General features: G+C 38.7%; 10 protein-coding genes and 5 long non-coding RNA genes across 30 annotated transcripts; 7 read left to right on the top strand and 8 right to left on the bottom strand.

Moving 5' to 3' along the window:
- The first annotated feature begins 6,476 nt into the window (after window positions 1-6,476).
- Window positions 6,477-13,782, top strand: LOC113218525. Its single transcript, XR_001705313.2, has 3 exons — window positions 6,477-8,419; window positions 10,111-10,628; window positions 11,420-13,782. It is a non-coding gene; the product is annotated as an uncharacterized LOC113218525 (long non-coding RNA).
- Window positions 13,783-15,063: 1,281 nt separating this feature from the next.
- LOC113218535 lies at window positions 15,064-22,053 on the top strand. Its single transcript, XR_407603.3, has 3 exons — window positions 15,064-20,417; window positions 20,489-21,858; window positions 21,938-22,053. It is a non-coding gene; the product is annotated as an uncharacterized LOC113218535 (long non-coding RNA).
- A 269-nt stretch (window positions 22,054-22,322) lies between these two features.
- Window positions 22,323-26,843, bottom strand: LOC100576397. Of its 2 annotated transcripts, none has more exons than XR_119746.4 (3): window positions 25,286-26,841; window positions 24,934-25,200; window positions 22,323-23,493 (listed from the first exon to the last, which is right to left on the bottom strand). It is a non-coding gene; the product is annotated as an uncharacterized LOC100576397 (long non-coding RNA). The 2 variants fall into 2 exon arrangements; XR_407601.3 differs by lacking the exon at window positions 22,323-23,493 and adding an exon at window positions 23,579-24,148 and having other exon boundaries at window positions 25,286-26,843.
- A 1,059-nt stretch (window positions 26,844-27,902) lies between these two features.
- LOC100577146 lies at window positions 27,903-35,805 on the top strand. 5 transcript variants are annotated; one of them, XM_026444688.1, is made up of 6 exons: window positions 27,903-31,778; window positions 34,305-34,494; window positions 34,572-34,806; window positions 34,876-35,032; window positions 35,120-35,281; window positions 35,388-35,805. In XM_026444688.1, the coding sequence occupies exons 1-6, from the start codon at window positions 31,623-31,625 to the stop codon at window positions 35,541-35,543; spliced, it is 1,056 nt and encodes a 351-aa protein (XP_026300473.1). In that variant the 5' UTR covers window positions 27,903-31,622; the 3' UTR covers window positions 35,544-35,805. The 5 variants fall into 5 exon arrangements, with proteins under 5 accessions (XP_026300473.1, XP_026300472.1, XP_026300474.1 ...); XM_026444691.1 differs by lacking the exon at window positions 27,903-31,778 and adding an exon at window positions 33,483-34,203; XM_026444687.1 differs by having other exon boundaries at window positions 27,905-31,778; window positions 35,120-35,529.
- A 10,553-nt stretch (window positions 35,806-46,358) lies between these two features.
- LOC726838 (probable malate dehydrogenase, mitochondrial) lies at window positions 46,359-48,525 on the bottom strand. Its single transcript, XM_001122556.5, has 6 exons — window positions 48,241-48,525; window positions 47,884-48,173; window positions 47,101-47,358; window positions 46,897-47,029; window positions 46,613-46,815; window positions 46,359-46,540 (listed from the first exon to the last, which is right to left on the bottom strand). The coding sequence occupies exons 1-6, from the start codon at window positions 48,407-48,409 to the stop codon at window positions 46,460-46,462; spliced, it is 1,134 nt and encodes a 377-aa protein (XP_001122556.2). The 5' UTR covers window positions 48,410-48,525; the 3' UTR covers window positions 46,359-46,459.
- A 131-nt stretch (window positions 48,526-48,656) lies between these two features.
- Window positions 48,657-49,420, bottom strand: LOC726852 (cytochrome b5 domain-containing protein 1). Its single transcript, XM_026444789.1, has 2 exons — window positions 48,947-49,420; window positions 48,657-48,875 (listed from the first exon to the last, which is right to left on the bottom strand). The coding sequence occupies exons 1-2, from the start codon at window positions 49,418-49,420 to the stop codon at window positions 48,657-48,659; spliced, it is 693 nt and encodes a 230-aa protein (XP_026300574.1).
- Window positions 49,421-49,957: 537 nt separating this feature from the next.
- LOC409846 (GMP synthase [glutamine-hydrolyzing]) lies at window positions 49,958-54,439 on the top strand. The gene is made up of 9 exons (XM_393336.7): window positions 49,958-50,170; window positions 50,981-51,249; window positions 51,356-51,568; window positions 51,646-51,943; window positions 52,138-52,615; window positions 52,714-52,955; window positions 53,025-53,195; window positions 53,284-53,715; window positions 53,794-54,439. Exons 2-9 carry the CDS (start codon window positions 51,029-51,031, stop codon window positions 53,893-53,895), a joined length of 2,157 nt encoding a protein of 718 aa, XP_393336.2. The 5' UTR covers window positions 49,958-50,170; window positions 50,981-51,028; the 3' UTR covers window positions 53,896-54,439.
- LOC726862 (DNA repair protein REV1) lies at window positions 54,214-59,603 on the bottom strand. 2 transcript variants are annotated; one of them, XM_026444641.1, is made up of 6 exons: window positions 59,151-59,603; window positions 57,658-59,083; window positions 57,139-57,580; window positions 54,930-56,088; window positions 54,564-54,706; window positions 54,214-54,398 (listed from the first exon to the last, which is right to left on the bottom strand). In XM_026444641.1, the coding sequence occupies exons 1-6, from the start codon at window positions 59,202-59,204 to the stop codon at window positions 54,245-54,247; spliced, it is 3,378 nt and encodes a 1,125-aa protein (XP_026300426.1). In that variant the 5' UTR covers window positions 59,205-59,603; the 3' UTR covers window positions 54,214-54,244. The 2 variants fall into 2 exon arrangements, with proteins under 2 accessions (XP_026300426.1, XP_026300427.1); XM_026444642.1 differs by having other exon boundaries at window positions 54,268-54,398; window positions 54,522-54,706.
- Window positions 59,604-60,292: 689 nt separating this feature from the next.
- On the bottom strand, window positions 60,293-62,208 carry LOC552016 (mitochondrial 2-oxoglutarate/malate carrier protein). Its single transcript, XM_624396.6, has 6 exons — window positions 61,895-62,208; window positions 61,393-61,608; window positions 61,171-61,301; window positions 60,935-61,105; window positions 60,751-60,850; window positions 60,293-60,674 (listed from the first exon to the last, which is right to left on the bottom strand). Exons 1-6 carry the CDS (start codon window positions 61,951-61,953, stop codon window positions 60,473-60,475), a joined length of 879 nt encoding a protein of 292 aa, XP_624399.2. The 5' UTR covers window positions 61,954-62,208; the 3' UTR covers window positions 60,293-60,472.
- Window positions 62,209-63,606: 1,398 nt separating this feature from the next.
- On the top strand, window positions 63,607-70,727 carry LOC113218526. Of its 3 annotated transcripts, XR_001705310.2 has the most exons (7): window positions 63,607-63,733; window positions 67,673-68,321; window positions 68,401-68,540; window positions 69,762-70,163; window positions 70,234-70,327; window positions 70,444-70,622; window positions 70,712-70,727. It is a non-coding gene; the product is annotated as an uncharacterized LOC113218526 (long non-coding RNA). The 3 variants fall into 3 exon arrangements; XR_001705311.2 differs by having other exon boundaries at window positions 70,213-70,622; XR_003305937.1 differs by having other exon boundaries at window positions 70,234-70,622.
- LOC409845 (potassium voltage-gated channel subfamily H member 8) lies at window positions 66,087-87,755 on the bottom strand. 3 transcript variants are annotated; one of them, XM_006557868.3, is made up of 16 exons: window positions 86,696-87,629; window positions 85,122-85,232; window positions 75,493-75,726; window positions 74,896-75,009; window positions 74,103-74,230; window positions 73,801-74,029; window positions 72,675-72,838; window positions 71,644-71,857; window positions 70,851-71,030; window positions 70,375-70,574; window positions 69,987-70,236; window positions 69,629-69,891; window positions 68,426-68,577; window positions 68,149-68,317; window positions 67,664-68,036; window positions 66,087-67,587 (listed from the first exon to the last, which is right to left on the bottom strand). In XM_006557868.3, the coding sequence occupies exons 2-16, from the start codon at window positions 85,195-85,197 to the stop codon at window positions 67,373-67,375; spliced, it is 2,961 nt and encodes a 986-aa protein (XP_006557931.1). In that variant the 5' UTR covers window positions 85,198-85,232; window positions 86,696-87,629; the 3' UTR covers window positions 66,087-67,372. The 3 variants fall into 3 exon arrangements, with proteins under 3 accessions (XP_006557931.1, XP_026300428.1, XP_003249178.1); XM_003249130.4 differs by having other exon boundaries at window positions 67,373-67,587; window positions 74,878-75,009; window positions 86,696-87,755; XM_026444643.1 differs by lacking the exon at window positions 86,696-87,629 and having other exon boundaries at window positions 74,878-75,009; window positions 85,122-85,197.
- Window positions 73,154-74,642, top strand: LOC113219187. Its single transcript, XR_003305938.1, has 3 exons — window positions 73,154-73,371; window positions 73,458-73,535; window positions 74,393-74,642. It is a non-coding gene; the product is annotated as an uncharacterized LOC113219187 (long non-coding RNA).
- A 3,748-nt stretch (window positions 87,756-91,503) lies between the features above and the next one.
- Window positions 91,504-95,271, bottom strand: LOC413267 (protein kintoun). Of its 2 annotated transcripts, XM_396712.6 has the most exons (5): window positions 94,686-95,271; window positions 93,383-94,594; window positions 93,108-93,318; window positions 92,882-93,032; window positions 91,504-92,775 (listed from the first exon to the last, which is right to left on the bottom strand). In XM_396712.6, exons 1-5 carry the CDS (start codon window positions 95,208-95,210, stop codon window positions 92,406-92,408), a joined length of 2,469 nt encoding a protein of 822 aa, XP_396712.3. In that variant the 5' UTR covers window positions 95,211-95,271; the 3' UTR covers window positions 91,504-92,405. The 2 variants fall into 2 exon arrangements, with proteins under 2 accessions (XP_396712.3, XP_006557930.1); XM_006557867.3 differs by having other exon boundaries at window positions 92,882-93,318.
- Window positions 95,272-95,881: 610 nt separating this feature from the next.
- On the top strand, window positions 95,882-98,881 carry LOC100576508 (uronyl 2-sulfotransferase). 2 transcript variants are annotated; one of them, XR_001705307.2, is made up of 7 exons: window positions 95,882-96,263; window positions 96,592-96,801; window positions 97,199-97,359; window positions 97,472-97,546; window positions 97,628-97,788; window positions 97,870-98,090; window positions 98,463-98,881. XR_001705307.2 is itself a non-coding variant. In XM_016915725.2 (6 exons), the coding sequence occupies exons 1-6, from the start codon at window positions 96,108-96,110 to the stop codon at window positions 98,019-98,021; spliced, it is 915 nt and encodes a 304-aa protein (XP_016771214.2). In that variant the 5' UTR covers window positions 95,882-96,107; the 3' UTR covers window positions 98,022-98,343. The 2 variants fall into 2 exon arrangements, 1 of the variants encoding a protein (XP_016771214.2); XM_016915725.2 differs by lacking the exon at window positions 98,463-98,881 and having other exon boundaries at window positions 97,870-98,343.
- On the bottom strand, window positions 98,505-110,844 carry LOC413266 (obg-like ATPase 1). Of its 4 annotated transcripts, none has more exons than XM_006557863.3 (11): window positions 110,710-110,844; window positions 108,967-109,148; window positions 103,128-103,188; window positions 102,047-102,174; window positions 101,676-101,851; window positions 101,290-101,367; window positions 101,118-101,215; window positions 100,909-101,049; window positions 99,631-99,727; window positions 99,437-99,559; window positions 98,505-99,369 (listed from the first exon to the last, which is right to left on the bottom strand). In XM_006557863.3, the coding sequence occupies exons 2-11, from the start codon at window positions 109,145-109,147 to the stop codon at window positions 99,259-99,261; spliced, it is 1,194 nt and encodes a 397-aa protein (XP_006557926.1). In that variant the 5' UTR covers window position 109,148; window positions 110,710-110,844; the 3' UTR covers window positions 98,505-99,258. The 4 variants fall into 4 exon arrangements, with proteins under 4 accessions (XP_006557926.1, XP_016771213.1, XP_026300429.1 ...); XM_016915724.2 differs by having other exon boundaries at window positions 108,967-109,165; window positions 110,710-110,825; XM_026444644.1 differs by lacking the exon at window positions 110,710-110,844 and adding an exon at window positions 110,305-110,674.
- Window positions 110,845-141,648: the final 30,804 nt, after the last annotated feature.

The raw sequence follows: 141,648 nt of genomic DNA on the forward strand, positions 1-141,648 counted from the left end.
TACAACGCGTTTCCACGCGTACCGTGTGCGGAGTAATTACGAAGATCGGTCACGGATGCACCGTAACGAATCCGTTAGATTTTTTGAAATGCGACTCGACGCGTTCCGACTAAATTTCCTCGGGTTTCTCTGTTTTAAATAAGAAAAAATTGTAAAGGAAAGTTGATCGCTTTCGGTCTGAAAAAGATAACTCGAGTAAAAAAAAAATCAGTGATGGAATTTCTATGGCACGAGACGATGCGAAGACTGTTGCGGTTGAACGTGTACCGACCAATGCTCCGCGAACTCGTATAATCGAAGCAATCCTTTAACGCACCTGGTGCAGGTGCAATGCACGGCTGTACAACTATGCACCCGTGTGCCTGATTGGCTTCCTTGAAATTCGAACGAAAATCGCGCGGGACGCGCATCTGTCTCGTTCCATTCGAAAAGAACAAGTTCCTTTTAAATACCGCGTCTTTGGAATACGATGTTCATTCTTAGTAAATCTCTTTCATTACGTCCGATTATAACAATTATACGAAATAAGTAGAAATTACATTACTCTCGTCCATGAGTAATCTGACAACTGTTAATTTTAAACGTAAGTTTTTTAATTTATAAATAATTGGCATTAATTTAGCATATCTTGAGTTATATGGATAAGTAATAATATATAAATGATAAGTGATTTATTAATATACACATTAGGTGTATAAATTAATTTGTTATTAATTTTAATTAATTATAATTCCATTTAAATTCAATTCCTTTAAATTCAATTTTTATAATATATGTGGATTTTAAAATTTAAAGCAGAATCCGAAGCAAAATAAAAGACGGTATCAAAATTGATATTACTAATGACATAACCTCAAAAAACAATATTGTCTGATAAATAGTATGTCAGATATTACAAATGATATTGCATGATAAAAATCACATATTGTAAGAATAATAAAGATCATATCGCTTATTTGCTATAATATTGATATAACTTAAAAATTTCAGGTTTTAATTTAATATAAAAATGACAGATGAAGAAAGATGAACTTTCAAACAATTGGGTCATCAATTTGAAATTTTAACTTGATATTCTTGCAGATTCTTAGAAGGAATTAGAAACATTCGGATTCATTTTCTTTAAAATCGCGATTTTCGCGTTGTTACAGAAAATAAATTCCGTGAATTGGAAAATTCTCCATAACCTAATCGTCAAATTTAGATTACACGTCGTTAGATTAAATCTGTTCCGTTTACTTCATTATTACCATAGCCAAATTCGGAATTTAAAACATTCGAATTCTTTTTTTTTTTTTTTTTCAGAGAATAACCGAAGGATAATGGTTCGTAAAGTACACGAATATAGATTATTTTTTCAAAATTAAATCGTATACTGTTTCCTATATAAGCAAACGTCGAATTAAATAAGAAAAGGCTCACAAATTAATTTGTAACTCTCATCTACGGGGTCAAAAATTTACTCTTTACGGTGATTATTATCCATTTTGCTTGCACGCAATTTACGCTTCGGCTCCTTCCTTTATTGTGCGCAAATTTATACATATAATTACTTGCATAACGATCAGGGTTAACGATAAGGAGGGCCTTTGATTACCCGTCTACCGACAAATTTAAATCGGCGCGAAAGCAAAACGATTGTTTTTTTCTTTTTTTCTTACAGCAATATAAACCATGGACTGTTACCATCGTTCCTAAAAGGAAATCACCGTCCCTTTCTTGCAGCGTGGAGTTTCCACCGATTTGCCCCCCCGCTTAATACGTTGGTTCCGTATTTTCCAACCGATTACCCGGATAATTACAGACCGCTTCCACGCTTTTCTCAGCGAGTCGTATAATATTCGAAACGGTTACCACTGTCGTTGTCGCGATTCCACCAGCGTCGTACCAGCGTCTATGAGAAAGAAACTTGTGACCACAATTCGCGAGAATTATAGTGATTGCAAAGTTAAGAGACACCGCGATTACCGGCGTGCTTCGAGGAGAATGGGAATGCGATAGTCCTTTCAAAAATGCGAGTCCACGAAATTATTTCCCATATTTAATCGAAAGAATGCGATAGAATTTCGAGTATCCTCATTAACGATCTATTATAAAAGAAACATTGTTTAATCGGAAGATTACGTTTTATATATATATCCTCTTTTTTTTTTATTAGTTATCTTTTAAGAGACGATATTTTCGAATCGTCGTCTTAATTCGTAAACTTTCAGTTGATCGATTTGTTACTTGAAAGTTTTTACAGATACGAAATTACGAATAGATTATAACTATTTAATATTGATTCGAATATTTTGAACAATCGAGAGTAAACTACTAAGCATTTCCTTTTCTTTCTAGAATAGAAGAATTGACTCGAACGAGAGATATCTAAAGATAATTTTATTCGAAATTCAGCGGCCAACTCTGAATCTCGTGGTGGCGATCGCACGGTGCCCTCGCGATAACTTCCCCCTTCGGACGAACTATTAATAAGAGAGGCCGTTCAATTGGGTTTTAACAGCCGAAGCAATTTTGTACGATCTAATAGAGGATCGTTAAAGGTCTGCGTAGACACCTACTTAACCGGCCGTTTACCGATCCCGGTGCACACGCGAAGGAATTTATTGTCCCCCGCTCGCAATACCAACTTATTATACAGCGGTCCAATTTGCGATAAAATATTTACCATGCCGGCTGATAAATGCCGGCAACCGCGGTAACGTAAGCGATCCGATAATGATATTTTAAATGCGGACAGTGCGCGCTTCGATTAAACGATTTTTCTTTTTTTTTTTTTTTTTACGAAAATCTACTAGCATCTTTCGATCTTTCGAACATCGAGTATAAGTAAATATCGAAGAGAAAATTCTTTTTTTTAGTTTCTTAGAAATATATCCTCACTTGGTGTTTTTTTTCTTTCTCTCAAACAAATAACGATCGATGTATTATTTTTGGAAAATTAAATAATATTTCTAATAAATTTTGGATTTTTGGTTTTAGGTTGTTGTTTTAGATAATCGTCGAATTCGAATCCATACGCCCCTCTTCTCCTGTTTGACGAGGATAATGGTTATTGCGCAAGGAGGTCAGGGAGGAGAGGAAAAAAGGAGGAGGATATTTTCAGTACGGTGGAAAGGAGGCGATCTCGAGGGAGGTTGATGCGTCTGCCCCGCTGGGATAATTAATATAAGCCTCTTCCTCCCCGAGGTATCGCTTATTTATCGCGAGGTTTGAAGCCAGAGCCTAGCGTGTAATACCAGGCAGTGAAATATAGCGGCCATAATGTCGAGTATTTTATACCCCGCGACCGGAGTCTGCCCGAGTCTTGTAACCTTTGAACACGGTCCCAAGGCGATCGCTTGCAATGATGCTTATTAAATCGAGTATCCTAGCGAAGGATAATTCGTTCTCGTTGCAAGCAAAAATTAAAGAGATTAAAATTAAAGAGATTTTCGTTCACACCCCTCGAAATTTTATCCCTCCTCGAGAAATTTGACGAGAGATCCAATTATCGTATTATCATCGAAATTAAAGGAGAAATATTCGAAATATCGTGAAGGGGAAAAGAGAGGAAATCTTGCCTTCCTCCACAGATGGAAATTTCACTGGAGGATACTCGATATACTGATCCTTCCGTACACAGACAGAGAGATCGTCGAGAAGAAACTCAACGTCAACGACCGTTCCTCCTCCTCCTCTCCACGATCTTGATCGAGAGACGTCGAACTTAGAAGTGGCTTCGATCGCGTGTCGATAATGAATACCGTTATATATACACTCGATATTTTTCAACGTCTCACGGTCGTTTAAAAAGAAGAAGGAAAGAAACAATTTCCATTCCTATCGAATTGTAGCGGAGAGAATCCGCGAAATTCTTATCGAAATTCTTCTGCTTTCATATTTCATCCTTCGCTCTCCCTTGGACGGAGTTTTATCGCGTAACGCTCCTGCCGCGGATAAAACCGTTGCTCTGGGATCTCCTCACCTTCCGGTTGGTCGTGATTCAACCACGGGAGGGAAAAGAACGGGCGGCGGAAGGGAAGGGAAGGGAGAAGGGTACGTACACGGGCGATCGACCTACGCAATTTCATCCTCGAAGGGGGGAGTGAGTGCATCCTTTGTCGTAAAAGAGACGAGATAGTGGGCAGGCGGAGATAACGGCCCCGATAACTAGATAAGAGGCCAAGTATGTAAATGTTGGCCCCAATAACGGTACGGATTTCCCACACGATTCTGGCATTCCATTGGCTCGGGCAACGCTTCCTGCTTCTCGCCGCCTGTGAATCGTAACCGCGGCTGCATATGGAAATCGATCGAGGATCCTACGTACTCGGGGATTCAGGGACGGTTGAAATGGTCGGATCCCACGGAGCGTTATTCCCACACCCCCCCCCTCCTTCGTCCTTTCAATTAAGTGGAAGTCGAATAATAGACGGCATTTTGGAGTGGATCAATCTTTAACGAGGATTTTTATTTTTTATTACTCCACCGAAATGGAAATGGAAAGATTCGTATCCCATTCTTCGAGATACTGAAAATAACTAGAAAGTAACTAGTTTGGGGAAAATTTCGATAGGAGTTTTAGTGGGTTGGCAGCGATATATCCGGAAGTGGAGGGTCTTCCTTCTTATCACCTGTAACGACAGAAATATCTATTCCACTCGTATGATTTTCACTTTCTATTTTGCTTCGTGTATACATATACATATAGTCGAATAATAGACGGCATTTTGGAGTGGATCAATCTTTAACGAGGATTTTTATTTTTTATTACTCCACCGAAATGGAAATGGAAAGATTCGTATCCCATTCTTCGAGATATTGAAAGTAACTAGAAAGTAACTAGTTTGGGGAAAATTTCGATAGGAGTTTTAGTGGGTTGGCAGCGATATATCCGGAAGTGGAGGGTCTTCCTTCTTACCACCTGTAGCGACAGAAATATCTATTCCACTCGTATGATTTTCACTTTCTATTTTGCTTCGTGTATACATATACATATAGTCGAATAATAGACGGCATTTTGGAGTGGATCAATCTTTAACGAGGATTTTTATTTTTTATTACTCCACCGAAATGGAAATGGAAAGATTCGTATCCCATTCTTCGAGATACTGAAAGTAACTAGAAAGTAACTAGTTTGGGGAAAATTTCGATAGGAGTTTTAGTGGGTTGGCAGCGATATATCCGGAAGTGGAGGGTCTTCCTTCTTACCACCTGTAGCGACAGACATATCTATTCCACTCGTATGATTTTCACTTTCTATTTTGCTTCGTATATATATATATATATATTATTATTATTAGCAACAATTTTTTCAATAGCTTGGTTTTATTAAAAAGAAAAGAAAAATGTACATACGAAACGACATTTGCAAGGAATTCCGATCTCGAGTCAATAAAAAATTCGTTATTATCTTATCAAAGAATGCTCGATTCGAGTGGTATACCTGGCTGGTCGATAAGCGCTCTTTCAATCCTATTCATTCGTTTCTCAAATGGAAAATTATACGCGTAACAAATTAGCAACACGTTCTAAATATATATATATATGTATATAAATAATATGTATAGGCAATATAATTTATCTTCTCGCTCATAATCGTATATTTTTCTCAACGATTATCGCGCACGAGTGTTTCTTCGTAGATAAATTATCAATTTAAAAAACAAGAATAAGAGAGAGAGAGGATAAAATGATAATTAAAGTTATTAAGCATGGATTATTAAAGCGAGTATTTTTTTTTTCTACGCGGGGAAAAAGGTAATGAGATCGATACGAGGTGATAATTTAGACGAGAGCCGATGTTTATTGAAACGGGTGTATAAAGCGTAGCGTCTGTCATCGTATCGAGATCGTATATATGGATTTTCGAATCGGAGAAACGTGCGTATATATACATATATATATGTGAAATATTTCTTCGTTAGAAACAGCTACAATAATATTTAAGAGTTATGCGTTACAGCGGTATAATATAAACGCAGAAGAATGCAGAGGCGGCTCGTTACTCTCTCGGTAATGGCAATTTTATTTTCGTTCGCGTTAAGTCGGGACACGTCATTTGCTTTGACTGACACCTAATCGCGGCCAAAAGTTCATTACCATATTCATAGAATTTCATTATTATTATTATTCGTGTGCGTCGTTCTCTTCTGGTTTCTCGTTACCTTCTTTCGTTCAATTCGTTTCCACGAATAATCGTATTGTTGGAAACGCGCGAAAGTATATAAACACTCTTCTTTTTTCTTTTTTTCCTTTTTTCCTTCTTCCTTCGATACAAATTTTGAATATGCAATTTTGTTTTTCTTCCTTTATTTATTCATTTTTATTCGTTCGTCTTATTCTCAATCGAATTATTCTCTTGGCGTAATATATTTGTGTATATTTTGTAGCGAGACGAGTTTACGTATTCTTCGAAACAATGACGAAACGATTCTTTTTTCTTTTTTTTTTTTTTTTTTTTTTTCACAGAAATGTCACCTTGAACGAAATGAAACCATAAAACAGTAAAGTTTTAACGCGTTTTTTTAAATACTACAACTTTGTAATACTGCGCAATTTTAAAGATGCACGGAATTTAGTTAGTAAAAAGGAAAAAAAAAAGAATTCTTCGGAAGGATCTTCGGTGTATTCGAAATTTCGAAGAGATTCATTCCATCGAAATCGCAATTTCATTTGTTCGAATTTTCAATTTTCTAAATATATATCGCACCGAGAATATTTTGCATTATTCCCCGATCGGCGGGAATAATTAATAGAACGATCGGCGAAGAGAGGAGAGAGGGGAAGTATTTGAAGCAAAGGTAGACGGTCGGCGAATATGCACAGGCATCGTCGGTATTTCGACGCGACTCTACGGTGTCCGGTCGTAAACGAAAGTGAAAATAAATTGGTCGGACGGTTCCACCGCAAAATGCAATTTACTCCATTCATGGAGCCGGGTCCCTCGCGCGCGTGTGTATGCACGCATGTACGCACGCGCGTGTGTATGCACGCATGTACGCACGCGCGTGTATATATGCATGCATGAATGTATGTGTGCGCGTGCGCGCATCGAAACGGGAGATCTCGGGGCCTCGACCACGGCAGACACCTAAATTATGTTTCACGGCCGATTCTCAATTCACTTTCTTTCTCGCCTCTTACTCGCGTCTCTTTCCTCGAAACGGTTCGAGGAATGCACGCGCCGCCTCCGGTGCACCGATCCGACATCGGTATCATTTTTTTTTCCCCCCTCCCCTCCCCTCCCCTTCCCTCGATCCACCTTTGTCATTTCTGTCAACTGACGTTCAACCGAGCAAAAACAAAAAAAAAAAGAAAGGAAAAAAATCTTCCTTTTATCCCGGCGTGACGTGACGTGTTGCGTGTCGACTCGTCGTCGTCGTCTTCGTCGTCTTCGTCGTCCTTACGCGTGGAGCGGAGCCTCTGACTCCGAGTTTAAACTTTTTTACCCTTGGATCGCGAATAAATTAACCGCGTGGCATCTATGGTATTATTATGTTATTACCGCGGCTACTCGCCGCGATGTTCCTTCTCCTCTCTCTCTCTCTCTCTCTCTCTCCCCTTCTTTCTTTTTCTCTTTCTCTCTCTGTCGTCTATTAATTTATCGTATTCTTTTACGGCGCGTAACGCTCAAGGGTCGGCCACTATAAACGGATGCTTAATAACATCCTCGGATATACCTAGCGGATAATGATTACGAGTCAAACATTTCTACGTTTACTTTGGGACCCCGGCCTCCCATTACACCCATGAATATTACTCTTCATAAAGTCGGGTGTCACGCGCCGTACGAACCGTATTTACGATCCCCTCCTCTCCCTCCGCCCGCCCGCCCGCTCGCGCATGCCCAACGACGACGACGACGAGCGATACCTCGTGGCCGTGGTTACTTATTAAGTCCTCCTCTATTAACTTCCTTCTCCTTAATGTTGGCACCACTGACTCGAGTCAGTGGCAACGGTCGCTCCAAGTTGCCTGCTTTCGGACACGAAAAACGGATCGGATTCCGACGTCGTCTTTGGACGACGGATCGTGTACGGAACGAACGCGTGTTCGTCGCGTGTGGACGAGGCATAAGCTTCTCGAAAGTGAGAATCGTTCGGGAATCGCCGTCTTCCTCGTTTCCATCTTCCTCTTCCTCCGGCGACGAGTCTCCCCTCCCCCTCCCCCTCGATCGCGCTTGAATATTAAAAGTATGGAGCGGATCGAGAGGCACGTGTGTCGCGTGGGAGATACACGTGGTATGAAAAGTCCACCCACCAGGAGGAGTTGAAACCGCATTCCAGGTGACGTCTGGCGCCAAAAGTGGTTCCCAACTGCGCGCCACGAGGATAGTTGTTGAACGCGTTGCGAATGATTGGCAACATGGACGAACTTTCTAACCAAGAAGGGAACCATCGCCAGGCGAAGGTTAACGAGTATAACAGTATATCGCGTGAGTGTATGTGTATCAATTATCGCTTAAGATTTCGGACGGATATATATGTATATATACATAAAAAGAAGAAAACAGCGCGAATAATTTTTGCTCGTTCGCGCTTACTCCTCGAGAAAGTAAACGTGATTCGCGATGTGGAAAGTTGGAATTATTTTCCTTGTTATTATTGGAAATATATTTGTCGTTAATTGTCGCGATTGTAAAATTTATACGACGACGATACGATGATCGATGAAACGTGTACGGACCTCTATGACCTCTTCACGCTTTCATTTTGTTGCGAAAATAGAACTTGTCGATAGGAGTGTCTTCAATCTATACGCGTTATGAGCTCGTATATACATATATACGACAATTTTCCCGCCTATTATCGCACAAGTGCGCACGTATACAGGCGATAACAGCTATAATGATCATTTTGAATACTATCACACTGTACAAAACAATTAGTCTAGATTGCTTTCGTATATTATCAACAATATAGAGAGAGTTCAGAAGCCAATCAGCGTAAATCATATTTTTTAAAAGCGGTTTAAAAAATATCTCTTTATCGTTTAAAGATTTTTTTTTGAATTGTGCAATTGTACTCGTGCGGAGCATTTGGATTATTATTTCTTATTTTTATCTTTCGATAAAAATCGATAAAATGTTCGATCTCGTTTCTTTCTTTCTTTTTGGAAAATAATTCTGCTTTTAAATTTAATAAAAAATAGAAATTGGCAATGCAAAACAGCGATCCAATTCAAAGAACAGAAAATCCTTTCGTCGAGTAATCGGAGATTGCAATTTTTTTTTTCTTTTTTAGAAATAAGAAATAGAAGCTGAACGCACGAATATGCACGATTGTATACATTTGCCAGCACGCGAGAAGTTGAGCGTATATAATAACGTTATCCCCTTAAATTCCAACACTACTAATCCGGTTTATGAGTCTCGAATAGAAATCCGCTGTCTGGCCGATATGAAATAAAAATATTAAATGCCTCTCCTCAAAGCGGGATTGAATTATCAAAAAGTTATCCTCTTTCTGCCCGATCTGCATGGAAGTGGAGCGAGGAAAGGGAAAGTTAACGAAACAAAGAAAAAAGAAATACGAGTATAATTAAGAATACGAGTAAACAAGAGGAACGAAAGAATAAAGAACAAAGAGAGAGAGAAAGAGAGATTAACTGGATGAAAAACACGCGAGTCCCTTTTCCATCGCGGCCATGTTGACGCGGACGTAAGGCGATGCCCCCTCCCTCCCTCCATCCCCCTCTCCCCCCAACTCTCGAGCATTCTGATAAATAAAACATAGTCACGAATGAAGGCACTACCGATTGAATTTTATTCCATCGGTTAGCTCGGGTTAAGTTTTCGAATGCACGCGGATGTGGCGGATGAATTCTTATTTGTGGAGGAGTTTGCTCTAGACAAAGGGAACCTTTTCGTTTGTTTATATCGTTCCAAGGACGAACTCTTTCCACGCTTCGAAAAAAAAGGGGGAGGGGGGAGATTCCTCGAAAGATCGCCGGCGCGTAAAGATACGAATGTTATTCGAACGCTCGAAGTTTTTCACATCTCGGAATTTTATTTGGTGAAAAAATGAATAGAAAAATGAATAGTTATATTTCCCTAAGTAAAATTCCCAACCAATGATTGGATTAATTTCTAATTCGAATTAATTTCTAATTTTTAATTTTCCCAAGGATTGGACGGTGGATCGGTCGATGCACGATGATAATTTATCTTCTCAGAGACGACGTGGAAACGACGAACTCGAATGGGAGGAAGGAAGCGTGAAGGAAGGGGGAAAGTAGGTGGGCGACCTTTCGACGCCCCCGTAGGACGTTTTTCTTCTCCTCCTTTCTTTCCTTTTCTTTTCTTTTCTTTTTTTCACGGAATAAGAAGAAGTAATAATAACAATGAGAAATGTGACGAGCGGATGTGACAATGGCGCCCCCTCCCTCCCCTGGATAATGACAATGTTTCAGGCTGAACGCGAAAGAATGCCAGTTAGAAGAAGAAGAAGAAGAAGAAGAAGAAGTAGAAGGTCGTTGGCCTTCGTACGACATTCGTTCGTGTAATTGTTATGCACCAGACATCGGGCGAGGCCGTGTTGAACCGCGAAAGATACCCAAAGAAAGAAAGATTCCGTGAAAGAAGAATTATCATTCACCTTGGAGTGAAAGAGAGGGGAGGAGGCGGCTTTTCCACTGAACCACAGGTGTCCGATATATATATAGTCGAGGATTTTTCGATTTCTCGATTTAATCACGCGCATGCGCGTATCGAAAAACATCGGGGCAAGTTTTTTCATCGGGCGTAATCGCGATGCAAGACACGGCCAATGCTGTAATTTCGCGTAAATGGCGTGCGCGTATATATCTTTTGAATATATATATATATATATATATCGTGTTCTTCGCCATAATTAAAACCGCTTAAATTGGTTTCAACGGATTGATTTACTGCCTCTCGACCGCTTTTGAATTCTCGTCGCCTCGGAGAGTCGCCGTGGTCGCGTCGGTTCGATTTCATTCCGTTTCCACGTCATTCCTTGCGTTACGTAATAAAACAGCGGAAAATGAAACGAGGGAAGCCGGTAGCGGCGAACGTACGTATCGCTGCTGTCCGCTGCGGCAGCAGACGTGCATTGTTGACGATTCCGTTCTTCATTCCAAATCGTATAGGAAAGCGAACTAATATCGATTTGAAAAATTCTCTTCGACTTTCGATTTCGAACGAACGTTTAGGTGTACGTTTCCAACGAAATATATAGCGTTACCGTAAGGTACTCTTACTTTCGCCTCTTAGACGTCGAACCTTCGCGGACTGACACCCGATTACGTAAACGTTTCGCGCGCGTAAACAGAGCTCGCCCGACTCTCCTAGGGGAGATCGGTAACAGATAGGATTCGTCCGAACGAAACGTTTTTTTTTTTCCCCTTTCGAGTTCGGGCACAGTCCATAAATTTCCCGCCCCGTTTTTTTCACGCTACACCACTTTCATTCCAGATCGGTATTCGGTGTTGCGCACGCGCCGTAGAAGAGGGAAACGATCTCGTAACGAGCCGTTGGAGGAATTTAAATCTGCTCGGACGAAATTAACTCAACATTATTGGATTGGCTATGCTCCTGTTTGTTACGATCTGCATTAATAATTAATAATGTGACAGGATTTGGGGAAACAGGTTTTATAAAAATATTTCTGAGATATTTGCCGATCGAATTAATCTTAATCTCTTTTTTTTTTTCTGGATCAAATCTTCTGATTTATTTTTCATTTATTAAAAATGTAGTAAATTCTCCTCGTTAAAGTGTCCTAAAATTTTTCCCAAAATTCGTTGATTATCAAGTCATCTTGAAGAATAATAAAATGATTTAAATATAATCCAGATCCTGTTCCACGAGAATGAAATCTATTTTGCAAAAATAGAAGAGGATACTCTTAAACATCCTTATCTGAAAACTTAATTGGGAAATTGGTTCGAATGGAATTAAGCGAAGGAATAAATTGTTGAACGATCGGTTCGTTGCGGTTGGTAAGCCATCGTACGTAGATGGAAAACTTCTTTGACGTTTTTCTCTCGACTTACTTATTACTTTTTGCGATCTATCCTCCGCCCAATGTTATTGCGTAATATTATTACATTTTCTCTGTTTTCGATTTACATGGTTATCCAATGGGAAACCGCGGCTGTGTGAAAGTAAAGCGTAAGCGATCCGGACCTTTTAGAAAGCCGACACGGCCGATTGTTCCCCAGAGTAGTAAATATATCGATACACGGCCAAAAATTGCGCAGCTACCTATTGTTAGGCGGAAACAAAGCGTAGGTAACTTCTGTCTGCCTGTGCGGGTCGCCTCCCGCTCGCTAGCGATGGGATCGAGTTCCTCGCAGGTTCGAACAAGATTCAAAGAATCCTTTTACGTACGTGTCTCTATAAAAAAAGATATACGTAAAAGTATTCTAAGACCAAGATCAAAACAACAATTTTAATTCTCTCAAATTTACTTATTTACTAATTTTCATTCACATACTCTTATAAAACTATTACTATAATATTCTTACGAAACATGTATAATTTTATAATTCCATTTGTCATAAAAGTTTCGATTGTTTCGTTTTACAAGCAATCGAAATATTCGTTCAGAGGAAATAAATCTTTTAAATTTGAGCTTTTTATTATTAGAATCTAAATCAATCGAATCGTATTTATAAACGTTCGTTGAAAGTCGACTTGTTTTATTTTTCTCGGTTTGTTCGAACCCATCACTACCGGTCCGCCGTTACGCGAAAGGATTCTGCGCCCGAGTCGGTGCGAGCAGCATTGTGACGACCCAGTAGGAAAACACGCGGAACAACTCGCATTCTTTCGCAGCCAGACGCAGGGATCGCGCGTCGCAATAAGGCGGGCGGTGAGAGGGAAGGAAAAAGGGGGACGTTTGGTATAGTTGCGCGTAGCCGAGCGTTGCACCCGATCGAGGTGTTGTTGCTTTGCAATCGTTACAAATCGCGCGCGAACGTAGCAATCGGCTTCGAACGAGCCGTGGCAAATCGGAACGGCCTCCGATAAATCCCGTGGCTTGGATCGCCACGCCACCGGAACAATCGTTCCCGAGCAAACTTTTTTATTCTCTCGAACAAAAGATCGGCGAATGTTCATTTCGCGATGAATGGCTTAGCGGCGAGATGCATCGACGATAAAAAAAAAAAAAAATAAAAAACACGAGTAACCTAAATCTAAGAGGAATCGAGACACGAGATTTCCTCCTTCTTGGAAAATTAATCGTTTAATTGTCGTTAATCAGCGTACACTAGTAGCTTCGTTGGTCTCGTTTTTCTTTCTTCTTTTCTCAGAAGATTAAAAAAAATTCGTAAGAATTTTCGGAAAATTTAAGATTATCGAAATGAGAAAATGACGAAGTTTGATGATTAGAATTTGACGTATCGATTTATATCGTATCCACTACGAACTATGCAGATGCTATTATTTATGTAATAATGCATACTCTCGATATTTAACCTCGTTCGACGCAGATGAACCGCGTTACGACATGTGTTTTTACGATCAAAGCGATTCAAAGAATAGTAGCGATAAGGGCCACATGGTGTATGGTATCGGCCAATTAATTCGCATGAATCGGATCACGGATAAAAGATTGTTGATCGTTCCCGATCCGCAAGTCTCGCAGTCTAGTTCGTTAATTGATCTTTAAACGCAACACGTAACGTTGCGAACGTTCCATCCATCGAAAAATAATTGACGCGTGACGCGATGTTTCGATCCCTCGATAAATTAGAGAACTGACTGACCAATCGAACGAGAGATGAATTATTATATCGTCGAATCCATTTTTTAAAATTTCCTTATTTATACTATTGACATACTTCTCTTCCCTTTTTTAATCATTCAGCATCACGAAACGTTATGAATAAAATTTTACTTATTTCATTTATTAATTCGTCGACGAATAAAGGCTATTTAAGTTTCGTGGGGACCTTGCTGCTTCTCGGTTTTACATTAATCATGCGCGCGCGTCAGTGAAAGCGAAGGCGAGGAGAAGCGTAAAAAAAGAAAAGAAAAAAAAATTCATTCCGCTAATTCTGTGATACAACACGTCCCATTATACGGTTTTTTTTCTTCTTTTTTTTTTTTTACACTCGTAATCCAATGCTTCAAACGAGCGACTTATCGCAAACAATTCAGGTCCACGGAACGAAAGCTCGTGTTACAGTATAAACCGTTCGTTCCCGTTCCTTCATTAGACATGATTTATTTCAAGACTAGGGTCCTCTTCCTCTTCCTGGTAGAAACAACCTACCCGACCAGCCAGTTCTTTGTTCCTTACGTCTATCTCAACGTGTTCTCCGCTCCATCCGGATATTTTTCTAAATTTGTTTAATCCTAAGTTTTTCTTTCGTTCCAGGAGATAAAATAAAAACGAACGAAAGAAATTCCGCGTTCGAAAATTAATACATCGCGCGACGCAAATATTCGAGGATTAACGAATTTAGATTATTTATTATTGCCATTAATAATTAAAAAACGCTGCAGGTTAGATGTAGATTAGCTTATCTCTGAAACGACACTGCTTTCCAAGTCATGCCTCGTCTTATCTATCCTCGCTGATAACAGAATTCCCTCCAACGATTCGTTCCTCACGAGAATTTTTTCTTCGAACGAAATCAAAAATTCGTTCGATTCCTTTTCTCTCCCCCCCCCCCCAAAGGATGAAATATTTTCGCAGTGGAGATTTCTAATTTCTAAAAATTCCTTCCTACTCTCATTTTCTTCCCATGACGAGCGGATTACAGGGAGAATATTAAATAGAGAGGAACTACTTTATACGATTCATTTCGTTCTTCTCTGCCACGACTGTGACAAATGACCTGTCGCATGGGAATCTGCCAAGCTTATACCTTTGCATACCGGAACACGAGCGTTATTCCCAAGGACGCCTCGCGCTTCCTGGATCCTTCTGGAACCGTTACATCGATTAGAAATAAGACACGCTTGATTGAAGAAAAAAAGAATTATCGAGATCTTCTTATCCGCAAAATGTTGAATATAATTTTCTTGGAGCGTAATTAAAGCAGAGGAGATTGTTAAATTCGTTGGATGGAATTTAGAATATATTATTTGTAATATTCGTGCATTTACCCTCCTTCAAAGAGGGGATCGTTATTATTCGTGGGAATCTCGTGGATAATCAATCTTCGAAGGATGATCTGATGCACAGAGAATTAAAAACCAGTGGATTCCATGACGTTTTTTTATAAAAATATTGACACGAGATTAGCGGCAGATGGATTTCGAGCGTCATTTCTTTTTATATCTCTTTCATAATAGTGTGGATGTATTAGTGAAACAAGCAAACGATAAGTTTATTAAATATTACAGTTGAAATATCCAATTGGAAAATAGTTTTCTTAAAAAAGAAATCAGGATAACAACTCTTTCAATTCGATCCAATTAATATTATCGAACGAATGATTTTTATTGACAATTTTCCTTTCCTCGCTCGAGAGATTAATATCCTATTTTATGAAGAGGAAAAAACGATTGTATCATAATGGAAATAAATAAATAAATATATATATAAAAGGAGAAATTCGGATGTAAAGGATCGTGGATCTCGGAAGCGGGTGTTCGTCACGTCGTCACGAATTCGACTTTCGAACGGATCCGCGAAATGGCTAAAGGTGATACGACCTCTGAACGATATCACTTTCGCTTGCAAAGATAGGCAAATTCCGTATCGCCGACCTGTGAACCCGCCTTTCCCTTCCGACGACGACACACCGCGCGATGATAAATATTCAAATATCCCGCACTCGTGACAGGGCGGCAGTTCCTTTTGTCTCGCAGACAAGCCGTACTCTTTTCTAATTAATTAATTGTTGGGTTCCACTTCCTATTTTCCAACCGCGATTTCCCACGCCGAGAGACTTTTTCTCTTCTTCTTCTTTTTTTTTCGACAAATTGGGAATGGAATGAAAGGAGAGGAAAAAATATATTTATACATTAGGAGTTTATCTAGAATCCTCCAAGTATTATCGAGCACGATAATACATTGTTTCTAGACTGCTTGGCACTCGGCCAATAAAAAATTATTTATTCACGATTACGACTTGTTAATACGACGCGTAATTAAATATATAAACAATATCGTGCAATAATTGCAACAACATCTCTGTTCGATAATAAAAATATGTATCGTCATCGGTTAAAGTCCGAGCGAATTTTTACATTTCACAATAGCACTCGAAAGTACAGGTGTACGTCGATAAACAGCGAATGGAATAGTTGATAAAGATATAAAATATAAATTACGCATCATCGAATCGATTCAACTTTTTAATTTCGAGACTCGAGAATTTTTATCCCCGATACCGTCCTAAATTAACACCTGATAAATGATAATATATATATATATATATATATATTATGTGCAGGTGCGTGAGGAGAAGGAATGGAAATAGGTTTACACGCGAGCCGATTTCACACATGTCGGGGCACGTGCAGCTGGGCGCAGACCGTGCGCATTTCTCCCTGGCATAACTCTCGATCGCGTGGGCAATGCCTTATAGGTATTGTGATCGACCGATTACAAAAGATCGGCGACCTCTTTTCAGATACAGACCGGCTCGGGATCCTGGTTGACGATTTGCTAACCGGCGATAAAGATCTATCTCGCGTGGTGCGGTCAACGAAACGAGAGTATTTTTTCTCTCTCTCTCTCTCGCGCAATTTTCACGAGAAAAATAAGAGATAGATTTTTATTTCGATTCAATAATAAATTGTTGTTCGAGAAATTCTTTCTATTAGCGGGAGGATGAATACTTTCTCGCGGCGGGTCGAGGAAGAAAACTCGAAGGCGGTTGGGAAGGGAGAAAGGGACGGAGAAAGAGGGCGAGGGGGAGCGAGGTAAAAGAGAGAGCCCCGTGACAGGCTCCGAAGAAGAGTTAAAAAAGAAATAGAGTGACGAGCGCGTGGAGGAGGGAAAAGGGGAAGGACATTAGAGCCGACCTTGAAAAGAACCTTGCAAGGCCGTTACGCCCTGGACCGTCTCGATCCGCTGCTTTCATAGGCCGGATCTCTCGTTTGAGATACGATACGGAGAAAGTCGGATGAAATCGGCGTTTTTTTTTTTTCACTCGTCTATTTTTTATCGACTCGAAGATCGATCTACGAGGAAAGACAAATTATTAATAACTCTATAGAAAATATATATGTGAATTAAATTCGAAACATCAGTGGGCATAATCTATTTTTTTTTCGATTTAATTTAAAACGTATATGTCACAGAAGAAAATATAATAGCATAGGTTACGATTTATCTTTGCTAGAAATAGAAAAAAAAGATAGCGATAAGGATAAGGCTGAGTAATTCACGTAATCGAGATATCTTATCGATGGATTTATCATTTATTATCGTTAGAAAGGTCGACTAACGTCCTAGAGAATCACTTTTTAATAGGAATTTAATTCAAAGCGTGACTATAATCATGCAATCAACGTAAGAGTTAATGAACAATTGCGTTTCATCGAGACGTCTATCAAACGTGATTCAATTCGATAAAACGAAGAACGTCAAGGTTAGCTCGATTTCAAATCGAAACGAATTCCGTCGCATCGGAGAATGGGGGACCGATTTTATGAAACAGGAATTTCAAGCTCGTTTCCTTGCTCGAGCTCGATGCACGATAGTTGCATCAACGTCCCATAAATATTCGTTAACCTCTAATAAGCGTTCCTTTTCATTCCGTCCTAACTATACCAGCTAGATAATAGTCTGCCTCTGTAATTACCAACTTACTCTAGGAGCCCTCTGGAGGTTAACTAACGAAACTAACCCGGAATACCGCGCATGCCCCGTTTTGAGATCTTCTCCGCTCGGATTCCCCCCCTCCCTCCAGTCTTTCCATCGAAATTTCGACCAGTCGATGTAAATAAAAGTCGGGGAGAAAATTTTTCTTCAATCGAAAAATAAGATAGAAACTATTGTGTATTATAGGACGTTGATCGGGCGTTACGCAAGATTTCGTTTGCTGTCGAGTTATTCGTCGAGTGGTTTATTTGTTGGGCTGGTGGGTTGGTTGGCTGCACGGCAACACGGCAACTGCGAAGACGATCGACCAGCCACGAACAAGAAGTAAAGGAGAACGTCCTTGCAAGGCCGGCCGCCGACGCCCGAGAGTCAAGCCTCTCTCTTTCGCTCTCCCTCTCCTTCTCTCACACACTTCGTCAACCTCTGTCCCTCTTTCGCCTCACTGCCTCGCTCGCTCGCTCGCTTCGTTACATTTCTCGCTCGCTTCGATTCCTGTCTCGATCCCACTTTCGATCCACGTATCCTCTACCGATCCTTCGTCTGCACGTTCGCCAGATTACACGCGGCTATGTAACATCCAACCTACCATCCTGTACCGCTTATATAGAAAACTGTCGTCTCACCTATCGCGAGCGTGGTTACCAACGCGCGCATCCTGCATTCCGATCTACTCTGGGGCCTGGATAGAAAAGCGAGCGGCAAGATCGCGTGAGAAAACCGGGAAGGATCGACTTAATTCGTTTGACGATGATTAGATACCGACTTCGTGGAAAGCCAAACCCTCGGTGCCTACGACCATTTCTCACGCTCACGTGAAAAGAAAAATGTTCTTTTTTTCCCCCCGATTTGGTCGACGATTATTTCCGTATTCATCCGCTAGGGGTCAGGTACGTACAAGAAAGTGAAAAGAAATGTGTCAAAGTTAAAATTCGGCATTGATCGAATAGATACTTGATACTCTACTCGATGAACAGATTGGTGGAAATTTTTCAGAATTATTTTTCGAAATAGTATTATTCTTTACGAGTGAAAACTTTTTATTATCAACATAACCTTTCAAAATTTGTCGCAGGAGTGTCGAGTTTTTCCCAAATGAATTTTTTATTTTAATCGAATTTACGACTATACATCGAATTCGATCTCATCCACGGAGAGACTTTCACGACTCTCGTTTCTTTATTCGATCGAGTGTTCGAAATAAACGTGGCGACGACAATACGGCCAAACGACCAAGGAATAAAATTTCTCGTGTATTATCTGTGTTCCTGTCACTGCACCACGGTGCACGGTCGGTTAAAAAATTATCCCTGGCCGCCCCGCCTGCTTCGGTTCCACCTCGTCGACGAATAAATTCACCGATAATGGTGTTACTACACGAGTTTTTTTCTTCCCCCCTCAATGCTTTCGTTTCGATATAAGGAATTTACTATCGTTGCGATATTTTGTAACAGTACTTTGCGGCTTACGATATATTTGCTATAAGTCAGCAGGAATGCTGTGAAAAGAGTGCTGAAAATGTTCCCCGTACGAATCTTCCACTTCTCGGAACGACGATAAACGTTAATTAACAAGACATCGACGTGAAGAAAGCTGTTTGTTCCCTTGTTTAGCGCGTATCAGTCACGTCGAGGCGTTAAACAAAAGTCGATGAACTTTTGTCGTAAATATAACCGTTCCGAAATTGTCTGCGTAAAATAACGCGTTACATGCTTGTCACGTATAAACGTTGCGTTCCATGGTGTCGATCAGATTTTCTCACGCATGACGAAACTGTTTATTCATTATCGTTACGGATGATTTTCCTCTTACACAGAGTATCTAAACTGAAATTACCATCTTGATTTTTGTTATTATTATTATTATTCGCAACGAGAAATATGTTTGAATGTTGGAAATTGAATTATTTCGAAGCGTATTCCATTTATCAATTTTTAGGTTATGTACGATGTACGTAAAGTCCGAAGATCATTCCAACTCGAATTAAAACTTTTCTATTCATCAAATATCGTGTTACATCAAGCAATATATAATTTCGAAAGAGCAAAATTGACTTTTTATCAATAATAATACGAAATAAAAAAAGTTAATATTGGAATACGACCGTTCAATAAATATTCGTTTTCCAAACGATTGCGAATAACATAACAGTATAATGATAAAAATCAAGACAATTTCGAGATTCTTGATAACACAAAACAACGGTCTCGACTTGAAAAAAACCTTCGGGTAAAAATTTCGCCCCGTTACGAATTTCGTCGCGAATGTCGACTCGTATCTCGTAGGTGTGCGAGAGTAACAGCAGCAAATGAATTTGCAGCACGGCCGCAAGTGGGCGCAAATCTATGAACGCGAACGCCACGCAACGGGCTGTTTCGCGCGGCCCACTTCGTGCTCCATCGCCGGCAGAAATGTGCATGTGCACTTGCGGCTTGTTGCGCAGCTCGGCTGCTGCTACTCTCGAAACTGTGGGGGCGTCGTGATACCGATCGATCAGACATATACACAACTACGTTGTGTGTCGCTCGCATGAATCGCGCTTTTATAAATAGGCGCGCATAGGTGTTTTAGCGCGCCTATAGGGGCTAGATTAGTATCTTTTTCTCTCTCTCTCTCCTCTCTCTCTCTTTTTCTTTCACGCGTTGCGCGCGAACGTGGGGAGGGGAACGTGGCAACCAAAAGGTAATTGCACGTCGAATCGAGTTGCCCTTTCCCACTCGCCTATTATTTAATCAACGTTTTTCTTCTTTCAGACGTTAAATATTGACATCGGTTAAACGATGTTATTTCTCGGTAAATCATTTTATCGATTATTGAAGAAACTTGGAAAGATATATTATCTGTATAAATCTATCCTTGGATATATATTGGATAGAGCTAGACTATGATGGATATCTTTGGAGAGCGATTTGTTAATACTCGAGGGGTGGAGGAGGAGGAGGAGGAGGGAAAAAAAGAAAGAAAAATACTCGCGGATAGGAATCTTCGCGACCTGATAAATCTCGAAGCGGCTCGAGGTTTCGATACGGTCTGTAATTACGGCGCGTAACGAAAGTGTTACGTGTAGGTGCTGCTCTTGGAAGCCTTGGGGCTGAGAATCAGGTATCTAAGGGCGTGCCCAGACCGAGACGACTTTTATTGTCGGCAATATCATTGACCGCATCTATATACACATTTTTCTAATCCTGCAAATGAATGATCGTTTGCCCGTTCGTTTTCGTGCCATAAGTAATCCACAAGACGTATCGTGGGAAACGAATGATTAGAAAAAGGAATTGAAAGATGGTTGTCCCGATTCCAAGCGAATCGCAGAGGAGGAGGAGGAGACATCTTTTTCTTTTATTTCGTCGCAACGAAGAAAGAAATGGAAAGTCAAGGCTAGGCGTTTAATTTAATATCAGATTTCTCCTCCCCTTTTTAAAGAATTTTAAAACTCGTGCAAACTGAAGCTCGATCACGGCTATTTTTAAAGACTTGTGGTGTTACACAAGATTAGTAATTAAAAAGTTGTACAATTGTAAAAATTGTAAAAGGCGTACGTGCACGAATAATCTTACTTGTCATGCTTGATGACCGTTAGATAAGATATTGAATTCGATAAAACGAACATTTCTTGGTAATCTTGAATAATCCTTTAGAAACAAGATATATATATATTTTTTTAAACAATTTAAATTACAAAACAAGAGGATTATTATATTTAAGAAAAAAAATCAAGCTTACTCTGATGATCCTCTGGTGATCTCTTGGATCGTGACCAACAAGAAGGAGAAACTCGAATCTGTGTAACGGATGGATAAACAGTGTGGCAAAAGGAATGGTAAAAAAAATATTCGAGACGCGATACACACACCGGATAATGTCCAACAAGAAACACCTCCTAACCAAATTGATTTATACTCTCGGGAATAATGTGACGTGTTACCATGGACAATCAATTGACTCGTGCTTCGCAAAGAAGTAAAGTGTGTCGAGTGTTAAAAGTTCGAATCGATTGCAATCGAATGGAAATCGATTAATCGAGAAGAAGATCGATCGATTGGAATTTTTCCTTTTCCTTCTTCTTTCTCTTCTTCTTTTTTTTCCAGAAACGGAGGAGCGTTAAAGTGGGCGTTTGAAAGAGGTGAATATAAGCATGATGAATATAACGTAACTGTGCTCGACTTGTACTCATCGTAACCCGGTGATTTGTGGCTTGGCAGGGAAGAAAAGTCGGGATCGACAACCACTGGATCTTGAAACGATGCAAACGTGTGGTCAGTTTAATAAGAGACTGAATATCGCATTACCTCTAGCCGTATATCGAGGTGTCCTGGATACGCTTGATTGTCATATTCTTTTCCAATCGAGTTCATGCAGAATTCAATGAGAAATACGGTCCAAAACGGTATAAATATGGATCGCTCGTCCAGGCGATCGAAAAATTAATCGATAAACGAAGAATCGATCTGCAGTTCCTGCAGTTAACTCGTTCAGGAAGCATCTGTTTATATCTATTTAGAAAAATTTAATCTGTTTAATTGATTTTTAGAAGATTTTTGTAAAAAGGAGAATCATTTTAAAGAGACGAGATCAAAGTTTCAATAATTTTTATTCATTTTTTTTGTGTACAGGTTTTTAATTATAAAATGTTTAATTTTTTTTAATATTTTTACATCATATTCGATTTCTAGGTTTGTGGAATAGAAGGAAGAATGGCGCGGTTTCTTCGTTAAAAATGGCTCAATTTCTCTGCGAGAAGAAATTTCCCTAGGAGTCATGTCACACTTATCTTCATTACTAGTGGCGCATTGGACAAAGATGTGTCACGTGACCAAGCTTCAGCCAGGCACTATATCGTGTCACGTGACGTGCTTTTGTCCAACGTGGCAGGTAATGGGGAAATTCGTCACAGAAAAATCGAACCATTTATCATTTTAGTGGTAAAAGAGATAGCGTATTGTCCCCTTTGTCTCATTGTGAAAAGTATCCTCGAATGAAATTGTTTCTAAAATTGAAAAAAGGAAAAGAAAGAGAGAGAGAGAGATTTTTGTCACTATTTATTTGTACAGATAAAAAAATTGTAAATGCATATAAACTTCGTTTCACGAGTTTAGCGAATTTTCTCTTTGGTGAATTTTGACGAATATTTAGAATATATCCCTATATCCGATTGATTGTATATATAATTAATATATACGCAGCATATGATATTTTTATATTTCGAGTGTGGAAAAAGGATAAGAATAATATTTATCGTAAAATACAAGAAAAGGGGGAGGGGAAGAAGGAATAAAAGTACAGTTATTCGGACAAAGGCTGCCCACATTTACCGTCAGGATACTATAAAAGCGTTTACTTGGTGCACACCCAGTTCTTCCTGCAGTTTATTATTATTGGAAACGGTTCAAGAAATCTCGTTGCTATGTAACGCGTTTACAGAATGACGGTTCATTTTTCTTTATCTTCTTCCACTGGTGCGATGTTTCTCGCAAAACCGTTATTAACGTTCAAGCGGCTGAGATTCTGCCATTTGTGCGTCGGGCATATGCAGGCTCTTAATGCAGGGACTCCTTTGAAAGATCGATTCCAGAGGTCAAACAAACGTAAGAGGTGCGTAAAAAAGGTCGTTAAGGCTTATTTATTAAGGTATAAGCAATTGAAATTTGAATATTAGACAAAAGCAAAAGGCGGTTTATCTTAATAAATCTTTATAATAAATAAACCTTAACTGTTACTTTTATATATCCAATGTTTGACCTCTATTATTTAGAAAATCCTGAAAAAAAAATTATCCTTTGAAAATATTAACCCTGTATATTTTTAATTTTAAAATTGCCAACTTATAATATATACGTAAATAAAAATAAATAGGATTAAGAAAATAAATATATAGAATTTCTATCTGCCGTTTCTCATAATTGTGAAAACAAGAAATATGTAATTCAATTTGATTTATTTAACCATAGTGTTAAAGACTGGTTATTTCCATTACAATCATGGTGAAAAAATAATAAATAAATTTATCATGGTAAGATAGAAGAAATGTGATTCAGATTCATAGCTTAATGATTTAAAATTCCCCATGAGGGAGAACGATTTATAAGAAACTATTCCTCAAAAGATTCATTGAAATGCATATTGTATTGATCACGCATTTAACGCTTGGATGCTAACTTGGATATCGAAATACTAGGCTACTAATAGAAACAACGAGATCTTCGACAGGTGATATACATATCCTTTCGACTATAAGCCGTGTCAAATAAAATATGTTACACCCGCATATGGGACACGGATCTCGCGTTACATGCCAGCCACACCGCAAGGTCATCGATAGATCCAACGATAGATAATCTAACGCATAAATGTGGCCAATGACAAAGCAGAGTTCGACTCTTCTCTCTTCAACCCTTTCCTCAAAGAACTAGTTCCTTAAAGAAAAAAAAAAAAAAAATCAAAGAGACAGAAATGGAATTTGCAAATTTTATTTTCCAAGTTGTGCGTCGTATATTATAAATATATATCGATCAATTTCTCGATCGCGAGAGGAAGCGATAAATAGAAGAGAGAGAGAGAGAGAAAAGAAGTTGGACGAGTTGGTAAAAGCTATCTCGAAGGCGCGAAAAGAATGATTCATTGACGAAGGCTTGGCGATGTATCGCGTCAAATCGGCACCATTGATCTGCCTTTCAGGATGCAAGTGGTTAAGTAGTTGGTGCGTTAACGAAGAGCGACAGTTCACTGTTATCAAAAGACTTTGGTATGATAGTCGGTAAAAGTCTAGTAGTAAATTACAAGATCGAGCCGTGGCAGAGATGCATTGCCTTGACTCGTCCTTGTATGGAACGAGTATTCCTCGTATCACGGATCAATCGTGTGAAATTCCAATCTCGAACGAAGATGTGTGATGAAAAACTCGAGTATATATTTGATATTTTAATTATAAATAAAGTCGAACATTTGATCGTACGAAATATGAAGGAAAAATTCGTGCAAATCAGGAAAAATTTAAAACTTTCTTTTTTCTATCCTCTAATAACTTTTGAAACAATGGACTCTTGGAAAATTATTATATATTTTTAAATTCTATTTATCAAAGAAGAAAAAAAAGTTAACTATATCTAGTAAAATTTAATTATTTCTTCTTTCATATTTTAGTGTCTTATTATTTCGGCTTTTCACATTTTAACTCATTGTAATTGCAAAATGTACTTACTCTACTATTGGTTGCATCCAGCAAGGAACGATGAAAGAATTCGCTATCAACATTTCTATCCAGAAATCTCGAGCCGGTATTTAAGACGAATATCTTGCATTCCTCTCTATTTACACGGTGAATCTGGGGACCATAGACAGAATCAAAGGAACGAAACCGCAGCACAACAGCAGCAACAACCAATAAGTAACGATAGAACATTAACCTGCCTCGACAGTGGCAGTGCACCATAAGACACGTTGGATGTATAAAGCGCTTGGGCAATACCTACAAATAGAAGTCGTAAAACAAGCAAGGATCCTGTTGCTCGCTACTTTATGCGTCTACCACTAAGCAGCACCACTGTACACACCGAGAATTTTCTTCCATAGCACTTTGAAAATGATTTCTTTCTTTTATCTTCTCATCCAGAAGGATGATTCTTTGGAATTTTAGGTTAGGTTAGTCGATTGAAGATATTATCTTGAAGATTATACAAAATCACACGTGTACCTGTCGAGGTATTTATACGACTAATTATATCATTACGGTAAAGGTAACATATTTCATTGGTAAACTTTCCACTCGAAATTCCTCTGTGCAGTGACGCATAACGTGAACACCGATTTGCATATTTGAAAGTGAACGAGTGATTTCTGCCCGAAGGGAATGCGACACAAACTTTAAACTTATGTCACGTCGACAATTTTTAAGGCATTCGAGATTTCTCGCAAAAAGGAAAGAAAAAAGAAAGAAGAAAAACGCACGTGCGCACGAGCAAAATCGCTCACTCTTGAACGTGAACCTGAATATATTTTTAGAGCTTGTTTTCACGCGTGAAAAATAATCGTACGACGTAACCTCACTCTACTCTTACGCCACCTGTCCATCGAATCTTACGTTACACTCCTAAATCCTGATTGGCTTGTTGCAATCTTTCCAGATATCGCGTCTCGTTCTACTTCGTACAACGCTATCTTCACTCACCGTGACTCGATCCATAAAGAGATAGAAATTATTCGCGAATTTGTTTTAAAAATTATCTCGAAAAATAAGAGAACAAGCGTCGATCGAAGACCGATTCTAGACACTGGGAAACACGATCCACGCGTGTAGAAGCGCATCCTCGATTTTCAATTTTTGCCAGCGGGCAAAGACTTAAGATACCACCAAATAAACCAGTCAACGTCTCGACAGCGGCGTATACCACCGACAACGCGGTGCATACCACCGCGTGGCAAGGGCCTAACAAGCACGAGTCTTCGAGGCAAGGTAACACGAGAGGGCCACCAGCGTCGCCAAAGTCTCCGGTTTCGAATTTGTCTAAAGTAATTAAAACCCTGCACGAGGCTTTGCCGCACGCGTTATGCTTGCAAATCGACGTCCCTCACGAGGGTGGGTTACACCTTTCGCGAACATCACCCTGAAGATTTTAAAACGGTGGTGATGGTGGTGGTGGTGGCCAGGCTGGTTACTGGCTCTTCTGACCTGAGTTATAGAAGGGTCGAGGAAGGGTATAACCCTTCCACGTAACGTTAGAACGTTGGAAAAAGAAAAGTCGCGAGATTTATCGCTTCGAAGAGAAGCTGGAAAAAGGAGTTCTTTCTTTCTTTCTTTTTTTTTCCACCTTCGTACGAGAGAACGACAATGGGAAGAAAATGAGAGAGGAAAATAAATGGTCACCTGTTTAACAAGCTACCTCGGTCAAGCCAGGATACGTGATGTCACGTGTTGTGTCTCACCGTTACCTCGAGAATTGTATGCAGAGGAGGAATTCGATTGTCTCCAAATTGAGGAGCACTTATCTCGGCACGTGACTCCGCGTCGTCGGAAAGGCAAATGCTTCGTCTTCTCTTCTTTTTATTTTTTTTCCCTCGTGTTCGATGTAAACCTTCTTTGGATCAATAACGAGATATAATTAAGAATGGAGATTTGGAAATTTATTTGTCGTTCAAAATTGTTGATTGATTCGAATCGACGACGATTGATTAATCTCGAAAGAATTATTATCTTTCGAATGATCGGAGAAAAAAGGGGGTTATCGAGGTTCGACAAACTCGCTCTTTAAATCCTTTTGTGGAGTGGATGGCACGCCCCGAACCATGCCTGGCATAACACGAACTGGCTTTCTTGGAAGAAGAGAGGAGAGACAAAGGCGAGCCGCGCCATAAGTAATGCTACGAATCCGCTGGTATGCGAGATATTTGTCCATTTGCTTTTACAATCACGTACATATTAATCGAACATTTGAAACGAACACGTGTATGTAAGGGCGGTTTAATGGAACGTAAGTAAATCTGGAATCGTTTCCTTGACAGAATTCTCTTAATTCCCTGATTTAGACAGTCTTTCGACTAATGCAATTCCATTATTATTACGATCGAATAATTTATTTTTTCCTTTTCTTTGAAAGAAATTTTGAGAGCGAAAAATACAATCCAATAATCGATCGATTTTTCGAAAATTCACGGAGCTGATTTTGATTGAGCGTTGATTCACGTTGGCCATTACGAAATGGCAAAAGCAAGCGTAAAAGTAAGGCGTGGGTGCCGCGATTATCGAAGGCACCCCTTGCGGATGAAGATGTCAGCCTTCTGACGTCTCTACAATAGAGTATAAATTACCGATGTTAGGAAACGATGATGACGACTGCTGCGGTAGCGCAAATTCCTGTCGTATAATATATCTGCACGTATTTAGTGTATGCATCGACGATAAACGTCATCCAAGGTTCCTTTCTTTTTTTATTTTTATCAGCCTCGATTCGAATATTCCCAAAGCACGCTTGCTTATATACAACAATTTCCTAAAAATTAATAAATCATCCCTCCAAATCCTCGAAATTGTAAATTGGATCAAAAGTATCTCAATAAATTTTTCCACCTTTAAAAATCCAACTAACTATAAATATTTTCAGATTCTCTTCTATAAATAATTTTAATTAGAGAGAGAAACGATGAATTGTGCAGATTTTGTCCAGCAAAAGTCTCGCAAATAAATCGTGGAAAAAACGGCTGGCAATTTCGTTGCAAGAGCGTTGTTCGCAGTTGAAAACGTGGGCAGCTCTCGGTGTGGCAATATGGCGCCGTGCCCGGCCGTCCTTCCGTCCCACCTATAACGCGTAAAATGGGCATTGCGGTTAATTAACGAGCATTACGTTAAGGCGGCAATCTGCATAATTAGCGGCCCGCGCGTTATGCACATTCATCATTCGAATATCGCGTGTGTTTATCGTTTACCGGCCAATTTATCCGTTGGAGATTTTTATTCGGTGCGAAATAACCGTTTAAAAAGCGTATCATTTCTAATGATATATCTCGAGGCCGGGATTATCCAAGTTCTCGATCGAACGGTGGAGGAATAAAGAAGTCGTGCTCGTAATTGTTGCCAGAGAGAGAGAAGAAAGTGAATCGGGCGTTGAGATTCACGTGGCGGGGGTAGAGGTGGAAAGAGGAGCAAAAGGAGTAGCTGGAAAGACACCGACCCCCTTAAGCGAGATTCCTACCGGTTACTACTACCTTCTACTACGTCTACCTGTTATTGCAGCCACGGAGCCGCATTCCAGCTAAATCTAAATGCCTGTGTCACGGCTCGCAATAATCCTAATGGCAGGTACACGATGTTCCTGCTTCTGGGCGACCGTTTTCCACGGATACCTCCTTCCTTCTTTTTTCGCGCCAAAACCACTCGCTTCCACTTTGAATCGTGAGATAAGAATATATATATATATATTTGAGAGGATAAACTCTCATTGATGAGATGTCGAGAGCGAAAGTTCTCTCTTTCGAACGATTAAGAATCGAGTTACAGAAATTAGAATTGAATAAATTGCTATTTTTTTTTATTAAATTATTATTAGATCTCTAACTGTGTATGGAACGCGGAAGAATATTTCGCGAGTTACCATTAATTTCCTCGGAAAAATAGATAAACGAGAAATATAACTCCGAGGAGGAGTTATCTTGGACCGAAAAGGAACTAACTTGCCGACGTTGGCAAGTTATCCCGTGTCCGTTGATATCGTAACGATCGTAATGATAAATCAAGGCACGGGCAAGGTTTCGAGATATCGAATGATAAAAGTCGAAGAAACCGAGCACGAGTCACGATTATAGCTCGGGCAAAAGCCTCCTCCTCCTCCTTTTCGTTCCCTGATAATAAGAACGTTTCGAGGGGGGGGGGTTAATCAGGGTTCGGTGCAGGGTTATCCTGCGCCACAATGCATCGAACGGAGTTGGCGCATCCGTCGCGTAAGTGGATCTACCTAATGGCTCTTACGTGACAACAACATTTAGATGGTTGCCGTGCGATAAGTTGGGAGAAAACTGGAGCTTCGACTGTATGTGCATAATAAAGGACTGTGTAGGTAAAAAAAAAAGGATATCGAGAAAAATCTTCATCCAAAGATTGCAATCAATAATAAAGGCTCGTTTTGTTAAGTATAAGATAAATGTGTAATCTTGATTTTATCGTTCTAGTGGTTTCAAGAGTATTTAAGGAGACATTGAAAACTGGGTTTAATTAGTCAATGAGTTTTATCGTAATTATTTCTTTATTTCTTATGTAATTTATAATTGTATCACGAAATGCAATTATATATCGAATAGTAATTGATCGATTTTCTGGGTTTCATCTCGCGAGGGTTGCTAAGAAAATTTTGTACAAAACGAAAGGAAATTGTCGAGTATTAGATTAGATCTGCCTTTATTCTCATCTCGTGCAACGTGACATTTTCTCGTGTAAGCCAATCGCAGCCTGCTCCCCATGATTCCTTAATTATGACTTGTGCAACTCGAATTTAAATGCAATAATTATAGAAAAGACGCGATCTTAAAACGGATTTCCAATTTAAATTTGTCCGATTCAAATTAATCAACTCGAAGATTTTTAAAAATCTACGCCATATAAAAACACAGTATATATATAATACCCATAAATATTAATTCTTTTCGTTCCGCCAATCTCGAAGACATTTCTTTTCCTTCGAATCTCACCGAATAGATCTTTTTCACGTCTCGCGTTTGTTTCTCGTATCATCCGACGGGCTAATCATCCCGTTTCGGTGATCGCATCCGCGATACCTCTTCGTTTTTCTGCTCGCGCAACGTCCAACCGCGTGCACTTACTTTCTTCGGCCTCGATCGGCCCCCTTGCGGGAGCCTCGCTTACGTATCGCTTTCGCAATCATTATTAGACGTTGTTGCGCAAGCGCGAGCGGCAGAAGAGAGAGGGAGAGAGGGAGGGAGGGAGAGGGGAGGGGAGGGGGTCTGTCCTATATGAAATATCGCCCGCATTCAATCTCGGCCGCGGATACGTTGTAATTAGCGTGCAAGACACTGCAACAGCCTCTGGAAGCCGGAGCCTCTAACGTGGCGTGAACGCGCGATAACGCGGCTCGCAGGACACGCTCCGTGGTGTGTGTGTGTGCTGGAAAAATTCAGATGCCATTTCAGATAGGTGGGGAAAGGAGAGATTCGCCACACGTGCGAAGTGGAAAGTGTTTAACGCGAGCCAGACTCGTGACAAAGCGATCATCTCGCCTTCCCATCCTCCCGATGTTGTATATCGTTCGCTCGCTTATATATAATAATAAGTCATGCGGATTCGATTCGATAGCGGCCAGAAGATAGATACGGCGAGAAAAGGCGAGAGAGCTTTTCCTATTTAGAGATTCGACGTGACCGATAAATCTTTCCCGCGTGGAATGTGGATATATTGAAGGAAAAGGGGGAGGGGGGAAAGAAGAAAGGATAATTGCACGATGAGGAATATCGAGGAACGATGATCTAAGATGAACGTTCGTTGCGTTGTAAGGGGAGGCGCGTTGACAGATGGTTGAGGGAAACGAATTCTCTGTTACTTGGTTATCTACGGTCGGTACATGATCGAGGGTATTAAGAAATTAATTTTTCGTTAAATTAAGGACGCAACGTAGCGTCGGTAAAAAAGGAAGATGAAGGGAATTTATATATTTCTGGGAGGAAGGAAACTGATCCTTCATGAAATTATTTATATAATCCTCTTTCTTTAGTTTCGAATTTAAAAAATCCAAATTCTATTTCAAACGAATGACGAATGATTATATTGTACAAGTTTGATCAACTATTATTATTTGAACAAATATAGACGACGGAGATGGGAATTTCTCTCTTCTTTTCCCTGTACATTTTCAAAGATTTCAATCTTTATCGAGTCGCACGCGTTATTCCACGAGAAACGAAATGCACGTCGCATTCCATGGAAAAACGTCAAACGTTTCCAGTGTGCTAAAAGTTCGTAGGTTATCTTTCATCGTTGACCCGACACGTCGACACAACGTGTTCTTCATCGAGTGCCAACTCAATTAACGCGATCACGACAACGATAAATCGTTTTATCCCTTTCGTACGATACCCTTCCTTCCTCTTTTCCCCTCGCGGGCCACGCGATTCGAGCGAACAGGGAGTTAAAAGAGGGCGACACGTACATAACCAGGAATAAGCGGAAAACAAAAGAAGTTAAAAAAAAAAAATCCCTTTTGAACACGAGAGTTCTAGCTGCTGCTGCTGCTGCTGGCTAGAATCCATTAGAAAGCAAGTTAAAGAGAAGTTTCTCCTATTACGAAATCTATTCACACTCGTTTCATAATTTACGCGCTGCTTTATTTTCTTTGTAACGGTTTCGAACAATCCGATTAAGTAAGCGCGACAATCTTTCGAACAAAGAGGCGCATGCTTAAATATAGCCCAACGGCCGGGCTAAGTTTATCTTTATTGAGGTTTATATACCGGTCCGTGTCGACCTCGTTGCTGTACAAAGTAGCTTGCCTGTTACGCGTTCCACCATCTCCCCGACGACAATTTTTCACAATTGATAATTATCACACTGTGAGAGAAAGGAACGAGAATTATTTAATTCCGAATTATTCCGATATTTTTGATTATTCTTTTCCTTCTTTTTATCCAGAACGAAATATCGAGAATATGAAAATTATCCTCTCCTTTCATATTTAATCATAATTATTTAAGATAATGAAAGAGTTGCGTGAAAACAAAAGCAAGTTTTTATCGAAGGTGGATCCGAGAAAAAAAGGGTCACGGTGTCTGTGTTTAACCATACTTTGGCTCAACACATACTGTGGATACACAGTCGGATAAGTAGCGAGCGATAATTACACGCGCCAAGTGTAAAAATACAAACGATTCGAGCAGTGGCTCGAAAAGTTTACGCGTGGAATAAAATGAATATATAAATGTTTCGCGCGGGATCTTTGAAAAAGAGAAAAGGAAAAGAGGAGGAAGAAGAAGAAGAAGAAGAAGAAGAAGAAGAAGAAGAATTGGAAATCGCGGTGTTGACAAGACGTGTATCCATCGGTAAATCATTGACCGGGCACACACAAGTTGGTCACGAGCGATGACATGTTTCGTAGCCCCCTATCAGGACGAGTCTATTAAATCTGCAACAGGACGGAATGTCTGCCACGGTCATTACCATTCCGCCAAGTCGTAAGTTATCTTCGCTGACAGTGGGCGCGCATAGAAATGTCTTCGGCCGTGATACCTTCTGACTTCTTCTTCTTCTCCTTCTTCTCCCCCTTCCCCTTCTTTTTCTTCTTCTCCTCCTCCTTTTTCCCTCCTCTTTTTTCCTCTCCTTCCTTTTCTCGTGGCTGTCTTTGGTCGCGCTGTCAGCCGCCGACATCCATATCAGTCTTTACGCTCCAGATAGCCAGAATCTTTTCACTTATAAATCTAACCGATAACTCGAAACGAATCCCGTTTCCCAAGAATTTTCGATCACACGTTCCATTGTCGTTCCATTTTCCAACCATGGAGATATCCTATCGCCTATTCTATCTCCTTCTCCCTAAATATATATAGTGTGTATTTTAAACGAAAATCCTTCGTCGTTCAACTCGGATTTTGCCAAGCCTCGACTCTAACAGATTCGCGGTGGTATTTCGAGGGATTGGGGGAAGGGGAGGGAGGTTATACCGATCCGTATAAAATTTGCATCGCATTCCAAGGCAAAACCCTTGCCAGCTCCGCCGAGTAATAGCGTAGTCGTGCATCGTAGGTAGAGATCTTTGAGGAGATCTCACCTCGGCACCTCCGCAAAACTCCGCGAACACACGAATGTAATAAAAGAAAAGAAAAGGAAAGGAAAGGAAAGGAAAGAAGAGGAGAGAAAAGAGTTGAGGGGAGGGGAGAAAAGGAAGGAAGGAAGGAAGGAAGGAAGGAAGGAAGGGAGGAGGGGAGAGGGGGCAGGAAGGTAGATGGAGGGGGGACCGCGGCCCTCGTTTCGTTTCGTCTCCCCGTTTCGAGCGTCCCCTCCCTCCAATTCTCCCGCGACCATAAAGGTTTGTGTTGTGTGCGGCCGGATCGCCGTCGAGCCGAACGGTAAATCAAGATGGTTGCTTTACGTAATGGAGTTGCACTGGCTACATCTTAATTAGGAAAAATCTGGGAGCACATCCGTTTCCAACTCGCCGATCCTAGCCGCAGTTAAGACGCCCATTGCATTCTCATTAACCGTCTCGCTTTTGAATGCATCCTATATATATATATATATATATATATATATATATATATATATATATATATATATATATATACTGAACGGCGGATCACTATTTATCTTTCGAGCCTCTTGTTTCGCAGAAGAAAGTTCGAGTTGCGTTCGTATATAATAATAATAATAATAATGATACAATTGCACGAGGCTTTTACTTGCATCGGCACGTTTATGTATTTTATTAAATGGAAAGTGAGGAGATGAATTGTCGATAAATTAATTTTCTTCGTTTTTCTTCTTATCATCAAATTACCTTCCATCGATATCATTTCGCATTCGGTTTAAAAATTATACTTTTATAAAAGTTTGCGATAAAATTTGACAAAAGGAACGAGATGCAATTATAATAAGATACACAGTTATTCGCGATATATTGGCGGGTTTGAAACATGGTGCGCCATTTTGAGAATTTTTATCGATCGAAATTGTCGCTCGAAGAGATTAGAACGAGTTGTATTAAAGTCAACAAGTTCGTTCCGGTTCGTGTTCGGTGATACGTTCGCGTACGTGATCATGATGGATATATCGCGATCGTTCGTTGTCGAAATTTTTCCGAATTCTCTGCAGGTTACTCGAGAATTTTAAACGCTGGTTTTCAGCCCCCCTTGGTATGCCAAGATGAGTGTTAATCTAAATTTACGTTAAATATCCGATCACACGTGTTAATCAATTAATTTGCGAAACAAAATGGCAACGGAGACAAGTGGCGAGGTCTCGTGTCTCGAGCGTCTCCATCAAGAAGTACGAAACGTCATTTTTCCATTCCATCCATAACCTTCACCAACAACACCTCCTCCGCACACACACCATTTCACCGTGCACACATGTTGTTACCCGCGTAGGCTTTTAATTGTCTGGATACATTCCCGAACAAAATCGTCGAATTGAACAGCTTCGTGAACGAGTATATGCCGGAATCCGTGAAGAGTAACAAATACGACGACACCATCCCCATCGAGGGTAAAGTCAAGTGTCAATCGACCATATCCACCTCGAAAAATTGCGATCTAAACAGTGTTTCGGACTATGGCGGTAATTATCAATGTTAAAATTCACGTTTCCGTTAATAATCAGGAATCCTCCTTTCACTATCACTGGTTCCTATATAGTTTCGAGTTACTATTCTCTGTCGATGTGTGATCGCAGTCGATCCCGACACGGTATTTGCAAAAGGAAATACTATCGATCCCGAGGGATAACTGGTTGCAACGTGCGTCGAAGGCCAGGACCGCTTGGACAACTGTTGGCATTTTTATTCAGCACCCTGGCCACGTGCACGAAAAAGATCGTCATAGCCCCGTCCCAGTACATCGTGGACAACATAATCCCGACGTTTTTCCAAAGGTGGGTGATATAACGAATAAAAAAAAAAAAAAAAAAGAAAGAAAGATAACCCATATATCTCTTTGGAAGGAGAGAATTGAAGAACGCACAATGCGGGCCTTCGTCGAACTGGAGCAGTTCCCTTTCCACTTACGTGACCACGTTGAAGAAAGACACGACGGTGATCGGGAAGCTGATCGATATTATGAGGCCCACTGTAGTGAAACTCATCACCGACACAACGATCGTAATGAATTCCCCAAATTCCTTTATTTTAATTTTCTTTTCCCGATGAAGAAACGCGGTGTGAAAACCTTCCGATCAACCATTCCAGTTGAAACGATGGCTCCAAGCGATCGCCTTGGCTACCGCGTCGCCCCCCATCGAACTAACCAATGCGACTCGCAACACCGAGACCATCGATTGTTGGGCATACGAGCTGTTCTTTCATCTCAAGTACCTTCAAGTGAATCGCGCGCGACGGACCACCGACAAAGTAAATCCTTGCTTTTTAACCAACCAAGATTCCCCCTCCCCCCTCTCCGCCTTAATTGCAATCTTATCGTATGAAACTCCTCCCCCCTCTCTTCGTTTCGTCGCAGGTGATAGCCGAGACCGAGTCGAAATCGAACGACGTGATCCACGCAAACCTGTGGCACCGTTTGGTACAGCTTCGCGACAATTATATCATTCTGTACGAAACATTGCAGAACTACGATAAAATTCGCGGCATCGAGTCGGAGAAACAGAAAGAGTGATGAAAAGCGAGAAAATTTTACTCACGTAACTGTCGAGAGAATATATGTATATACATATATATATATATATGTGTGTGTATTTATATATATATATGTATATATTATGTACAAGCTATAGTCGGCTCAATGCAATTTAAATTTCCATCGAATAAAAGAAACGTAGAATTCGTTCTAATTCTCTCGCAGTTTTCCAAGGTACGTTTTTAAACGCAAGCTGTAAACGCCAGTAATAGTTTCTAGTCTTAGAGTAGAGAGAAGGGCCGCCGGTCGAGAGGCTCTCGACCGTTCGTTTCGACACGATTGAACCGACATGGCACGCTATTGTATAATCTAACATTTAAACTTCGTGCCGAGGAAGGGAACACAGAACACGCCGGACAGGCGTTCGGGAATTTTTATTTCACCGAGATTGCACCACACACGACCCGCAATCACCTTCTATCGAGATCCATTTTTCCACTCGAGCAAACTAGCGCAACCTACTTTGCCGGATAAAAAAACTGTAAAAATCGTCGGTTTTTTTTTTTTTTTTTTTTTTTTTTACCCCGACCGAATAGGTTACAAACAATTGATATACGTTTGTACGCGGGATTAACAGTTTCAGTGGCAATTTCGATTGTAGAGTATTTTTAATACAGAAAGACGAAATGGAAAAACTTAATTTGATGGAGAAATTTTTCGTTCGCCGAAAAAACGATTTTATGTAAGAAAGCAGAAGCACCGAGGGATAACGAATTAATCGATGTAAGGAAATGTACGTTTAATTAGATTTCGTTAAACTCGAGTTACAATTGTCAACGTAAGTGCAACTTATTAAAATTCATCTCGATTCTTTAATACATTCGAGATTTTCGATAAATATAATAAAACTCGAAAAACGTTCCTTTAAAATTCTGTCTTTAATGATGCTTCTATAATAACTTCCTGGAATTTGTGTCTATGCACTCTCTTATTCACTCTCTCTTTAGAAACACTTAGAAACTACTTACGTATATTTGAAAATAACTTTATAACACTTTTCTGAAAACAGAAGAGTTTGGAAAACACTTGATCGTGAGATTTCCAATAATTCAATACCTTTATGAAACACTTTCCACTAATCTCGAATGTGTTAATCATCGTTCTTTTCACAATGTGCTTTCATTGTAATCACTCGACACGAAACATAGGTAATAAAACGTAGCTAGAAGGCGCAGTGGATTTTAAGTTGTATCCAGCCAATTCTTCTATTCCCACGATAAAGATACAGGCAAATCTTTCCTTCCCTCGAAGTCGAGGGAGTGTCGGTAAACATCACGATAATTGTACTATAATCAATGGAGAAAAAGGAGCCATTCTCGAGAAAGAGGTTATATCGTTCCGGATGCAAAACTCTCGAATGGAAATCCGAATGTGGAAAGCACGATTCTTCGTTAGGAAGAAGGAGAAATGAGAAACTGTCATCTCCGAATCGATGTATTCTTAAATGATTTTTTATCAAATCAAACGCCCAAGTCCAAGATACAAATCGATAAATGTCACTGGCAAGACCGATTGCAACGAGCGTGATCGCAAACTCGATGGCACGAGCATCACGATCGACTCGACGAGATTAACACGAGTTCGCAAAGCGATTCCCCGCGATATTGACTATGATGAATACAACTGTCAATCGTCCAGACGTTCGTAAAACAACTCTCGTAGATGTTATTGCGCTATTAATATCGAGATATAGGCGGTATTAACCCTTTGCACTCGCCGAACGATTTTAATACAGAAATGCGGAATAAAGTTTCAGTGACAAAAATTAACAGATTATTGTATTGTTGTTATTTAGATAAAAAAAAAAAAAGAAGAAAAATAACATTTATTTCCTCCAATAGGATTAATTCCAAGGGCTAGTTAAATTCCCTAGCTTCGCACTATGAAGATAGGGAAACTAGTTGGGAAAATTAGTACCAACTTTTAAAAAAATCTGTCCCTTCGTGTTTTTTTCTCTTCGCTCGTTGATTATTATCAAGGGAGAGATATTTAAGTAAGCTTTTCCCATTTAAGCATTAGATATCCGTTGGCACATCTAGGCAAAGGTAAAAGCGTTGAACGAGTATCGACCCCAACTAACCTGCGATAGTTGATCGCGGGCTTATACCCAGCTCCATCCATAACAGCCTCGAATGAAATCCCTCGTGCGGTGGCTCCATCGTGCGAACGAACGGTAGTCACGACTTTGATTACGTACCGTGTAAAACACCGAGCCCGAGACGAGAAATAATCAAATAGAAAGAGGGAGAGAGAAAGAAGTGGACGCGAGATAAAACCGAATTTATATTCCGGCGGATAAGAAGGATATAATTAAATACGTTTCGATCTCCCTCGTCGTAATTGTATAAATAAATTTTTTCTATATATATACGCGTTCGACCATTATCGCGTTCGAGAAAAATCGTGAAATCCATAACAATTCGAAACAATTCGAACGAGAATTGCGCGCTCAACCGTTTATACGCGTTGTTAAGTTCAAGAGAAGAGGCAGGGGATCAGATGGTCGTAAGATCATAGACGGGGCTACCGAGATCGCTAGAGAGACCGTTAGAGTTAACGACGAGTTCGCTTCCCTTCTCCTTCTCCGCCATCTTTCCGCCTCGCAATTTCTACGAGTGGATATATCCGCGATAGCGCGGTAGCTCGCGGAGGCGGTTAACGATGAGATGAACGATCCGTTCGTATGAACGAGGTTATGTTTTATAATCGCAACAACTGGATGCAAAATGGGCCTTTTACGGTAAAGTAAATTAAATTCTACTGGATAGCGTGTCACAGTCTCTGTCACTATTGTCTCTGTATTGTCGAATCTCTTTGAGTTGAAATACTCGATTCAATTAATACGTTCTTTTTATTTACAGGTACTTCAAAAGATGTATGTATATTTTTACGAGTCAAATATGTTGGAAGTCAATATTCTTTTTAAAGCTATATAATTCTTGATGAGAAAAAACTAGAGAATTAAATTTTAATTGCAAATTTGAATAATTAATCGTGTTACACGTAATATCTTATTACTTTTTTTTATTATATATAAAGCGTTTAAACGTGTTATACGAGCGATGAAATCTGCGTCTCTGAGTGAGTTATTGAGGATCGAGTGAATGTTTATGCTAGGATAGCAGTTACGTTTGTGTGATAAATGATTGAACGCAGCATTTGGATCTCGAACGATCGATGTTTCTTAATCTTTTAAAGAGTTAAATGAGAGCGTTTAAAAAAGAGAAATAGATTTATAAGTTTAAACGATTTTAAAAAATTAATGATGGATAAACGATTGGACGTATAAAAAAGATACATTGCTTAAAATATATAAATATTAAAAATTATTATCAAATATCTCAATTGATAAATGCTCGCTTTAAATTTTATCAAAGAATTGCGATCCTAATTTTTCGATCTCGATAGAATTCAATTTCAACTTGGAGAAGAAAAATTTGATCCACTTTCGAAAACGACATTAAATCATTATCGGTCGCGGAATGGAAACGATAGTTTCTCTTGTTATAGCACAAAGACCATGATGCACCGTGTTCCCTTTCGAAGATTTACGGTACGAAGGTGGAAACAGGTACCGTGATAAAACGGATAAAAAGGCATCGCTCGTGATGTAGTTCGTTCCTTGGTTGGACTCGAAACGAGCAAATTGTAGAGTCAAAGATAAATCTCGGCAAGATTTCACACCCTCCGGCACGCCCGCTACGTGTATAAAATCTCCCCGTTCTCTCGGCCAAATGCTTTCCACTCTTCTCTCCCGTGAAATCGCCATTCTCGAAAAAAAAAAAAGGAGAGAAAAAGAAAAAGTGAGATAAATATTTTACGGGTACGATACGCTACGAAACAGGTGCGATTACATTTGAATCGGCGCGATATCGTATCGAACGAATCGTTTATCAAAATCGATGATATATCGATTATCGAAGAATGGAAAAGTAAGGTGACGTAATTTATACGAGCACACGGGGCATGCGCACGACAACAATGCGCATAATCCCACTGCGCATAACGTCGGCAGTCCCCTCAATGCTCCTTTAAATCAAGATCCCGTGCGACTGCAATGGTAGAAAGGAAAATGATTTTATAATAATCGTGAAAAGCTCTATACAGATTGTAACCCGTTCAAACCAAGGGAATCGTGTGGGGTGTGTTCCTCTACAATCGGGAACAATACGACATTATGGTAAATGAGCGGGGCTATTGTCGCGAAGGAACGTATTACGCGTATTATAATTCCATTTAAAACTCTCGTCGAGCGGAGTTCAAAAGTTTCGATCTGAAAACTGGCGGTTATATCGAAAGTTGCATCGATATATTTTCCAAAGTGTAGTGCATATACGATTACGAAAGTATCGTATCGAATTTTTTCCCCTTAAAAACACAAGGGAATGAATTATAATCCAGGAAAACGCGCGTGGATCGATCTCGAATTTCAGCTGTGTCTCTAACCACATTCGCGTGTCTTCATTTACCGCGTTATACGCAAGAGCGGTCACCCATAGATCCGTATAGGTTATCCCCAACGTGCACGAGGCGCACTCTATCTAATCCGATCCGTGAAAAATATAACGTATATCGGAGTGAATTTGTCACCGAGGCAGCAATCTCGTTTACGTAATCTCGACCGTGTGCACGAATAATTTTACGGGATTACAAAACGTGCGTTTACATTACATCCGGCCTTTACGATTAAATCTCGTGTCGTGCGTCGAGTGTAGAAAATATATTCGAAAAAATCTTGGAAAAATTTTTTACGATATATATATATATAAATTCGAAGAGAATTTCTTTATTTTGTTCGTTCGATCCCCGCATATTCGTTGAATTATAAATAAATACTCGGTTCGAGCATTTCTTTTTATCATTCGCAAAGGATTAAAAAGTTTATTAAAAAGTACATTACGATTATTGTCGTCGTTATGCGATCAATATCATCATCGTCATCATCATCATGATTATTGTTATTATAGCGGATCTGAGCGACTATCAAAAAGTTGATGAAGGTATCCATGCGGTAAACCGCAGAGTACCGTGCACTCCTCATTAGCAACCTATATATCGGTAGTCGTAGTATGACATGATGCAATCTGACCTTATCGAAAGAGCTGTTGTAACTCTAATCCCATTAGATCCTTTGAAATTTCGATCGAACATCGTTCGTTGAAAATTCAATTTCAAAGCGATAGAAGACTTTGATATTGATTTATTATATATATACACGTTTCAACAATCCTGCTCCATCGGTAACAAATACATCTCGTTACAAAAAGATCTCATTAGCCGATCTATGTCCGTAAAAGGATTACGGTGAGGAAAACGTTCTCTACCCATGAAACGCGACACTTTACGACAACCAACGTTATGTAACTATTTATTACGTTAAATGTTGAAGAGAATCGAAGAGTACGCTGTAGAATTTGTTTCAAAAATTTTAATTAAGAAGATACAATTCCAATCATTCTCGATCGATACGAAAATATTCATTTACATTTCAAAATTTTTACAACTTTGTTAAGTTTTCAATTAAAAGCAATAATATTCCTGGAATTTATATATATATATTACTTTCAAAAGCAAACTTGGAAAAAATTCCTGATAGCAGTGTTTGAAGAAAGGAACTTACCGATCGAGCTTTTATACAACACGAACACTCGTCCATTACGACAAGGAAATGTGTATAATACTAACAGATCTTAGACACGAACGTAACGCTTAGAAAACTGATAAAATTATACGCCACGGATAGTTAAAGGCGATTACACAGCGGAAACGGAAAGTTAGAATCTCAAGGAGCGCGAGTTTACAAGAAACGCATCTCTCCTCGTCGTTCAACTATTAAATTTCCGAGTTTGGCACTACTTCCTATTGTTCCTGTATTTACATTTAAATTTGCACAATTACACGTGTCCATGCGTCTCGCTATTATATACAAAGATGTTGCTTAAACATTCTGAAATAAGCACGCGTGAATATCTCCCCCCCCCCCCCGATACAGAAGAAGAGAAGCCGAGCGATTATGCAAAATTGGTATTCGCGGCGGGGTTCCCTGTGTTGATCTTAAATTACGCGAGTTTCTCAAGAAAGAAACTATCCGTGTGTCGTAACTTATAATTATTCTCGAATCGTTTTTTTATTCGCAAGTATTAAGAAAGAATTTGTTTTTTATTCTTAAGGGGGTACGAATCTTACTTTTCTGCATCACTCTGGATAGATATTATTCATAAATACATTATCCAATATTTTACATACGTGTAAATAAATTTTAATGAAGAAACACGAACGATGACTCTTGTTTTGAAAAAAGAAGAACCTTTTTATTCAAAAAATCGTTCGACTTTTGCCTAAAAGTTGAGCGGATGGAATAGAGTATAATAAACCATATGTGTGTGTGTGTGTGCCAACGCATAGATCTCTTCTGTACCCCTCACGGGTATCCTCAAGTTCAAGGATGCCCTCGAGGTCTAGGTTCACTAAAGCGTGCACTGCCGCCTGCGCGAAAGATTCTCCTCTTTCGGCTCTACTCTTGCAACTAAGAATTCATGGTGAGCAGATATGCTCGCACAAAAGTACATACATATATATTCCAATAAAAAGTATTTTTATTTACGTGTAATCTTATATATACAATTTTTTATATATGCAAGAATATATTAATGCCACTTAAAATTAAAAAACATTCTTTTCGAACATCGCGAAAAAAGATCGAGTTATTCGAATGGATCGGTACGGATTTTAACGACATCGTAACTTCGTGAATAACCGACTAGATTCTGGATACGAATCTAGGAGGAGGAGGGGAGGGACAATCTGGTTACCAGGAAAGCATAAACAAGCCGACCTCCTTGCGATTCCGACGCATGAACTACGCCTTTGCCCTTAAAAGCTCGTGGCAACAATGCCTCCCCCCCTCCTCTCCTTTCCTCCTTGGCAGGATCTCTATGGAGGATCGCGAAGGCGCCAATGGCGATGATGTAGGTGGATCTGAATGCGGGATAGAGAAAGAGGGAGGGTAAATAGTGAAAGGCGGGGAAGAGAGAGGGAGATAGAGATAGACAGAGAGAGAGAGAAAGTAGTGGACGATCTGTGCGAGGTTAGCCGTGGTACACAGAGTCACTGCACTCCTATGCCCCGTTGCGCGCCGCTGAGAGGAGAGCTCGGCCGTATTTCTGCGAGTACACAGCCGGTTTGCTCGAGGTATTTTTCATTGACAATGAGAGAAAATAGGATATACCCGTCCGGCTAATACCCAGGCCGGGCAAAAAGTTCGCCCCGACTATTATTAGAACCGTACTTAAATAAGATTATGCGGATTGTAGGGACAGGTATGCGCGCTATCTTCTGCCAGCCGTGCAACGCCAGCCAGATAACGTTCCCTGGTAACGGCGTAACGAATCGGCTTAATATCGCCTTCGAGCGTACCAATAACCGCTCGCCGATCCATCGATATTATTCTCCCCTCCTCTCCTCTTTTCGATACTCGCAATTTCCCTTCACTTTCGCTTTGACGCGGACAAAACTGGCTAACTGTGAGCAACATTGGAGGGAGGACGAAATTTCCTCGACATCGATCGTACACGAATCCCATTTTTACTCCACACGAGTGGCGGCTCGAGCCGCGATCCTAACCTCGAGCGCTTCTTCTCCGAACGCGGAAGCTTGTTGTTGCGGGGGAGTGCACATGCAGAATCACGTCGTATGGCCGGCTCAACCGGCCTCCTCGGAAGGTCGTGCCATTCAGCGGCCGTTCACCCATCATCCCTTTCTTTTTTCCGCTCTTCCCCCTACTTCTTCTTTTTCCTACCTACCTTCCCAGCCACGGCCTGCGATACCCGCCATTGTTGCTGTACGTATCCGCGCGCTGCTGCGAGGCTCTCTGGTGGCGGAAAACGACAACCCTATAGATTCCTTTCTCGAGTTGAAAATTGGACCATCGATCGATCGATTTATATCGGATACGAAGCTGTAGAAGAAAAAGAAAAAAGGAGGGGGTGTAGGGTGTATAGATAGTAAGGAGGGATGGACCCCCCATGCCGGGGGATAAAATAATATGTGCACGCACAATGGGTGTCGGTTGATACGATTAGCGTCTTAACGCTTTCGTATAGCAAATGGTCTTAGCTCGAGGACGTTCACCTCCCATTTGTCCCTCCTTGCATCCTCTTATCTTCCTAACGCATCCTCATAACCGGTCCTTAGAACGCGTTGATCGTCTCTTCTTCGCCTTCGGGTGACGAATTAACAACAGCGGTGAAAAAATACGAGCGGCCTAAAAGCTGAAATAAATTCGTTCTATAAAATCGATTTCGTCGAAAATATTATATATTTCGTTATATTTAATTTCACGGGGGGAAGGGAAGGGAAAAATGTAGTGCTCGAGGTCGCGCTGTTGACAAGGAGTCAAAAGGATTTTCTCACGCGCGAACGCGCGATACATCGAGACAGGTTTCCTCCCTTCGACCGATCTCTCTTCTCTTAATCGCAAGACGTGGTAGTAGCACTGTCATCCACCGCAGTGTCCTTGAGCGGGAGTGTACCGATCGATACTGCGCAATCCTCCTCGATAACCTCTTTGATTAGAAGAATTTCAACAAGAAAAGAGCTAGACGGCGCCAGTCCATTGGTAAGAAAAACGGATCGTGTGAGGCGTTCTAATGCTCGAATACCAATGCCCACCAAGCCTCGCGGTATTTCTAGATGGCGCTGCCGCGATTGTTGACAGTTATACGAGGGCGCGTCGATCGCGGGGAATCTCGATTAAAAAAGTCATTTTCTCGTCTCGTTCCAACTCGCGTCGTAAGAGAGAGAGAAAAAAAAGGAAAATATCCGGATCGAAGAAACGCATTAGTCGAAAATGCGTCTTACGAGGCGAAGCTATGCGAATGGAATTTATTTATTAACGGAGCCGTTCTCGAGTGAAAACGTCTCGCATTTTTAAGATCTCGGTCCACGGTTAATTAAAGCAATTATTGATACGGTTTGATATGGAGATTCTGACGTACGGGAATTGCGAGAGAGTATTGCAACTATTATGTCGTGAGAAACTATGCGATTAATTTCCTGCTCCGCGAGTTGCCGGCGCTACTACCGACGTATAAGTTGCAGTAGCAAGAAATCGAGTAAATGCTGAAAGTATTTATGTATGTACACGATGATGATCCCGTCAAAGACATGCGATGAACAAGACATCCGGTTTCAAGCTTCCGCCGAAGGAAGCTCCCCGTTCAAAAAATTCCATTGTTCACCAACAATTAATGCACGATAGTTTATTTTTATTTCCATTTAATTTTCCAATCTTTTATTGTTGAAACAATAGATATTTTCATCAATCTTATTTCCAATTAATCAATCAAATTAACCGATTACAATAATTTCAAACCTTGAATTTCGAACTTCACCGATCATCCTCCAACGAAATTCTTCTTCTAAATGTCAAAACGATTTTACGATTAACGACTCATCGATTTATTCCATCCGTAACATCGACCTATCAACATTTATCACTGTTACGTTCTAACTCATCATTTCCATCGAAACGATTCTGCCAAGGCCGACTAGTGGTGCATTAGCTGCGCTCGACGTTTCGTTAAAAGCATCGGATCATGGCCACGAATCGACGAAATATAAAAGGAGCAAAACACCCGTGATTTTCAAAGAACGAATTCGAATAACATTAATTGTTACACTCAAAGATTATCACGTCACTTGAACCGCTTTTACATAGAATGGATTTTTTTTTTAAGGATTCGCAACACCCCCAATAATCCCAAAGAGTTGGCCAGCTGCAGGATACTCGTTCGTATCTTGTCCAGAGTCGCGCACTTGGGGGAACACCATGGCGTGCCGGGAATGCGGAAAGGACGAGTTTCTTCTACTTTTGTTGCGCGTATCTACCTGGTAACCTGAGACGCGATGATGTGGTGCCTCTTCGAAAACCGCGTCCTCCTTTACGACTCTTTTCGAGGCCTAGGCTGTATCTGCTCTTATCAGATCCAGAAAGTACTTCCCCGATTCTCTCTTCGTTAAACTTGTTCCCTGTTTCGCGTATAATTTCACGATAAACTTGAGAACGAGACTCTTGATGGCCTCTTGTAATTAGAGCATGGTCGTTATATATATATGGTAAAAATATTAATATTAGTTATAATTTATTTAATATATTTATATTTTATAAAAGAATTTTTATGTATTTAAAGTTTAACATTAATTTATATTAAAATAAGTAAAAAAGTTAATAGAAAATTTTATTTCTATATTATATTTTCAAAATATATACTTATTCAAGTTCATTAACTTAAAATTTAAAAAATGATTTTAAAAAAAATTAATTTTTTTATTTGATTTAATTTGATGGTGAATTTCAAATTAAATTATCTCATAATTTTCTTAAGTAAAAATTTAAGAAAAAATATATATTTAAATATATATTTCTCCAATCTTTTTCTACAATTGTTAATTATTTACTTTTTTTTTATAAAGCTCAAATTTTATGATTATATATGGATATATTGTATAGGTTAAGTTAGTTGAGTAAAAACAAAATGGCTTGATCATTTCAGATGATAATTGTATGCATTTAGTGGCTTTAAAAATATTCCTTCTCTTTCGATTTGTAAAAACGATCTCCTCTGGGAATCGAGCCACGTATAATCATGAAATTTGAATTAATAATAGAGAATACTGTTATCGGGTAACAGGATCTGATTACCCAGAGTGTATTAAGTTGTTTCAAAAGTCATTTGCATGTGTAATTTCGGTGTTTAAGGATTCTTTAAGGCGATCTAAGAAAAAAGAAAAGTGTAACGACCGCTTGAGCGAACAATCAAAAGGAATTTTTATTCGATAATCACTTTTTAAAATTTGAAAAATATCGTATAAGCAAGATTTATTTTCCCATATTATTACGAGAAACATTTAGGATTTGACATTAAATTATTCAAGCACAATTCGGAAGAGGAATTGTCGTCTCCGAGTGCGAGAGTCTAAAAAAGAAAAAAGGATTAAAAACATAATCTTGTTTCCTCTAATATTATTTATAAATGCTAATATCCTACCTCTCCTAATTTAATAGCCTTTTTTATACGGGGTACAGCTGCTTTGAGAAGCTCACACTCGTAATCGTTCAATGGTGGGATATCCAAATGCTTCTGAATTCCGTTCGGGCCTAATTCCAAGGGGGCAGCGAAATACGTCAATTCCGGTATCGCGCAGGATCTAACGTAAGCGCATTCCACCACGTTTCCTTGATGCCGCAAAGCTAAATGGATTATTAACAATATAAATTTTCATCCGATTGTAGAGAAGATATTATATATATATATTATTCGATTCACGATACCTTTGCAAAGGGACATGCAAAATCTAGCGGCAGCGTAAGACAAAGCGAAAGAATTCGTTTCTTTATTTTCGCTTGGATTCAACGTATTATTATTGGACATCCTTATCGCGTATGTCAATCTTCTTGCTTCCACCTGATCAATCAACGAACGATTATTATATTAATTGTTTAATAGGAAAGACAATGTGAAAAATATTTAATAACCTGAGATATTTTGTTGGAAGGTTTCGCTTGTGAAAAAAGTGGAATGCACGTTTCGGAACAGCCCCCGCCAATCACGGGTATCATTGTGCATTCCGGCTCGATATTAATCAAATCCGCGGTGAAGCTGTTCGCTTTAAGACACTCGAAATTCATTACGCCAAAGATGCGATTGTACTCGTAAATTCCAGCTTTCTTGTACATTTCCATCGTTAGGGGTATTAAACTGTTTATCGGATTCATTACGATCGCGAGCATAGCCTAAAAAGAGAGAGAGAGAGAGAGAAAAAAAAAAGAAAAGAAAAAAAAAAAAAGAAAGAAAGATTTCTACAAAAATGCAAATTGAATTGAAACTACCTTGCAAAGCGGTTTTTAAAGTGTTTACGAGGCTAAGATTGGCCGAGTGTATAAATAGACGAAGCAAAGAAAGAATAATAATGGTATAAAAGAAATGCGAGATGATCAAAGAGAAATATCCTCGTCCTTGCTGAACCGTCGTCCGTGAAGAATGTCGAAAACAACCTGCTCGCAATTAATGAAACTGTGAGGGCGTTAAAAACCGAGGTCAGCTACTACGTATAAAAAAAAAAAAACAAAAAAAAAGAAATAAATAAAAAAGCAACGATATCAAGCGTGTAAAAAAGCATAGTGTCATAGCATGTTGAATTTATAATTGGCATATTGATTTTCACGATGATAGATATAAAGATGATGGAGGAAAGAAAGCAGCTTGAAAATTTTGCTTTCTAAAGAACTTTGTAATTATTAAGCAGATTGACTCGTTACCTGAGGTGAAAATTTAATAATATTCGGTAACAGATCTGATAATATAATTGCATTAGATTTTAAAACTTCGTTCGATTCGTTGGATGTTCTATCGGTCACGATCATCACTATCTTCGCTCCTTGAAGCGTCTCCTCGAGACATTTTTCAGGATGATTACACGTGCTAACCTTACATTTCGTGTCGATATAATTTAAATCCAACGCAAGACCGTAAGTAGACGAGTTGTTATCAAAAATTGCCAATTCATCGATCAAAGGTGATTGTTTTAAAAATAATGAAAGGCAATTTCCTATATGTGATGGTGTGCGATCAATATATAAAAAATTACGCGAATATTTATAACCTAAATAAATTACCTGTCTTGCTACGAGCACCCAAAATAGCTACTTTCATAGATTTTGATGAGAAATCGTTAATTTGCGTGTTATTAATTGGTAAAATATTTTTGTTTGTTAAAAAAAAACGAGATCTATCGTGAAATATACGTGAAATTAAATTTTGTGTACGAATTATGGACGAAAACATTGTCGCAAAATTTTATAAAAACTTCCTAAACAAGATAAAGTTTTTTTTCGTTTGAATAAAAGGTTAACTCGTATCGAATAAAGGATTCGTGGTGCCATCTTTTGTATTGCTTTTAAGTCTTACGTGTGATGATATTGTAGGAAACTTTACTTAAAATAACAATTTACGTATATTTTGCTTTCATAATTTTCTCTTGAAATTTTTCTTATCCTTTTTTCATTTAACTTTAATATTATCAGATAGAAAATTAATTATCATTGAAATAACACATAAGACACGGGACATAGTAATCATCGGGAAGACCGCAAGCGGCAAAACGATCTTGTTCGTCTGGAATACCATTTTCTGTCAAAGTTAAATCGAGATTTAAATCCTTTCCTTCGAATTTCCACGTATAAAACATGCAATTTGAGTTATAAATAAGAGCACGTTCTTGGATACGTCTAATAGAATCTTCTTCACAGACCTTTATAAAATTTGTTCATTAACGTGTCGATCATAGATTATTTTCATTTTTAATAAAGATTTAGATTCTACCATTATAACAACTTGTATGCCGATTAAAACGTTTAAAATCCTACATGGACGTGCTTTTTTAGTTAATTTTCCTATTTTATATTTTTCGTCTAACCACCAAGGACATTTGTCTAATGCTCGCCAGTCATTAGCAGGTACCACAGAAGGTATTACATCCGGAATCGGACCATGAGGACAATATGGTACCAATACTCCAGTAATAGGATGCACATAATGTTTAATATCATTCTTTTCGTGATCAAACCAATGACTTATATCCTTACCAGCATAAGCCAGTATTGGTTTAATCTCTCTTTTGTTAGCCCAAATTTTACAAAGATCACTTAGATCATATACTTCACCATGATATGAGATCCAACAATCAATCTCTGTATTATGTACTGCAACTTCTGTCGGTAGAAAATACTTGACAGGAATATTTTTATTACTTTCAAAAATATATTTTTTAGCCGAAATTTGACTTACAGTTGACATTTTACAAAATTCGATATATTTGTTTTTTTTTGCTAGAATTATCGTCAACGACTTTCATTTGAATATACTGCATGATACCTTAAAATGGATTCAAAACATTTTTTAAACTAACACAAAAAAAAGTCATCCGCATTAAGATAATTTTTTTATTTTAATCTTTTTTTAATATGACTTTTTATAATTGTATAATAATTAAGAATATTTGATTAATATATATATTTAAATAACATATATATAACAGTCATTAATCTTATATTTTATATATATATATATATATTCGTTATATAAATATATATAAGAAACAATAAACATAATCCTCAAATATGTCCAAAAAATGCTGCTCAATAAATACCAGATTTTGCTATCTTCATGTTATTCGGTATTTCGTAAAAAAACCTAAACCAATTATTGGTTAAATTGATAATTAAAGAAACAGTCGTTAAAGGAAGAATTTTAAATTATAAAATGTAAAAAATTACACATAACAACAATGTCAATTTGACAAATGAGATGATAATTTTGTAAAAATTAATCGGTTAATATAACAAGTATTGAATTTTGCTAGGAACTTTTATTTTGTATTGTTGGTTTTCTATGTTACTTTCAAGCTGAAGGCAGTCACTGCATTGTGGCTATTGCAGGCGATTGAATGGCTGCCTCGTCTAGAGAGTGCACATTCTGTTTTGCTGTAATTAATTTTACGTTAGTTGGTGATTTACGCGTGAAATATTCTCTGCCTCGTATAATTTGGTGAGTCTTTAAATAGATTTTATTAACGTTTAAAAAGATGATTCACGTAGTAGGTGTGCTATTATAGTACTTTCGTTTCTAAGAAACGTGCTCTTAAAATTTACGGCCGGTTATTTATTTTTTGCTAAACATCATATTTAGTGGATTTTTCCTAAACATTATATAAATTGTTCATTAAATGATATAAAATATTCATGAATATATTTTTAAATAAATTTTTCATATAAACCAAATATCTATAGTATACAGTAGTTGTCAGAACTTATACTGGGTTGTGACTTTGTGACATACTATAATAGCATCTTATATTTACACGTAGTAATATCATTAGACATTATTCGAAATAACTATATTTTGTAATTCTATTTATTTGATAAAAGAAAATATCAAAAGCTTTAGTTAGTATTAAACTTTATATTTATTAATGTAATGATTTTTTTTATTTTCATCTGCTTTTAATAAAATAATGCAATAATTAATAAATAGTGAAATTGAAATAATATGTATGATTTATAATCATATTCATAAGTTCATGACCTGAATGATAACATGAAAAATATTCTTTCTGTTTAGTTATTTCTTTTTATTATTTCATATAATTTTTATATTTTAATGTTTTTTTTTAATTTTAATAAACAAAATAATTTAAAAAATTTTTTTGTTTATCAAATTATATAAATTAGAATATGAAATATGAAATATAAAATTTAGTAGCTAAAAGAATATAAGAATAAGTTTACTATTATATAGTTATTTTGTCATTTGTTTATGTATCTTTCATTTTTCATCAAATTTATTAAATCCTTGTAGGATTATTGAAATCACCACAATACTAATAGCAATACAAGAAATTTTGAGATGGAAAAAAGCGCGGACGGATTATTGTTTCGCGCAGAGAGAAATAATGGGGCTAATGAAGGAACCTTGGGCATACCATGTGTTAATGAAAAAGTGGCTATTTTGGATGCAGGGGCACAATATGGTAAAGTGATAGATCGAAAAATCCGTGAATTAAATGTGCATAGTGAAATTCTGCCTTTGGACACATCTGCATTTACCCTTCAAGAAAAGGGTTATAAGTAAGATTATATTAATATAAGATTAAATTACATTATTTTTATTAAATACAAAATATTTAAGTAAATTATTACTTGGTAATCATTACTTTAAATTTAAATTTTTTAGAGCTATTATAATTTCTGGAGGGCCAAGTTCAGTTTATGCAGAAGATGCACCTAAATATGATGCAGACATCTTCAGAATAGGAATTCCAGTACTAGGTATTTGTTATGGAATGCAAATGATGAATAAAGAATTTGGTGGTACAGTGATAAGTAAAGAGGGTAGAGAAGATGGTCAGTTCCCAATTGAAATAGATTCCAAGTGCTTATTATTTAAGTAAGTGAGTCTAGAAACAGTAATCTATTTGACATCTCATTAAGTATAAAGTATTCAGAAAATAAATCATTTGTTAGGGGTTTGGAAAAAGAACAAATGGTACTGTTAACACATGGAGACAGTATAGATAGGGTAGCTGATAATTTTCATATTACTGCCAGATCATCAAACTTTATAGCAGGAATAGCAAGTGATAAAATGAATTTGTATGGAGTACAATTTCATCCAGAAGTAGATCTTACACCTAATGGGAAAACAATGTTACATAATTTTTTGTTTGGCATTGCTGGCCTTACCGGTAATTATACTCTTCGTGGCCGGGAAGCTCAATGTATTCAATTCATCAGAGATACAGTTGGCAACAAAAAAGTTTTGGTAAGAAAAAGATTTACAATTAATATTTAGGTAATTATTAAAATTCGTACTATTTGAAAAAATTTGTAAAATTTTTGAAACTTATAATAATTATATAAAATATAATGACTTATTTTGGTTAAAATATTTAAAAAATATAGTATAAGATATGACAACATGTGATTGTCAATTAAAATAGAAAAAAACAATCACAGTTATTAGTGAGCGGAGGTGTGGATTCTACGGTATGTGCAGCGCTATTACATAAAGCTTTAAATAAGGAACAAGTCATAGCTCTTCATATCAATAATGGCTTTATGCGAAAAGGAGAAACGCAATTTGTGGAACAAAGCTTGGCGCAATTAGGAATTCGATTAAGAGTCGTTAATGCCGGACGCTGCTTTATGCAAGGAACTACGTCTGTTCCCTTGGATAATGTCACACCAGTAGCCAATGCAAATACTATAAATAATAAAGGAATATATGGAACAGCAACTAGCCCAAGAACTAGATTAACTAAAATGTTGTGTGCAACAACTAATCCAGAAGAAAAACGAAAAATCATAGGAGATGTTTTTGTCAGAGTAGCTAATGAAGCAATGGCAGAGATGGGTTTGAAACCAGAAGAAGTGTTTCTTGGACAAGGCACTCTCAGGCCTGATCTTATAGAAAGTGCGAGTGCATTAGCTAGTGGTAAATTTATAGTTGTAAATGCATATATGTTTTTTTCATATCTGTTAGAAATAACAAATTATATTTACATATAATATAATATAATATAATATTATTAGGTAAAGCGGATGCGATAAAAACGCATCACAATGATAGTGAACTCGTTAGAGCATTAAGAGCACAAGGTCATGTAGTAGAACCTTTAAAAGATTTCCATAAAGATGAAGTACGACAATTAGGATGTGATCTTGGATTACCAGCATCGCTAGTAGCTCGTCATCCATTTCCTGGTCCTGGACTTGCTGTACGCATTTTATGTGCAGATGAACCTTATATGGATAAAGATTTTTCAGAAACCCAGGTATTTTTGTTTACAATATCGACGAAAAGAAAATTTTCTCCGAAATAATAAATTTGTATTCAATTTAAGGTGATAGTTAAAATAATGGCTGAATATGAACAAATGCTTCAAAAGAAACACGGATTGTTAAATCGTGTAGAAGGTGCAACTAGCGAATCTGAACGCCAGTATTTGCGACAGCTTTCCAGTTATCGACATATTTCGGCAACACTTTTGCCTATACGCAGTGTAGGAGTGCAGGTAGAATGTTTATTATTTACGAATAAAATCTTATAATTTAATAAAACTAATTGATATATCGATTAAAAATATTTTTTGAATGATATAGGGTGATCGAAGAAGTTATAGTTATGTAGTAGGATTATCTAGCGAAGAAAACTTATCCGAGGGAATAGAATGGAAGGATCTCTTGTTCCTTGCAAAATTAATTCCACGAGTGTGTCACAATGTAAATCGTGTGTGCTTCATTTTTGGACCTCAATTACATCATCCTGTAACGGATATCACACCGACTCATCTTACATCGAATGTGATAGCTACGCTTCGACAGGCAGATCATGTAGCAAATCTAGTATTAGCTACTAGTGGCTGTATGGGAGCGATCAGTCAAATGCCAGTAGTTTTAATTCCCATACATTTCGATCGTGATGCTGCTTCTCGAATACCTTCATGTCAACGTTCAGTTGTTCTTAGGCCATTCGTTACTAATGATTTTATGACTGGTACTCCGGCTATTCCTGGAAAGGAGTTGCCACTCCACGTAAGTTTAAGATAATATAAAAAGTTGATTACCAATATTTATAATTGTTATAAAAAATTTATATTTTTTTGTTTATAGGTGGTGAAGAAATTGGTAACCGAAATATCTTCAATACCCGGTATCTCGCGTGTTTTATACGACTTAACATCTAAACCGCCAGGAACTACCGAATGGGAGTAGTAAACGCTCATCTCTGACTCACCCCTTTCTATTTTTTCACCTTCCCAGCGCGTAACAACAACAAAGTAAAAAAATATATTTAAAAAAAAAATATATATATATACATACATATATATATATCATAAAAATACGTACGAATTCGAGGTTTATGACTTCTTACCGATTTATATGAAACCTTTGAGCATAGTTCTTTCAGAAAAAAAGTATGTTCTCCATTGTAAATTAATATGTTACCTAAAGAATACTGATACTGTTTTCAATGAAATTGAAGGTAAGTATCATGTTTGCTTGTAAATAGGTTTCTTATTAACCTCATTGTAAAAATATTAATTTATTAAATTCCGAAAAATTACATTACATCACTGTTACACTGCAAAAGGTTGCATTTGATTGGTGGTACCATGAGGTTGCTGTTATATTCAATTTGCATATAATGTTGAACGTATTTTACTATTTTCCTATATGTCCCATGCCAAATGCAATTTCCAGTTTTTGTCATACATCTAAAGATACGAACATAAATAAGTTAATGTATTATCTTTAATATCATTTTTATTTATCAATCATAACTGAGTAAACTGATATCTATTCCCTAAATCCTCTGTGTTATATTACTCGCTATTCACCTTTTACAAGGGTGTATGTATGAATTTGGCATTATAGATTACCTATGCATGGTTTTTAATAATATATGTAAATCTTCGATCCGTTTCTTTTCCGGAAGCATGCTAAGAAATGTCGCAATTGATAAAAAATCAATTTCATTCACGACTTTAGAATTAGCGATCCACTTTTGTATTTGTAATTTTACCTGCAATCATATATTTTATATATATTTATTAATCCCACAAAAATTATTTGTAACTGATAATATGACCCGACAGATTATTCAGCATGCTATCTGAATTTTTCATAAATTAATTTAATTAAAATAGTATATTATCCCTGATATTTTCTAAGTTCTCAAACAAAATATATTGATGAAAAATAATGATTTATGAAGAGAGTTAACAGTACTTAGACATTAATGCTACCTGTTTCAGAGGTAGATTAAGTAAACGCTTTACAACTTCGATTAAAATGTTTTGATGTTGATTTGTATTATCGTTATCTTCTAAGATAGTACGATTATGAGAAAGAATAGTGTCAGCTTCTTCATCTGTAGTAATTTGATCATTAACAGATTCAGTTTTTTCTATACACGCTGTTGTAAATTTTGTAATACCAACATTAGTTTTATTATCTGATACATTCTTAAACTCATTTACGTCCTTTATTGTTTTGAACATCGTTTGCACATTTTTCTTTTTATTTTTAGAAACCGTTTTGCCACTTTTACCACCATTTTTACTTTTCGAGTTATTTTCTACTTTTTTATTATGTTTTATATTTTCATTTGTAAGTCCATTAATATTTGTTTCATTTTTTTTCAGTTTCAAACACTTTTCTGCTTTTTTAGCAGTGCAATATGATTGAACGTCGCGTCTTAGATCTTCCGATAATGCTGCTAAAAACTCTGGATCTACTTGTGAATATGAAATATTTTGTTCATCATATTTAGTTTCTGTAGAAATTGATTTACTATTCGATGAATCGTTATTCTTATTTATATTAATATCCATTTTATCTTCATTTTTTTTAGCATATTCATTAAGAATTTCATTTCGTATATCTTCAGGTAGTTCTATCAGAACAGACATATCAATTTCTTGAATAGGCGGCATTTCTATCTTTGTTGGTCTTGAAATACCAGATTTTATTTGTTTAAAAAAATTTTCATGATGCGTTTGTACAGTTTTTGATTCATTTTTATATGTAGTATCTATATTAATAGTTGTTTGATCTTTTTTATTTTCTGTTTGTTTTTTATTTTTGTCAATGTCTAAAATTTCATTTTGTATTTTCACCGGAATTGAATCGCTAATATTAAATGGAATGCACAATTTATCTTCGTTATTAGTAGTTCCTGAAACTGATGCAATAGCATTTGAATTTATTAAAGGCTGAATATCATTGCTTGTATTTGTTTCAGTAGATCGATGAATTGTATTATTTTGTTTATTTTTAATGAAATTTGTTAAAGTTGTATTGCGAGATTTATTTTTTAATATTTCTAGTCTAGATATTTGTATGCCGATACCTCTTGCATCTTCTGGTATTTTTTGCATTTGATTCCAAAGTATAATAACTTCCCTGAAGTTATAAAAAAATCATTTTATTAAAAAATGAACAATTTATTCTATTAATTCATTAAATCAGAACACACGCATGAGAGCAAATGAGAATACAATGACATATACATTAATTACTATAATTTTTTTAAATAATCTCTTTAAACGAACTATTTTCATTACTTCATGAAACTAATCGCAGGAATAATCGTTTTATAATCGAGAAATAATTATTAATAAATCATCAAAACAAGTTGAAAATAAAGTTTTTATATATTTTTCTTTATTGTTATAAAATTATTTTATTCGAATTGTTAAAATCTTTATAAATTTTTTATTGATCTATTAAGAAATTGATTTTTATAAATCAAAATAATCATATTTAAATTATCAAATATAATCATATTTAAATTAATTTCTACTTTTGAAGATTAAACATTATATCCATCTAAATATTAATTCTGTAAAATGTCTTATCGTATCTCATTTGCTTTTTTTGTTTCTCATTTCGATTTATTTATAACAGACTAATCTAAAGTCAGATAATAGTGATCAATTCGTCGTTAACAAATTTTAAACTACAATTTAGAATATTTAATGTATTAAAAATAAAAAATACCGAACGAAATAGAAAATGTTATTTATAAAAATGCGAATAATTATATTATAATTATATTTTAGGTACACAAGAGCGTTTGCTTGTATTGAAGCTTCATGAATAGGGAAAATAAAATTGATTTTTTATAAGCAGAAAGATAAAATCGACAAAAATACAGCAATGATGCATCCTCGTTTCTCTCTATTGTATAAAGAATAGCGATCATTTTTTTCTAATGTGACAAATTTAAAGTTCTCCGGCCAACAATCCAAATCATTCTTGTACTTTTGCCTATTATCTTATAACTTTACAATTCCAGCAGTTGCTCATAGATGGCGGATGTATGACATGAATGATGATATATAGTGATATATAGAAACACATACTGTTCTCGCTTGCTCTCACGTGCGCGTGTTTCAACTTAAATGAATGACTTTGTACAATTATATATTATATATTAATTCTGTAACTTACTTTGTTATAATATCAACATCGTTAATCGGAGCGATAAAATTTTTTGATTTTGTTACATAATCACACAATCCGTGTCCCATAAATTTTTCAGTTTCTTTAGGTGCTTCTTTTGCTCTAATTAAAACTTTTAATGTAATGCATCTACCTTTTGCGTTAGCTTTGTTCAATCGATTATATACTTCATGTGATAATTTTTTTAAAAAATCTATCGCATCTTCGTTACTCTCGAATCTTATCCCATAATTTACTTCTGCAGAAACAGATTTTCTAATATGTTCTAAATTAAGTTTCGAATTATCTATACCACGACACATATTATATAAAATTTCACTCATTTTTTTGCCAAATTCCTTTTGTAGTGTCATCAAGGGAATTTTTTGTAATTCCGCACATGTTCGTATATTAATATTGTTTAATTTATGTGTTGTTGTCCATCCAACTCCTAGTTTAAATAATAATTACTATAAATAATTTTAAAATGTGCTTAGTATTACCATTATTACAGCTTAAATACTCTACCTGGCAAGTCTTGTACATTAAAAGAACTAATGCAATTATTAATGTGTTCTTGTTGTATATAAAATTGACCATTTGGCTTTGCTTTTCTTGTTGCTAATCTTGCTAATAATTTGTTTCTTCCAAATCCTGTTGAAACAGGACAACCAGTTTTTTCTTTTATTTCCTGTCTAATTATAGTTGCAAATTCCATTGGTGTTAAACCAGATTCTTCTAATATTTTTGTACAATCTGCATACATTTCATCACAACTAACTGCTTCAATGTCTAATGTATATGATGCTACAGTATCATATAATATATAAGAAACTTTTGTATAGCCTTCAAAATTATATGGTATTGTTCTTAAATCAGGACAAATTTTTAATGCCTCTCCTAAAAACATGCCATTTTTTACACCAGCTTTTCTTGCTTCATAAGAACAAGATGCTATCTCTGATAATGAACACTGTTCTTCATCTCTATTTTTATTATCATCTAAAGTTTGTTTGTTAATATTTACAGAATTTTTATTGCCTTTTGCATGAGTTACTGCAACAGGTAAGCCTTTTAATTCTGGTTTATCCCTAAGACCAACTGAAACAAAAAAGCAATCCATATCTATATGCATAATGACACAATCTTGATTAATATCTATCTTATTTTCTTCTTGTAAATCAATTAATTCATTATTAATACTTAATTGAGAATCAAATAGTAATCTGTTTAGTTTTTTATCTTTTAATTTTTTTAACTTTATAAATCCAGGAAATTCTCCATTATTTTTATCTCTTAGTTCATTAACATATTCTTTGAATGTAGTTCCCATTGTTGAGATATGATGTAATCGTGAATGATTATAAAATTCCTTTATAAATTCTGGATTTTTTGTAGAATTAGCATCTTTTGAATTGATTGGTAATATTGATATATTTTCTTTTATAGAAGTATGTTTAATTGCTTCAGTTATATTATTATCATTTTTCAGAGTACTTACTTCATTATTTTTTTGCATATCATTATGTGTTTCAAAAACATCAGTTTCATTTCTTATATTTTGTATTATATATTTCAATTGGGGTTGTACATTTGTACAATGAGAATAAAGCAAATAATTTTGAAAATTAAGAATTCTACTAGCTTTTATACTATCTACAATCCATTCAGGTTTACATATAGGAATTGGATTTTGACTTTTTTTATATAATATTATTTTTGAATATGGCAAATTAGATGCAATAATATGAGTTGTTGCTTTTGGTCTCATATAGTGATGATATATACCCCCATGTACCATCATTAAATGACGAAGTTCATCTGCAGTTGGATTAGTATAACCATTTACAAAAATTGCAATTCCTTTAAATATGTTAGATGTTTTAATTTCTTTGTTTGCTTCATTTTTAAATTGTTCTTCTAATTTTGCTTGTTTAGCAGCCATATAGCCACCCTAAAAATATTTTATTATAGTAATATTTAATTTTTTTAACAAAATTTTCAACATATTTTTCACATACCCAATCTTCAAATCCATTTTCCCCATAAGTTTCACGTTTTTTTTTTCTTGACATTGTAAAAAAAAATTAATAAGTTAAATAAAATATATATAAAAATTTCCTTAATATAATTATCATATTGGTTAACATATATTTATGTGCATACTTTTTATATAATAAAAAGAATGCATTTCCATAAAATAACCTTATAAAATATCTTGTTGAACATTTTGAATGTAATTTAATACATAAATATGTATTGATATTCGATAAAGATTATTAATTTTTTTTCAATGATATACACTAATATGATAAATGTAACACGATGATAATTCACTTCGTATTACAATCGAGTTTATTAATCGTTCATGTTACATGTCCGATTCAAATGGTTCCTCTCGACTAAATTCTTCAATAATTTTTTCAGTCAAAGAATAATATACACAAAATTTTTTCATTTATTTAACAATTATTTATACAATTCAAGTAGTATATATTATATATATATATATATATACATACATATATATGAAATTGGTAGTAACTATATATATATTTAGTTGTTATTAATTATTTATACATTTCAGTATTTCATTTAGATTTATAAAATTCATAAAATAATATTTATTGTAAATATTATTTATAATTTCGTAATAACAAATTTGTATATATATAAATATTATAAAGTAAAATATATATTTTTTTATAATAATAACAAATATAAAATAAAAATCGTATCAAACGATTTTCTATGGAGAATGTTTGTAGAATGTAGTGTTTTCGTATAGTAACTTGCTATCGATGTAAATTATATGTTAAGTTGTTACACACACAACATACATATATAGATATAACATATTACAATCAAAATTTTTAGTCATTTATTTCGAAGGTTCCATAATTTTCTGAATCGACCAATATTTAAGGAAAAGTAAAAAATATTGTGCGTTTATGTGTGAAATTTATAGTGTCTAATAAATATCAGTATATAAATAGAAATTATATTGAAAAAATGAATATTCTTTTATGAGCATATACTTTGAAAAGGTTAGATATGAAACTAAATGTATATAAAATATAAAATAAGATATATCATTAAAATACAAGCGAGGTTATAAATTATTGTATCAAAATCGATATTATTTTATCTTTCGAATTTTATCTTTATCAAAAAATGTTGCTGTTTTATAGTTGAAATACTTGTATAAATAACATTTATAGTTTTCTTCTCAACTAATTTTACGACCCAGTTATATTATTATTTAACCAAATTGACTATACTTGATACATTTTGAAAATATTCTTTCACTGCATATTGCATGTGTGTGTGTTAAATTAAATTGTTATACAGAATATGTTTTGTAAAAATTACGTATTTGTTCTAAGAAAATAAAAGTCAAAACAGTATGTGGACCTAAACGAGCATAATAAGGAAAAAAACCTTTCCATAATGAAAAAACTCCTTCATTTCGACATACTTGTATTATGACATCTATTGCACCCTTAAATTCTGGTTTACCATCCACAATTTTCATATTTTGAATCCTGCAAATTATTAATAATGCAAAGTGTGAAACCATTTTCATAATTGTTTCACTAATTTAGTTTTTTTAAAATTTACCTTGTTTTAGCAATATCAACTGGCATAGAAGCAATAGTTGTAACTAAACCTGATATCATAGAACTTGTAAAATGTAATAGAATATTATCCTCAAAATATCCTAATCAAATAGATATAAAAAAAAAAAAAAGATATTATACTAATGTTATTCACTCGATCCTTACTTATTTATATGTTTACAAACCAGTATTAAGTAAAGTTTCTTTAGACTGAGAATATGATGCCAATTGAGCTGCATTTACAACCATAGCTCTTCCCATTGTTGGAACAGTACCTCTCCATAATGCTAAAAAGCCTTCTTCTTTGGCTATTCGAAATAATGCATTAAATGCATTTTTATAATTACGTCTTTCAGCTAGAAATAAATATTCCTCAGAATTGTAAAATTTTTATTGAATATTCAACTAACATTTGGCATACCAAGAGGTAATCTACCATCAGCAGTCATTCTAATTAAAGCAACTTCAGCAGGAGTACCAACAAATGCTCCTACACAACCAGCAGAACTACCTATTAGTAGTTTCATAAGAAAATTTGGTTGTCTATCTTTTCTGAACAAGAGGAATATCAAATAATTCTATACATATTCCACACGTTATTTTTTTTTTTACATTGATATGAGTTTAATAGATATGTACTCACGATATTAATTCAGACAACCATTCAAATGTACCAAGTCTTGTAGTCGTATATGAAGCCTGACGTAATAAACCAGCAGATAAGCCTGAATAAAAAGCTAAAATACCCTCATTTTTTAAGATTGAGGATATTATATTTATTGTTGATATTTTAATTCCACTTAATTGCATTCGATTTTTTATTAAATCTAATGGTTGAACAACACATGTTGCAGCCATTCTAGAATAAAATAATCAATTCCTTGATAAACTTTCTAATCTAACTATAGAATTATATTTATATTGAAAAATGAAAAAAACTATACAAGTTTTACATATACATTTTGTAAAACTTTAAATAAATTCCAATATCATAAGATATTATTTAATATAAATATTTTATAAAAATGTAGTATTTAAATTCAAAAGTAAATATTTAATTCTTTCATTAGTCTTTTATTTATATTTTTTAATATCTATATATTATTTTTTAAAATATTATTTATAAAATGATAAAAATAACAAACCCTGCAGTTCCCCCAAAAAGGAAATTTATTGAAGTTGATACTGTTTTTTGATTGCTCATTTTAATTTAGTATAACACTTTTATTGATAATAAAATGATTTTTAAATTAAAAATGGTTTAAAGTGAATTGTGAGGAGAAATACGATAAGAAAATACGAACAAGAAAATACTTGTAACGAGAAAAACACAGTAGTTTAAAATGAAAAAAACAAGCACCAACTCAATATAGACTAGATAGAACTCTAAAATAAGCTAAGTGGAAGATTATTAAAATTCTCGTGAAATTCCATCCTTCGTTTACCGATACTGAATTATAAAATTTTTGCATTTTAGCGACATCTTGTAGCATAAAACTATACTTAATAAAGAACAACGAATTCAACCATCACTATGTTAAAATACTAGTACAGATAATGATCGAATAATACTGTATAATACCGATAAGATAGAACCTTTTTATATAAAAATTAAAATTCAATTTTATTATTTTGAAATTTGAAATTTAATATTAAGAAAATCAAATCTTTGAATATCGACTATTATTATCAATAGCAATAACATATTTACATATCAAGGCAAGAAAAAGAAAAAGTAAAAAAGAGAAATATATAACTAGAAAAATATATATATATATATATAAAAGTAAAAGTTTAATAAAGATAATTTTGTTTTTTCAAAAATATAATAATTTTAAATTTATTTAGATTAAAATAATGATAGTAATAATATAATTAAATAATTAAAGAAATTATATAAAAAATTATGAAAATCAAATATTTTCGTACATTATACATAATGATTGCCTAGATTCAAATTTACTATTAAATGAATCGCATATAAAATTTTTTATATAAAAAAAGAATAAAAAAATAAAAATACAAAACTTACCATTTGTTGAATGCATTTTATTGAAGATAGTGTCCACGAAAAATATGATGATTAATAATTGATTAAATTTATGTTGATTTTAAATATCTGTCAAATATTTCAATTAATTATTATTTTTATCTATTATTTATATATAAAAATCTATTATTTAAAAAAAATTATAAATTATATTTAATAATAAAAAATAAAAAATTATATCAAATGGATCAAGAAATTAATTGACAATTCACGCTAAATTTTAATATATGTACGTAATAATTAGAATAGAATAATATTCATATTTTTTATTAATAATATATTTAATAATTTAAAAGGCTTATTACAATTAATTTTTTTATTTTACATTGTACATTTATTTCATATTTTAACACTACTTATTAACATTATATTATATTCTAGATAAATTATTATAAATTCAAAGATGCAAGAAGCGCGAAGCATCCATGAACTGATAGAAACTGAAGCATAGATCATATGAATACTACGTTCGACATTTGAAAAATCGAACAGGAACATGTAAATATAATAAAAAAACTCATAGAAAAATTTAAAAAAAAAAAAATTTTTTTAGAAAAAAACGAAAAATATTTGGAAAATTCAAAATTTATTTTTTCTTTGTAACAATACATACTAATAAATGAATATGAATTTTTTGAAATATATAAAAATAAAGTTTTTTAAAAAATGAGATATAAAATATTAAATTAAAAATATATTATATATTTTTAAAATTATTTTCATATTTATTAAATTTTTTATAACTTTTATAAAATAATTTATGAGCTCGATTGACTAAGAAAATAGCCCGCTCTAAATTAACGTATTCTTTCGTTTCTTACCAACACAGATTCTGATGATTTGTGTGTGTGTGTGAGTTTGGAAAGAACGTTCAACGAGCTGCTGCAATAGAATTAACAAAAATTTGTGGGAAAAAGCTTATTTTCGTAAACAAGTAAGTTAATATAATTATATAATATTCATATATATGTTCACAAAATAATTGAAAGAGAAAAATATTAATATTTTAATCAAAAAAATAAAATATGTCACGATTTTTGTTGCGCATGCGAAGTCGTTTGATTGTACATTGCTTTTTTAACGGTTTTTATGTTTAAACAACAATTTATTTGACATATTTCTATAAAATATATATATATTTCTATAAAATATATATATATATATAAAATGTTGGTTTATTTTTTTAAAATAATATAACATTATATTAAAATTGAAAATTCGGAAGATTTTACGAATATTACGAATAATGCGTATATTTCGATTTACGATCGAAATCTTTACTAATATGGCTAATTTTTTTAAAGATCTTCTTTTAAGTAATTTATTAAATAATTTTTCGATATATTATTATTTCTTCTCTCTATTTGAAAATAACTTTATATAATATATTGTTAAAATATACTGTAGAAGAAAATAAATGTATTCATTTAATTATTCGTTCGTAAGTGACGCGATTACATTCATTTTCATAGAAAATTTAGAATTTATATTAAAAATATTCTACTATATATCCATATATAGAATTGTTTTTAGAAAAACAAAATTTTAAAATATTTTAAAATAATATTATATATGTATATAGACTTATATATAATATATATAAGAAATATAATTTGTTTCTAGTATATAAAACAGATATATATATATAACGAAAAAAGATTAAATCAAGCATTTCTGTAAGTATTTTTATTTCTTTTCGTTTATAATGAGACGAATGAACAAAGGATACCAATTGTACGATGCACAGTACAGTAAGCAGATAACAATATTTACAAACACCTGAAAGATTTCAGTAGATTGATTCTTTTTGCTATTCGTTTTTCTATATATTAAAAAGAATAATATGCACATTAAAATAATAGTTTTTTCGGTAGATAATTAATGAAAGTTTTTATATACGGTAGGCGCATTTTAGTTTTTTTTTTTTTTTTTTTCGATAGAGACATTTTTTTAAACTATTAGCTAACATTGGTATTTCAAAATTTCATTAATTAGGAATAATATAATTTTATAAACATAACCTGTTATTTTTAGAATTCCATGTCTCTTTTCGTATTGTGTTTGTATAATATTTCTATTTGCAATTAATGCAACATAATTCGATATTTAATATCGTTAAGAAAATCTATTTAGATGTAAAAATGTTGTAAAATATTTTGTTCGATCGATATATATATTTACTCGATTGAATCGGAATGCGATTTTAACGTGTTTTTTTGTAATTTGATACCTAGTTCATAAGTGTAGGCATTAATTACGTAAAAATCGGATCTCTAGATTGTTATCCTCCTCCTATGCAAGAAATAGTGAGAAAAATAAATTTTTATTTTAAGGCCGTTGATTTAAAGTTTTCTAAGTACTAGTTTGGTTAAAAATTTACGATAAAAAATTTAATTAGGTTTAGCTAAGTTTTTGATAATATTTTTTTATATGATATTTTTTTGTATTTTGGCATTAACTTATTTAGCCAAGTTTATATCAAGATAAAGATAGGTACATGCATACGTCTGTACGTATACTTGTATGCACGTATGCATAAATTTATATATGTATCATATCTAATCTTACGAACAATGATTTTGTTTTTCTTTTTCGTTTTGAATCTAATATTAGTCAAATTATATGATATCGAATTGTAATCACACACAATTTTGAATATTTTTTTTCTTCATATTCCTCATAATCTCACGTAACTCTCTTAAAATTACGCATATATTAGAAATAATTATATTTTGTGCTTACTGACATTTTTGTTCGTTAAAATGACAAATGTTTCTTTCGTAGTTTTTTTTTGAAGAGTGTAAAAAGTAGTAGAATACGTGAAATAGGTTAGATAATATTACAATATCTTTAGCTTGAATTATAAGGTGAGGAGCATAGAAACAGTATAACAAAATATATGAAATATTTATAAAACAGCTGTTTTCATTGACATTTGTGAAATTGTGATGTCGTGATAAATACAAACATACATTCTTTTTACGAATGTTAAAAATAAATCCGAATGATTGTTTAAAAAAAAATATTAATATTATATTGTTGAAGAAATAAAAGTGTAATTCAAACGATTATATTTTTAATCGTGTTGAATTGTTCGTTTGAAATAAAATTTTATGTATCGAATCATAAATATTTAACGTCATAAAGATATATAAATAACTTTTTTTTTTATCGTTTCACAAATGGCAACAAAAGATGAACGAATACACAATTGTCGTGCATGGCCAAAGCCGTGCCTTATCACATACGTTATTCATAATAGTGATACACTATTTACATCGAATTTGTTCAAGAAATACTTACAATTGGATATATCCCGCGCGTAGTAGTCTCGTATAATACATTAATTTTAAATTAATTAATTAATACCATTCATTTAACGTATTATATCTTTAAAATATGCGTCTCGAAATAAACATTGTTTCTCAATGCGATAGATGCTCGAGTTTATAGCTACGTACTTTTTTTACAATAACTAATCGTCTAATTTGGACGTTGGCGGATACATTAAAATTTGTTGTGCACATTATTGCTACGCTAAAGTTTAAAACTTTTTTTTTCTTTTTTTCACCGATAATTTTAAAGTCTTTCGATTTGAAAACAAGACTTCGCAATAATTCCCTTAAACGTTGAATTTTTTTATTGTTCAGCGAATTTGAAAAGTAGTAGTACGAATGCTCTTAAATAATATATTTTGCCGATTTATCTTTCGGCAAAATTACCGCAAGAGTACATTTTTTTTTTTTTAAATAAACGTATATGTAGTTTCGCTAACTAGATTTAATCAATCACAGCAACACGTATGCGTATTGGAATGACATAAGCAAAAAGTTTCCCGAGGAAGAGATAGATATATATATATATATATATATACTCGATACAAATTGCATCGTTATCTCCGGATTTTTAAATATTCACGATATAAGAGACGAGTAAAAAATATCTTTGAGACAAAGTATCCTCGATTTCGATTATTCGAAAATAACAAATTACATTTATGAAAAATGTATGAACAATTCACTTCGCATACGATTTATACTTTTTTTAGATTTAAAATTTATGATTGTACACGTGTTCCATTCTAAGAAATTCGGATCAGACGAGGCGTCGAAATCTCTAAACAAATATTAATATTTAAAATGAGCAAGGTATATAGCGTTTATATCGTATTTGTTTTTTTTCTTCTTTTTGGACAATGTTTCGTAAAAAATTTTTTATACCATAAGATAGAATTTCATTACGTGTTTCAATGCAATGAAGAAAATTTCGATCGATTTGTTCCTAACTAATCGATTGAATTCAAAATCTCGTGTCTGTAAAAAGTGAAATATACATTTCGTATAGAAAGATTTTATATATAGGATATTGAAGTACAAGTGATTGATAAAACACGAATGTATCTTGAACACTTAAAAAACGAGTGGTTTTTGGTTCCTCGTTGCCCTATCTTATATCTTTTTTTTTTTTTTTTTTTTTTTTTTTCTCTCCTTTTTGTCTTTTGTTTCTACAAGTATTCCCGATATTTTATCTTTCTTCTAAGGCTTGTAACCCTGATATGTTTTTCTGGAAACGTTCAGCTATCAAACGGATCGAATTTTAACGATCGCGATTCAGGAAGTCGGCGCAAATTGCTAAATGCCTGATACAGGGATGCGTTGTCGGCATCACCCGCGCTAAATCTGTGCAATAATTTATTCTCGGGATCCCACGTGGAGTTTGTCGGTTTATACGTGCGAGGAATGTGTTGTTGCTGTTCCCCCCGATTATTGCCAAAAACGAACTCGTTTCCTGAAAACACAGGTTTTCACGTTTTACTCGAACATTCGAAATATCGATTTTCATGCAACTAATCGTTCCGTTTTACCTTGGATAGGGGACAGCGAGCGTGGCGGCGTACCAACAACAGGTGACAGTGGCTCGTACGGAGGTGGCGGGGGAGAAGATGGCGACGGTGTCGGGGAGTGTGGCTGCCTCGAAAGTAGATCCGGATCGAGGTCGAGGATTCTCAGAACTGTTTGAGAATTCGCTCGGACCCAGGATTCGAACAAGTCTACGGGCCAGTCGGTTTGCGTGGACGCGTCTAACATTCTCCTCGGTGGATCCCAGCATATAGCATCCGGCGGATGGGACGAGCTTCTCGCCAAAACTCCGCTCCCACGACTCGCGGGGGTTGGTAAATTCGGATTACTTTGAGGCGAACACGCTAATATTTGTAGAGCTTGTATGGCATTTCTCACCTATTTTTATTCATTTATTTTTTTTTTTTTTTGTGAAATACCAAGTGTCAATAATTTTCTTTTCCTTTTTTTTAATTTTCATGAGAGATGAAATAGTCTGTTGTTTCTTTACCTCGCAACTCAACGTGGCTACGTCCTGATGCAACGTGGAAAATTGGGTGTCCAACCGTTCCACGGATCCACGGATGTGCTCTTCCATCGATTCTTGGGCGATCACCTGAGCCGCCCTCCCCCTCACTAAAACACCCCTCGCAGGCCTCCTTGCCTCCCGATACTCGTCCCTGCGTATGTCGATTTTTTATTATTTTATTTAACGAAATCTTAATAAAATCTTTGATATTAATATTTTTTTTTTTTTTTCAAGAAACAAGGGGACAACGTAAATTTACCTGAATTTGGCGTGTCTCGGGCTCGAAGACGTGTGCAAAGGTGATTTGTTGGGCGGTGAAAGGGGCGACGTCTCCCCTTCGTCAGGCACGTTTTCGTCGTCCTCGCTGATTGAGGGTAGCGTTAACGACGGCCCATTCATATCCGACTCTTGCTAAAATTGAAACGATCTTAGAAATTTTTTTCAATCCGCGAGACCGTCTCCTCTACTACTTTTCCCCTGCCCCTCCTATATCGAAGGAATATATTGGGTTGGCAACTAAGTAATTGCGGATTTTTTTTAGAAAATCAAAGACAATTTTTTCATGGAACTAAATAACTTTATTCCGTAATGTGTTGCCCATTTTGATCAATGACCTTTTGCCATCTTTCAGGCAGCATCATAATCCCACGTTCGTAAAACTTGTGGTTTTTATTAGCAAAAAATTGAATCAGGTACGATTTGATATCATCATCGTTATTGAAATTTTTACCATTCAAGGAGTTTTGTAAAGATCGAAACAAAAAGTAATCGGATGGTGCAAGGTCAGGACTATATGGTGGATGTGGCAAAACATCTCAACCAAGCTCTAATAATTTTTGCCGAGTGACCAAAGATGCGTGTGGCCTTGCATCGTCATGATGGAATACAACACCTTTTTGATTTGTCAATTCGGGTCGCTTTTCTTCAATTGCATTGTTTAATTTCGTTAGTTGTTCAATATAGACAACAGAATTGATCGTTCGGTGGTAAGAGTTCAAAATAGACAATTCCTTTGTAATCCCACCAAACTGATAACAAAACCTTCTTTCAACGAATACTAGCTTTTGATGTTGTTCGAGTTGGTTCACGTTGCCTGCTCCACGATCTTTTCCGCTTGATATTGTTGCAAACAACCCATTTTTCATCGCCAGTTATCAGTCGTTTTAAAAATGGATCATTTTTGTTACGTTTCTTTAGAAAATCGCAGCTGTTAATGCGTCGCGTTAAATGCTTTTCTTTCAGTTCGCGAGGAACCCATGTATCGAGTTTTTGAACATAGCCAAGTTGTTTCAAGTGGTTTTCAATGCATGTATGCGATACATGAAGCTTCTCTGCAATCTCACGAGTTGTACTGTGACGATCGACGAATCGATTATTGCTTTGATTAGGTCGTCATCAACTTCAACTGTTGAAATCCGCAATTACTTAGTTGCCAACCCAATACCATAAGATTATTGTATACCTCGACTTCGTATCCCTCCCGTAAATTGTAAGTGAGATCGTGTTGTATATCGTTTGCAAATTGGTGCTGATACTCGGGATACAAACGAAGCACCTCGACCAATCCATGCATATTTATGCACTTCAAATCGCAGTAGGTTAACGCTTTAACGTCGCAACTCGATTTCACCACGACATCCGCGGCACCTCCTCCGCCCGCCCCGCCTCCGTTACTCGTGTGCTGCAGGTGGACGTTTATGTCGCAGCCTACCAGATCACCTTTACCTTCGAATTCAAATTTGCGAAAGCTCAAATTTCCAACCAGGCGTCGAAAAAGTAAAATGGAGATAAGAAATGGTGTACTTGATAAACTCGTTTACCTAAGATGGCAACGACCATGTTATTTTGGACAACTTCCATGGAACCGTTGCACAGGTAATATATGTAAGAGAGGGCGTCCCCTTTGTGAACTAAAAACTCGCCGGGGGCGCAAAAATTATTTTTAATACGGAGGGATAGCAATTTGAGACAGCCCTGGGAAGCGGGCTCGAATATAGGTAAATTTAATATCTCGCGATGTAAGTGCATCGAAACATCTCCTCGCAGCTCCTCTGGAAATTGTTTCAGGGTCTGAAAAAACGTGGACTCCCGTCGATAATCGAATAATAAACTGGATGGTTAAATTATGGACAACAACAATATGTGTGGGTGGAGAATTAAGGTTGCGTAATCGTGATTAATTGTTATAATACTAATTTATACACTCACCTCGTGTATATCGATACCGTGATTCAAGGACCACATAGTTTGGAAATAGTCTTGCATACGTTGTTTCAGTTCTTCGGGGATCTGATGCAATACGAAAAAATCCTTGAGATCCCGCAATTTTGTTTGGTATAGAGATCTTCTAGAGTAAATTCTTTGAATAATTGCAGTCACGTTACCAAAGACCACGGCATGCATCAGAGCTGTAGCATACACGATATGTACAATGTGGAAATAATTCCAATATTCGTGTAAATTTCCATTCAAATTTATTCCGTAATTGATTAACATCATTTCCCTAATTCACGTGTATGCGAATTTTTCTTTTTTTTTTTTTCAGTGATCGAAAGAGAAAGAAAAAAAAAAAAAGCGTGCGGCAATCGATTTTTTAATTAAATCGATAAATCCTTACTACGGAATAACGTATATATATATATATGTATATATAAAATATTATCGATCGACGATTGTTTACCGACCACCAATCAGCATCGTGCAAATCGAGAAGAACTTCTCGGAGAACGTGTTGGCAGACACATTTCCAAATCCCACCGATGTCAGGCTGCTGCACGTGAAATACAAAGCGGTGATGTAACTTTCCGCGTGGGTTACGTTCTCCACCGAAATCTTCAATTTTTCCGCCAACGTGTGAATCCAGCCTGGAAAAACAAAGTACTCGTGTCAAATCGCGATGGCCCTTACGATCGAAACGAAGATCTTTATCGCGAGGATAAAACACACATACATATCGCGATGAAAGTGTGGGAAAATCGATAAAATTCTTAATTTACCCGAGTCTCTTCAATTATGTCGACCTTCGCTAGATCCTTAAAACGCGGATAAAAGATCGAATCTCTGCAGAGAGAGAGAGGAGTATATTGAGAGGTGATCCGATTTAATCGTGCCTGGGATTCTTTTTTTTTTAATCAGACATTTATTCATTCAGATTAAACGGATTAAAACCGCAACTAAATTTGGACTGCATTTTCTCTTCATGGAAAAGAGAAATGTTTGCACACGAATATATATATATATATATATATATATATATATATATATATATATATATATATATATAAAACTCTTAATAAAGTTGACACGAAGCCAAAAAGAAAAGGAACAAATTTCTCTTTGAAGAGAGAAGCGTATATTTAAACGTTATATAGACACGAAATAGGTTACCAGCTGTTTTTCTTGGTTTTTTATTATATAAAGGAGAGAGAAGGAAATAAAGATAAGCCGAGCTCGAGAGAAAGATGAAAAAGTACTTACCGAGGTCCCAATCGTTGTCGTTTCTCAATCTCTCCTTCTCTGCGATTACGAACCAGATACAGGCCAGCCAATGAGCCACCAGGATGAAGAACAACATCAACATGGTCAGAATCACCGCGCTGTACTGCGAGTATCTATCCATCTTTTGAAGCAGTCGAGCCAGCCTCAGTAATCTCGTTAATTTCACCAAATGGATGTTGCCGTGTCCCGATTCCTAACGAGAGGAAGAGAGACAGAGAGAGAGAAAAAATACACTCGATTCGAAAATTAACACTCTGAATTGAGAGATCGGGAAATAAACCGCGATTCGTGTGTGTGTGTGTGTGTGTAAGTAAGTAAACGAAAAGAGGACGTCAATATTGAATCGATAATAATTATGTGTTGTTATTATAAACTCGCTGCCTTCTCTAGATTGTGTACCATTCATCGCGGAGATATGTCGCTCGAAGCGTGCCGGCGTGTTTCCCACCGTGTTTCCAAAGGCAAGGACACGGGAGAGGTATCCGTGTATACCGTACAATTTAATAATACATCGACCTTTGCTAAACGAACTTCATTCACGTGTTCGCTTTCGGATATTGCACAACTCGGTATCGCGTTTTCCTTACATTTCTCTTACGTTCAATTCATCGACGTTCCTCCATTGGATTTGAAAGCTGGATTGGTGAAATTGTTTCAAGCGTGTGTAACGTGTTCGAAGAGTGGAAAGAATAAGTGTAAATAAGAAGTAAAAAGTAACCGAGTTTCCTTTAATCTCTGTTGTGTCGAGTGTCGGTGAACAAGATGGTGGACAGTGTTTTGAATGGCGTTTTAACCGTTTATCTTTGTCGAGTTTAGAAACGATTTTCTTTAAATGGATGGATGTTTTTCGTTAACATAACAAGAGAAAAATTCTATTCTCGAGATGATATCGGGATGAAATATCGGAGAGGAAAAAAAAAAATAAGAAAGAATCGCGAGGATGATCTTTTCACGAATAATCGAGCGTGTGAAAGAGCGTGTGGCGTTATGCGAGTAATTGAATTACTCACCTCGCCGCTGTAAACGTCGGACGCGTAGAGAAAATCAAAGGGCAAGGCGGCGACAAGATCGACAAAAAACCAACCCTTTAGATAGTTGACAGCGATGCTTTTGCTGTTGCTGACCACTTCACCCTTTCTGCTCACATAGGTCGTCCTAAAGTTCAGAACGATATCTGGGGGAAAGATGATTCGATCGTTTTCTTCCGATATTTCGATAATCGACGTACACGCGTGTTTTCGAATTAAAATAATTATTCACGCCCCATACGAGTTATTTAATTATCGAATTGGAAACTTTTTGATCGAAAGAGAGGGAAATTTTTTCTTTCTTTCTTTCTCCTTCCTCGTCGTGGAAATGCAAGAAACTTTATTAGATGAATTGATTTTTAATAAATCGTCTCAAAATTCGTATTATTTACGACGTAGTTTCGCGACGAACAGAAGAATAGTTTTTCTGAAGGGAGAAGTAAATTTAAAAGGAAAAAAAGAAAGGTGTGAAGACACTTTTGATAAACGAAATTACAATTTTCTGTTCTCGAAGAGAGAAAGAAAGAGAGAGAGAGAGAGAGATAGGATCTCGTTGAACACCCATGAAGAGCTCTTCGAACATCTTGTTACTCGATATTCAATTCAGGTATTGAATCAATTCAGTGTGTTTGTAGAGCGATTGTCACGTTACTTAAAGAAACTAAGATTTTTATTCCAGGTATGTACAATGTTTATGTATTTAAATCGAATTAAATTAAATTATTCTTATCGATTCTTTCTTTCTTTCTCTTTTTTTTTTTTCAGAACGAATAAACCGAGGATGAAACAAGTTTTTTTTTTTCAACATAACGTGCGTGGAAGCAGAAACTGTTTCGAGTGACGGTAATTGAAACCATCGATTATTCATAGAGTCGGAGAAGGGAAGAATCGTATTTCGCTTTCCAACTTAACGAGCTCCTCGAATCCTTCTCGTTTCTTCTTGATTGGATCATTTTAAAAAGCGATCGATCCGTATCCACTGTTCGAATAACTTTGACAATTAATCATTTTTGGAGAGAAAAATTTCTCTTTCTCCTTTCCACAAATTTCTCTCTCTCTCTCTCTCTCGTTTCAAAATCAGAATCGATCGATTGGTTGATCTATTTACCGGTTATGAAGAGTGCTTCGACGACAACGTCGCTGACCATGGTCGGCCTGTCGATGTTGATGAAGCTCGCGTTGAAAGGGACGACGATCGCCACGTAGAACGTGGCGAGGAGTATTAACCAATCCCAGCAAGACTTGAACCCGCCGTAGTGGCTCAAAATGAATTGCGACTTTTTTATCCCCGTCGTTTTGTACTCGGGCAACGGTGGCGCGGTGGAATGAAGAAGATTCTACGATATTCCGAATTTATTCCTCCGTTTTTAATTTTAAATTAAAAATATACAACGTTAACGACGCACTCACGTTATTCAATTTAATTTTGTGCTTATTGTCCTGTTTGTAATGGCCCGACAATTGATAAAGGACGGCCCGGCTCCTTCTCCTGCCGTAATTAGCCGGCGGTGCTTCCGGATCGAGGCCACCTTTTGCGTCTGAAACGTCCAATCGTGTACACAACTTTCTTCCCTTTCTTGCTTTTTTAAATTAATGTACTCGTGACGTGCAATTAAAAAAAAGCGCGCGTGTAACCTCGATTGTCAAAAAAAAAAAATTATTTATTCGGTTTATCATAATTTTTCTTTAATCGTTGGCAGTGACAATTCTTTTTCAATCAAGTACGTAATTTTCGATCGAGAGATGAACAGTGCGAAAGAAGACATGTTCCATTCCATCGAGTGCTGTGATGCAAGTATAATATACATACTTAATAGGATCGATTTTCTTTTTCTTTTTTCGCGAACAACACGTGCAATTATTACTTAATACTTTAAAGAAGAAAAGATAAATTGTTGGAAGCGGTTTGAGTGCTTCTCGAAGAGAATGGCTTGCTAACAATATTGCATATTGCAGGTTTCACGTGCGTGGCGTGTAGCGTGGCCGCGGTGGAGGCACGAAACGTTGAAGAGGTTATGTTACACATTGGGAACCGTTTTCAATCCATACCCGATGTATGGGGTAGCCCGTATACTTTGGAATGCAATTCATCAGATTGACGTGGATGAAGAAATGCATTCCAGAGAAAGGAATTCTGTTTAGACGTTTCGTCCGAGTTCAGCAGCGAAGCTTGGCTAGAACTCACCACTATCTTGCAACTCACACAGCTGAAGGTTCTTGGTGTGGGTGATGTCCTTGTGCGAGGCCAGAAAGAGGACGACGTCGCCCTTCTCGTTTTTGATCGGGACGATATCGAGCAGACAGTCGAACGGGCTTCCTGTTTTGCAATTAAAAATTATAAAAGTCTTCGATCGAAGTCACTCCTCCATTTTCCTTTTTTTTTTCCATCTCGAATATCTTCAAAATTAATAATGAAAAAAGGAAATAGTACGTATTGAAAGCAAATGCTCATGCAAATGTAACAATCGATTCGATAGAATAGATTATCTTGATTAAACGTGATTCCTGGTTTGCACCTGGTGTGCTCGCCACGATTAATAACGTTTAATCGTATCATAAATCATTTCAGTAACAACACGTGCGATTAAATAATCCCGGCGAAATCGAAAATCTAACGGAGTCGTAGTTTACTTTCATTTCGTAATGAAAATTTTAATAATAAAAAAAAAAAAAAAAGGGGAGAGAAGAGAAATTACTTTTAAAATTTTAATCTTCTTCTTCCCTCCCTGAGGGATTATGAATGCAAATCGTAGGGCGTTCGAAACTCGAATAATAAATTTCATCGTTAATAATTACTCACCGTTCTTTTTGTAGAACACCACTTCCATCTTCAACTCCGTTTTGCTCTCGAGGCTCTTGTCGATCATCGCCCTTTCCTCCTCTTTCGTCTCCGGCCCATAGAGGAATTTGCAAGCGCAACCCTTTTGCATGATTTGCGCTCGCGCGAATCCTGTCAGCTCGCAGAAACCGTCCGAGCAATAAACGATCGGATAGAGGGACGGAACCTGCGCATTTCCCAGCACAAAATTGCTGTCTGCCAACAGAACAGAGAGTACAAGTTCGCATAATTTCTCGATTAATAAACATTCGAATTCGAATTTTCCATTCTGTCCTTTGTTTTTAAAAAAAGAAGAGGAGGAGGAGGGGTGATATCATCATTTCATTTCCCCAACAATTCGAGAATATTTTTTACCAATTAACTTTGCGCGGAATTTCAATTACCGTTTTGATGAATCAATTTGTCAAGTGTTTTTTATTTTTTTTTCTTTTTCAGTTGGCGGACCAATTGAGCTAACGATATAACGGTATAAGAAAGAAGAGGGGAAGGAGGAGGAGGTCGAAAGAGAAGTCTGATTGACCTTGCGAAATTGTTCCACTTATGTCGTTAGTTTTGTTTCATTTCTGAATTTTCTGAATTTCTTCTTCTTCTTCTTCTTCTTGGGCGGAGCCTACTCTCTAAAAAGAGAGAAGAAAGAAAAAAAAATCGTATACGAAATGGAGAAGCGGGACAAACAAGATTTCGTTGATTATTAAAAACCTCGTGCGATGCAAGAGATGCACGACTGCATCGTGTGGTACAGTTCATTGGTTGATGAGCTTTGTCTACTTGTCTGACGTCACGCATAATCTTTTTCAACGCACTATTTTTAATTTCGCTCACACCCCTTGAAACACTTTCATCTTTCTGCCTTTCAAGCCTTGCGAGATTTCAACTCCCCGACGCTTCTTCCTGTTCTTGGAAACAAAATCAATGACTCTGTTTATCAAAGGAGTTTTGTTTTGTATCCCGTTAATGCCTCTCTTCCAATCTTCTTCTTCTTTTTCTTCTTCTTTTTTTTTCTTTCTTTTAACCAACGTCCAAGTGTACCATTTGACGTAAGGAAAAAAAGATGTTCTCCTTGAGATAAATGCGATAACGGAAGCGCATTTATTTTTTTTTCTTCTTCTTCTTCTTTCGAACGTTCTGAAACAATCTCGTGCAAGTTTTTCTTTGCCGTCAAAAACGGATCGCAGATGATGAAGTCACTCTTTAAAATGAAAAATAACGATTGTCGCGTGTATGGCAGGGGGGAGTCGATCTATTGCGAAGGGATGTAAGATAAAAATACGATTTAGGGGGTTAAAGTTTGTGAAATACTAAAGTCTAGGCGTTTTAATCTCCCTCCCCCCTCCTAATTATTCTTATACAGGATCCGGATGAATAATGTATTCAAAAAAAAAAAAAGAAGAAGAGGAGAAAAAAATAATAGAATAAATCAAGAATAAGTTAATTCTCAGTTGGATAAAGGATTATTAAAAATGTGGGATAAAATTTTATCGTTTAAGCGTTTGTTTTTTGAGAAAATAAGGACAATTTTTTAAAAACGATTTGCGTTTTTCGAAAATTTTTAAAATTGATTCTACGTTCTTTTGTTTATTTTCACACGTGGATTAACTTTTTACCTACTACGTACAATTGGATATTAATTCAATTTCGGCTGTAATCGAAAAATTTTCAATCCATGCGATTTTCTTTCTAAAAATTCGTTTTATTTATTTATTTATTTATTTTTTTTAATTTTTCCATAAAGTATCACCCCCACGTTATTTAGCCGGATCTGTATACATCTGTATACATTTCGTTAATTGAATTTTAACACGTAATTAAAATAGAGATGGCGCGATATTTTCGTTCTATCGTTCGAGATTAATTTTGATTCGAGTAAATATATATATATATATATATACCTACTTGACCAAACAAATTTATGATAAGTTTAACGAGAATTAATCTGCTCGCGTTTCAAAGAGATTAAGCGTTTAATAATTATATTGAAATAAAATGAATTTCAACCGACACGAAGAGAGACACGAGAATAAACGGGAGAGTATATAGAAAATGCGCTTCCCCTTCCTTTTTAATTATAATTCTTATTTTCAACTATAACTTACTCGTATTGCAAAAGTATGAACGTGTGTCGTTTGAAAAATCGTTTATTCCGGTTTTTGAAATTAAACATTTTCACGCGGAACAATTTATTTTTTTCGAAAAAAAGGAAAATCTCATTACTCGTGCACGTATGAAATCGATCTTTAAAATTTTTACCATTTTTTTCCCCTTTTACAATTTCCATTGAAAATATTTTTCACAATGGAATAATAAATTTTATACGTTAATGTCTCTATATTAATCTTCAAATATATTTCCATTATATTTAAAAAAAAAAAAAAAACAATTAAAACAAAACTTTAAAGTTTCATTTTATCCCCTCGATGTGCGACGTTTTATTAATAATAAAAAAAAAAAAAAATTTCGAATTATTCTTCGATAATAACACACACGTTCGTTAATTTGAATACTTTTTACCTGAACTGTGATGGTAAACACATTTCCAATATTTATCTACACGTAAAATTATATCTTTCGATCGTACATTACGCAGGTACTGTAACTAACACGTGTAAATCGATGATCACGAGAACGACAGCGTTTACGATCAACACGTCGGCTGCTAAAAGCGGCGTTAAACGCTATAGTTTCAGCCTGGGTCTGGACAAAGAGACTAATGGAGTCGATAGACTTGCATAGGCGCGCTCGTTTAAACGTTTAGATTAAACGGGAAATTTATGAAACAGCGGGAAACGTTCTTTGTAAGAGGAACACCAATGTTTGAAAGATTCGGTCGATTCCGTCTCCGATCTGCCGGTAGATAAAAAAGCTTTCTTGTTGGCAAAAATCTTGTAAATTCGTCGCGAGAAAATTCTCCATAATCCAAGTAAGTAAGTAAATAATGGTGGAGCGGCCGGCGTAAAAATAGCTGCCGGACCATGAGAACTGCATTTTAAATAAATATAGATTATACGAGTATATACGGGTGCGTATGGAGAAGAAAATTTGCATGGAGGGAAAACAAACAGGAGGGAGAAAAATATTGTGAATAAGCGCGAAAATTGTGTAACGCACGCGTGAATAGCGTGTTTATTACCGCGACGCGTTAATTTTTCGGGATTATACAAAATAATGTATGTGCATTTAGATATATATATATATTTTTTTTAATTATTAGATAAGAGATAGAGATATTTACATTTCGTCCAACGCAAATTTTCTTCTGCGGTCGAAAAATACAAGATCAATAATCGGTTATCTTTTTTTAGATACGAGATATTACATTAAACCGATTAAACAGCGGTATTACGGGCGAGATAAAAGGGTTTAAACGACGGATTTGCGCCGATTATTTCTTCTCGCATATATACGAGCAAATTTAGATCGACGGGAAACGACGAAACGGATAAATTGCCGCGTATTTTCAAAATAAATCGGAGGAAACGGAATTTGATAATAATCTGCTCGCTTGGAAAATAGATAGACATATTTTTTTTTTTAAAATTATATAAACTCGTTTCAGGAGAGAACAGGACAGGATGGATGAATGGATTTTCATCGTTTACCGATCGTTAATTGAAAAGCGATAACTGCACGCATCATAATTTCCATATAGCCATATTTCACCGATAACCGCAAAATAATTAAGTGGATACGACGAGGGGGTGTTGCTGTAGCTATTGCGGTTAATGCGGTTCAATTCATGTTCTATTAGATGGAACGTTGAACGGGTATATATTTAGCATTTATTATTCGTTACGTTTGTACAATACTTTATTTCTATTTTTTTTTTATCAAACATTGATCTATCTCTCTTGTTATGATTCTTCGACGATTCTTCGATATATATAATCGTACGTGTTAACGTTATACGAAACGGTGAATGTAACTCGACAAAGCGGCCTGATCAAAATTGAAATTATCGAAGAAGGAGAGGAGAGAAAATCTAGCGGTAAATTGTATCGACTTGTTTTCAATACAGTTTAAGAAGTCCGATATTGGATGAAGTCGATACTGTACAGGCTCTCGAAGACCGTTTGATTAATTCTTATTGAAGATTCAACGAAGGGAATAATGTGCCGCGCGATCACAATTATTATTTCCTTTTCCTTCCTTTTTTTTAAAACAAAATTAATCACTTTTCGATCTTTCTTTCGTTTGACCTGTATATCGCGAAATACGTGTAATATTCTTGAAAGAGTCGGCCTTCGTTGCAACGCGAGTCGCTCTATTTAGGAGTATTCTCGTGTTACACATTCTCTCCCCCTTTTTCCTTTTTTTTTTTTTTTTTTTAGAGGTTTAAGCTTCCATTTCCTATAGTGGAGATTTCTACCACGAATCTTCTCGATGGGTATACATATATTTTTTCCTTTTCTTTAATAAAAATGTAATTGAAATTAAATTTTCACAGGGAATTTACACAGGCCGTGAAAAAGTAGGAGGGAAAACGGCAGTATTTATAATCTTGGTTCTTCGATGCAATTTAAAGAGGAAGGCCGAGAGACTCATTACTTCACAGCGGAACTTTATCACCCATGATTGAGGTCGGTGACGATGATAACTTAGCAATTTCCACTAAGATTCCCTCCCTCCTCCCTCTAACCAGATTTCTAATTCAAAATTTCGAGTACGTGGAATTGTGAGAGGAGAAATGGAACGGTTTAGGGGGGTGGGTTCCGTTCCCTTTAAATTAAATTCCCTCTCCCTTGAAGAATTTTTCGAACTCGAAGGGCGGGCGTCGCAAAACGCAAAAGTCCAATATTCCAGTTGAAACTGATTGCCGCTAAGACGGGGAGAAGGAGAAGTGGGCCACTTACTTGAAATCTATCTTTTCCAATACTTGTCCCTCCCCTTCATGGCAATTCGAATATATCCTTCCTAAGATTCCAAGAATTTTTAATTTCCTTCCTCTTATCGCAAGAAAAAAAAGAAGAGAAAAAACAATTTTTATGGAAATTCTGTTTCAAAAAAAAAAAGAGAAGGGGAAGGATATTTTTCTCTTAACCTACACGATCATCCTCCGCAACATTTTAGAGGGGAGGGCTTATATTTTCAAAGAAAAAAAAAAAAGAAATTTCTTTCCATTTGACGAATGGATTCATTTATTCATCGGACACTGAAGTTTCCAAGAAAGGAAGGAGACTCTGGTAATTGATCACCGATTTCTTTCGAACGTTTGGAAGGATCGTGCTGGATAATTTCAATAGACAGTTTCGTCGAAATAAGCCACCACCTTAAACGATTTATTAAAACAGTTGGAACCACTTATGCTTTATGCATATTCGGTGAGGGGGGGGGAAGAAGACTATGAATCGATAAATGTATGTGTCTTTCTCGGGAACGCCCTGCGTCATTACTTTTCTTTTCAATGTTGGGCGCTACGATAAGATAAGTGTCATTGATATCGAACGGTCATTAGGGTGTCGATCAATACCTGAATGCTCGAATGCATTTTTTTCGGCATCCTTCTCTCTCTCGGTTCTATCAGAGGTAAATGTCAGAGATAATGATAATTGTTAATAAAGGAAAAAGGGGAGAGGAGCGAAGAGGCAAGTTTCAGATTTGGTAAAAGTTTTTCAATAAACGGTTCACTCTCTTCGATCAAACTCGACAAAACTTTAAAAGGCAAAAAAATCTTTCGTTTCTTCTCGATCGATCTCGCGCGAATTTTGATATTATTCCTTGATATTTTAGACGAGATTTTAGAATCTCGTCGCAATCCCGTGTTGCTAATTTGGAAACATCGGAGATAATTTAGAATATGGAATGTTCCAAGAACCGCGTTATTATTCGGATTAAGTTAAATGACGAGGGGATATCGATTAACCAAACAAAAATGTAGGTAGAGCTGTATTTAACCAAGACTTTGCAAAATCCGTTCGATCGATCGCGTATCTGTGCAACAACAAGGGAGTAGATTTTCGATAAATTATAATTATATTTCGTTTTTTGATTCGCAGAAGAAAATAATTTTTCAATCTTGCAATTCTAGAATTTTTCTTTTTTTGGAAATTTGAACGAAATATTTGTCGTTTCGTCTTTTAAGATACATTTCGATCTTGAGATTTCTTGTCGGAAAATTTTAACCTTTAATCAATCGAAGACAATTTCTAATCAGGTTACACGTTTATCCACTCCCACGATTTATAAGCTTCTCGTACATAACCTCCAACTGCGATTAATCCTTGGTACACGATATAGTATACACAGAATTTTATCACACGAATTTTTAAAATCAAAAAAATAATCGTGGAGATTATTTTCGAAATTATTATATTTGTGAGATGAAAGTAGAGAAGCGCGTTTTCGCTTTGTTATATCGGAATATATTTATTCGTGGTTGGCTGTTAATGAAAGTTTTCGAGGTCGTCGAGTTATACATAGCAGAACGCTTTGAAATTCTATTGAAAAGTTGCATCGATAGACGCAATGATGATTTGATGTTAAACATGTACAAAAGAATCCGAGATACTGTCAAGGAGATACGTTTAACGAGATTTTCTATTTGTATCTCCCGTTTTCTCTTACATCTTTTCTTTCTTGGGCGCAAGTGGTATTATTACACGCGTCTCGATTTCGTGTCTGGCGTTTGCTCGATCATTACTACTTCGAGGAATCTCGCTGCGTATTATCGATCTGAATATTTTTCCCGCCGAGGGGGAAAGGAAAGGAAACAAATTGCAAGCTTGGAAGAATTATTATCAACTTTTTCAAACCGTAACATTTTGAAATTACGAATCGAAGTTCATTCTTTTAAAAATTTCTTCGTATAAATCACTTCCAAGAATCGGTGAGAAGAATTTGATCAATAATAATAATAAATAGGCGATGATTCTTTTATTCCATCGCTCGACGCCATTCATTGTTATTCGATCGCTTTTAACAGAACTGTTTCCCTTCAAAAGAAGCAGCATTTTCCCTTCGATTCCTCGCGCGAAAAATTGCATGAAAATTGGAATCACGAAACGAAGCTCGTTCGTAAATGAACGAAGAATGGAAACGAAAGAGAAAAAGAAGAAGAAGAAAAAGAAAGATAAGCAAGAGAGATAGAACGAAAGTCGATTTTCATGGCGTCGATGTTAGATTAATAATTTACGCTCTGTCTGGGGTGAACGGACTTATGGCAATAAAAGAGGGTGTACTCCAAGGGTGTACTTTGCTCATATGCGTTTTCACGGCCAAAGGGGTTGCGCTTTCTTCAAGCCTCCCTTGAAATATTTCACTACTTGAAACAAAGTTCATTTTTGAAAATACTTATTTTAATTCGATTCCAAGCGTTTCGATAATATGTTCTCAACAGAAGAGGAGAAAAGATATAAAAATGGAGGAGATAAATCTTTCGCCTGAAATCTCCAACGTTTCTATAATCGTAATATTGACGCATGGGCGGATATATACATGTATATGGTCAACTAAATTGATCGTGTTTGTTTGTTTTGACAACAAATTTGTATGCGGCGCGAAACAGATATATTTATAATCGAGTTTATATACATATATTTACAAATTCCTTTTTTTTCCCCCTGGAATCGATTAAAAAAAGGAGAAAGCCGTTGGATAGAGGCGAAAGAGAAAAGTTTGCCAAAAGGAATATTCCAATTGGCCCTCCACGAGTCTTGGTCAGCAAAGACAAACGAGTGTTTGAACAGTCGTCAACCATCCTTTACCCCAGTTGGCGATACGCCAAACACGAACTCGAAGAAAGAAAGAGAGTGCCAAAAATATCCTCGGAATAGGTACTTGGAATCTCGTTAACGAGCAATTATTTCCCTTCCCCTCCCCCGGGATCGGATAGTTCTCAATGGAAATAATACATCGATGCGAGGGAAACTCGCCCTCGTTAGTCGGCCGACCGAGAAGATTCCCTTTCTTCTTAAGAAATCCGAAGATTCACAGATTTTTCGATTTCCATCGTGATGTATATATTTTCTTGAATTTTTTTCAATAATCACCGGAGGAAGAGGAGGTGGAAAGAATAATAATTCCAGGAGGGTCCTCTCGAGGCGAATCAAGCATCGAAGGACTACAAACGAGGACTACACGATCGTCTGGAAAGTGTGGTAAACAGAAGAAGCAGCCCTCCTCGATCGTACTTACTTAATGCAAATAACGAAACGTGCGTGTCTCGGTTGTGTGGGAGATGCGAGAACGTACTCCTCGAGACGAGACGAGACGACACGTCGAATTAACTTCTTTTCCTTTTTTCTATCGCGCCGTTAAGCCGATTGGATAATCCTCTTAGAAACGCATGGACGGGATGTTTTTGCAAAAATTAATTCTCCCTCCCTCGTGGTGGTGTACAATATTGCGCAACAGTCGCCATGAATATGTATAACCGTGTATTTCGACATTGCCAAGTGTGTAGCTTATGTAAATACGAGATATGTGCAAGATAATATGATCGAGATTAAAGTTTGAAACGATTCCTCGAGAGAGAAAAGAGGAAGAGAGTAGCAGAAATGGGATCGAGGGGGTGTGCGTTTCCAAAGCTTCTCTCTGTTTAATCCCTGTTTCAACAGAATACGAGGATTTTTCTCGTCGTGCGACGCAAAATACTTTCTCGTAATTAGTTTTTCTTGGCTTGTGGGCCCGAAACTGTTCTAATTTTGTACCCATCGCGTGCGCCTCCTTCCCTGAGACGCCGCCTCAGGAGAAAACGGATGGAAACGTCGAATGCAAAATTCGCCGGGAAAAGAGACTAGCTCCGCCGTTGCTCCGAATACGTGCTCCGAATTCGATACAGCCGTTCACACAACGCCTTGGAGTGAAGTATTCTATAGTATTAATCGTCCAATATCCAACGATATTCCATTGTCGAATATTTATTGTTATATCCCTGAATGGGATGTCTGTTTTTTATACGTGTATGTAGGGGAGATAAAAAAGGGGGAAGGGGAGGGATTTCTCTCGGACCCAAAAACTCTATCCCCGCGCAGTTGTTAAGGGAAAGGTTGAAGGGTGATCAAGCTGATATTCCCGGGGATTACGAGCGAGGATCCGTCTCCGTTTGATCACCCTCTTCGCGAAATGGCGCCGTTAAGCAACCAGTTACCAACTCCTGGCGCGTTATTAATAATTATTTCGATATTCGAGGAGAAAAAGTTTGTGAAACACCGTTCAATTAACGACGTGGCGAGTCCATCCTCCAATTCGTATCAAAAAATGGTATCAAATTTATAATTTGAAGATTGATAAAAGTAAGACGTGTTTCTTCTAATCACGTTAGAAAATATGGAGTCAGTCAGTGAACTCTCAATTTTTAATTTCGAAGCCTCTTCTCCTTCTAAAATCTATCCAAGATTATTTTTCACGATTCATTTCATACTTTTACGGATCCGATTCGATTCATTCATGGAAAGACACTTTTAATGTCGAAGCCTCTTCTTCTTCTAAAATCTATCCAAGATTATTTTTCATTTTTACGGGTCTGATTCGATCCGTTCCTCGTGGAAAGAAGACTTTGGAACGCGGTTATCTTTGTGTTCCAATTATGGGGACAATCTTCCACGAAATGGGACATAAAAGAAAAATGTACATGTATCAGAGTTCGATATACTTACGGGTTCCATCGAAACGAGTGGCGATAGTATCTAGGAAAGTGTTTTGTGGGGCGAGGAGGCCCTTCCTGACCGGCATTGGGGCCACCCCGCCGCGCTGTCACGCGCTCGAATCTGCAAAATAAGGAATACGATTCTCATTTTTTAGCCAAAGTCATGCGATCTTTACGTGCGCAATAAGGCTTGGAAATGTATGAGAGGGGAGGGGAAAGAAGGTTTGACAGGTAGGTCAGTGGTCCAATGAAAATAAAGGATTGCGTGTTGCGCGGTAGTCGCAATGATAGATGATTGCAGGTTTAAGCGAAGTAGAATGAAGAACTATTTTTAACCGAGACTTTTTAATTTAACGCGTTTCAAAAAAAACGGATTATTTTTCTTCCTTTTTTATCTGCAAACACATCGAGCGAAATAATAATGGTAGTACATGTATGTTTGGGTAATTTTGCGAATAGAAAATTGTGCATTCGCAGAAATAAGGATCTGTTTCCGTGGAAGTTGGCGATATTCATAGCTTTTCATTATTGGATAGCAGTTTCTATTGTTGCTCACGTTCCTCGATGGAATATTTGCGATTTCATTTTCATTTGGAATTAATCCAATCGAATTTAAATTTCTTTCTTCTTTCTTTCTTTAACTCTTTTCAATTAATCATCGAATATCATTAATTCGAGATTATTCTCGAGCGATGTTATTTCTTATCCTCGATATCTTGTACACCATTTTAATTTGGAATATTAATATATTGGATTTAATTAGACGGAATAAATTGAGCTTGGATAATTTTTTCGAAGAATCAACGAATCTGATTGAAAGGTTTTTAATTTCGAAAGCGAATTAATTATATCGATCGATATATCGCGATTTTCTAAAAGCGGATTGAAAGAGAAAGAAGGGGATATTTTTTAAAGTAAATTTTATTTACGTGCTCGACGTAGAAAAAGAAAATGATTATTATTCGATTGAAATAGTTTTTGATTTTACAATTCTTTATCATTTCTCTTTTTCCTTTTTTTTTTTTACTTTAATTTTCGCAACATTTGTATTTGTGTAATGATTTTTTTCATCCCTCCTTCCCTTCCGTTATATTTATGAAATATCCATAACGCTGGTACAGTGATTCGAGCGATGTAACAGGTGTGAAGAGAGGACATAACAGATATATAGGATACATTCATTACGTGCTTATCCTGTCTTGTACGGAGAGCATCACCATTTACAAAATCATTTTTCTTTTTTTAAAAGGTGAAAAAGCTAGGTGTAACAAGTTTCGACAAGATTTTAAAATGTATCTGTCCTACGGAAGATTTTTCATTCAACCATCTCTTAATCCTATACAACGTATCCCATCGTAATGCTTTACCTAACCCCTTTTTACCAGAAAGTAAAATTATTTGAACTCGCGGATTTTAAATTCGAAAATTCACATATAATCAATGAATACAAAATGAGGAAAGAAAGAAAAAGGAGAAAAATAAGGAACAGAAGAATTAATTTCCACGAGGAACAAGCCTTCTTCTCTCATGCATGCACCTATTATTATTATTATTATTATAATTATTAAAAATGAAGATACCGACCTTATCGAGGAAAAAAAAGTTCTACCTAATGGTAGGACATATTAGGCATCGCATCGGGAACACTATACACCTTATATTTCTCCTCTCCTCTCTCGTTTAATTCTCACTCTCTTTCTCTCGATTATTCTCACTTGAATTATTCACGTTCGAGAAATACGATATATTATGTTATACTCGCGACGCAGGGATCTTTCGAGAGGTGTTTTCCTTTTTCTCCTTTTCTTTTTTTTATCGCGACATAATCTCCCCCTCCGTTGCACACAAACGGGGAATAAAATACACGCGGAACGTTTGCTGGTACTCGCGTAACTGACCGAGCCGAGGGGAGAAATTCTCTCTATCCTGATGGCCCGGGCTCCTGGTGGCGGACTTGCGCTCCACGCACCTAAGCGCAACATGTGGTAAACCGTTGAAGGTATACACCTACACACCCACGCCACCCCCCTCCCGCCGCGTGCAAACACAAATGTATGCCGGATAAGTACGCGAAGTGACGCGAAACTGTGTGCGCTGCACGCGCGCACACACCGCGCATTACGCATGCGCGTTGCATCATTTCCGAATACCGCGCTTATATACCGGCGGCCCGTGAAACAGGGTCAAGATTTCATTCGAGGATCAAACACGCTTTTCCCACGCTCTTCGTTTGATTATATCTTAATTGGGCTGCTTGCGATTCGCCAAAACGGTTTGCCACACATTGTGTATATATTTTAATTAATCTTTTCATTATTAACTTGACTTTCTTCTCCGCGTGAAAAGATCGTAGTATATAAATTTCTTTCTCGCAATCGTACGAGAAATTCTTTCAAACTCTCGAAATTTTCTACAGGAGGATTGTTAATCGGAATTCGGAGATCTTTTTAAAAAGATTATATCGTGAGTTAAGTTAAATCCGCGCCTCTTCTATCGTGACAACACGATATACACGGATGAACTCCGTTTAAGAGATGCTTTAAAGATTTCTCGACGCCTTTGAAAAACGTTCCGTCCGTTTCAACGAGTTTCTCATTGTGACACAAGTGAGATTCAGAATACTTTACCTTTTTTTTCTCTCTCTCTTTCTTTTTCGTTTAAGATGGCAATGAAAAAAACGACTCGTTCATTCATTTCTTTATACTTGGAAGGAGAGAGAAAGAGAAGAGGAGAACCGAAAAAAACCTGTTATTAAACCGTCGTTACCAACTCCGTCTCGAGGTTATTTTATAAAAGTGATACGACGTATTACACGTCGTATAAGAGGTTTTCCTGAATAGATTTTTTAGAAAAAGGTATATATATATATATACATATTGTCGCTTTTGAAAAGGAAATTCATTGTTCCTTTGGAACGCGTGTTGGCAGAGAGGATTTACTTACCCTTTTCCAACGCAATTCTCCCGGAACTTTAATTTTACTTGAACGGCTTCGGGTGGAGGGAGAACGGTGGCCGTAATTGCGACACGCAATACAAATTTCTCCCTTATTTCTTTTATCAATCGGATGGTTGTATCACGCACGAGCGATAAGATCGATAATCCGGCAGAGAATTAGCATTCGGTCGCGATTTTTATGTTGAATCGTTTCATCGACGTTTCGACCTGTGCACGAGTGTGTGCGTTGAATGAAAACGTTAACTTGGGTCAGTTTCGCGGTGTTGTATAATGTGCCAAAGGGGGTCGATGACTGTATTCGCGTGTCAGCCCATCGTGAACAGGGCATGCGATCTATAAGCGTTTCTGATATAAATCGTTGTGAGAGGGAGAGAAAAGAACTCGTCAACGATTGCTCGGATTTCATGGGTGTTGATTTAATTGTGTATCAACTATGTATTAGAGAGAAAGATCTTTGTTATAAGGAAAAATAAAACGTGGGTATTTCATAGATCGTCGACGATGATTTAATTTTTGATTTTATTCGAATATCTTTTATTTTACTTTTATCCATGATTGGAAAATCCATACTGTTTCGAGACGTTCGTAAGAGAAGGATGATTCAGACAAGTCAGGTGGAATCTTTCGTTTGGACGAAGAAAGAACGAAAAAGCTTCTTTAAACGTGATGCGTGTAAAAAGCCGGCCTATTTTTTTGTTTCATCCAGTAGCAACGATCGGCTTTCTCTGATAATTTTTCAGTCTCGAAAATTCAATTCAATTATCTCTAATTGTTCGTGAAATTTTTTTCTTGATGAAGAGTTCAATCCGATATTTTTCTTTTTTTCAAATGTATTGCTATTTCAATCGATTTTAATCCGAGTTGCGATATTTCATGTTGTGTTTTCTACGATTGTTTTTTTTTTTTTTTTTTTTGAAACACGATTAACAAATTTTTATACAAACTACGCGAGATTCGAATCTCTTTCAAATATTTTTCTTTCTTTCTTTCTACTTCAACGAACGCAAATATGAAATTGAAATTTCCTTTTAATGTAAGATTTACAGTGGTAAAAATTTTCATATTACTTTACGCGAATTCAATTAAATTATCAAAACCAACAATAATTCTATTTTACAGAATTTCCTTTTAACCCTGCAATGTTATTTCGAAGGAGTAAAATCAACCCCTAAAATTCGTCTTACATAAATATAATTTTCCTAACGCTACAAGATAGATTAAACATTCAATATTTTTAATTAACCACGAAATTTCCAATTTAAATTAATATTAACGTGATTTCTAGATAAAAACACGAAAAAGAAAAAGAAGAAAAAATGGTAAAAATTTCACGAAACTCGAGGAAATTTTATTCGTCGAAAAATAAATTTCTCCGAAAAATTTTTATCCTGATCGAGAAAATTGTTCGAGATGACGTAAAATTTTCAAGTTTTAAAAGTGGCTGTAAATGTGAATGGATATACATACTCTCTCGCTTCGAAGAGAGTAACGAAGGTAGTAAATAACGTGTCATCAGAGAACAAGAAGTTGCAAGAAGCCGAGGTATTGATGACAGGTCGAAGGAAAAAAAAGGAAAAGAATAATAATCGATGATGAGAAAAAAATGTCTGTGTTGCACGAAAATTGTCAGTGTCAGTGGGTTATCCGGGCAGCACGACGTACAGACGGCGCGTGGTCACGAAGCAGGGTCCATATAATCGATACTCCACACTTCGAGTACCTGACTCCGTAGGTAGGGAGGGATGGAGAAAAGAAGACGGATTGAGATAAAAAAAAAAGAGGCAGGAAAGTTCCAAGAGTGCCATCGCTCCTTTCCCTCCTCCTTCTCTCAACCCTCTTCTCTCCCCCTCCAGAAACGTCGAAATAATAAAAAGTTCGCAATACTACTCGTTCGCATAATTCTACTTAATGCGAAATAATAAAATTAACGAGGGATACGCGTCTCTCCTTTTTTCCCCTCGTTCCTTCACTCCCCGTCTTTTTTGCGGCTCATATCCCCGAATTAAATTACTCATAATCGTACTTTGGCTCGGAACGTTTATTTTTATTAATTATCCAAACGCGGTCAGTTTTCTTATCTAATCTAATCTAATCTAATCTAAATATCCTTTCAGGTTTCGACGACGGTTTTTACATCTTTGTGTTTATACAAATAATCTTCTCAGAGGACACGTCAAAGAATCGATTTAAAATATTGAATTCAATCTGCTGAAACAACTGGAACAACTGGAAGGATTATCTTGTAAGAAGTATCTATCCGGTTCTGCTGTTTTTTCTTTAAGCTGGCGACGAGTGGAATGTATATATCACGATTATTCGATGAGATGACTGGCGTGACAAATAACTTGGTGACGTTACAACATCTGTAATTCTGTATTAGATACCGGTCGGCCTGGTCCGTTTTCCATTGGTGCCAGGTGCGATGGCCGGACGACGTAACGACGTTGGGTGCCGCATTGCCGATGTCGTGCCTGCCGTAACTGCCGTACACGGGGTACGTGTACCCCTCGTGTACCCACGCCAACCTTTGACTCTCTCTAGAGGTGGACGACTTATCGACCTGGCTGCTGCTAGCCAGGCCTACCACCAGTCAGGCCTTTGCCTCATTGGTTGCTTCAATCTCAAAATTTCACGACGCGACGTCTGCGTAGTTTTTTTTCCTTTTTCTTCCTTTTATCAAACAATTTCAGATCAATCAAGGAAGAAAAAAGAAAGAAAGAACAATTTCTTCGTCTTTATAATATAATTCCATCCTGTAAAATATTTTCACAAGATTGGATACATTTTATTTATCAAGGCTGAAGAAAAGATTTACAACGTGTATTCTACTCTTTAGCCAGCATTCTTCCCCCAGAAACGGTACCTTCGTCTGAGAGGCCCTTGTCCTTCTAGGTCTTTTAGAGTGTTTGCGAATCAGGCCGCGACCCCGTCGTTCGACTGTGGTAGTGGGTTGCAAAGGGTTGTGTGCCGCGAAATTGGAACATTGCATTGGTGAGGGTCGTCGCTGTCTCGCTCCCGTCCGCATCAATAGGAATAATACGAGCAACTATGCGATGTTGTATACCTCGTGCATAGGTAGAGACGCGAGAGTGTAACGACCTGTGTACACCCCCGCAGGTGGCGCGAGATCGATGGGCAACCAACCTCTCATCCACCGTGGTTCGTACACGGCGGGCCAACTGCCTTCGCCGTGTCCGCCTTTGTCCCACTTTTCTACTTTACCACCACCACCATCACCGACGTGACTCTACTTTGATTCGCACTTCTACCTTACAAATGCTTGTGAGCTAAAACTTATGTGTTGTTTTTTCCAGTTCTTGGAAACGATTTTGCCGTTCTTGGATGGATACAATTGCGCGACACGAATGAAAAGAATATGCAAGAAATAGGAGAGGATGTGAAAGATGAGAAAGTTAAGGAAATAAAATAAACCGGTTAGTCGTTTAAAATATATTGTATACGTTTCTCGTAATGATAATAGTACGTTTTTTTTTCCACATGATTTTTCGATCAAATTTCAAATTTGTGATTAAAAAAAAATCGATCGATTTTATTATTGTAAAATTCTCCATCTATTTATCTATCTATTTCTTGTTTTGCAGAACAATACGCTAGTATCGTGTGTATATATGTGATCAAACACTTCACTAAGAAAGCAAGTGCTTCAACAACAGAGTTATGTTTTGATAAACGTGATTATATATTTATATGTATATATATATATATGTATGTATGTATAGGATCGTGATTATTGGAAAGATGATTTCGTTACGTGCATTCTCTATATAAACAATTACACGAGAATCTATAAAATATACGTGTAAAAATTGATTTCATAAGAATTTCGCCTTACAAAATAGAACGTGCACTTTCTTTCTTTCTTTCTTTTTTTTTTTTTCTTTTTATGAAAGATTTCTTCACAAAAATTTTAAGAAACGTGATTTTTTTCTTTTTGTATACTTTTCTATAAGAGATAGTTAAAATTCAAAATAGATCGATATGAGAAATATTAAAAAGATTCTTACTCTAATTTTATAAATAGAAGAGGATAAATTTACGATAAGATCGATGTTTTCAACTATCGAACGAAAGAAAATTCTATAATATCACCTAGGACTATTTTTTTTTTCTCAAAGTCCTTTTTTTTTTTTTATATAATAGTACGAATTTTTATTATTTTATCAAGAAATTACCGCATGATCCTAGACAAAATTTATAATTTAATTATTTTTTTTTGTAATTTCTTGAAAAAAGTCCAATTAAACTACTTTAATTCGCTTTATAAGCTTTAAAAAATTATCACATACACGTTACAAAATTTTTTGATCGATAAAAATCTACATATCGAGGTCGAATATTAGATCGTTCTTAAACTGTGCTGTAACTTCGTCCTTTACAGTCTCGGTTGCTTCGTTTATAATTTCTTCCTCGATACTCGATTTCCGTTTTAACGAAGAATGATTGTTACTCGATCCCTCCCCAATTTCGATATTCGCAGTTTTTTGTTGCGCCACTTGTTGTTTATCCTTATTAAGTATAGGTTTTATAGTCTCAGAGACTTCCGCATTCTTTTGATTTGCTTTGTACTTTTCACGTTCCTCCGTTTCGGAATTTTCGCTTTCGCTCATCCTACGTTCGTGAACACGCCTTTTGTTTCGTAATTTTCGTTGATTCTTTTTACGTTGACCCAAAATACTGGAATTAGATCTAGAAATTAAACGAGGGATCGATCAACATTACCGTATAACTTGTACTATTATCAAAAATTAATAATCGATAAGACAGTGAAAATATAATCAAAAATATATAATACCTGAACAATTGTCGCGATACTACATCGTTAAATCGTACTGTCTTTTTTAAACTGGAACAATCTGATTCAAGATTTAAATCTTGTGTCGAATCGTAATGGCAATCTACAGACGATGAAGCCATTCCATTTTCATCCGCACTCGATTCGGACACTGAACGTGAAAAATCATGAGTGTGCCGTGATTTCAATATACTTTTCGAGTATGATCCTGTATTTATGCTATTACTTGTTAGTTCATCCCCACTGCTTTCTGAAACGGACCTAGTCTTTGGTAACGTACGGCAAAGACTTGGTTGTTCCTCTATCGATCCTGTACTGTGCTGTTCGACTTCATCGTCGGAATCTAGATGTTTCGGAGTAATATTTATGACAACACCGTCTTCCTCAGCATGTACATTGACTGTTGGATCCGTTTCCAAATTATCGTCTTCCTCTGCCTGTGTAAAATAACGGGGAGAAAGTAATCTTTATTTTCTATTCATATATATATATAATACTTACCAGTAATTCTTTTAATTGATTTTTGAAAGACGTAGCAGTAGGAAAATATCTCTCTTCCATGAATTCTTGGTTCGTACCAACATAGTATTGCGCTAAATTTTCCACGTTTTTTAACGTAATGGTAAATACAACGTTATTGTCCCACGGTTCAACCGTGAGCGAATCGGGATCTACGGAATTTTCGTTTATTTTTAAACACAACGAATAATGCTGTGGAAAGAAACCTGTACCTATAGACGTTAATAAAACGTGTATTCCTAAATTATTTTGTAAAATTTTATGGCGTATGGAATTCGGATCGACATTTTTTACATTTACAGTAATCGCTAATTGATTGTTATACATATTACAAATAAATGTTGGCAGTGAATACTTAATGCTAGGATCTAAAAACACGTCTATATTTTCTATGCTAGTCCGTAATGCTGTATCACTAGAATCCTCCATGTTTTCACTTTCGTACTCTATTTTAGTAGCTTCGAGCACTTTTTCACATTCTTCGACTAATTTAGACACAGAGTTGCTCTTCTGATTTCGATCGAGAGAATCTTCCGTGGAATCTTCCGACAATAACGGTACTGGACTACCGTGATCACTATCAACCCCACTATCTTCTCTGGCGTCGGATACCAGTACCACTGGTCGAATAACTGGTAGTGTTATTACAAGTTTTTTATATTTTGAATCAAATTTAGCATTACCCTTGTCTGCATTTACACAATAAGGTAAGGGTAATTCTAATAGATATTTTGCAGGTTTTTCACTTTTCAGACTGAGAAAACGTTCTTGTACATCCAAGGAAGCGTCAGAGGCAGTTTTTAATAAGGGCAGATCTATGTTAATGATTAATTTCTTAGGTACTGTAGCATTCATTTTTGCATTTCTGTTATTGCTGAAATCTTCCAGCTCTATATCAGATTGATGTTTTATGGAAAATTTTGGTGTCACATATTTGCTATTTATATCTTCAGTTTTATCTACTTTTTTATTATAATACTTGGTAGGCGGTGAACAACGTTTTGGTATTTCTTCCGCACATTTGAATTGTTTTCTGCTTTCATCATAACTAGCCATTAGTTTTTGATAGATTTCTGGCTCTATGTCCAATTCCTTTTTAGGTGGTTCCTTTGATGGTTTTCTGATCACAGTAGGATGGCATATTCCTTTGTAAGATATCTTTGGAAACTTAAGATTTTTCCGGTCTAATTTGACCTGAGAATCACGGATAGGATAAAAAAAAATTACAAGAATGAATAAACGAAGAAAACGGAATAATCGAAACGATGATTTAAACGATTCTTACCTTGAAATTATTTTCCACGCCATCGAGGGCTGTATTGTGAACAATTTCGCGGAATTGTGCATTTTTGGATGACAGATACATGGTGTCGGGATGAAAGACCACGTCGAACACTTTACAACGTACATTCTTTTTGTCAAGGTCATCACGAGGAGGTGTCAACGTGTAAGGAATAGACCATTGTAATCCACGATGACCTTGCTCGAAAGAAGGTTGACTGCTTGGTCGGTCAACAATGTTACTTTTGCTTATGTTTAGAAAACATTTTTTCTCTCCATTTACGCTAGTTTTTATGACGTAACAAGGCTCGGGATGAACAAATGTAACGTCGACGCCCCGTTCCTTCTCTAATTGTGTGATTTCCTTTTCGTAGATCTTTCTATTTTCCGGATCAGTCACCTCTTCAGCGTATTCGATTAACAATTTACGAAACTCTTCCTTTTTCAGACACTCCGTTATATTCTTTAACTCTTCTTTCGTTACATCCAAATCTTCCCAATTTTTTCTATGTATATCGTACGCGTCCATCTTACGAAATACTGTTTACAAATAAACTTGTAGATAGGTAGAAAGATCGCGAACTCTTATACCACGTGGATAGTTGCGCCACTACGCCGGCCGGTTGAATAGCGGTCAAACATGGAACTTCGAGACGTTTAATGGCGTTCGCGCCATTTTTTCTATTTTATTTCTATTTTCTTAAATCCATCAAATCTATTTCCCTTCAATTTTCATAAAGCCATCTCACGTTTTTTTCTCTCTCTTCTTTTTTGTTACAGAGAAATAATAATATCAATGGTAGGAAAAAAGTCAACTTGTTCGTAATCTTTAGATATTTTTAATTCTCAATTTTTTTTTTTTGTTTCGATTAAGATTCGGTGGAATCGCACCGAAAATTCGATGACAAATATCGAATAGCAAAGAAATAGCATCATCGTTTAATAATAAAAAAATCGAGCTACCTTTCACTGCATCAGCTTTCCTACTGTATGTGACTCCGTCGTAGATGCGCTGTTATAAAATTGCAACGAAGAAATAGAAAATTTCGAAGCGATTTCATTTCTTAAACTTCGAACGAGAAAATAATTTATTATCTTATGTTAAGTTTGGTTAGAATTTCGTCTCGAAATTGTTATCTTATATTATAAAAATATAAGTGTAATTAATTACGCATAGAGAAGTTTTCCTTCCCGCAATTTCCAACCGTTGGTGGGAGTTTAGATGAAGATGTGGGGATTAAGCGGTACGAAGTCTCTGACCCACTGACATTCTCTTTAGTTACTTGGTAGGCACAAACGTCGATAATTTGCGACTTTCGATACTTTCAATGTCCGTAATCAGGATTATTGGTGGGACGATATTTAAGAAAAGAAGGTAACCATCGTTCGGAAGGGTTACGAACGATCGATCGAATCTCGTCCTGAGATGCGGTTTAATCGCGGCTTGGTAACCAGTGTCGCTGCTTGCTTGACAGTTTTCTTCGTCATTTTAAATTTAAAGTCGACCATAGAGACCGTAAACAATCCGGGGATAAATATAAAAGAGCCTTACGTTGGGGAACAAAATATCCACAAGGATCAGGTAAATTGAATTATAAATTTAAATATCACGATTTAAAAATTTAACGAAGCTTTAAACGATATTATATAAATTCAACTTCGAACAACGCATCGATCTAGTTTAGGCTGTGCATCGCAGTGAAAGTGCATGCGGTGAAAGAATGTAATTATTGGAAAGTGATCTTTCCCCTTCATGCATTTTATCAAAATGAAAGAGGTCCACGATTGCGAGAGATATATCGCGGGCGTTCCTTTTCTCTCGTTTAATAATAAGTTGTTGAATTTATTAAATTTATTAAATTTATTATCATTGCGCATTGTTGCTATTAACACGAGATTTTACTTTGCAGACGTATCGATATGTTACCCCCTCTCTCGCGGAATTAGCTGCCCGTGGAGCTTTGCCGAAGATGAACAAACATATTTTAATGTTGACCCGCGTACCCGACGCAGGGGCCGAACTGTTCGTCCTGTTGCTGCAACGTTTGCAGGGCTACAATGCATTTAAGCACATACGATTGCCGCCTGGCGATCACGGCCTTCTGTCAACTCTGCAAGAGGTAAAATTTAATAATTAAATTAATATTCAATCGGATTGCTCGTCCTCGATATTCAATCTTATCTTTCTTTTCTTATATACGAATATCAATCCTGATTAATTTCGATTCATTTATTCGTGTGAATGGTTAATTGATCGTGGAATAGATCCTCGTAAAATGATCGTTGCACTTTGCACTCTCGCAGTCGTTTTCAGTGTTGCAATCCAAGTGTTGTGCCACTTTCGTCTTTCCAATTAAAGTAACCGGGCGGGAAATAATACTTATTTGGAGCATGTTTAGATGAATTCAGGAAGATGGCGCGAAAGTTAATAAATATGAAAAAATTTTATATATATATTTATAGAAGACAGTTTTTTTTCCTTCTTTGTAAATAACATTAACGTATGCTATTTCGTAGGAACTTTTGGTAGAAGAAATTACCAACATCATAAGGCAGGAAGCGATTCCTTTAAGTTTCGACGGAGATGTCAGATTCTTGAATTTTTCCAAGTTCGGCCGAGAGTCTCCATCGTTTATTTCTTTAGTAAGGAATCCTATAGGAGTGCAAAATTTTCTGAGGTAAAAGAATTTTTATACGAATTATTTCAACTAGAAATAATATATTCCCTTGCCTGTCGTGTAATAATAGTAAATTTAATAAAGCGTGTGTCGAATTTATGCCACTTTTCAGATATCACGAGAGACGAAGAAATATGGTGGAAAATAGAGCCATACCCATATTTTGCGGCCAAGATCCTCGATGCTCGTGAGTGTTAGATCGATAACTGATTTTTTTTCTTTTTCCTAGCACATTTCTCTCGATCTTTCTCCGCGATCTTAATTACAGAGAAATAAATAACAAGTGGGCGTTGCAACGGGCCAAAGCGAATGTCGTTGAATGGTATCCCGTTGTCGGGATATTGGAGTACATGGAACAATCGATAGACATACTGGAATACAAATTTCCATATTTCTTTCGAGGTGCTAAGCATAGTTACAAAAAAATTCGTAAGTAATTATAAGAAGCTGTTACAATTGCACGTTATACATATATTTAAGAGATATTTTATCTTGATCCGTTTCATTCAGAATCAAAAAATAGACACTTTCCCGATCCCACATTTATGTTAAATTCGCAAGAAGGGTATAACATTTTGTCGAAACTCTTCGAGGATGAAATAGAGTTTTATCAATGGTTGAAACTTCGACTTTTGAACGAAACGTCGAGGAGGAAACGGTGATGGGGGCCAATATTTGTCATCGAAGAAATTTCGTCACGAGGATACCAAAGATAATTAATATTAAAAAAGGTGAATGAATTATTTCTCTTCTCTATCTCTTTTATTCAAATCTTATGAAATTATTGTAGGATATTGCGTGTACAAAAAAAAAAAAAGGAATTATTTTTCCATTGTCACAGCTTATAATTTATTCATTTTTTTTTTTACATTCGTAAGTTTATTATAACAATAAGTATAATTATTTATACACGTAGGTATTTCAAGTCAAAGGTATAATATTCGTATAATGTTTTCATATAATTATATAATAAGATATCGATGTTTAAAGTATTTTTAATAATACAATAATAAAAAATATAATTCTTATACTTAATTAGAAATATAAGAATTTATGCCATCTGTTATTCATTTTTTTTTCTTTTTTTTTTTTTTTTTATATAGACACAAAGTAGAAAACGCGAGAGAAGAAATTAATTAATTTTCTTTCGAGTATCGATGTTCAATTTATTATACTTTGATACTTAACATAAAACATCTTATAATATCTAATCCAGGTTATCTTTAATATTGTATTTAAATGTATATAGCAATCTTTTTTAAACTCGGCCTCATTATATCACCGAGGATGAATTTTTTTTTTTTTACTAAATATTTCAACGAAATGTATTTAGAATAAATACGAAAATGTACAAGGAAACATTAGAAAACGCACAATGATTATTTCCTGTTTACCGGTTGTTTATATAATATTAGCGGGATATCATGTAACGAAGCTCTTATTATTTATTTACACTTTCTTCAAAAAATGCAAGATTTTTCAATATCACAACTATCGTATGAAATAAAAGAAAAAAAAAAAAAAAAGAAAAATGAATAATTACCAGCATTGATACGACAGAACAGACAGAATTAATAACTTCTTTACGTTACTACAAGCAAAAGGACGTATATATATATATATATATATTTATATATATATTTTTTGTAGCTTAATAGAACATATAAAAATACCATTTATTCGAGTAAAATTCGAAATGTTGTTATATAAAAATGTCAGCTATCGTTATCAATCGATGGTGTAGAGGGTGATGCATGATTTCAAATCGAACGAAAAATAAAATTAAGGGGTGTCGGATAGTGATTTCGACCATTTTATACGCATATCGCGCGTGCAGCAAAACATGGCAATCATGTTGATGTACAAATGAACGAGCAGCAACATGAGCCAAACGTGCCATCACTTTTTCTTCGCGTCCTTTAATCCAGCCCCAGCGTTAAACTTGAAGAAAATTATATCTCCGTCCTCGACGACGTAATTGCGTCCTTGCTGTCTGTATTTCCCGGCAGCCTGTTGCAAAGAGGATTGAAATAAACTCCATTTCCGATTATTATCGATAAGGGATATATGCATTCACCTTTACAGCGGCTTCCGATCCCTCGTTTTTAAAATCGTCAAATTTCATAACCTCGGCCATGATAAATCCTTTCTCAAAATCCGTGTGAATCTTTCCCGCTGCCTGCGGCGCTTTCGTACCCCTCTGAAAATGTTGAGAGAGACGATTGTGAACAAAGAGTGGAGAGGAAGAGTGCAAAGAGTTCGATCGTTTACCTGGATCGTCCACGCCTTGACTTCGTCGTGGCCTGCCGTGAAGAAGTATTGCAATTGCAACGCCTTGTATCCTTGAACGATGATCTTGTCGAGGGCGCTAGAAGAAGGAACGATTTTGTGAAAAGTTGATAATTTCTTTTTTATAACAGAAAAAAGAGAAGAAAAAGAGAGGGAAAAGGAAATAGATTCTTGGTTCGAAGAAGGGGTGGCCGAAAAGGAAAAAAAAAAAATAAAAAAAAAAGAACCAGGACCAGGGAATATGATTGTCCCGAGCCGAATATCGTCTAATGACAGGGTATAAGAAGGGAGGCCATCCTATTCTGCGAGCCCGACGAGACTTCGAGACTTCAGAGAATACACATAAAGCTGAACGACTTAATACCGCAATTTTATCACTCTAACTCTGTCCGAGAGACCTACTTCGGCGCCTCGGTCATCTGCGGTCTAGAAATAAAATCGCTGTATCTACAGATCTTCCGTTTGTCCCCTGTGATTACCTGCGAGAAGAGAGAGAGAGAGAGACGTATACGATGATTTGCCAAGGGACCAGTCCGAAAATTTGGACCAAAAAAAAAGAAAAAGGAAAAAATTTACAATTTACCAAACCATGATTATTACAGGGGGTAGCATTCATTGAATAGAAGGAACACTTAATAATTTTTCACCGCAAATAACGATCAAACGTTTCGTCTTTCCATCCCCCTCCACGTTCGTTATCATTTCTCCTGTTTCCAACGATGGATTGAAAAATTTATACGATTTATAAATTTATTACGACGCACACGAGCAACGCTTTAAGCCTTATGACCCACTAGCCAACTGAACCGGTTGATCCACTCGCCTCCCCGGTTATACACCGTGTGCGTGTGCGTGTATGTGCCCGGGAGGGTAGGAGGGGTTTTTATGCAATTTTGCAAGAATTTGAATAGCCGTTCGTAAAAATATAATGCGCCGCGGCGAGGTAGTAGGATGGCGCAGTTTTTATAGTAGTGAACCCCTGCCACGTGAAAGTAGGGCTGGCCTAGACGCCTTAAAGCCCGAGCCCCTCGCTTGTTATTATTACCGTTAGTAGATAACTCGGTGCATAACTAAATATGGGAACCCGGGCTCCTTCCTCGCGTTTTTCGACGTTTTCGGCAGGGTTAAGGCGAAACGTTTAATTTTTTACGAACGTGCTCCCTCCTCTCCCTATTCCTTTCCTCTCTCCTTTCACACTCTCGTTCTCCCTGATCTCATCACAAGAGGATAACTGGAAAACTCGTCCAATCTCTGATTCACCTCGTAACCTTTCCCTCTTCCAAATATTTCCCGCGTTCCGCCTCGTTCATGTCGAGCAGTTTATTTTCAAACGCGCCGCTGAACGGGATCAGGATAGCCCCAGGATCGTTCTTGTCGACCCATTCCTTGATTTTGATTAACCTGGAAATCATCGAATCGTTGTTTGATGGTCGAGAAAAAGCAACGAGATAAATATATAAATTTATTACCATTTGTTCTTTTTACGCACGTAATCCTTTTCGGACAGGTTGATCAAATAAATAACCGGCTTCGAAGTGAGGAATAAATACTTGTTCAGAACCTCGATCTGGAAAATGAAGGATTATATTGATTATTATATTAATTATAATTGGAAATTAATTGGATTGATAAACAACTCACATCGGTGGCGCTCCAATCGGCAAATCTGATGTGCCTCTTTTCATCCACCATCACACCTTTCACTTTCAACAACGTATCCTGCACAGAGAAGAGATTAATATCGGTTTACTCGAAACGAAAGGATATATTTGGGAAGAGGCTTCGAAAAGTTTTTGGCGAACGAGTCTGGGAACGAGGGGAGGGGAGGGAGAGATCGGAAATTGCCGTGGGTCAATCCACGAAGGAAAGTGGATAATTCGATTGATTCGTTCCAGGAAGTAGACGTGTACCACCACCCCTGCACTCTTAATTTCGTCCTCCTTCTCTTCGAGCTTCTCGACGAATTGTTTCTTACATAAAACAACGATTTATTCATTCTATATATATATATTCGATCGTATACTCACGTATTCAGGCTTGAGCTTCTTGTCGTTTCCTCGAACAACAAGTTTCTCCAATTTCTCGAGATGGCCGTTCAAGAATTCGATGTCCTTCAACCGTAACTCCTCGCTGATGATCTCGAGGTCCCTCACGGGGTTCACGTCCCCCTCCACGTGAGTAACGTCGTCGTCATCGAACGCCCCTGCGTGAAAAAGAAGATTCCTTTCTCTGTTCACGTTTCAACGTGTCGCATGGCAAAGCTTCGTGTGTTCGACGACACGAGGAACGAGCACAATTGCTCGATCTCTACATCTCCCTCGACACGTTGTCAGATTTTTATCGTATATTGTAATTTGCGGAGAGGGGAAAGAAAAAAAAAGGAAAATTAATCACTCACGACAAAGATGGAAAATTCCGTCGCAAGCGTTGATGTGCGAGAGGAAACTGTTGCCCAATCCTTGCCCCTCCGCCGCGCCCTTGACCAATCCAGCGATGTCCACGACGTTCAAGAAAGCGGGAACTTTGCTGTAAAAATGGAATTGGAAAAAAAGAAAGAAAAGAAGAGAAGAGAATATCATGATTGGGGGATTTTCAACCGGGGGGATAATAAGAAATTGGACGAAATTACGCGGTGCGCTTACGCTTTTCGAATTGGAAACGGGGTAGGATAGGTAGACGACAACGAGTCGTATTTAAATGCTAATGCAAGCAGCGTCATTAAACAATTAGTCTTTGAAGACGGCCGTGTTGGTAAAATGACCAAGAATGGGGAGGGGAGGGTGTTAGAGATGGCTTTCATTAGGGTTCATCGTTGAATCATCCGACACGTGACAAGCAGCAGTTGGACCGTGTGCAATGCCTTTCTCTCTCTCTCTCTAGCCGTTTGCTCTTTGATCTCGACGCCGTTTTCGCATTTTAATCTCTCTCTCCGAATTAGCGGAATTGTTGAACCGACACGTGTCCCACGGCAAACTCTATCCATCGAACTCGCTTTCGATAAACTAATTTTTCACTCGTGCAACCAAGTTTCGATCGATTCTTTCGAACTCTCATGTCAATTGTGACAGGATAATCGGTTTTTAATTAATCCGTTCTTCGATCTTGAGAAACGAAGATTCTTCTCTCGTTTTTTGAAACAAATAACAATTACATGTATTTTGTAAATATTAATCTTATTTTTCTTTTCAGAATATTACTTCAAATTTATTATCAGAAAACGAGTTATGAGAGAGAGAGAGATATTCGAGCACGATGCGTCGCGAATTTTCTTGAATCTGAATTGCAGATCACGTGCCGCTTTCACGTGCCGTCCCCACCTTGGGAAAATAAAAGTATGGAAATGCGAACGATTATTCCAACTCGTTTCCCATCGCGAGGGTGGATTTTTGCCGCGTGGATTCGTCTCCTTCGTTCGCGTACACGATATCGATAACGATTTGCGCCCAACACAATATTTTACGCGGATATATTTTACATACCTGGCCGGTTTGAAATAGTCGCAGAGATAATCGAATCTTGCGTCAGGGACGGGTACGCGACGTGCTGAAAAAATAAATGTCCGATTAAACGAACGTTATTTTCGAAAAGAAAAGACGCAGAGATTCCGTTCGATCCAATGTCTATTTACAAAATTCTTTTTTTTTACATTTACATTGAAACTTAAGCTAAATTAAAATGCAAATCCTCGATATTGTTATTGATATTTATATTCGACTCTTCGTTCTCGTCGAAGTCGACCAATATTTGCGTAGGCGACGTCCGACAGAAGGAGACGTAATTCGTGTCGCGTTTCGGATCGTGAGTTATCACGGACAATTGGCTCAACGTGTAACTGTGCGGCCTCCTCTTGTGCTCGTTCACGGCGAGGAAAGGGTTCAACACTTGCTTCATCATCCGGCTGGCGAGTTTCAATATCTTCTCGTAACCGTAAATCCTTTCGTTGGCCAGCCTGTACAACTCGGTCTCCCTCGAGACGGGCTCGTTCCTCGCCTTCAAGTAGATGCCGATGAAGATGGCGGCGGTCGCGGAGGGGGACAAACCGGGGAATTTCGGCCTGCTTATGGAGACCTGGTTTACAGCGTCGATTATCAACGAAGCGACCGTCTGTTCCAGGTAGCCGAGGTTCGGCAACGTCCTCGGGTCGATCGGCGCCAAAGTGCGGGTGAAGTTGATGACGAAGTCCGCGTACCTTTCGGGCCTCTCCATGAATTTGTCGCGGCACTCGCTCGAGCAGAACAGGTACACGTTGTCCCTGTACAACACGCCCACGTCCAATCTTCCGCGCACGATTTTCCGGTCGGGCAGATGGTCCACGTACGTGACCGAGCACAACCCTTTCACCCGCAACCGTTTCACCCAACACGGATGCTCCAGATCGATCGTCTCCGTCAACACTCGTGGACGCTCGTCCGGGAGACGCTTGGCGTTTGCCGGTGGAAGGAATCCCTCCGGATCCTGCACGAACTCGTCCATGTGGCTTGGACAGATCCAGTACAAGTGTTCCCTGAATTGAACCGTTCCTCGACGATCGGGTACAGGGTCGCTCCTCGTCATCGCGTCCTCGCGGTACAAGCACACGGGACAATACGACTGGAAACTGGAGCTTTGCCTGCTCCTGAACTCGTACGGGGACACGCTCATGTATCTCAAACAGTGGACCTTCTCGTAGTCGCATTCGCGGAAATACTTCCTGATCCCGAGGTATATCGAGCACACGCTCTGCTCGGCACGGGTCCACACGTGCCACATGCACCTGGTCGCGTCCAGCTCGACCACGTTCTGATTGAAACTTCTCAACCAGCGGCGATAATCGGCCTGATCGATCCGCCACACGTCGTAAAGGTGGGCCAAAAATCTGCTGGAAAACGTGGGCGGTTTCGTCACCACGTCGTCGTCCCCGATCCGCGACAAGCATTCGACGGAGAAGGCTAGGTCGGATCTCAGATCGAGGATTACCATCGGTTGCATGCCGAGATAAGTGAGTTGTTCGTATTCCTTTTGACTGATCGGGAAACCGTCCAGTACGTAACCCTGGGAGATTATGCTCGGATCGATGGAGTACATCTCGATGGCTCGTTTCATCTGCTCCATGGGGGCTAGCCGGCCCATGCGTAGCTGGGACTCGACCGACTCGGCCGATTCCACCCAGGGGAAGTATTTGAGGATGTAGCGCAGGGCCGAGCCGCGGGTGATCACCTTCAGCTTGTACTTCTTGGCGAATCGTTCGGCGAGGGTGGTCTTGCCGCACTTAGGCGGCCCGATCACGGAGATTCGAAACTGGATGACCGGCGCGCAAGAGTCTTGCTCGAGATACTTGTACGGATCCTTGACGAATTCCTCCTGCGCTTCCTTGCCGCCGAGGAAGTACACGTATTGGCGGTGGATGACCGGGTACACGTCCTCCCTGATCTCCAACGGGAGGAACATTTGGAGGGGGATCTCGCCGCGGCGCAACTGGACCGGGCACCAACGGCCGAACGAGCTGAGGAAATAGTAGCCGCAGTCGAGGAGATTGTCGGCCGTTTCGCTGTCCACGGTGGATATCTGCTCGAGGGTGGACGAGGTGCGGCGGGCGTACGGCTCGACGACGAGCATCGCTTGGAGGAAAACGTCCCTGGGACTCTTCTCACCGTCGATCACCGCGTACGGTATCGACTCGTTGGCCAAACTCTCCCTCACGGCGCTCACCCTCTCGGCCTCGTTGTCGTACCTCCTCGAAAACTCTTCCTCGATCCTCATTCTCGCCGTCTCGAAATCCTCCCACTCGGTGAACAACACAGGCTCGGGATTCTCCTGATACCACATCTCCTCCAACTCGTACCTCCTCGATTCGATCTCCTCCTCCTCCTCCTCCTCCTCCACCTCCCGTGGATCGAATAACCCGGCCTCCCTCTCCAACGTCTCCCTGATCCAATCGTCCCTCCTGCTCTCGTAATGCTTCATCTCCATCGCGTACCGCTCCCCCTCGGCCTCCTTCTCCGCCTCCAAGTTCTTCTCCCACAACGAGAACAGGTTGCCCATCATCCTCTCGGTAGCCGTCTCCTTGCCGCAGCGAAGCTCCAACACTATCTCGGGCACCGCGTAATCCCTCAACGCGGTCTCCACGTCTTCGGGGCAGCTTGGAAATTGGTCGAGCACCAGTCCAGTTCGGTTGAACAGCCCGTTGAAGTAATCCAACAGGCACTCCTTGCGCATCCTGGACGGCAGGTGGCCACCCTCGCTCCAGTAACGGCGGACGAACGTTTGCACGGTCCTCGGGTCGCTGTTGTACCTCTCGTCGTCGAGATCGTCGGGCAGCTCGACCGGTTCCAGCAGACCTTCTCCCCTGTTCGTCACGATTATCGCGTGTTTGTCGGTGATGGGTGGCATCGCGCGCGACCTCATATAGGCGGCGAAGCAGTTGAGGTAATCCACGTGAACGAGGCCGCACTCACGCGACAACGCGTCCGACAACGTGCTCCTCCCGCTCCCGGTTGGGCCGATCACGCTCACGCGGAGGGGTGGCAGGGTGGGCAACGGTTTCCTCAAGGGGAGATTGAGTCTCGCCGGGTCGCGCAAGAATTCCTCGAGGGCTCGGTCGTTGGAGCAGTGGTATATCTTGTCCATGAAAATGGCGGCGAACTCTTCCTTCCCTCTCCAGAACACGTTGTACCTCATCAACGCGACCGGGCAGTAATTGGCCGTGTCGCCGAAACGGAGATTGCCGCTCTGCTTCTGCTCCCCTGTCGTCACCTCCTTTCCCTCCCCCTCCACCTCCTCCTCCTCCTCCTCTTCCTCTTCCATATCCACGGTCACGTCGGCCATGCCCACGTACTCGGCCAGAAATTTCTCCCTCTCCTTCTCCTCCTCGGTCATGATCCTAGCTTTGTCCGTGTAACGATCCTTGATCCGTTGGATCGCGTGGGCGAACGGGTCGACGAGTTTCCCGACGTTGCAGGGGATCAACGTCTCGCAACTGTCGGCGACCATCTCCTCCATCGCCTTCCAATCGAGGTAAAACTGTTGCACGCGCCTTACGTATTCGAACAGTCCTTCCTTGTACTCCTCCTCCTCGTCCTCCTCCTCCTCCTCCTCTTCTCTAGAACGATCGAACGTCTCGTTTTTAACCTCGAAGATGTCGCGCCACTTGGACGTAAGGTGATCGTAGGGCTCCTCGTCGACCAGGAGGATCGCGTCCTCGAACACGATCCCCGAATCCCGTATCATGTTCCAAGAGTCGACGCTCGGGTACATGCCGTCCACCACGTAGCCACCGTTCCTCCACACCTTCTCGTCGATCCTCTCCCCGGGTATATCTCTTATCCGTTTGATAATCGCGTCCGCCTCGTTCCTGAACGAAACGCCGCTCGTCAGATACAGCTCCTCCTCCTCCTCCTCTTCCTGCTCCTCCTCTGGATCGAAGGGGATCCAGGATCTCTTGATCTCCTTCACGTTTATCACGACCCCGTTCAACTCTCGGGCCAACCGGCGGCAGAGGTCGGACTTGCCCGAGTAATCGGGGCCGAACACGACGACTCTGCACGTGGGCCGCGGGGAGAACGGGTGGAGAAAGGTTCGCGGATTCTCGACGAACAGATCGACCGCCTTGCTCGACGAGAGGAAGAATATCTTGTTCATGAAACGGACGCTGTGCCTAGGGCTCCCTACCCTTGTCCTTCCTCTGGTCAACTCGACCGGGCAGAGGAAATTCCAGGTGGACAATCTCCAAGGGAACAACGGGGAGACGGTCTCCCTGTTGGCCAAGTCGCGATAAGCCTCCTCGTTCGATCTCTCCTCGAACTCGTCCCCGGGCGACGACTCATCCTCGAGCTTCTCCGTCATCCTCGACGGCAGGATGACGCGTCGCACCGGCAACGTGCGCAACCGTGCGCTCAGGGTGCGGAACATGAACGCGAGGGGCGAGCGGCCGTCGAGGCGGATCACGTTCTGAGGATTGTGCAGCAGGATGCGTTTGTCGATGACGGGTATGAACAAACGTTTGTACAACTCGCATTGGATCTTCACGTTGGACGGCTCGTCCGACATCCGTTTCAACAGATACTTGCCGTGATCCTCGTCCAATATCCTCTCCTCGTCCATCAACTCTTTGTACAATTCGTAGCTCGCGTTCAAGTAGTGTCTGGTCTTCTCGTGGTTGAACAACATTTGGATCTTGTCCGTCATCTCGAGGAAACTCGTGTCGATGATACGGCCGATCAACGGATTCAAACGGAAGTGGTTCCGTTTCTTCATGTGGTCCACGTCCGGGCACATTAGGTATATGATGAGGGTCGGTTTCAACGGCCAGTTGGAGAATATGTCCTCGATCTGGCTCGAGACGAACTCCTCGTAACTCGCCTCGACCGCGCACCCGCCACCCTTCCAGTCCCCGCGGTTCGCCTCCCCGCACGTCATCTCGAGCGACGGGTTGAAATATTTCATGGCGTTGCTGTACGCTTCGTTGATCGCCGCCTCGTCCATGGGCAGATAGGAGGAGTAGTCGAGCTTCTTGTTAGGGATGAGCGGCAACCCTTCCACGATGTAACCTTTGTAACGGATGTCCCGTTTGTTGAGACGGTTCAGTATCAGGTTCATGATTATATCTGGGCCTACGTAACCGCCCAGCTTCAATATGTTAGCCATCAATCGGCCTTTCTCGCTACCCTCCTCGATCTCGAGTTTGATCAGGTAAACGGGGCAGATCAGTATGCATTTCCACGTGGTGGCGATCATGCTCGCGAGTTTCATGGTGTTGAGGTCGGGTTTGCCGAGCATCACGAAACAGGTCGGCTCCTTCTCCAGGTATTTCGCTCTCGCGTCGGTGTCCAGATACGGGTCCCGACTCGCGTACGGCTCCTCGGAGGGGGGGAAGTGCGGAGTGTTCTCGTGGTCGTTGGACGACAAACACGAGTCGGAGAATCTGGTGAACGGGTTCGCGTCCTCGTGAAACGCGTAGTAATTGTTCGCTTTCGGGTACAGGTGGGGGAGAGGCTTGGGCCATTCGGGGGCGTATTCCTCGCGGGGGTAACCTTTAACGTGTTTGAAGTGACTTTTCTTCAAGATGAACGATGCGTCCGTGTCGAACTCGTCGAACTCTTCCCTCTTCTTCTTCTTCTTCCGTAAATGTGCAATGCGTTTCTTGTCGCACATATTTTCATTTTTCAGGTTATCTTTGAAAATCCCTTTCGAGCAAAATTCGAACAAACGACGCGCGCCTCTTTCATCGATTCGCGCAAGATCGATACGTTTCTTTCGAAATTCAACGAGTCGATAGGATTTAATTATTCAATTATAATATTAATTATAATAATAATAATAATGAAACGTGTGGATACTTATTTTCATTGGGATCGATGGTGCAGAAGGGGAAGTTCTCAGCGGCCGCTTGACTCTTGGTCAACACGTTGAAGAAGGTCGATTTCCCCACGTTAGGTATTCCAACTATACCAACTTTCAAATTGGTCCCGACACGGCCAATAAGCGGTTTCCGTTCCGGTTCCTCGATTTTCTTTGGCGCCATCCTAGGAAAAATAGAAATCTATATCGTCATCATTTTCCTCTTCCTCCCTCCCTCCTCCCTTCCCCAATTCGATCCGTCCCGAGAGAAACGTCGATTCATCTTTTCGACGTTATTAACGCGTGGCTCTCGACAAACGGAAGAAAAGAAAAAAACGATATATCAATATTTGCATATACACGGCGCGCGTGTACGTGGACGTAGAAATGAAAATGACTCGGCATTTGTTGGCATTCGAGCGCCACGCCCTTCGTCGTCTTCGATCCCAACCCTTGGAATCTTTAACATTTGCCCCCGGCCTTGCTTGGAACGGAATCAGAGAGGGCGAGTAAAGTAAGTAAAAGTGGTGGTGGTGGTGGAGTCGAGTCGGCTTCTCAAACATCCGAGTCGCTCGGGGTGACTAATTATATTAATGCGGACGGCACATCAAGCGATTGCTGTGTTTACCGCGAGATTGCCCCCCCTTTCTTTCTCTCGATCCCATAGGCCGCGCCATATCAAAAGGATGGAAACAGGTACGCAGACGACGCCTACGGTGAGGCGAGGGGAGAGGCGATGCGAAAGTGTAGAGCGGAGAGTAGAGAGGAGGAGGAAGGTGGATACTCTCCCCGGCGAGTAAAGATGCGAGGGAGGAGGTATACGTCGGGTAAGGGGACCGACGATTACTGGGCACCAAAGCCGCGAATCACCGGCATCACGCCGGGAATCTGCAACCGCGCCTTAGGCCGCCAATCCGCCACCGACTTTGCCGCGATTCCTCTCTCTCTCTCTTTCTCTCTCTCTCTGTCGCCTTCTTTTCGTCCCACGATCGACCACCATTCGAACGGCCCTCCCCTCCCCCCTGTCTGAAACTCTGTTCCTCTGTCTCTGGAACTCTGTTTAACCGCGCCACTTTCCTCCACCGTCCCCCAGAAAATTTGCAAATTATATGGATAATGGAAGAGAGAGAGAGAGAGAGGGAAGGAGAGCCGCTCTAAGGAAACGATTGCTATTCGAGGCGCCGTCGCTCTTTTTTCTTTTTTTTATCTATTTCGGTCGTGGATATTCGATTACACGGATTTATCTGCTTCGTGTTTTTTTATCGATCGATACGACGAAAGTTGTATCGCTCGGTAAATTCGGGTATCCGCGTAAATTTAAATTAAAAGTTTAAAAGATACCGCCAATTCTATCGGTACAGGATTGAACGTATTGGGGGAGCTGCAGGCTCGGGTTGCAGCATTGCACGGTGCTGCCTCGTAACACTAGCCTCTCGAACCAGCCACGAGATGCACACCAGAAGTTAACCTTACTTTGGCTGGGAGAAGGAGTTATTTATAGATTGCTAACTTTAACAATTTTCGAGTGCACGTTTTTTAAGATTCCCACCACACACTTGAACCATCTCCCCATATCGGGGATTCGTATGAACGTTTCTATCAGCGTGACGGGCATTGCATCATTTTTACATGCGCGTTACGTTACCCGTCTCTTCGTGTGAAAATTATTACGGGAAATTTCTTACAGTATAGCACTATTTTCGCGCACGATTCGCGCAATTGGTCGATCAAGCGTCGATTAAATACCTTGTATATCCTTTTTTCACTGTTTTTAAATAAATATCACCGTACAACGCGTGGCAAAGAAAGGAACACAGCACTACACTGACGTCACACGTTCGACCGGCCTTCAGTCGCGAAATAGGGAACTGTATTACCGGCCGACAACTTCTTCGATCGAATGGAAAAGGGAGAGAGAGAGAGAGAGAGAGAAAGAAAGAGAGAGAGAAAACAAGAGGCAGGCTAGATGGATTATTAAATAAAAAAAAAAAAAAACGCGCAATCGAAATATTCTTATTCATCCGAATAACTGCCTCGAATAACAACAATGTGGTCAATTTTATCGTGGTTCAATTTTTTTCGTATTGCCATTTTGATGCTTCAGTTTCGCTTTGTAATTTTTGCGAAACGATTCCCTAGTTGATTTCAATGATTTGATCCGCTCTAAGTATCTATAATTCGGAGACCAGTTCATTGTAATTCTAGGAATAGAATTTATGAAATGAAGCGCTACCTTTAATCTCTTGGAAGAAAAAGGGGTCATCAGAGAGAGAGAGAAAGAGAGAGAGAAAGAGAGAGAGAGTTGATTGTAATGCTTTCGTAGAAACCATAAACACGCATGCTTCTTCCACAACAAATATAATTCCTTCGAGATTAAAAAAAAAAATAAATAAATACACGATTCGATTGAAATCGTTGAAATAACGCATTTCATCGTAATTTCGCCCAAATAGGATAAACTTCTTTTCTTTTTTTTTTTTTCTCTCGATAAACCATTCTGAGACACGAGCCCAATCACGATCGCAATTAATTATCGTGTTACGTGCAAAAGTTTTTCTATGATGCGCTTACGTACGTGTGTACGTAAAGAGGAAGATAGGATCGATACGATCGAAAATACGAACGCGATTATTGGATCTAATTCGACGGTGTGCGTTATGCGATGGGAACGCACGTTGTGGATCACCGGAGGGCCGTAATTCGAAGGATAATATTAAGATTGCTTCGGAATGAAAGAAAAAAAAAAAGATGGCGCGCGCGCGTATGTGTGCATGCGTGTGCCCTTACGGTCTACGGTCCTCCTTTTTAGTGGCGCCGTGAGATCGGATCGGAGAGAAAGAACGAGACGATCGTTTTTTGAATTTTTAAATTTTTTTTTTTTTCCTTTTATATCCGAGAAGTAAAATCCTCTCAGAAATCGATCTCGTTTCGTTCGCATCTTCGGTTAGAAAGATACAAAGTGCGATGATTCGATCGTAATTTTGCCAATCGATTGCCGAAAAAATTTCCGATAAACGGCCAACCGAGATATTTGTTACGATATATTACGTTAACCGATATTTCATTTGGCGGACAAATTTCTAACATTGTGCTCGACCTTGCGCCGTATGATTATTTCAATTATTTTATTACGAACCGTATCAATCTCGGCCCATATAATGCATATAATCAGAAGGCTATTATTCCACGAGCGCACGGCTGGCGGAAAGGACCTATTCCTCCTCCTACCTCCTCCGTACCCCCCTCCCCCCCATAGTCTCGCCCGATTTTCGTGATATTGTAATTTGGAGACCGCAAACGTCGCTGACGTCATTGGTACACCATCGAGCAGCATCTTGCCGGCGTGGCGCACGATCGAGAAACCCCTTCCCCCCTCTCTCCCCCTCCCCTTTCTTATTGGCCGACAATTTCGATGAAAAGCATATTAAAGGCGGACGAATTATAGGAATTTCGGCAGATTAGATAGGTCGGCCGAATTGAAGGATTGCGTTACTAATTCGCGTTACGAGTACGCGTACGACGCGCTGCCGCTCGTTTCTTTCAAGATTTATTTGGATTGAATCGGAAGGATTTACGAAATTGCACGAATGGCGACGCAAATTCTCTCGTTCAACGATAATCGATAATCGGAGCGAGAGGAAAGAGAGCGAAAAAGGGGGAGTTATTCAACTATTTGACGAAACATGGTTTGTGCAAACAAATATCTCGCGGGCTGTCATTTATTTAGAGGCGATTGCACGCCTCATAACGTTTCGTCCGCCAGTTGTTCGGTTTGGTTATACCGTTTGTACCAATGTACCGCGAGCTGGTTTATTGGTAGAAAAAATAGAAGGTGGATCGTAAATGGAGATCGTTTGGAATAACAGGGTGCAGGGGAATAAGAGCAGAGTTTGCATTGGAAGATAATAAAACGTAAGAGAACGATCGTTTAATGAGGAAACTGGTACTGGTTTTTCTTTTTTACGAGGAAATAAAGCATCAAGTGTGGGCCAATTAGACGTGGTTCTTGTCTCTTTCTTCTTTCTTCCTCGCTCGATTTCTATATTGATCAATATTCTCAGCTAATCGAATCCGATACCATCCTCCAAAACTGGAAAAGCAGATGGACGAAGTGAAAAGAATTGGAGGTTTAATCTTAAATTAGGACGTTTCTTTCTCTCTCTCTCAAAGTTTTAGTTTGCCCCTCGAAGAGGAAGGAAGCGCGAAATGGAATAAAAAAAAAAAAAAAATTGAGAAAGAAGAAGAAGAAGAAGAAGCATGCTAATATATGGGAATCATTGACTTGTTCATTCTTAAATAGTTTAAAATTATACTTATCCAGGATGGAACCGATTACAACACTGTATCAGGAATAGACTAGAAACTACATCCCTACGCAACTACGAAACTAATTGCACACGGGACGGGGAAAAGAAGCCTTGATAATTCCTCGAGCATGTAGCCACGCAATTAAGGTGTAACGTTTCTGAAGTTCTGGTCGTAAACAACGCGGGCAAAGTAGCGGAACCTCCGGAGGCTCGGTTCCGCCCGTCAATTGTTACCAATTGTTACCAATCAGAGTAATACGTGTCATTACGGTGCGAGAAGGTTAGCAGCGGCGTGTATAGCGCGCTGGCTGGCTCCACCACGCCAATCCGCCACGCCACGCACAGATATCCACGAGCAGCACGATATTAATTCGTGGATGTAATTACATCGCTCGCGTCCGACACGTGTGCAATCACGTCGATTAATTAATTCTACGCCATCCTACTCCACTCGTACGTATTTTATCAAACTCGTCTTATCGACGTATCGCGCCTGCATATATAATACATATATCTATAGTTATCTCGAAAAATAAAAAGACGAATCGAAGTGAAACGATAATTTTAATAATAGAATTAAAAGTGACACGCTAACGTCACGGTCACGTATTCCGCGTATTATTAAATTATCCCCGTCTACGGGATGAAACTACGCATGAAACTCGACGTAATTAAAACAATATGGATGGAGTATTATAATAATAATAATAGTAATGGTAATATTTCAAGGTTACGGGAGTCATTAATTAAACTATAAATATAATTAGCCCGGCTATTATAACGTACGTACGCGCGGGTGAATGAAAAAAAATGCCGCGGCACACCTGTCATTACATAGCTGGATATTATAGCTGGAACGATTAAAATTAATTAGCGGGACATATAGATTTCGTTTCTTAACACGTCTCTCTCTCTCTCTCTTTTTTTAACTGTCGCTGTTCGACAATTTGTTTAAAATTAATTAAGATAGCGCATCAAATAGCAAGGTATGGAGGGAAACTTTACGGTCTAGAAATCCGGTGTTGTTTTTGCGTCTTACGTTATATATATATATAGATAGGTGTCGTGAGAGTTGGCGCGGTTCAAGTGGAATAAGCCGACGAAGAGAGGACCCGGCGCTTCGCGTCTTTTCTTTACGTCTTGCTTGCGTCGGCTTTACCCACTTCGTCGACGATACTCGAGCGCGCGCGATTCGATTTTTTTTCTTTTCCCTCGCAAATTTCCTCTTCCACGAAACACGGATATACACGTTGTTGCGAATATCGACGAGGAGTCTTTTTTTTTGCACGGTTTAAGGGGCTCGGTCTGATTGGAGCTCGGAGTCGACCAGTGAACAGCAGCCGATCGAAATCGATTTGAAAGTCTCGATGTATCGTGGAGCTGTATAAGAAGAAGAAGAAGAAGAAGAAGAAGAAAAGCAACGCGTTCGTGCATCGCGTGGCAGAAACCGAACCAACCAGTGGCCACGCCTCCTTAGACAGCCGCCAGCCAACAATTAAGATTTGATCGGCAAAAATGGTCGAGGCAAAATGGCGCTGGCCACTGAATACGTAATACGAACGCTCGTGGACGAGGCTTGGCGCGGCGGAACCGGCACAACACGTGCTTCCTCGTGCATCCGGACTGCGGCCAGAACTCGCGTTTATGATTAGAGGGTGACTCGCGTCGATTACAACCTCCCTCTTCGAAGGGAAAGCCTGTTTCTCTACTCGAAAACTGCCATCTCGATACAACTCGTCCAAACTCCTTCCCTTTCGTCCGATAACTTTGACTTAAAATTTACAATTTTTCCTACAACCAGATTCCGCTCCAACACCGATAAGAGGATCGATGAAAGTGGAAAAAAAATTGGAAAATGATATATGAATACGTTTACAAGAAGGGGATGGATACAGTTAATCGTCCTCCATCTCGTAATATGAATCGTATAACATTTTCTCTCGAACATAGTACGAGGAATACGCATCGGGATTCAAGAGAAGGATCCGTTTCTTTCCCTTCTTCCTCCTCCCCGGTTTTTTGCACGAGCCCAAACCGTGCACCGCCGACATTCCTTTTTTCCCCTCGAAGAACGAGGGAAGAGACCGGATTAAAATTGCAGGAGCGATTTCGCGAGCTCATGATACCGGCGAAAATGCAGCGGAGGCTCTAATCATGGCGGATACACGCCGCGGTAGCCGCTACCACGTTTTACCCCTTAACTTTCAAGACTCTCATTACGCTAATGTCCCGCCAATCACGGACCCTCCGCGCCGTCTCCTCCCCCCCTGCACTTTTTCTCAATCGCTCCCAATCGGAATCATGCAAACGGTGGATGCGAAAATATCGAACATATCGACGCACGCAACCGTAGATCGAAGGAAGGAAGGAAGGAAGGAAATATCGTGGATATTCGATCGTGGGCGAAATACTCGTTGAGAAGACAAGTTACAAGTCTCGCGAGAGAGAGAGAGAGAGAAGGACGACAGGTCTTTTGGTCGCGCGTTAATGAGCCCGTTTTACGTATTAATTTAACGATTTTACGATTGCGCATGGGCCAAATGAAGGAGAGTTGTTGCATAGAACAAGGGTCTTTTGCACCGTTGAAACGTTTGCAACGGCCCATCGGGATCTTTAACAGGGTACTTGGCGGAATGGGCGAAGAAACGCTCTTTAGCATACCATGGCGGGGCCAAACGTTAAGCCGGTCGTTAAGTTTATGGGGGAGCGCGAGATCCGAGCGGTTGGCAATTAGATGCCCTCTGTGAACACTGTGATCTTCGCCACGCGAAAGGAAACGACCGTGCGCGAAGCTTGGCCGTGGCGTGTCTTTTTTCACCAGATCCTTTTTTCCTTCCTTCCTTTCTTTTTACGCGAGGCCAGCCGAAGGGAAATTGAAATACGAAAATCCTTCCCCCTTTTATATATCGATCTTCTATTCGTTCCTTCTCAAAATTCTGAACGATTGATACGTGGAAAGATTTTAAAATGATCGTGAAAAAGGAAGCCACGTAGCGCAATTTATAATTACGAATACGGATCGTTTGCGGTGCTCCAAGACTATTACTCCTCCATTCTCCAGTATGAATCTTTCATGCCTTCTCCTCACTCTACTTACATCATACACACACATATATCGATCTCGAAGATCCTCGAATCGAAGAGTGATAACAAAGGGGAGAAAAATCGTGGTGGCTTTCGGCCACGTTGATTTCGAGCAGGTAGGTCGAACGAAATTGCGCGACGAGGGAAGAAGAAAGAGAGAGAGAGAGAGGGGAGCCGTTTTCTATCCGCGGCTGCACCGCGGTGAAAATGGCGGTGGAAGAGGACCAAAGGGGCGATGGAAGCATGGAAGGGCCCCGGAGAGCAGCCGACCACTTATCATTAAGCCGCATCTTCCACCGAGGCAGTCAGGGTAATTGTTTCCTCCGGTTTATAGTTTTATTCCGACTCACCGGCGCGATGATATCTCTCCTCGTTTTATATTCCTCCGGGCTGTATCGAGCCATCATGGCCGCCTACCTTCTCCTCCTTTCTTTCCCTCTTCCTTCTCTCCCTCCATTTCCCTCCTTTCTTCAACCTCCTCCTCCGCTTATTTTTCCTTCGAATCCATCGGGTCGATTCCTGCTTCCTCCCCTCCCCCGTTTACACAGGAGCATAGGATTTTTTTTCAAAAAGAGAGAGAGAGAGAGGAAGGAAGGGGGAATCTCTTAAATAAAGCGCGCCATCTTCGAAAAAAAAGGGGGGTTGCAGGCTGGGATGGTAGTAGCATTAACCTCGCCTAGTCGCGCGATATGGAAATATCCAAGCCATGTATAATAACATGGCATCGAAGCGGTTCTTTCGGGTAAACGGCGACGAGGAGCTGGCAAAGTATTTTCGTGGAAAGAGGGCGATCGGGTGGCGGCGGCGGTGGTGGTTGTGGTGGTGGCCGCGGTTTTATACTCGTTTTGCCTGGAAATTAAGAGTCTCGCGCTCTACGAGGGCGGCGCTGGAAACAGGGCCTATCGTTTAAGCCGGATCTCCATGCGAGATTACTGCCCCCGGGGGTGGCCGCGACGGCGACGGTGGAGGAGGCGGTGGTGCCGGTACCAATATTGGTAGTTGTGGTAGTTTACTCGAAAGGCGGGCCCTTAGGCTTCCCCACCCATTCATGATCTACCACACTGAGGAGGATAGAGGGAGAAAGAGAGAGAGAGAGTGACGTCATCCTTTGGAAAACTAACATCAATGATCGTAGCAGATTCATCTTTCGTCTTATGCTTATATTTCAATGGCAATTTATGGATTGATTCTGTTCAGGATTGAGTGTACAATAAGCCATCGAATGATATTTTAGCGTCATTTTATTGGAAAATTAATATCGTTCAGAAATAATCGTAAAATTAGGTTCATTTTTCGACGCATCTTTTCTTTATACTTGAATAATAATTTATCGATTAATTCTGTTCAGAATTGATACAGTGGAGATTAGTTTGTACGAAGAAAATTTTATGCAACGTCTCTTATTTTTTTCAAAATTAATAGAATCGTAGAAAATGGTCGTATCAGATTCCTCTTCTTTCGATGCACAGTTTGTCTTTATATTTTAATTTATCAATTAATTCTGTTCAGAATCGAGTATACAATAAGTTAGTTTATATTGAACGATATTTTATGTAGCGTCATTTTTTGGAAAACTAATATCGTTCAGAAATAATTATATTAAATTTATCTTTCAATGCATAGTTTTTTCTTTATACTTAAATAACAATTTATCGATTAATTCTGTTCAGAATCAATATAATGGAAGTCAATTTGTATGAACGAAATTTTATGTAGGGTTTCTTATTTTTTTGCAAAACATTACATCATAAAAAATTGTATTAGATTGTATTAGATTCATCTTTCGACATAATTTGTTAGTTTGTATGAATGAAATTTTATGTAGGGTTTCTTATTTTTTTGCAAAATATTACATCATAAAAAATGGTCGTATTAGATTTATCTTTCGATACAATTTGTTAGTTTGAACGAAATTTTACGCAGCGTCATTTTTTGTAAAATTAATATGAAAAATAATCGTATCAGATTCATTTTTCGACACAATTTGTTAGTTTGAACGAAATTTTACATAGCGTCATTTTTTGTAAAATTAATATTGTATCAGATTCATTTTTCGACACAATTTGTTAGTTTGAACGAAATTTTATTTAAGGTATTATCTTATTTTTTGGAAAATTAACATCGTCAATAATTACATCAAATAATTTTTATCTCTAACGCATATTTTATCGACAGCTTATCGATTAATTCACTATTCAGAATCGATACAATGAATATCGATTTGTAGGAATTAAAAATTTCATGTTATTTAATTCAATTTTTCTATTTGGGCTCACTTCATTTTTATAAACTTTTTTTATAACTTTTCCAATATTATATAATTGGAAATATTGCATCTCTTTGACACAAAAGTGAGTAAATTTTTGATACATTGGATATTACGCGTTTTAAAGAAAATATTTTTTAAAAAATCCTTTGTATAAACATAAATTTTTATCAATCGAGAACGAAAATTTGAGAGAATTAGATTTATATTTTTTTATTATACGCATATAAAGAGTAACGCGAATGTATTTGTTTCTCGTGAACAAATGATCGAATTCTAGTTTTATTTCCAAAAAAACATACATTTGTTCGAATTAAAAAACAGATTTATTTATCTATTCATTATAATCAATTTATTATTATTTAATTTACAATACGAATTTACTACGAAAAAGATTAAAAAATAAACCAATATCGTTAATAAATAAATTTAATCGAATATAGATAAAAAATGATCGAACAATCGATTATTCCTTTTTTTAACTTTCCCTAATAAAGCGTAATAAAAATTCGAAACACATATTATAATATTTACATACGCATAACTCTACGATATTATATTTTCGATATCGACCGAGGTGAAGGTGATTCTATTATCGAAATTTCGCCAGTCTGTGTTTGGAATTTAGAGGTGACGCATCGAGCGTGCGTCTCTCTCGCGCATATTATTCCCAACGAATTCGCTGTTATTCGTGAAACTGTGTCGCCCTCCGCTTATTTTTTGGGGGGGGGTGTGTCGTGGGTGTTGCAGTCGCAGCTGCACTTGAGATCGATCCGCACGTGTTCCTCCCCCTTTGTGCGCCCGTCCGTCGTTTTGTAGAAAAGTGTGCAACGTAAATAAAAATTTAAACGGACAACAACAAATTCCAATGGACAACGCGAAAGTTCCTCGCCTATTTTATATCTTCCTTTTTAATCGTATTCGTAATATCGTGCATCGAGATGATACACAAACAAATGAAGAAAAGTGTACAACGTAAATAAAAATTCCTTTTTAATCATGTAATATCGTAATATCGCACGATCCATCAGAGTCGATACACAAATATACACGAATGAAGAGAAGTGTGCAACGTAAATAAAAATTTAAACAGACAACAAATTTCAATGGACAATACGAAAGTTCCTATTATATTTTCTATTATATCTTCTTTTTTAATCGTAATATCATGATCGTATATATTTCGATCTGAGTCGATACACAAACACACACAAATGAAGAAAAGTATGCAATAAAAATTTAAACGGACAATAACAAATTTCAATGGACAATACGAAAGTTCCTCGCCTATTATTTTTAATCGTATTCGTAATATTGCACAATCGTGTATATTTCGATCAATCAGAATTGATACACAAACACACACAAATGAAGAGAAGTGTGCAACGTAAATAAAAATTTAAACGGACAACAAAATTTCAATGGACAACATCGTTCGAATGTTCCTATTTTATATCTTTTTAATCGTGTTCGTAATATCACGATCGTATATATTTCGATCGATATACGAATGAAGAAAAGTGTGCAACGTAAATAAAAATTTAAACGGATAACAACAAATTTCAATGGACAATACGAAAGTTCGTCACCTATTTTATATCTTCTTTTTTAATCGTATTCGTAATATTGCACAATCGTGTATATTTTGGTCGATCAGAGTCGATACACAAACACACACAAATGAAGAAAGTAATAAATAAAAATTTAAACGGACAATAACAAATTTCAATGGACAACACCATTCGAAACTTTCTATTTTATATCTTTTTAATCGTAATATCACGATCATATATATTTCGATCGATACACAAATGAAGAAAAGTGTGCAACGTAAATAAAAATTTAAACGGACAACAACAAATTTCAATGGACAATACAATGAAAGTTCCTCGCCTATTTTATATCTTTCTTTTTAATCGTATTTGTAATATTACGATTATATATATTTCGATCGATACACAAATGAAGAAAAATGTGCAAAATTTTATTTACGATGGAAATATGGAAATAAAAATTTAAACGGATAACAAAATTTCAATGGACAACACTGTTCGAAACTTCCTATTTTCTATTATATCTTCTTTTAATCGTATTCGTAATATTACGATCGTGTATATTTCGATCGATCAGAGTCGATACACAAATACACACAAATGAAGAAAAGTATGCAATAAAGATTTAAACGGACAATAACAAATTTCAATGGACAGTACTGTTCGAAACTTCTATATTTTATATCTTTTTAATCGTGTTCGTAATATCACGATAGTGTATATTTCGATCGATACACAAATGAAGAAAAGTGTGCAACGTAAATAAAAATTTAAACGGACAAGAACAAATTTCAATGGACAATACGAAAGTTCCTCGCCTATTTTATATCTTTCTTTTTAATCGTAATATTCGTAATATTAGGATCGTGTATATTTCGATCGATCAGAGTCGATACACGCACAGATTACACGCACGCGCGCGAATTAAGCGGAGCGGAGGCTAAGATTGGAAGCGTGCACACCCCCTGAAAATACAATATACACGAGGCTCGTGCTCGATGGGCATGGCCGGTGACACCCACCCGGACCCGATGGTTCCTGTTGCTAAATAATAAGCGCCTCCGTTCCAACACAACGAGCGTCGAAAGAGGAATGACGAATGCCCAAAAGCTCTACCCCATTAGGTAAAGAATCACCTATTAAAACCGTGGCGCGGAGGGTGGAGCGGGTTTTTCGAGGGTAGAAAGAAGGATCTCGAGTGACAGGAAGGAGCGAGTTCTCCGTTTTCAGAACAGCTTCCGGCTTTTTCCAAGGAAACTAGCCGTCTTTCAACTTTCGCCCTTCCTTTTCGAGCGACCTTTTTTCTTCTTTCCTCTTCTTTTTTCCCCTCGAAGAAATCGCGATAAAATTCGGCTACGATCTCGTTCGTTTCTCCGTTTGTTTAAACTTTCTATTTTCTTTTATTGTCCAATCTTTCACGAATAAGAAGATTTAGCAACAAGATTTTTCGTCCCCCTTAATTATCCCTTGTATTCGTTTTCGAACGAATTATTTCTCTTCGAACATTGATCGTAATGAGATGTAATCATCGAAGAGAACGATACAATGGTCGATCCGATCGAATCGCGAAATAAGCGTGTTGTAAAACGTGCGTGCACGCGTGTGTGTGTCATTTGGCATCATCCTTGAGCAGCTGCTAGTCCCGAAAAGTCGCGTGTATAGCTAATAGTGGAGGAACTTGTGATATATTACCCTTTTTCGAAAGGCGAATATTTCTTTTGTACTTGGAAAAATTAAAAAAATTACCGTTGCTTAGAGCGATATAAACTTTTCGAGCTATAGAAATTTTCTTTCCTTTTTTTTTTTTTTTTGGTAAAGATTTCCCGTTCGAATCTACCTTTGTGAGATTCATTGTGTTTCAGGTACATGATGGAAACTTTGTGTCCCAGTTTACGATTCGTTCTAAGCGAGGAGGACAATGATACAACGGTATCCGCCACGAAAAAGCAACGTCACAAAGGGGAGCAGGCCCGGTAAACTAAACCACAGAAGTACTGTTACCGTTGTTGCCGCTTCGAGAAAGTTCGAGACACGGAAAGTTTTCAACCGTCTGTCCGACGATGCTCTTTTGTTCGACTCTTTTACCGTAGGAGATAATTGGAGGCAAGATTTTATTATCAAGATTATAAAAATCTACATTATTGTTAGAACCTTGAAATAAAGAATAAAATTCCTCCTCCTCCCCGATCCCGTTCAATCCTTCAATCCAATGCGCTTTCTGATTCGAAAATTTCGAAAAAGAGAGAGAAAAGGAAAAGATTTTATCAATCATATCATATGAAATCATTCTCCAATGCAAATTCCGTGTTGAATTCTTCGAATAAGACTATATAGTACTAGCATTCATTGTTCCTCCTCATTGTTTTATATATAATATAAATTTATACGATCGTACGCGATCGTGTAATTAATAAGCGCGGGAAGGATGCAAGAACGTATCTCCGTCGCTCGTTTCTAACCTATACCGCAAGTCTTATTACAGTCCCCGCCCACGCGAGTCACAGTCGATCGCGGTATGTCGGCCGTATTTCTCTCTCGTAATCGAGGTGATACCTCGCCTAGCTAATATCTCTTTGCCTTTCCATCCCGTTTTCTCGCGCGATGCGTGCAAAATCTCATAAAATCGTGGACATCCTCTTTCGTGTGCGCGTGCAACGAGCGCATTAATGCCCATCTCGTTAAGTTTCTTGCGAGGTGGCGGCAGTTATTAACGCGTACGACGCGGCGTTCCCTCGCCTCCTCCAGTCCAGTTTTTCCGCGGATTTTGCGAAACTTTTGCAGTATACGTATCCTGCCTCATTTGCGTCTCTAATCGGCGCACCATCGGATCGTAATTACCGTCATTATTTCGCTGTACGAAAATAAGAAGACGGATGGAGGATGCGATCGAGGATTTTCGAGGTTATGTTCGTTATGTATACGCGAGTGCAGCATGCTTTGTTGTTGTTGTTGTCCAAAGGAATATTCGTATAGCATATCGTATGTAAAGTATCAAAATCGAATTGGGGGAGTGTAGTTTTCGTTGAATGGATTCGATTGAATGATTGGATTCTCGTTTCGAACTTTTCTCGCATTATCCGTCGCGTCGAAGGATTCGTGTATCGAATTCTCTTTTTTTATTTGCAGTTTGGTTTTTATCTTCGAATATATTTAAGAAAATTTGGAAAATAGGAATGTGTATTCTGTAAAGAAACGTGTTCGAGTTTATCGACAGGTGTTAATTTAATTCAAGAATTAAGTTTCCGATTATTTTTACTACGTGGTGGGCGAAATTTGTACACTTTTTAAATTAAATTATTAAAGTCGAGAATGAACTTTTCTTTTTAAAGTAGCTTCGTCCAAGCATAAATACGCGTCTCTCTGTAAGATATATTTCGCGAATAATATTCGTCATCGCATTTACACTGAATATTCTTCGACGATGGAACATCCTTTGAACTAATTTTCAACGATTACGCGTCAAGAACGCATAAGAAAGCATTAGCAGAGGTTCTATTCTATCTATCCGACGAAGATCGAGGAGGGATTCGGTTCGCGATGACGAGGCCGAGATCGTAAATTACTCGGAGAGTGGAGCCTCTTCTTCGATGAAAGGGAAGTTGGGAACCGTTGGCTGGCACCGACCGATTCCGTGGCGCACCATCCTCCCCTCCCTTTTCCATTATATACGATGGAAACGCAGTTTGTCTTATCGTCCGTCATCCAGCAATAGGCGAGAGGAGCATTGCTTCGCTAAACTAATGGGACTCGCACCGGTAAATCACCGGCCACAATACGAGAAGCCACGGCCTCTCTGCTCGCAATTCACGAGGGGTCCAGCGTCCATTCCCCTCCCATAAAAGATTAGGATACGTCCATGTTGAAAGTGGAAAATCTCGCGATTTGATCCTCGCGATCGATCGTTCCAAATCGATCACAATGGGGAAAAAATTTTCTCTTGTAACGTTTCTCGTCGATTCGTGGCTCTATTAAACGAGGAAGAGGTATATGAAATATTACGTATGGAATTTACGTTTTCCAACATTTTTCCAACAAACTTTCCAATAAACTTTGAAAGAGAGAGATAGAGAGAGGGAGAGTTATAATCTCGAACGTTTGTCCATAATAATAATAATAATACCAATCGCCACAATGGGGAGGGGAGAAGGAGGGGGGTTCGAGATTTCATTTGCCAAGTCGGAGAGTTTCAATTACTCTACGTCCATCAATTTACGGTTGCAGCAGTTTCAACATTGCGCCGCTTTCCGATCCCGGATGCGGCGGAACAGAAGAGGGCCGCCGCCGCCGCCTCGATGCCTGCCTCGATGCCGGCCGCGGCGATCTCATCTTAAAAAGCACTTTCGATACTTGAGAGCGAAAAGCGGCGAGAGGGAACGCCTCGGGTACGGCGTATAATGGTAATAATAAACGTTATCGAGGTTTCGTTGGCGTTTCGAGGTGGAGACGATAAAATGTTTAGCGACGGATGGTTACGGCCACGTAAACAAGGTTCCGGGGGCGTGAGTAAATCTATAAACGGACCTTCCTTCGTTCTTTTTATCGAATCTTTCATCGAAACAATCGAATTTGAAAACTCGGTTAGAAATACTCGAGTCCTCTTTTTTAGGATAATCGATTGATCGTCTCGTGTTTGTGAACAGCTCTTCAATATTTCCTATCCTAAGAATATATCGTGCATGTTAAAATGAGGTAACTTAGAAATGTTACAAATTGGATGATTCGAAAGGATTTGAAATTCACGCGGGTCAAAGTAGAATGGAATCGCTTTTTTGTAAAAGGTAATCAAATTATCTCATAATTAAAGGTATTCCGCCCAGTCATCTCTTCGAGAGAAAGCAATTGTATTCGTTGACAGCTTCCATTTCTTTTTTACAAAAGGATTAACAAGATGGACACGCATATATACATAGGAGTAGATCGAATCGACCATTTTTTAATTCCCTTCTGTCGAACACCATTTCCTTTTCGAAATGTACGATTAAAAAGAATTTCAACTACAAAAGGGGACAAGTTTACGTGTAGATACGCTCGTAAAATAAAACTCTCTCTCTCTGTCTCGTGGCGGCTTCTGTCCATTAGACAGGATAAGATCTGTTGCCGGTCGATCGGTCGATCTTTACTCTCTCGACCCCAATTTGTATCTACACCCGTCATCACGGTGTACCTTTGCAAACTGCGGCTTTGTCGGAATGCGAAAAGCGATAGTTAATTCCGCGATAAGATCGCGAAAATGTCGCACCTCTCTAATCGCAAACCGTTGTCTCGAAGAAGAAAATTAAGGGCTCGAACTCGGCGAGGAAATTTCTTCCACGCGCTTTTTCTCTCTTTATTTTAAAAGAAGTATGGAATTTAATCCTTAACCCTTTCACTCTCTCAAGCTCTGACATCGTTCACGATTTTATCTTATCAAACAGTTTTACCAAACCACCTCGCATTCCAATTTTGGAATAATGGCGTGAAATGAAATTTGAAGAAATTTGAAGAGGACGAAACATTGGGGATAGAGATCGATTTATTGAAAATCTGGAGAGGGGGAATACGAGGAACGAGGAGAAACGAGGAGAGTGAAGGAGTCTCGGACATCGGCCACGAAGAATCAATTAAAACGCTCGAAAACAACCCTCGATGATCGAGAGAGAGAGGGGGGCCGGATATTGACGGGCGAGGGGGAGCTTCGAGGTGGTGTCCTGTCGTATTACGATTGGATTATGCGGCCAAAATCGAGATTCTCGATTCGAGCGAGGCGAGGGCGAGAAGACGAGGGTCTGACTGGTGGCTTGACTCTCATTGTGTCGGCTTCTGCCCTTTTGCCTCCCCCTGCCTGCCCCCCTCTATAAAGGATAGCATTAGTAATGGGTTTTAATTACTTTATAATGAGGCCATGATTTGCCCTTTCCGACTGGCGCCGAGATTGGAGGCGCAGAAAAACAAGAGTGGCCGCCGCAGCCGCCGCCGCGGCTCGCGATTTACTGGCAGCTTGATGGCTTCATACTTGATTTCCTGAAGAACAAAGAGGCGAGGTGGGGCCTTGGATCGACCACTTTTTTTCGGGTGGTAGGGAAATAAAACGGATCCGTCCTCCTCATCTTCCTCCTTCTCTTTCTCTCGTCTTGCGATCCACTGAACGCGACGAGTCTCGTTTTTTCCCTCCCCTCGAAGAGAAAGAAAATTTTCGATACTTTTTTTAACGAGAGAGAGAGAGGACGGAAATGGAAGAAAAGTCATCACGACAAGAGTGAGTATCGCTCGCTTATTAACAATTCTGAGCAGCTCATTTAGATACCTGCGCTCTCCTCTCTTCCCTCCCTCGAGGAGGGGAGACAAGCGGAGAGAACGAGAAGAGTGACTAATGCGTTTGCGGCTACCTGAAAAAGCGGCGATGCGGCGGACCATCAAAGGATTCGTTGGCGCCGCTCGCGGCGTCCGAACCGAGAGGAAAGAAACCACGTCTTTGCTCCGCGAGTTTGCCTTATCTCCCTTTTGTTTTTTCACTCGCTTGAAAATCTCGCGAGAGATAACGAAGAGAGATCCTTCTCTCTTCGTTTCGCACTTATCATCCTCCTCAAATTAATTATTCTCTCTTTATTCTCGCTATCAAGATTCGGCTATAATATTTAAACTCGATCGATTTACGGGGGAGAGAAGAAGGGTTGGATTCGGGCGATAAATTTCGCGCGTAAATCGGATGCAAATTAGAAATAAATTACACCCCTTATCCCATCGTTTGACTGGCATGCAACTTCTGTGAAACAATTTCCCTCCCCTCTTCCTCCTTCCACCCCCATCCTTCACTACCGTCGCCCCCTCCCTCCATGCTTCGTCACTCTTCGACTCTCGGTCGTATCAATCAACTAATTGCTCCACGAGCCAATTATATCGTTATTTAATTAATTACAAACGCGCAATTGCCGCCGTCGAGGCTGCGCCCCACGCAGCGTTAATTACAACCGATCCTCCCTCGATTTCTGAATTGCTCTCTAACGCCTACCGTTGTCGTTGCAACTTTGTCGAAAGTGTCTGATTGAAGCGATGAATATTCCTCGACGAGGAATACGCAAGTGATTACGAATATCGAAGGAAAGGATCGATCGAATTCTTTCGTGTGGATAATTGGATGCGAGGGGAGAAGGAGAAAGAAAGAAACGTTCTCTAGTTGAACATCTGTACGCGCGATCGATTCCCTTGCACTGTTATTATATTATATATATTCGCGAAGAAGGAAGTTGGAAGTTGGTAACATCCTTCCCTCCGCATCGAGGAGTTGTGAAACGTGTAAGCGTATCATTATCACCGATGAGGTTACGCCCAGGCCACGTCGCTTTTCCCATCGTTTCCAATTGCAGTAGTTCCTAGTTGGTTGCCTGTCAACGCTCATGATCGAACGTGGACGAAATTTGAAATTTGTGAAGCAAGATCGAGCACTCCTTTTTCTTTTCTTCTTTGAAAATCTTTGGTTCAATCTTGGAATTAATCTCGAGGGAGAAATTATGGTAAATTACGCCTTGAAAATTTATTCTCGATTGGATCTGTTTCGGCGAGATTCAGGGAGAATCTCGATGGATGGAAACGATAATAGTTGGAGAAAAAGCGGGGGGACCACAGGCAAGGATATTTCTCTGCCGGCAATATCTATCGAGTTTATGTCCCGTCGTAAACCGGCTCCTCTTTCCTCCTGAGAAGGGGCGGTAGCTCCTCGCCACCTTAGACTATAAAAGGCGACCGATCCTCTGCCTCCCCCTTCTCTCTTCGTGGCTAATGAGCCGTGTGTGTTTATGCGATTTGCGATTCGACTACCGGATCCCTGTGCGGGATCCACCGGTTAATAGGAATTTATTTCCAAATGTCTAATTCGATCCTGAAAAAGAGAAAAGAAAAGAAAGAAAATTCCTTCGAATCGACGAGATTTTCGATCAATTATCGTTGTTATCGTATATCGAAACAACAATTTGGAGAGAAAAAAAAAGGAGGAGGAGGAGAAGAAGAGGAAAAAAGAGGGGAATGGAATGGACGGAGGGGAGGAGGAGAGGGAAGGAAACGATCGTGGAAAGGATGGACCCACTGGCCCGGAATTAAAGTACCAGTACCACCCAGTGACGCCCTGGACCACCTAGGGGTCGACAGGGGCGTTGGTTCGAGGCGTCCTTGATACGCCCCTGCGCGTGCTGGGCACGACTTCCCCGCAGCAAGCAGCTCCACGCGCTTTATTCAACCGTGTGGATAAAGATTGCAATGCTCCGCGTGCGCTAGGCGAAATCGGGATTATTGCTCGCAGGGGCGAGGGCGTGCCGTTGGACAACCCCCTCCGAAATTCGGCGAAGGAGAGAAAGCGTGCCTCCCCCCTGCACACCTCCGATTTTTTTCTAGATTATTATCCTTATTTATTCCCCTTGGTCAAATCTCTTCGAAGGTGTCCAATGTAAGAGATGAAGTAAAAGGACGTTCTCAGAGTTTTGTATTAAGTTTTCTCCTCTGATATCTCTTTATTCATTTTCCTTAAACTATTTCTCGTCAAGTTATTATGTGATCTTTGATTGATTCTTATAATGGGAACGATTAATGGTTTCAGAAGTTGTATTTTTTCCTCGATTATTATCTTTTTATTCTCCTTTTTCTCTTCGAAAGTGCGATTGTTCAATGAGAATAAGAAGCGAAGTAGAACAATTAGAGTTATCAGATTTCCTCGATTATTATCTCTTTATTCTCCTCCTCCTCTTTGAATCTTCGAAGGTGCGATTGTTCAATGAAAATAAAAAGAGAATTAGAAACTAGATTAAATTTTTCCTCGATTATTATCTTTTAAATTTTCGAGAGTACGATTGTCCAATAGCAATAAGAAGCGAAATGGAACGTTTTTAAAGGTTGTATTAAATTTTTTCCCCGATTATTATCTCTTGAATTTTCGAGAATGCGATTGTTTAATGGAAAAGTGGAATAGATTAACATTTTCAGAGATTGTATTAAATTTTTCCTCGATTATTATCTTTTAAATTTTCGAGAGTGCGATTATCCAATAGGAATAAGAAGGGAAATAGAACATTTTTAGAAGTTGTATTAAATTTTTTCCTCGATTATTATCCCTTTATTCTCCTCCTCCTCTTTGAATCTTCGAAGCTGCTGGTCTAATGGAAATAAGAAGCGAACTAGAACTATTAAAGTTTTTAGAAGTTGTATTAAATTTTTTCTCGATTATTATCCTTTTATTCTCCTTCTCTTTTTCGAAGGTACGATTGTCCAACGAGAAAGTGAAATAGATTAACGTTTTCAGAAGTCGTATTAAATTTTCTCTTCGATTATTATCCCTTTATTCTCCTCCTCTTCTTTGAATCTTCGAAACTGCGATTGTCCAATGAGAATAAAAATCGAAATAGAAACTAGATTAAAGTTTTCAGAGTTAAATTTGTATTAAATTTTTTCCTCGATTATTATCTCTTGAATTTTTGAGAATACGATTGTTTAATGGGAAAGTGAAATAGATTAACGCTTTTCAAAAGTCGTATTAAATTTTCTTCTCGATTGATATCCCTTTATTCTCCTCCTCTTCTTTGAATCTTCGAAACTGCGATTGTCCAATGAAAATAAAAATCGAAATAGAAACTAGATTAAAGTTTTCAAAGGTTTTCTTCTCGATTATTATCTTAAATTTTCGAGAATGTGATTGTTTAATGGGAAAATGGAATAGATTAATGTTTTCAGAGCTTGTATTGAATTTCTTCCTCGATTATTATCTCTTAAATTTTCGAGAGTGCGATTCATTAATGGAAAAGTGGAATAGATTAACGTTTTCAGAGGTTGTATTGAATTTTTTTCTCTGATATTCTTTACTCCTTTTCCTCGTATCATCCAACGGGACAATAAGAGAATAAGAACGCGAGGAGAGACACTCCTGTCTTGAAATTAATCGACACTCGATTCCTTCTCTTCCTCTTCCGATTTTTCGAATAAAGAAAGAGAAATCGGAGGTAAGAGACAACTCGGGGCTCGTTTCTTCTGAAAAAGTCCCGAGTCTGGCCAACTGTCACTTTCTTCATCCAGATGACGGTAACGTGTCTTTCACGGAAAATATAACGAGGTGGCCGTATCTCCAACATCTGGAGGACCGAGATCCGCCGCGCCATGTGGCAAGGAGGAGGGAGAGAAGACATCGGAGCCGCCTCGAATTCCAATTCCTCTCGATTCAAGCGCGCGTGTACCGATAATCACCCGCGAATATATCCGCGGATATAAGAAACAAGAAATTCTACTTCTCTCGTAGAAATTTTCCTAGCCGACAAAGGCCTATCGAGCTTCGCCTCGATAAAGGATGGAGTTATGGGCGGAGTTTCATCGAGGCGCGCAAAGGATTTCCCTTTGTTCTACATCCGTTTCACGAAACCGAAACGCATTAGAGGAGAGGGAAAAGAAAAAGGTTCCCTCGTTTCGAAACGCAATATTTCTTCGATTCGTTAAGCGCCGTAACGAATCCTCAGCCTTCGAGGCCCGTGCCCGAAAAAACAAATAAGGAAAGGAGCACCTTTCCGCCTCCTCCTTCTCGATCTGTGGCTCAATTAACAAAAATCTCGCGACAATCAAGCGAAAGGATTCGTGAATAAACCGGTCACCCAACGTATGTACGAGCTAACCGTATTCTCCCTCCTCTCCCCCCCAATGTAATCGGATCTCCTATATCTTGTACATCGACGTGGCATTGAACCATCGGTTCAGCTGTTTCCGGTGGGCGTAAACGTGAAAACGGGTTCGCGATTCTTTTCGACCTACCGAAAGAAACGCAACAACGGCGCAGAGGGAAGAAAGGCAAAGAAAAGTGTATTAATAATAAGGAAGAAGGAGCGAAACAAAGGGGGCCCAGGGAGACGGCGCGTACGCGTTTTCGGTGCACGGGCGAAAAGGGTGGCCGTTGTTGCGCATATCTCAGGGGCGTAACCGGTGACCTCCTGCCGTTGGGGCACGCCGGGGTACTTCAGGGTGCCCCTACGTCGAATTATCGTCCCAGGAGGTGCCGAACCACCTCATCCCCTCCCCCTTTGCTGCAGTGGACGATGATTGCTGGTGTCTCGAGTTTCCTCTCAGCACGTGCGACCACCTCCCGCTGCTCCCAATGCTGCTCCCACCGTGAGATTCGCCGACTTGTTATTGTCTTGGTTGTTTGCTCGGTTTGCACGGCCACCTTGTTGCGTGGCTGCCATCTTCCCTCTCGAGCAATTGTCAAATTTTGAAATTAAGGGAATCTCGCGTACTTGGAGGCGATTTGAGAATTGGAGGATTGGGAGAAAAGCAACTGTTTTAACGTGTGGGGGTGAATGAGATAGTCCGATTGAGAGATAGCCGAATTGTATTCTCAGGGGAGGTCCGTTCCTCGGATGTAATTCGTATTATTACTTAATGCAACCCGCCTATAACTGAGATTACGTCCTCTGGAAACACGGTTTGGAAGACACGAGGCTTTTGTCACGCCTCTGTTGGATCCGTTTCCATGGCCGGAAAAGGGATATACACAACGCTTTTCTAACGTGTAATTATCCCGATTGTTCGAGATGGAAACGAGTTATATACATATTCATATATATATATATACACGTAATCGAAATGGATTTCGAAATGGTCATTTCTTACTTCGTTCGATTCCTACCCGCCGTATGATTGTATGTTTTCCTCGTACAATATATCGAGGAAATGATCGGCTTATCCCCTGCACCTTGTCATTTTCCTATTATTGCACAGTTGCCGTAGACGCGCTACATTTTATATCCAATCTTTTCCAATGGAATAAGAGAGGGACGCGATCGGCAACCGTTGTTGTCCTCCACCCTCCCTCTCTCGAGGGGTGGAATTTATCATATTTCGAGGCGGCCAACATGGTGGCAGGAATGGGGGATAATTAGCGTTACGAAATTAATAAAACGAGGCGGCGGGATCGCGTGTCGCGATGAATCTCGAGCTCGATTCGACACGGGATAGAGCGAGGAGAGGTGCGCGCGTCCCAGGTCGAAGCTATCAGGTTGTTGTTCAGGTATGCTCGTCCTGCCCCGTGAACACCATTGGTCGGTGGAAAGGAACCACGCCTGCTCACCTGCGGCTCAACGCAGGTTCCTCCGCGAGGAGGGAGAGAGGTTACCTGGCTAGCTGACGTCACCAAAGTCACGCTACTACCACTGCTCGTTCACGAGCAAACCGTATGACATTTCTCTCTTATGCGTCGGTATTCCAACTGTTGGAAGAAAAAGTGTATAAATTCCTTCACGAAACGGAGCAAAGTTTATCTCTCCTGCTAGGAAAATTATAAGAGGGAGAGGGATTAAAGGCAATGGCTGTTGATTCAGCGAAGGTTTGGTTGGAAACGGCTCGGTGGAGGCCTACGAGCGGCGCCCCGTATGAAAATTCATGAGCGCCTCGAGTCAAAGGCGGTTGATATCCGTGTTCAGAAAATGGCGTCGTTAACATTAAATGGGCACCATTATGCCCGGCCTACCAACACACGCCGCGGCTGGCGTGTGCACCACGGCAACGAGTCCGGTTACGGGTCCCAGGGGTGGCGGAGTGGAAGCGCGGCGCGCTGGATATATACGCGGAGTCGGCGTCTCCGAGGCGCACCACCACCGCGACATTGCCGTTTGGCATGCGACGTGTAGAAGCTCCGCGCTATCATTTCAAGCCGTTCCATTCGAAAAGGGTGTGACTCGGGCTGTAATTTGGAGAAAAAAAAAAAAAAGAAACGAATAAAGAGGAAGGGAAACCGATTACACCCAGATTACCGCACAATGCATACCGCCATTAACTCGGTTACTCCTTTCACGGTGAGTGTATCGTATCGTAGATCGCAGCGACGATTGTTCGCTTAACTCGAGCGGTGGCTTTTCCCTCCGCCTGATATCGCGGAGGCGAGACGCCAAGTTTGGCTCGCCTCTCACCGTTCCCCCCTCTTTTTCTCTCTGAAGAAAGGAAAAGAAGGAGTGACGAGTTCGAAAAGACGGAAAGAGGAAAGGAAAAGAAGGAGTGACGAGTTCGAAAAGACGGAAAGAGGAAAGGAAAAGAAGGAGTGACGAGTTTGAAAAGACGGAAAGAGGAAAGGAAAAGAAGGAGTGACGAGTTCGAAAAGACGGAAAGAGGAAAGGAAAAGAAGGAGTGACGAGTTCGAAAAGACGGAAAGAAGAAAGGAAAGGAACGAGTGACGAGTTTAAAAAGACAGAAAAGAAGAAAGTAGAAGGGAAGATAGGTGTTGGAGAAGGAGAGAAGGGCTGTCTCTCGAGTCAATATTGACGTATGCAGAGCAGAGATGACGGAGATATTGGATGTTTCCGGTGGAGGATTCGGGAACGCTCTTTGGCCTGTCCCTCCTCCTCCCCCTTTCGCTAGATTTGCCTTTTATAGTCAGCGCCCCATTGTGGCATGTTCGATGAAGCAAATGCACATCGGACGGGTGCTCTTCCGCCGTGTTCCTTCCGACGTGCGTCGATACGTGGAATTGTGCCTGTGTGCGGAAGGCAATGGGTTAGCTTGCTCGTTGTATTTACATATCAAAGTAGAGGAGCATTCGCACCCCTCGAGTCGTTCGTCGCGTGGAAAATGAACCTTCTGAACGAAATTCTTCTCCGAAAGGAAAGAGTTCGAAACAAGTATTCGAGCTTTTCGAATTTTTCGAAATTTCGAGTGGAGAATGTTGTTCGAGAGATCGAACAATAACGTCATCCGTCATCTCGTCGTCGAATTTGTCAACGCGGAGAGGCGATTAGCTCGGCCCCCCGATTTTCCCACGTCAGGGAAGGGTGCAGCCTCGCAATAAACACCCCACGATTCACGCTCCCCCCCCAATCCTTCGCTCAAAGTCAACTCAATCCCGCCGTTTACTCCCGTCGAATAATCCCAATTTGCAAATTTCAAGTTCAAAAGATTTGAAGTTAATTCAAACTATTAATCTTCAAAATTAAAAGTAAAAAGTAATCTTTAAATCTTAGTTATAAAGTGTCTCGTATCAATCAGTCATAAAAATATTGGAATCTTGTATATTATTCTAGCTTTATAGTTCTGGAATTGAAGGAAGTTCTGGAATAGAATTGAGATCCCAAAGATCATGAATTGATAATGATCAAATTTACGATATACAATTGTAACTGTAATTGTAGACACGCATTCTTAATTTCTTTTTTTTTTGAGATAGATTTGATTCGATTCGATCGAAAATAAAGATTTTTTTCGATCGAGTATTCGAAGGGAAAGCTTTTCCAAAGTTTCTCCGATTACAGCTTATTAGAGCTGTCCTGGGTTTTTCCTTCGTTTTTTTGTAAATTCTATAGAACGACCCGCGTTACGAGGGGTATCGAATAGCATCCGGCTAATCCCAGCCTGGCATTCGATTTCTCGACAAAGAAAAAAAAAAAATCGCCCATTCAACGAGACTAAATTAGCTTGGTCGAAGGCGAGAAAGAACATTTTTCGACTGCCTGGTAATTAAATCATTTTCGAAAAAGAAAAGATCGTTGCGTTAATTTCGAGTTTGGCCAAGATTAGTGGCGGTTTCTCGTGATTAGGGACAATTAAAATTCTTTCTAGTTAGACGGAAGTGGACGCAATACGGAAAAAAACAGGAAGCAGAAGGATAAGTTAGAAAGATAGTTGGTTAGAAATCGAGTTCTTTTTTCCTCTATCTGAGAAACCTGTGCACACACGGTGTTACAACACGGTGAACGATAATTTGACTCGAGGAAGCAGGTGCGCTCGTTTATACACAACGATATAAAGTTATAATAGAATCCGTGTTGGATTTTAACGAACGAAAATGCGTTTTGCTATTTTGCTGCAAAATCCATCCAGAGAGATAGACTTCCAGTAAAAAAAAGAAGAAGAAAAACTCGTGACAAGCCGCGTTATCGGCCGATAAAAGGCGGCCGAATGACCGAACCAGTCATTCGTAATAACGTAATCGATATCCGGTTATTATACCTTTAATAATCCTTTAGTCCCCCTAAAAGAAAAAATTATACCTTTTTTCAACTCGAACCGTGAAACTGGTTCGTAATATCTCTCGAAATGTTGACTCGAGGAGGAGGACGGACGATTCGACGAGTTTCGTATATTTTTATATAAATAGATCCACCTGTGCGTTGGATCTATCGTTGGATGATCTCGGCGACCCGCTGCTGGTTTGGGGTCAAGGTAGGCGCTTCGCCAACGGGTTCCCGTCGATCGAATACAGAAAATCAGCGGAACGACTTAATAAGCAACGATTGCGGTACGATTGCTTCACCCTGCCGCCGTGTGACGATTTGCATACACGATTATAGACCGCGGAAGGCTGAGCGAACGAGAGGAAAAAAAGGTTGAATTCCTTGGGAGAGGCAGGTCGAGGCGAAATGCCAAAAATGTACCTATATCCGCCTGCATAGCCACACTGCGCTCTCGTATCGCGCCATTATCTTTCCTATCCTCTTCTTCTTCTTGTTTGCTGACAGGCAGAGGATACATTGAAAAGTATCACTCGTATGAGAAAATGAAGGGAGACACGCTTCTCGATACTTTTTTAATTGACTTTCATTAAGAAATACATTATTCGAAATATCGTGAAGATGAAAGGGAAGCTGGCTCTTTTCCAAAAGAAAAATCCACCACTTTTCGAGGAGATGTATAACGATGCAATTTCAAAAAAGAAAAAAACTCTTTCGTCTTCTTCTCGCGATATATGACAGAGAAGGCGAGAGAAACATGGTTCCAACGGATACGCGCGTCACGTGAATTAGAGGATGGCCTTTTATTAGATTCGCCACTGCGGTAATAGCACACCTCGACAATTTCAAGAGGACGGGGAGGGGAGACGCCCGGAAGAGGAACACGCGACCAAACTTTGCGGATCCGAATTTCCCACATTCTCGATCGAGTATAACGATTGGCAAGGAGAAAAGCGAAAGAAGAAAGAATACCGTTAACGGGATCCTTAATTGAGAAATAATTGCGGAACTCGATCAAAAAATATATATTCGCATATAAAACGATTCGATCGAAATTCGCGTAAACGCGCGAACGATCGTTTCGATCAACTACTCTCGCGGTAACAAACCGACCGTAACGAGCGGGGAGGAGGGGTCCTCGTTCCTCTTCGAGGATCCTCTTGCGAGGGTTGCGAATCGAGGCGGCCGAGGTCGATAATCAATTACGTTGGTGAAACGTATATACACGGCGATTACCTGTGAGCAAATTTCAATTACCGGTGTGGTACTACCTCTTCTTTTCTTTTCTTTTTTTCCTTCGAGGAAGAGGAAGGGGGAGGGGAGAGAATTATCCGAGTCGACTCGATTTTCTTCGACCGTCGATATTCTTTATTCCCGTGATAAAGATCTCTTGCTACGAGGCGAGGAGAGGAGAAAAATATCTCTCTCGATTTTTTTATGCTTCTTGGAGAGGAAGGACTTTTGTTGCGTGATGGAAAATGATTACTTACAGTAATGTTGCGCAACGAGCGGTTAATCTATGCAAAATAGGAAGATCGGAATAGTTGAGCTACGAATGGTTTATCGAAAAAACGGCGTGCATCCGGGAGTCTCTCGTGCAGAGAGAGAGTGTTGGATCGATGGATGGAAAGCGTGGGTGGAAAGATCGGCCATTCTGTCAACCGAGGGGGAGGGAGGGGCGGGCGGCAAGATCAAAGGAAGCGGGAACGATTCGTGGGGGCCCATCATCGAGGTTTCGCGGGGCTTCGGTCTCGCCTTTGGATCGGGACGTGACGCGAGCGAGGCGATTTATTTGCCATTGCCGCTCCTCATTTCATGCGACGTGCCACAAGTTCGTCCGACTCGTTCCTCGTTTCCCCGCTCCCCCCCGCGCCTATACCTGGCAACATTTTTGCACAACGTCGAACGAACGAACGAACTTATTTCCTCGGCACGATACGATCGAAACGATACCGCGAATATTTCTGTGAAAAATGCGGATAAAGAGAGAGAGAGAGAAGTTTCTATACGAAAAACGAGGGGAAGGGCGGACGTGGCTCTGTCCGTGACGCGAAACTCTCGCGACAGGACTCTTTCCGACTCTCGAAGGGTCGAGGAGGTTCTCGATTGTTGCCTGCCACACGATTCATCCACGACCAAGTTGTAGTACCAACCTTCTCTCCGCCTATCCACGCGACTCTCCGAGGCACCCACGAACGCGAGCGAGGCCTGTAATTCGCGTGATGAGGCCGCTCGATCGCGACACTCGGGGACAAAAATGCCCCTTGCGAATCCAAGGTTGAGAAGGCTTGGCGAACGACCGTCTCCTCTCCTCTTCTTCCAATTCTCCTTTCGCCCGATTTTCATTCTTTTCTGAATTTTTCTTCAACGGATTCGATGGAGGAGATTTTTAGAAAAATTTTTCGAGATTGTTTCCCTCTCTTCGCGATAGCACCCTACAATATCTTCAGGGATGATCCTCTAGCGCTGGTTTCGAGCGGTGCTGCCACCTGGTTGCTCCGCGCTGGAACCGCAGCCACGAGATTCGAGAACAAGAGCCGGAGAAAAGAAAGAAATTGGCTATCTCGGTTGGCCGCAATTCCTCCGGGAATGTTAATCGTTCGGAATCGAATCGAAAACCGAAAACCGACCGTTCTCTTCCAGTTCTCCAATCTCGATTCAATCCCTCCCTCGATCGCGTCGTGACGTAAGTAAAGATTAGAAGGATAATGCCAAGTAAGCAGAAATTTGGAGAGAAAAGGAGAGAGAGAGAGGGAGAGCAACGGCCGTCGTTTTCGCAAGCTTGTTGCGTATCGGTCGAACGCGTTAACGAGGATCGTTTCATCGCCGATTAACCCTCACCCCGACTGACCCCTGGGCCAGTGTTTGCGGCCCTCTTTCGGAAATTGGTTCGTCGTTCTTGCCAATTTCCGTAGATTGCTCTCCCTCCCCCCCTCCATTCTACCTCGTCCGTATCTTTTTCCTCCTCTTTTCTCCCTCCCCTTCTTCCCTCAATTCCGCCGTCGTTCGCTACAAATTGTGTAAATTTGCCGGCCAACTATTTATCTTTATGACCGAACGACGATCATTCTCGTCGGATCCTTCGGACCGTTTCCGCGGATCTCTCGAATTTTGTGATGACGAAACGATCGTTGAGTTTTTTTATACATTAAATATAAGGCGAAGTGAAGAAAGAATTCTTGTTTAAAAAAATATATTTACAATGAACGATATCTACATATATTCGAAAGAAGGAATATAATAATTTGAAGAATATTTGTTTAAAGCTGTTAACGACGAGTAAGAGGACTTTTTTGCAGCATTTATAATACAAGTGGAATAAAAAGCATCTACTTCTAGAAGCTTAGTTTATCGTTTTACGCACAACTATTCAGTATCTATAATCATTCTCATAGAGAGAATCATTTTTTATTTTTCTTCTTCTTACCATCTTTCTCGAATAGAAACACTTTTCTATTTTGTCCTCAAAGAAAACCTTAATCTCTTCCTCTTGGAGAAACAGATAAAATTTTTCAATCGTCCCGTTTCGAAATTTGTATCGAAAAGCGCGATGCGCGCAATATCTTCGGCACGTGGCCGATTTGTCAGAGAGTTGGAAAGCGATATCTTCGACAATGGGCGAAACGAGAGCAGAGTTAGGGGACGAAAGGAGAGAAGAAGAGGACCCCCCCGCTGGTCTTTGCGGATGTATTAGGTTGACGGTGAAAAAGGCGAAGAGGAAACAGGAAATAGGTCGGAATAAGATCGAGGAGGGGAGGGTTCGGTTCCGAATGTCCAGTTTATCGTCGGCCATTTTCCCGAGCGTCCACGTCAAGTACCCCAAGTAAGGCCTTGGGCACTAGTGGCCACTTAGCCCCGCTTCCCCATCCTAATGATGGAAACGAGTTGGCGAGGGTCGGCCGAGGGGGAGGAGGGAGGGATCCGACCCTCCTTTTCGACAATCGTTACGTTTCATCCTGGAAGGATACTTTCTCGAGGATGGAAAAAGGGGTGAGGTCGGTCGTAGAACGTTAAAAGTAGAGCAGCATTTGATAATCGAGTATATATATATAAAATAATTCTAAATTTTGAATCTTTATCAATCAGAATGCATTTTTTATTTTCATTTTCGAAGAGAGTAGAATTGCAGTTCTCGTCGTAGAGTAGAATAATCAGCCGTGTCTAAAACTGCCCTTCTTACCCCTCGTTTCGAATCGAAGCCAATTGCACGCTCGAGAGGAGTGTTTTTCCCGTTTACACACGCTTCTCCTTCTCCTCTCTTAGTTACACGTAACACTTGGCCGGTGATGGGAGAGGGGGACGTTGGAGTATCGGAACGAATGATATTTATCGACCAGGCAAATCCAAAGTCTGCTCGAATCCCAAGGGTGGTCTCTCCATATATAAATAACGTCCGTGGAGTGGATCGTAAAGTGGAAATGGAAACGTTTTTCCCTTTCTTTTTTTTTTTCCTCCTCCGATAGGAAAACCGCGAGGGAAAAATGTGAGCGGTGTTCCATGATTTTTTTACGACCGTGAAAAACACTTCACCCCCTCCCCACCTTTCTCGGAGTAGGAGTCACAATTTCCAGAAACGGATAACGAAACCTAATTTTTATTTACGACTCGGGATAATAGTTGAAACCGCGATGACGAAAAAGAGGAAGAGAAAAAAGAAAACGCGGCTCGATCCCTTTCTCGGTGAATCGGGTCCCCGACGGTTCGCCCTGAATGAAACCGAAGGTGAGCTATTAGCGTCCTGCATGGCCGGATGAATGAAACGGTCTCCCTTTTTCGATCCTTGCGAGTCGCACAGGTTGCGCCCCGCTGGGAAACCCGATTCTTGTGCCACCGCTGTACCCCTGTATCGCCACCATATCGACATTCGATACTAATTGGCCCTCTTTCCTCCTCCTCCTCTTCCTCCTCCCCGCGCGTCTTTCATCCAACCGCCGATCTTTTAATGTTTAAGTTTAATCAGAAGAATATATCGAATCATGAATATTAAAAATCTTGCGCGAAGAAGTTTTTAGTTCTTCAATCTACTCAACCTTATCAATTTCTATTTATACGTCTTAGATTGTTTTATTACTCGCTCGACAACCATTTTCCTCTCGTTCAATTTACATTCGATCAGAATATGATCTTGGAGCGTTACTTATAATACGATCTCGCGTGTTATATAAGAAGCGTGATTACACGAGGGGGGCCCTTAATGAATTGCATTACACTTCATTCCGTATTCATCTCTCGACGAGCTTTCTCTAATCTCGAGACGGGAATCGTAATCGTCATTAATAGTCTAAAACGAACGAAAAAAGATAGAAAATAATTGTCGATTTTCTCATTTTTTTTCAACATCCTTGGCTCCTGCGTCTATGCCTAACTGCGATTGCGGTTACTTTGTGCAAAGAACCATTTATATATATTTCTCCTGGATGATTTATCATCCTTTGAAAGGTGAGGAAATCGAGCGAGGATGAGAAATAAGGACGCAATCGCGTTCGAAAAAGAAGACGAAATGATCCTCGAGGCAACATTTTCCTCGTTTGTCTTCGATAAACGGTCCCGTCTTTCCTCGAAAGAAAGAAAGAAAGAAAAAAAAAAGGAGAGAGAGAGTCGTTAATAAGCTCGCCCGTTCGCACTTCCAGAAACAATTATTCGGGATGGCTGTTCGCGCATTCCTCGCTGCTCCGTCCGATGGTATATATATCGGACGAAGTGCGGATATGCCATAAATACACGGAGCGAAGCAGTATATCTCTTTCGCCTTGGTCCACGCCCCGAGCACATGCTGTCGGAGACACCTACGGCTGCCTCCCTCCTCCTCCTCCTCCTCCTCCAATCCTCCCAGAGTTGCTGCTTCTTCTTCTTCTTGGGCCGATTCCTCGACGAGGCCGTAAACCCCGTTCCCGGATCGCCAGAAATCCATCGTCGTATATCGTATTTGGCTCCGTTCAAACGTGTCCGCGAATTCCGAGCTGTTTGACACTTGACCCCCGAGGAGGAGAACTAAGGCTAAGGAAACTTAATTAGATCCGATCGAGCGTCGAATTCCTCTCGGCGAGAGGAATCCTGTAATAAGAACGAACGGGGTGAGGGGATAATTTCATTTTCCAAAATTGGATTAAATCTCACGTATTTATCATTTGTGTGTGTGTGTGTATGCGAAAGGATGGGGCGCAGATGGACGGAGAAGGAAGGAAGGGGGAGGGGCGTGTTTCCTCTCCCCGTTACGAGCGAACTCGTAAAATAAGCCTAGCGTAGACAGAAATCCGTTGTGGCCTGGGCCAACTTTATCGCCCCGTGGTGAACTCGTAATTCTTGCGAGCAGTTCTTCACTCTCGGGACGAGACACCTCGACTCTAACCCGTTTTCCTAACCAGACATTTTTACGTGATTCCGGAGACGCCCGATCGGTTATTTTCGGCCACGCGTACCAAGCCGTACGCTCGATCCCTCCCCCTTCCCCCTTTTATTGCGGATTGCTGGATTTCCGCAACGGGGGAGGGAGAGGTCGAAAGAAGGTCCAGGAAAGGAAAGGAAAAAGGGACGGTTGC

This window comes from Apis mellifera, linkage group LG13, assembly GCF_003254395.2.
Source record: "Apis mellifera strain DH4 linkage group LG13, Amel_HAv3.1, whole genome shotgun sequence".
In the NCBI taxonomy this organism is placed as follows: domain Eukaryota; kingdom Metazoa; phylum Arthropoda; class Insecta; order Hymenoptera; family Apidae; genus Apis; species Apis mellifera.

Coding starts and splice junctions, on each gene's coding strand:
- LOC100576508 (XM_016915725.2), top strand. CDS start 96,108: ATGCGGTTTAATCGCGGCTTGGTAACCAGTGTCGCTGCTTGCTTGACA. Junction 96,264..96,591: donor AAAATATCCACAAGGATCAG/GTAAATTGAATT, acceptor TTTACTTTGCAG/ACGTATCGATATGTTACCCC. Junction 97,547..97,627: donor GGCCAAGATCCTCGATGCTC/GTGAGTGTTAGA, acceptor TCTTAATTACAG/AGAAATAAATAACAAGTGGG.
- LOC413266 (XM_026444645.1), bottom strand. CDS start 108,777: ATGTGCGACAAGAAACGCATTGCACATTTACGGAAGAAGAAGAAGAAG. Junction 101,050..101,117: donor GTGCGTAAAAAGAACAAATG/GTAATAAATTTA, acceptor GATGATTTCCAG/GTTAATCAAAATCAAGGAAT. Junction 99,728..100,908: donor GAAGAGGGAAAGGTTACGAG/GTGAATCAGAGA, acceptor TCCTTCTTCTAG/CGCCCTCGACAAGATCATCG.
- LOC409846 (XM_393336.7), top strand. CDS start 51,029: ATGGAAAAAAGCGCGGACGGATTATTGTTTCGCGCAGAGAGAAATAAT. Junction 51,250..51,355: donor CTTCAAGAAAAGGGTTATAA/GTAAGATTATAT, acceptor TAAATTTTTTAG/AGCTATTATAATTTCTGGAG. Junction 52,616..52,713: donor TGCGAGTGCATTAGCTAGTG/GTAAATTTATAG, acceptor TAATATTATTAG/GTAAAGCGGATGCGATAAAA.
- LOC726838 (XM_001122556.5), bottom strand. CDS start 48,409: ATGTTTTCGTCCATAATTCGTACACAAAATTTAATTTCACGTATATTT. Junction 48,174..48,240: donor GGGTGCTCGTAGCAAGACAG/GTAATTTATTTA, acceptor CATCACATATAG/GAAATTGCCTTTCATTATTT. Junction 46,541..46,612: donor AGGCTATTAAATTAGGAGAG/GTAGGATATTAG, acceptor TTTCTTTTTTAG/ACTCTCGCACTCGGAGACGA.
- LOC413267 (XM_006557867.3), bottom strand. CDS start 95,210: ATGGACGCGTACGATATACATAGAAAAAATTGGGAAGATTTGGATGTA. Junction 94,595..94,685: donor GCGTGGAAAATAATTTCAAG/GTAAGAATCGTT, acceptor CGTGATTCTCAG/GTCAAATTAGACCGGAAAAA. Junction 93,319..93,382: donor ATCAATTAAAAGAATTACTG/GTAAGTATTATA, acceptor TATTTTACACAG/GCAGAGGAAGACGATAATTT.
- LOC726862 (XM_026444641.1), bottom strand. CDS start 59,204: ATGTCAAGAAAAAAAAAACGTGAAACTTATGGGGAAAATGGATTTGAA. Junction 59,084..59,150: donor AAAATGGATTTGAAGATTGG/GTATGTGAAAAA, acceptor AAATATTTTTAG/GGTGGCTATATGGCTGCTAA. Junction 57,581..57,657: donor TAATGTACAAGACTTGCCAG/GTAGAGTATTTA, acceptor TATTTAAACTAG/GAGTTGGATGGACAACAACA.
- LOC100577146 (XM_026444687.1), top strand. CDS start 31,623: ATGCTTAAATATAGCCCAACGGCCGGGCTAAGTTTATCTTTATTGAGG. Junction 31,779..34,304: donor CAATTGATAATTATCACACT/GTGAGAGAAAGG, acceptor TTACCCGCGTAG/GCTTTTAATTGTCTGGATAC. Junction 34,807..34,875: donor ATCCCGACGTTTTTCCAAAG/GTGGGTGATATA, acceptor TCTCTTTGGAAG/GAGAGAATTGAAGAACGCAC.
- LOC726852 (XM_026444789.1), bottom strand. CDS start 49,420: ATGTCAACTGTAAGTCAAATTTCGGCTAAAAAATATATTTTTGAAAGT. Junction 48,876..48,946: donor GCATACAAGTTGTTATAATG/GTAGAATCTAAA, acceptor AATTTTATAAAG/GTCTGTGAAGAAGATTCTAT.
- LOC409845 (XM_026444643.1), bottom strand. CDS start 85,197: ATGCCGGTCAGGAAGGGCCTCCTCGCCCCACAAAACACTTTCCTAGAT. Junction 70,237..70,374: donor ACGGTATCGATATACACGAG/GTGAGTGTATAA, acceptor ACGTTTTTTCAG/ACCCTGAAACAATTTCCAGA. Junction 68,578..69,628: donor GGGAGGGATACGAAGTCGAG/GTATACAATAAT, acceptor TTTCAATTTTAG/CAAGAGTCGGATATGAATGG.
- LOC552016 (XM_624396.6), bottom strand. CDS start 61,953: ATGAGCAATCAAAAAACAGTATCAACTTCAATAAATTTCCTTTTTGGG. Junction 61,302..61,392: donor TGGTTGTCTGAATTAATATC/GTGAGTACATAT, acceptor CCTCTTGTTCAG/AAAAGATAGACAACCAAATT. Junction 60,675..60,750: donor GTTGATATTGCTAAAACAAG/GTAAATTTTAAA, acceptor AATAATTTGCAG/GATTCAAAATATGAAAATTG.